The following is a 121,896-nucleotide window of genomic DNA, read 5'->3' as shown; positions in this document are numbered from 1 at the left end:
AGGACGGGGTGGAAGCCCGACCTGGGGGCTGCGGGGGGCAGGGAGGGGGCGGGGAGCCCGTGCACCGCGGGTCCAGGGGCGGGCAGTCAGAGTGCCCCCTGCAGGACGGGGTGGAAGCCCGACCTGGGGGCTGCGGGGGGCAGGGAGGGAGCGGGGAGCCTGTGCACCGCGGGTCCAGGGGTGGCGGTCCCCCCGCGTTCAGGGGAGGCCGGGACCTCGCCTCTGGGCTCCCGAGGGCGGAGCCGAGCGGGCCGTCGGTGCAACGTCTTCCGAAGCGGCCCCTGCGGGCGCGCTGACCAGCACGCCGATTACGGGTGACGCACAACCGGAGAGGGGCCCTGACCACGGGAGAGCGTGCCCGCCGCACCCGGGAGAGGCGCGCCCACTCCGAGGCTGGGGGCGCGCCCAGGGCCCGGCCCGAGACGCCCAGCCCCCGCGGCGCCGCCTGCGCGCGCAGCCGCTCCAGCCCCTGCCGCCGCCCGCCCCGCCCTCCGGGGGCGTGACCAGCGCCGTCGCCCCGCCCCCGAGCCCACGTGATCTGTCAGTTCGGGGAGACGGAGGAAGATGGCCGCCGGGCGTGCGGAGGGCGACGCGCCGGACGTCTGCTAACGGGTCCCGTCTGCACACGGCGCCCGCGGCCCAGCGGCCTTCCCGCCGGCGCTGCGCTCGGCCGGCGGCGAGACGGTCAGTGAGGCGGCGGCTGCGCGGGCCCGGGGGTCGGGGCGGGGCGGGCGCCCGGGGCGGGGGTCCCCGCGAGCGCCCTGAGGAGGCCCGGGACCCGCGGCCTGGGTCCGCGCCTGAGGGGCCGGCGGGCGCCGCGGGGGCAGGGGCGAGACGGTCCCTTCCCGGGCGCGGAGCCGCTGCCGCGCGTTCGCGGGCCGCCGGGGCTTCCAGCCGGGGCTCGGGGCCGCGCCGGGCCCCCCGCCGGGCTCCGCGGCCCGTGGGCTCCGCCCGCCCGCCCGCAGCCCCCCGCGAGCCGTGGGCGGGACGGCGAGTCTGTGCCGCCCGAGGGGCCGCCCTGTCCCCGCCGGTCGCCGGGACGCGGAGGCGCCGAGGCCGCCTCTTCGCGGGGCCGGGCGGTCGTGCAGTCCCCGCGGCGGCCACGGGGGGCGCTCGCGCCCAGGTCGCCCGGACCCGGGGGGTGGGGCCGCCGCCTCGCCCTCGGCCCCGGGGGGCGCGGGGCCCCGGGGACGCTTCGCGCGTGTCCGCGCGTGGGCGACACCGGGCCGGCCGCCCGGGTTCGTGTGCGCAGCCGCGCGGGGCGCTGGGGCGCGGGGGGCGGCGGGGCGGCGCGGGGCGCGGGGGGCGGCGCCCTTTGTTCTCGGCGGCGCTCCCCCGCCCGCTGGCGCGGGTGCAGAACAAAGGACGGCGGCCCTGTGTCCGTGGGACGAGCGCCCGGGAGGGGCCGCCGTCCGAAGGTGAGCACGCGGCGCCCCGCGGACGCCGCTCGCTCGGAGGATTCTCACGGCGGCGCTTAGTGAGACATTTCATTTTCAGGATTGAGCCTCAGCCGATACAGCGCGTGCACGTTTTTGGGGGGGCACCCTGTTTGTAAATGACAAGTTTAGGGAAGTTTCCGCCCCGAAGGAAATGGAAAAGGACCTTACTGAGGAAACCAGAAGGAGGCAGGGACCCCCGAACAGTGCAGGTGGGGAAGCCCCGAGGGGGAGGCGAGGGCGTTAGGGCCCCGCTGCTGGGCGCCCGGAGGCTGCCCCCCGAGTTGGTGTCAGGCGCCGGCTTAATCCCATTTCACGCAACTGTGCAGCCAGTTAAAGACGAGACACTTAGACACTGATGTTGAGAAACGAGCCGAAGGCGATAACACATTAAGTAGCGAGGTCAGGAGTAGAGCCGAGGCAGGCGGCCTGGCCCGGGGCCCACACCTGTCAGCACTGAGCCAGGCCGCCTGGAGAAGCCTGGCCCCCGGGGTCCACGCCTTTCAGCAGGAAGCCAGGCCGCCTGGAGAAAGGCCTTTCTGGAGAGGACCTCGGAGTGAAGGCTGCACGACGCTCATGTTTTGCCAGGTGGTCTTGTTTTTGTCTTCAGGTCCTAGTCTGGGTGACCTCCGATGTTGGTCTCTGGGAGACTGTTTACGGCCACCGAGGACACTGGGCTCTAGCTGTGCGGGCCAGGCCCGGTCGGACCCTGGGCCGGTTCTCCCCTCTCAGCCCCCACTGCGCAGACACCACCCTGGATGTAAGGTGGTCCCGCCTCAGGAAGTTGTAGGTGAGGGGCTGGTGGACGGGGGAGAGTAGGGTGGAAGCCGGGTGTGCTGTGAGCTGTCCAAGGTCAGGTGCACAGGGCGCGGAGGCCTCCCAGAGCAGGGACACGGGCCCAGCCTGGAGCAAGCAGCGGTCAGTGCAGGAGAGGGTGCTGTTAGGGCAGGTCCTCAGGGCCAGGGGTTGCTGTCCAGGTGTGATATGTGGAGGGAGGGCTTTCTGAAGGGAAGGGGCAGTAAGCGCAAAGCCCTGGAAAGAAGTGTGGGGCAGCCATGGAGCCTCAAGGAGGCTAGTCTGGCTAGAGCTGGAAGTGTGCATGGGAGTGGGGAAGCAGGCCTGGGGAGAGGGTGGGAGGGATGGGGCCCGGCAAGGTGAGGCTGGAAGGGTGAGATGGGGCCAGGTAGTGAAGGAGCTGCATGCCTTCCCCACCATAGTCAAGAATTGGGTTCATGCTGCTCCTGCGTGGCTCAGCAGTTGAGCATCAGCCTAGGATCCAGGAGATAGTGGTTCGATTCCTGGTCAGGGCACATGCCTGGGTTGCGGGCTCCATCCCCAGTTGGGGACGTGCAGGAGGCAGCCGATCAATAGCTCTCATTATTGATGTTTCTCTCTCTCTCTCTCCCCCTTCCTCTCTCTGCAATCAAGGAAGATATATTTTTAAATAAATAAATAAAAATAAAAAATATATCTTTCTTGATTGCAGAGAGAGGAAGAGGGAGAGAGAGAGAGAAACATCAATAATGAGAGTCATTGATCGAGCCTGCAACCCGGGCATGTGCCCTGACTGGGAATCAAACCCCGATCGCCTGGATCCTGGGTGGACTTGGCTCAACCGCTGAGCCACACCCGGAAGGGCAAAGATATATTTTTTAAAAATTAAAACAGTTGAGTTCAGGAGTCCTCCCTGCTTTATACAGAGTGAAGCTTTTCACAGGAATCATGGAATTGAATCTTTACAGTGGCTTCGAAAGGCTTTAGGGTTTCAGTGCCTTGAGTAACCTGTCAGTCATGAAGCCCCCATCTTGTTCTCCCAGCATGAATTTGTGGGGCACTCACGGGAGGATTTTGAGGGACGTGCGTTTTGATTACTTGCTTCAGTGTGGCAACTGGATTGGAGGGGGAAAGGCGGGAGGTGGAAGCACAGGCCAGGAGACTGTCCTGTTGGTCCAGGTGGAAGGTGTGGCAGGAAAGATTTTCAGAACAGGTACCCCCACCACAGCAGTTTTCCCTGTTCTGGAAACAGTGCCGGCACCATGTAGTGTTGTGATGCCTCCAGTCCTGTGACTGTGACTGTGGTTGACTGGTTCCAGGTTGGCACCTGACACGGTCTAGGTAGTCAGAGCCCTTTTCTGGGACTTTTGGGTTTGGGAACAAGTCCAAACTTTCTCTAGTTTTAGAAACTTTAATTTGGGGCGAGATAGCTGTCAGCAGCCATATTACTATTTGTGTAGAAGCTGGTCCATAATGAAAGTACGGTAAGCCAATAGAGGAGAGTTCTGCTGGCATTTGAGGTCCAGTGGCACCCACCTTTCCCACAGTGTGGTTGTGGGACAGAAACCAGTATCCTTAAAGTAAATTTCTGTTTTGCTCAAGCTAGTTTAAGTTTGCCTCTTGCACGGTTAGGAGTCTTAAGTGTAGATGGCAAAGGCCCCAAACTAAGGCACTGAGAGGGGTTGGCTGACATCTGACATAGGAGGAAACTTGGACAGAAAGTGATAACTGCTGTATTCTGGAGAGAGGAGTAGGTGCTGTGGGAGAGAGGCTATGAGAGTGGTGTTCAGAGTGGAGGCAGCAAGCTGAGCAAAGGCAGACGTGTGGAGCAGCATGGCAGGCACCGGCAACTCGGCCTGGCTGGGCTCTGGGATGCATGGTGGGGCTGGTAAAAGGCAGTGGGAGGCAGAGCCAGATCCTTAAAGACGAGTTGGACTCGATTTTTTAAGAAGTGGAAATAAATGAAGGTGTTGGATGTTGGTGATGACTGTTAACACAAATCTCTTACTGGTTTCCAATGATAAAAGCACCACATTTCTAGGAAATTAGGAATAAAGGTTCTAAAGAAAGTAAAAATTACATTGATGTCATTTCAGTATTTAAAAATGTATATATTTTATGTGGTTGAGATGCTGTATATGTAGTTTTCTTGGTTATTTTTTTTCTCCCAGTTAATATATCACGAGCATTTTTCTGTTAGTACCTATTTTGGAAACATTTTGATGACTGTACATTTTTCCACTGTGTGAATGTATCATAATTTGTGTAATGCCCCATCTTTAACTTTTTTGTACTTATGACTAAAATTGTGTTGTATTTAAAAATCTTTCTCCATGTTTCTTGTGTTTTTAGAATTGATTCTAAATAGAATAAAGTTACTGGATCAAGTAACATAACTTTTTTTGATGATTATTTAAAAGTAAGGTATTACTTAGGTATAATTTACGTGCATTATAATTCACTCTTTTTAGTGTTCAGTTTTGAATTCTGAAGAAGCCATATAATTGTGTAATTACCGCAGTCAGGATATGCAACAATTTATGAACTCCCCCAGTTCTCTTATACCCATTGTAGGCATCTCCTCCCCGACCTTTAAGCCTTACAACTCCTGACCTGTCTTTGTCTGTCTGGTTCCCTTTTCTAGAATGTCCTATAAATGGAATCATGCAGCGCAGTCGTTTCTGTCTTCTGGCCCCAAAGATAGACTTCCATCCCACATACAAACCACATTCACCCCATCCCAAGGTCTCTCAAAGTGTCAGTGCACTGCAGGACTGCGTCCAAAATCTCACTTGAGTTTTGTCGGCTTAGAAGTTCAGATTCCCATCATCGAAATCAGGTGTGAGTGAGGCTCTGGGTATATCTTCCATCCTATAGGAATATGCACGATTCCTACCCATCTGTGAACCTGTGGGACTCAAAAGTCATGTACTGTAAAGTACAATGCGGGGACAGGCGTGGGATGCCGGGTGCAGACACTCCTGTTCAAGAGGGGGAAGTGGAAGAAAAACATAGCCACCAGTCTCAAGCGTTTTATTCTTTTAACAGAGTAAACATTTTTAATTTAGGTGAACTCTGATTTATCAGTTTTCTTTTTTTAAGAACCATGCTTTTAGTGTCTTCTTGAAAAAAATCTTTGCTTAATCCAAAATAGTCTGTTTTCTTCTGGAAGTTTTGTGATTTTTGGTATGACATTTAGGTCAGTTTTGTGTTAGTACATGTATTTGGTGCAAAGTGTGACTGAGGTTTATTTATTTGCATGGGATGCCCAATTGAATAAAACAAAGTTCCTACTCTCTGGGACCTTATAGTCTAGTTGTGGTGGGTGGACAGGAAACACACACACGTTGTATCTCTGATGGTGGTGAGTGCCACGGAGAACATAAAGTACCGTGGTGGGGGTGGGAGGCCGGGAGTGCGGAGCCGGTGTGGAGTAGGTGTGAGGTGGTTACTATCTTACGTGACACGAGCAGACTCCTGGTAAGGCAACTGAGGCAGTGACGGAGCACCTTGTGCCTGTCTGGTGGAGAGATGAGGCAGGCAGGAGCACTGGTGCAGAGGCCCCAGGGTGGCGCAGTGCTGGGCCTGTTTGGGCAGAGACCTGGCGAGGAGGAGGGGTAGGACGTGAGGTCAGAAGCGTGACACCAGGCCACTGAGACCTAGGTGAACATCTGGTTTCACCTGGAGTGCTCTGAGAGCGCCGGAGGGCTGTGAGAGGGGAAGGATGTCACTGACTCTGCCACTGGGGTGGCTCTTCAGTCAGCAGCTACCCTGCAGCATTGCTGGGAGCCTGTTACAGATGCTGGTTCAGGGGCCGTGCCCAGACCTGCTCCGGAGCCTCTGAGGGTAGGGCCAGGCCTCCGTGTTTCACAAGGTCTCTGGGCGATTCTGGTGCGTGTTATGGCTTAAGGAGCTCTGGGCCAACTTGTGTTCTCACGAGGTCGCTGTGATTGCCTGGAGGATAGCCAGTGGGGCAGGTGCCGTGGGGTGGGAGGAGCAGGCGGGCCCCAGTGGAGGTCGCAGTGGCTTCGACCAGGCGCGGGTGTGGAGTTGGGGAGTCGTAATCAGAGATGGAATGTATTCCATAGGGAGGACCAACAGGATTGCTGAGAGCTGACTGTAGAGTGTACGAGGACCAGGCGCATCCATGGGTTTGGCCTTGGAAGGGAGCTGGAGCTGCCGTTACCCAGGCAGCAGGCGGAGCAGCAGAGCACTTGCTCTGATTTGAGGGCGGTGGGGTGCTCTGGAGCTGGGGGCTGGGGTGAGCGGGAGGGGGATGAGTGTGAGCTTTGGAAAAAGAGGCCGAGCTGGGCGACGTCTCCAGTCCTGCCGGTGCAGGTGTAGCTGCACACGTTAGCGCTAGTTTTCCCCAACCACAAATGATGTGTTTTATCTTATCTGCCTCTAACAGGTGTTGGAGGAGAGAGACCTGCAGCTTTGTGTGAACATGTCGGTGCTGATCTCGCAGAGTGTGATCGGTTATGTAGAAGAAGAGAACATCCCTGCCCTGAAGGCGCTTCTGGAGAAGTGCAGGGATGTGGACGAGAGGAACGAGGTGAGGCCCTCCCGCTCCCACCCAGCTCTCCTGAGAGCACTTGGACTGCGCTGCGCCAAGGCGGCAGAGGCTGGAGGCGGCCGGGGAGATCAGGGCGCCATTTCTTCTAGTTCACGTACTTCAGGTCCCATATCTTGGGGATGCGTTTGAACTTACGTAAATGATTGGGTATTGAATTTAGATTTATGATTGCCTTTTTTGCCGGTGGAATAATTACTATTCAGCAAATTCGATTACAAAAATCTAAGATGATTCTGGGAAGCTTTAGAGAGCTTCTAGACGCAGGTTAGCTATAAGTGGATTAACCAGCCAAAATTAGGACTTTCTGAAATGTTTTCTTTAATGGAGCCCCCGTTCCCTTTCTGCATCATCCATTCCACATGCCGTGGGACCTGCATCTTTAAGAGAGAGTTAAATAGGTCATGTGTCCTGTTTAATAAGACAGGGAAGTATATACTTACTATTCCATTAACTTATATTAGATATTCCTACTCAACAGTACAGTAAATAAAATGTTGATCTTATTTCATCATGAACAGCCAAGCTGCAACATTTTATGAACTAATAGACTTTTTGTATGAATTTCTAATGGCAAACTGTGTATTTTATAAAACGTAATAAGAATAATTTTGTTTCTTAAAACTGTATTACAATGTAGTGTAATTTTTGCCAGTGGATAAGATCATGGGAAGTGATTTTAATTTTCACGTGTGTGTGTGTGTGTGTGTGTATGTACTTGTGGGCTTTTCTCCCCTAGTCCTGATAGGACATTTTATATGTATTATGAGAACCAGGTCTGGATCATAATCTAACTGTGTCGTTAGAATTTAGTTACCATAGTGATTCCAAGATCTTTATATACATTGTGGTAATTACTTTCAGATCCTAGATGATTTTGAATAAAATTGCAGTGCCAAAAACAGACTAGTCATGCTGTGGTTAAAAAAAAAAAGGTTTATTTTCTCTTTGACGTTTACATTATTAGTAAATAAAAACTTAGGATTTCAAAGGTGCTTTTAAATTAAAGAAATTCTGTAAGCAGTGCTTAACATCCCACTTGAAGATGTCCACGTGGTCTGTTTAGCTGGCCTTCTAGTTAGAGTGCGGCGTCCTGACAAGTCCTGTGTATCTCCTTCTCTAGTGCGGCCAGACTCCACTGATGATAGCTGCCGAGCAGGGCAGCCTGGAGATCGTGAAGGAGCTGATTAAGAATGGAGCCAACTGCAACCTGGAGGATTTGGTATTTATGGGAACAATTGACTCATTTGTTGTTTTTTCCTTAACTTTGCTGTTTATTTTATGAAGTGATTAAAAAATAATAGGTTACAGATTATACTATCTGTTGCATAGCAACTTTGCCTAATAATGTACTGTTAATTTTTTAAAAAGGGAAATTTTTACTTTGAATGAAAATGCTCCATGTTTTTGTGTGTTGGCACAGCCAAATAGGGAGCACATGCACATGAAATTAAATGCCTGCCTAGAACTATCCAGGTCTGAGGCATGTTGTCAGTAGCTCTTCGTAATGGTATCTGCCGCGATAAATATCGTTACTTGATAATAGCCAGAAAGATGTGGTCCCTTCCGTTACCACTTCTGAGGGTAAGTCACTCTTCCCAGAGGTTCACGTTTCCTCTTACTGTCTGTTTCCCAGGAGTTATTTTTTAGGGTCACACAGCTACATCTGTTTTATTTTTTTAATCGATCATTTTAAATTGATGATTTTTATTGAGTGGCATTTGAATTAAATTACAGTCATGAATAAAAGGATAGGATACCTGTAGCCTTTATTTAAAAAATAAAGGAGAGTAGTTATTTTGCTATCACATAGTTTCTAAACTCATCATGGGAGCTCTTTGGTTTACCTGTCTGCGAGTGAGTGTGCTCTTACGTCTCATTACAGTCTTTAATTTCAATTTAGAGTGACGGCTGCTAGCCACAGGGATAGCTTTGAGGCTTTGATAGTCATCTTTTCTCCTTTTAAAAAGCATGGTGTGTGATTAGAAGTCTGGTGAAAAGACTGAACCAGCAGTAGTGAGACCGCTTCTGTGCCATTGTGGTAATACAGCAGACAGATGCGTCTCGCCGAGCTGGCGCATCCGTGTTATTTAGAGCAGAGAGGGTCAGGTCATGGCCGTTTGGTATGACAATTTGGTATGTGCGTTCAAATTCCTTTTTCCTCGTTTGAAATGTTGTTTTTGGTTCTGAGATGGTAACACTGTGTCGTGTGTGTTCAAGGATAACTGGACAGCACTCATATCGGCCTCAAAGGAAGGACACGTGCACATTGTGGAAGAGCTTCTCAAGTGCGGGGCGAACTTGGAGCACCGGGACATGGTATGTGCGCTCTTGTTCCGTGTTCATCAGCTGGCGCCCCATCACTCGTAGCAGATGGGTGTGAGCTCTTGTGCTCACATAATTGTGAGGGGTTAGTATAATGATGTTTTTGGGCTGTGCGATTGGGCGCCGAAATGACCCTCAAGAATGTTTAAAACCCGGGTTGTGTAATATTCTTCTTTTAGAATATTCTTAGTCATCATTTTTAGTTTATTTTAGAATTTAAAATTCTGAAATATTATTAAAAGTACTCATTACCGTTTGTCAGTGTTTTAGAACTTATGAGAATTGTTTCCTTTAAGGAGGACTTTAGGGGGGACATAGTATAGTTTTAAAAATATTTTTAGTTGTTTAGTCATAATTTTCAGAATAATATTTATAAATTTATTTTTTAAATATATCTTTATTGATTTCAGAGAGAAGAAGGGAGAGAGAGAGATAGAAGCATCAATGACGAGAGAGTCATTGATAAGCTGCCTTCTGCATGCCCCCGACTGGGGATTGAGCCCTCAACCTAGGCATGTGCCCTGACCGGCAATCGAACCATGATCTCCTGGATCCTAGGTCGATGCTCAACCACTTAGCCACACCGGCTGGACTATAAATTTATTTTTAAAGTATAGTTGTGTCCAGACATGCCATCTGTGCACATTACAAGCTTAACAAGAGATGATTCTTAATTATCATAGCTCTTATTTCAGGTTTCATGATATAGTACTAAGTTTGAAGTAATTATTTCTGTACTTAAGAGATTTGACTTATTTTAGGTACTATTGTGTATTTCTCTGGGGAGCTTGGGAGTTTAAAACTACATAGCAATGCCTTCATAAAGCAGTGGTTTTATAAATAATATTCATGGAAGGCACTTTATTCATGGCATTTTTGTGCTTGGAGACTGCCCCAAATTGTGCCCCTGTCTTTTCAGGGAGGATGGACAGCTCTGATGTGGGCCTGCTACAGAGGCCGCACAGAAGTGGTGGAGTTGCTGCTTTCTCATGGGGCCAACCCCAGTGTCACTGGTCTGGTAAGCGGGGATAGAGCTCATCTGCGGTGTCAGTGGCCAGTCCTCATGAGCAACACTGGAGGCTGACTGTGCGTTAGACTTCTCAGGGACTGGAAATGACAGATCTGCTCAAAGATAAGAATGAAGACTGTGATTTCAAAACACAATGAGAATTTTTCCTCAAGCTCTGCTTATTTCTCAATTTTTGTCAACAAAAAGGGAACTCTTAGAGCTTAAGTGTTAATTATAACCATCTCACATTTCAAAAGGAGTTTTAAAATCCTTAAATCATCTTGCCTGTTTTCTGTGGGCATGTGTTATCAATCTAAACTTTTTTTTAAAGAAAAGAGAGATTTTTCTGTGCAGTTTTACAGATAGCGATACCTGTGTTACTACTTTACATGACTTGATCTCAGGCTGTAGCTTAGGAAACTGTTTTATTGATGGAGTCCTTTCATAGTGTGTGTATAAAATCACGTACAGTTTACATATCTCACAGTTTTGTCAATTATACCTCAGTGAAGCTGAAAAAAGAGACTTTTATTTATGCTAATGGAAGGATTTTGTAAGAAAACTTTCACACGCCTGTTGTCAGTCTCGCCTGTTGGCTAGATAATCACGTTAAACATGTTCATAATATATACTTATTTAAGGTTGAGTGCATCTTACGTGCCAATTATGTATTAGAGTGTTATGTGTTTTCAAAGTGGAGAGTGGTCTGCAACTTGATTTTTAAAATATTACTTTCTATTATTCTGTTCGTTATTTACTTTTCTTAGCAAATGTATGCTGTAAACATCCTAAAGGTTTTTTCCCTCCCTCCCTCCCCCCTTCCTTCCTTCCCTTTCTGTGTACCTACCTGCCCACCTCCCTGTCTCCCAGCAGTACAGTGTTTACCCAATCATTTGGGCAGCAGGGAGAGGCCATGCAGACATAGTGCATCTTCTACTGCAAAATGGTGCTAAAGTCAACTGCTCTGATAAGGTAGGTCAGCAGGACCTTTCAGGTCCAGTCCATGTGATGTCCACTCAGTGTGTCTAAGCTACAAGTATTTTCCTACCATTGCATGAGCTGCTTGGATGTGTCTTCTATTTATGTATATTAATGTATTTTATATAGCTATACACATCTCATCGATGGTTCCCTTATATGGGTTATGTGCTCAGTGTCCTTCCATTCTTTTACATCACAGTCCCCTTTCTCAGGAAAGTAGACAGGGAGGAGCCCCTGTTTTCATTATTTGAATTTTTCTGTTATAACTTTTCTTCCTACCTTCAGTCCTGTCTGCTTTTTGTGTGCTGTTACCAGAATGACCTTCTTAAAACTCAGGTTATCTCTCTCTCGTGCTTAAAATCCTAAAGACCTCAATCCCTGGTGTGATGTACAAAGATGGTCCTCACCTCCCTTTCTACCCCTTCTCCTGCTATCCCCAACCACCTTGTTTATGGTATCTTAAGAGGATACTTGCTGGAAAAGTTCCTTAGGGTAGGAGAGACCCAAACCAGTTTATAGGAAGAGGAAATGAAGACGAGACTAATGATGTGGGAGGAGGTTGTTGAAGATATTTCTGGATGAAAGAAGGAAAGTAGTATCCCTGGTACCCTGCAGAAGGAGCAGGTTTATTGGGATGGAGGCCAGGATTTGAGGAAGAACAGGGGGATTTGCTGAGGCGGTTCTGAGTACCCACTGCAGAGGTTATCTGCTGAACAGGGGTGAGGGGGCCTGGCTGATGTGAAGGGGTGGGCAGAGTAGAATGTAGAGCGTATGAGCTGGTGTGGCCCAGTTCTGTAAGGAGAGCAAGTGTTTGAAGGATGGGTACTCCATTACATTATCTTTGAGGATGTCTGAGGGTTTTGATTTGGAGACTTAGGGCCAGAGGAAAAGCTATAAAGGAAGCGGCTCGGAGTTTGGTTCTGCGGGAATGTGGTTGTGAGAGTGAACTGGCAAGTGCCTCCATATTCCTTCCTCTGTCCTAAGCTGCTCCAAGGTGTGGCCTGGACAACTGCCTACCTTTCATAGGTCCCTCCCTGTTAGGTTCCTGCTCCCACATGGTGCATTGGCGGCCTTGTGATCTGGCTGTCCTGAGGTCCTTTCATCAAGGAAGAGCCCTGGGCTGCAGTGTTTAACAGTGGTCACTGGAATGTTTGATGTAATGAACAGAGTGGGGCTGCCCGGTAGCCATCAGCCACATAGAGCTCTTTAGACTTAAATCAATTAAAATAAGAAAAAATAAAATAGTTCAGTTTCCCAGTCATACTTGTCACATTTCAAGTGCTCAATAGCCATAGTTGACTCGTGGCTGCTGTGGTGGCTGGTGCAGAATTATAGAGCATTTCCGCCAACACAGGACGTTCTCACGGACAGGGCATTTGTTAGGTGTTCATTTCAGTTTGTAGCCTCCCACGCAGTTAAAGGCCACTGTGGGCACTCATGACTCCTGCCTGCCAGGCTCCCCAAAGGTGAGAGCATTGCTGCGTATTCGGGATTTGTAGTCTGATGTCTTCTGAGTCATATTCCAGCAGCTTCTAGGCTGCAGTTTACGTTGTCAAGTGCAAACTGATTTGGGGTGTGGTTAAGTGCACAGACTGAAGCCAGACTTGTTACGTTCATGGGTCTCTCTAGCTCTGCCTCTTGATAGCTTGTGAGTTTGAGCCCATAACTAACTTCTCAGGGCCTCAATTGCTTCTCTGGGAAAATGTGATGTTGCCACTTGCACGTATTCTTGTGATAGGATTACATGAGTTTATAAGTAAAGCAGTCTGAAACTGTGTTTGGTACTTGATTGTTACTATTTTTGCCTGTAGTCAGACTGTTGAACTTTAAATTGTATTTCACGTGATATGGGAAGCAACGAAAGCTCATTGAAAATTAGTGCATGACTTTATGATGGAAAAATTGTCCCTTGCTGATTGTAAAAGATAAAGTTGGTTAAAAGATATTTCATGCAGTGGTTAATCATCTATTCTGGAGAAATAAAATGGGGAAAATATGATTTAGCTATGATAAAATTATGATTGGTGTAAGCAATAATCTAAAAATACTCAAAGGTATGGTTTTTATCAACATGTCCATGTTGAGAGCTAGTTTCCTTTCATACACCTTTGGTAATAATTTCAGATGCTTTGTTGTTTAATAGTATGGAACCACCGCCTTGGTTTGGGCTGCTCGAAAGGGTCACCTGGAATGTGTAAAACACCTACTGGCCTCGGGCGCTGATGTCGACCAAGAAGGAGCTGTATGTATCTTCCGTACTGTAACCTCTGGCTATAGAGACGTGTGTTTAGTTTTTAGAGAGACAATGTTCTTTTCTTAGTATATGCCTGAGAAATTTCCTACAGTTCTTAAATGATACTTAGAAAAACAAGCATTCTTTTTCTATTATCCTGATAAATATGCTATGTTATAGATACTGTGCACTGTAGTTTTTGCTCCTGGGAGCTCTTGCTAGTGCACGTAAACCTGAGGAGCTAAAAGTATAAGGGATATTGCTCAGTAATCTTAGTGTAAGTTGAAATAGTCTCAAATTGCATAGTGTGAAATGCATTAATTGAGGAGAAAGTTTTGCCCTATTAAAATTCCTTTTGTTTAAAAATTTAAAATAATATTGTAATTTTTTGTATACTGTTAGCTGTGACTTATTTTCTTTCTTCAATAGACATATTTTAAAATATCAGACATCAGTGGTCAGAAACCTAGAAAACTTAAAAATTGGTTCAAACCTCCTACCAACTAACAAGTATTAATTCCTTACTGAGCACCTGCTGTGGACCCAGCCCCGTGACAAGTATGCTGGAGACAATGGAGAAGCTCACATGTTGCTTTTTCCTTGAGATTTCTCGATTATAATTAAAGCAGATGACATTTATGCACAAGAAACAATGAATATAGACCATTTGTGCACCTAAGTATTGTGTGGATGGATTGTAAAGGGTTCTCAGGAGACTGGCTGCAGTGAAGAGCAGTGAGCTCTAAGTCATTCTTGACTTAATAGCATAGTACCAGCCAGTGTCTCACATCTCCCCTACCAGCAGAAGCTCCTAGTAAGTGCTGACCTTCAAGTAGTAGATGGCATTCTAGTGCCGTGTGGAGACCGTGTGACTCATAGACAACGTGGAAGTCACACCTTTTACTTCCTGTCTGGACAGTTTACCAAGTGGATGCGTGGCTTGTCTGTATGCTTATTGACTGTTAAACAACTGAAAAAGCTATGTTATTGCCCTGGCTGGTGTGACTCAGTTGGTAGGAGTGTCATTCCGTGCATCGAAGGGTGTCAGGTTTTATTCCGGTCAGGGCACATACCTAGGTTGTAGGTTCCATTCTTGGCCCTGGTCAGCATGTGCAGGAGGCAGCCGATCCGTGTTTCTCTTTCACATTGATGTTTTTCCTCTCTTTTTAAAAATTAATGAATATGTCCTCAGATGAGGATTTTAAAAAGTAAAAATAAAAGGTTATGTTATTTTAGTATGTGAGAGAATTATGGCTTAGTTTTGGGGGCTGATCTAATAACTGAAATATTTCTATAAATTGTATGACATCTCAAAGTAGATCAAAATCCAAAGAAGTAATTTTAATACTTATTTTGGTAATGAGTCAGGTTCTTCTGTTAGGTGATTTATTGTTATAAATTAGATGTGCAGTTTTTTAAAGAACCACTAAAATAAGAATTTTTGAAAATGGGGTTTCTAGATGACTGTAAAAGACAGAATAATATACTTTTCATGAAATATTCTATGGCTATTAAGTCATTGTTTTCAGTTTTTCCCCATAGATTTTATTATAAACAATTCTTTAAAGTCTGAAATACCTTACTTTGGACTGTTTAATTTAGAATGTGTTTAATTTTGAATCATCCTGTCAACTGTGTTATACTTCATTACATTTGTGAGAGGGTTTGTTTATTGTAAATGAGTCCAATTTCAGATTATTGTGTAAAGAATTGACTGTCATAACAGTCTTGTTGACTCAAGAGAATTAATGTATTTTCAAAAACAGAAAATATGCCTCCTGGCCATTTGTAGTGTGTTTCTGGTTATTTATATTGATGTTTTATTTTCAGAAATAACTGTTAATAGGCCACCTTCTTGAAAACTTCAGTTTTATTATTACGGCATCAAGTGTTTTCTAGAATATATTAATTTCTTGGGCTTGTTTCTGTGTTTAGAATTCAATGACTGCACTTATCGTGGCTGTAAAAGGAGGCTACACACAGTCTGTAAAAGAAATTTTGAAGCGGAATCCCAATGTGAATTTAACAGATAAGGATGGGAACACGGCGTTGATGATTGCCTCAAAGGAGGGGCACACGGAGATCGTGCAGGACCTGCTCGACGCTGGGACGTATGTGAACATACCTGACAGGGTAGGTCACCTGTTTGTCTCTGGTGGTGACGCTGGTGGAAGGAAGGACCCTGACTTCTCACTGCCTCTCAGTGTTCTTCATGTGCGACACACGTTTGTCTTAAGAGAAGTTAAAGCCATGCAGTCAATCATCGTGAAGGATGTTATTGAAAATGGCACATGCACTGTTAGTTTTTAACTGACCTTGATGTATGTCACTGTAGGCGTTTATCATGGTCTCTGGGCTTCAAGTTCCACCCTCACACTTAGAATTTTCAACATTGTGTGTCTCGCTCTAACCTCCTCTCAGAACTCTGCACTTGTATATCCAGCTCCACGTGAACCCTGCTTGAGAGGGCTTCCTAAACTTACAGCAGGTAGATGTTTTATTTGTTTCATCCCAGACCTGCTTCTCCTTCTGTCTTTTCCATCCCCGTGAATGGCACCAGCATCCACTCTGTTGTTAGAGCCCCAGGTCCTATGCATTAGCTGTGATTTCTCTTCCTCCTACATCTAATTTTTCAGCAGGTTCCATTGGCTCTACCTCCAAACATATCCTTTATCTGTCCACTTCCCTCACTCCCAGCACCACCTCCCTAGTCCAAGCCGCCACCTCCCACTGTTACAGCAAGAAGCATCTTAACCAGGTTATCTGTTGGCTCTGGGTTATTCTGCCACGTTCTCAGAGTGATCGTTAAGCAGGGACTCTCACGTGCACTCCTTCATTGAAAACCAGCCGGGCTTCCTCCTGCACGTAGGAGCACTGTGGCATCTTTCGTTCCTAAATACCACAGGACAGTGTCCGGGCCCGACTCTTTCCCATGTTCACCACTCTTTCCTACTCCTGTTGCAGCAGCCTGCAGCCACATTCACTTCCTTTCACGTCCCTGAACACACGGCCTTGTCGCTGCTTTGGGGCCTCTGCCCAGCTACGTACTTGCCTGAGTGCTGGTCTTCATGACCATCATGAGGCTGGCTCCTCTCCTCATTCCAGTCTCAGCCTAAATAGTACCTCCTCAGAAAGATCTCCCACTGTGCAATCCAGAGTAGCTACCCAGGCATTTTCTGTCACATCGCTATGTTTTCATTTATTTGTGTGGTATTTGTTGTTTTTTATTTTATTGTATTCTGCCCATCTCCTCTAGGCTGTCAATTCTCCTAGAGATGGGACCTTTCCTGTCTGTTTCCCTGGACCTAGAATAGTGCCTGGCACATAGTGCAATGAAATATTCATAACCTTTTACTAGTGTCCTGGTTTGGACCCATATTAATGCTAACATTCTCAACTAAAGCTTGTCCCTACAACTGATTTGTAATTTAGCAGTTAAAAAAAATTTTGCCCACTGCCAAAATAGCCATTTCCATTATTTGAAGCAGTGGGAAGTTTTAATTGACAACGACTGCTGCTTGGTGAATATAATTTCGGGGCGAAGAGATGTCCTTGTGAAGTGAGGACTCACTTCAGCCTTGCTCTGGGGGTGAGTCAGCCTTGTGCAGTGCGGCCTCTACTCCAGGTTGACTAGAATGTGATGCTGGTCTGAGAACCACCCTCACCCCGATGAGAGTGCTCACAGACCCCTCGGGCTCTCCTCACAGCTCCTGCTTCAGGCCCAGGCTCTGTCCTGTGGCATTATTCCAGGGAACCTGCACTGTATGTTTCCAGTGTTCACCGGGCTTGTTAACTGCATGTGCCACTCTGTGTAAATAGCATTTGTGCTGGAAGATTGTGTTCAGAGAGAATGGCCTGTTTGGGATAATGTTTCTTTCTACAGGTCTGTCCTGGGATTTTAGGCCTCATTTTGAGGCTGATAGTCTGCCTCTCTCTGAGGGCGTTACCATCAGGTATTAATATTAGTTGTCTAAAATGTTTCTCTTTATTTAAAGAGATCTTTGTCCCAATAAATATTCAGGAACAAAGGTCTGTTATATTAATACATAATTAACCTTAACTGCAAAGTAGTGTTTCTTTGTTGTCATCATCAAGTCACTTTGTTTTTTTGTCTTTTTAGAGTGGGGATACTGTTTTGATCGGTGCCGTCAGAGGTGGTCATGTGGAAATTGTCCGAGCGCTTCTCCAAAAATACGCTGACATCGACATTCGCGGGCAGGTATGTGTGGCTAGGTGCCGTGAGCTCGGAGCCTGATGCTGTCATTCTGCCACCTTGTAAAGCCTCTTATACTTAATAAGTGCCTTTGTTATTACATTTCGCTGCTGTTATTGTGGAATTTCTGTATTAATGTCAAGTCAGATTTCAATAGAAGTGGTAAGAATGAAGCTCGTGTTTTTAAATATACCTCCTTCACTAATGTATAAATATAGTCGACCCTGAGATGAGGGGGTTATGACGCTGAGACTGGGTGCCGCTTGAAGTGTATGCAGTTTGTTTATTTTCTTTAGTATCTCCCTCTATCTTGTCTTTTTCATCCATTCCCATTGCTGTGTCTGTCTTCTCTTTCCCCAGTCTGCTTACCTTTCTCGGGCTACTCGGTAGTGCCTGTGAACTTTGCTTAAGGCAGCCTTAGCTCAAGGCTTATTAAATTTAGGTAAAATCGTCCCTAAATTTGTGGATCTCTCCAATATTTCAAGAGCTTTAGGTTTAAAATAATCTGCACTTAATATCCCATTTTGTTGTTGGACAGTCTACATTTCTGCTCAATTTTTTCCTTCTATTTAGCTTGTATCCAAATCCATTTTTTAATCAAGCAAGTCAATGTTATGCCAAATGCTCTGAGGGACTTCACCTGGGACCCTTGCCTGTAAGAAACATATATTTAGTTAGGAAGGTTTTCGTTACTTTGTTTCATTTCTGTTTATTTTGATCTTTTCCATAAAGATAAAAAGTGGTGCCACTGGTATAGGATGGTAATGTGGTTGATGGCCTAGTGCAAATTCAAGCGTGAGTGTTGAGGGGGAAGAGGGCATTCAGAGGGCTTGGGAGGCAGTAGCATCTGAGCTCCGTTTGAAAGATGGGTTGGGTTTAGGTAGGTAGAGAAAAGGAAGGCTGGGTGTTTCAGGCAAGGGTAGTGCAAGAGTAGGATGAGAAATCTGGGGGAAAATGGGAAATTGAAAGTCTGTAGTCCTTAGCTGGTGAATAAGCCAGGCTGGCAGTGGGCTGGTGGGGAGGGTAGGATGGGAGATGGAGATGGAAGTAGAAAGGGAGCCAGAGCCAGGGAGGTGGAGTGCTGGGAGCCTAAGAGAGCTGGGAGGCTAGTGCGCGTTTCTGAGCAGGGGAACTCCATTGGGACTAAAAAATGAGTGCTGGACCGCCCATTCAGACTTCAGCCTAACTCCTTTCTGCCTTTCAACCCTGTTTCCTACATTTTAGTCAGTTTATGTTGTCCTCCAGCTCTACTGTCAGGTCTTTGTTGATCTATATTTGGGTTTTGGACTAGATAAGACTTTAAAGGATCTGATCAAGTTTGGTCTATGGTGTGGGGTGGGTGGAGATGAAGAGAGCTAACAGTGATAAGAAAACACAGTTCACCTTAGGTTTGTGTAGTACATTCTCGTGCATTACCTTTTGAAAAGATTGGACAGATGAAAAGCCAAGTGTCACTTGTCCAAGGGTATGGAGCTTGGGTACTGATGGCTTCTAACCCAGTGCACGGTCCTGAAATCTGATTGTGTTACAAAAATGTACATTATCTTATAGACTGTGTGAGGCTGCTGCTTTCTAAGTCAAGTAATGTTAAGTTTTCTCAGGCTTCTTTCATAAAAGAGGTTCTCAAGTAAATCTAAGATAGAAGGAGGATTACTATTATTTCCTACCATGCTACTTATTGGTAAGATCTCCTGTTGCTTTACAGCAGAAGTGTTAATAATTCTCTTTAATGTTTGCAAACAGCATTTAAAAAATATTGTACCTTACATGAAGCGATTATTGATTTTTTATTACATAGGACAATAAAACTGCTCTGTATTGGGCTGTTGAGAAAGGAAATGCGACCATGGTGAGAGACATCTTACAGTGCAATCCTGACACGGAAATATGCACAAAGGTATATGAGTCTTGCTTGTTTTTTTAATCAAATGTGTTCGTTATTAGAATTACACTGATTTTATTGGTAATATATATATTAAATTGAGGAGTCACTTTGTATCCTTTCAGAAATTGTGTATTCACAGGAAAACATAGTGTGTAATTTATTCCTTTAGATAAACATGTTCAGGAAATATAGTATCATTTCTCTGAAATTCCTCTGTGCTCCCGTTGTCTGGAATGCAGGACACATTTCCTTTACAAAGACCACCGTGAGTGGTTATCGGTTCCCAAAGCAGGCACTGCAGTCAGTTTTACTCAAGTCATATGGAAAATATAAACTTTGAAAGGCTTTGGTAATTGTACTTGGCCTTATGTGTAATAGTTTTCATGGGGAAGATATAGTTGGGGTTTTAGAGTGAAACGGTGAGACTTCTCACTGAATAACACAAGCTTGTGAGTCGCCCATGAGACAAGCCTATTTCATCTGCTGGAGTGGGAACAAGCATCTTTCTAACCAGTGATGGAAACTGCAGCGCCACAGGGCAGAACCGTTCCTTGATAATATTTTTTTTTCTATCTTTGGATCGTGTGTCAGCCACCTCAACCACCTATAGCTTCTGACCAGGCTTCTCTCCTGATTCAGGGCTGAATGATGTCTCTTCTTATTTCCCTTGGTTTTTGGAAGCAACCATGAACTCTCAGGGTTTTCCAGAGGCACACTGCTGTATCACATTGACCTCTTGTTACACATAGGCCCTTATGGACACAGAAAACAGAAGTGACACTGATGTATACTTGGCAAAAATCTAGACATAGGCCTGTCTGGGCATTGCCTGGGCTATGGTTGGCTGGTGGAGAGGTGGTGAGAAGGGCAGTAGTCTCTGGAGGCGCTGCCCCTGATGTCAGCAGTGGAGCTGGGGGATGGCAGCAGCAGTGTGGGGCAGGGAACTGTGGGTAGGAATGGCTGATGAGGTGTGGGCCACATCTGATACTCAGAGCGATACCAGATTATTTTGATACAAAAGATTGGTTGTGAAAGGAAAAGCTCTTGTTAGTTTTTATAGCTACGATTTCTTGAGAACATTTTAAATATAGACTGGTACTAGATCAGATAATTGAATTCTCACATATATGTTTATGTGACTTTAAACATCTAGGAATAAAGCTGTAAGTCTGGCCAACTTTCTTATGTGCCCACAGGATGGTGAGACACCCCTGATAAAGGCGACCAAGATGAGAAACATCGAGGTGGTGGAGCTGCTGCTGGATAAGGGAGCTAGAGTGTCTGCCGTGGACAGGGTGAGCATCTGCGTGGAGGGAGCACTGTTTGGAAGGCTGTTGGTGGACTGACATGTACAGTTGGCGACTTAAAGGGGGTCTGGTTGTATCTGTGTGGGAGAGATTACTTGCTGGGACACCTGTGCAGGATCTCGGTGCCGTGATAGCTTCCTGGCGGTTCCCATGGTCCTCTGAGCAGTGGACGGGCTCTGTGTGCTAGTCAAGAAGCTGCTCAGGTCGGACTTGAACTGCTCAGACCAGTTAGTGGAGCTGCTGGGAGCTCTGTACGAGGAGGGCTTTGGCAATATAGAACTTGTTAAAGATACATAGCAGGGGAGGCTCCAGAGGGGCTGGAGGAGAGACTCAGCAGACGGGCACTAGTTTGCTGGCAGGAGAGGAGGTGTCTGCCTGCATCCTTGCTGTGCTCCTCACTCGTGTTACATGGGAGAGCAGTGTGGGTTATGAAGCTTGTAGACAGATGGGGAGAAAGCTGTGAAATAGGATGTAAACTAGTAGAGGAAGGTGGTTGACATCTGTGAACAGTAAATACTGGGATGATGGATGGTTACTAACCTTTGATGGGAGTGGGTCCTTGCCAGGAGGAGCTGCAGGAGAAAGCTTGCTGCTTTTCCTGTCTCCGGGGAGGGGGGAAGAATGCCCTTCATTTTGGGGGGCTGTGGGAGAAGTAATTCCCAAGGAAAGTGAGGTAAGGAGCGAGAGAAAGAACGTGCAGGGAAAAGGTGAGATAAAAATTCACATTATTTATGTATGCTATAAAAAATATGAAGAGTTCAGACTTTCATTTGCTTTACAGAAACATGAAAGTTGTTACTCTGTATATATTATATGTAAAAAATATGGAAGTTCACGTTTCCTGCCTCTATTTTACAGAAAGGAGACACTCCTTTGCATATTGCTATTCGAGGGAGGAGTCGGAAGCTGGCAGAACTTCTTCTAAGAAATCCCAAGGATGGAAGGTTGCTGTATAGGCCCAACAAAGCAGGCGAGACTCCTTACAACATTGACTGTAGCCACCAGAAGAGTATTCTCACTCAAATATTTGGAGCCAGTAAGTATCAGGCTTTGTTCCTGACCAAGCTTTTAAAAAAGGAATGTCCCATGGAAGAGTCAGGATACCAACAGCAATTTTGCATCTGTCACTTAACTGGAGATGAGAGTTAGAATGTTACTGTGATGAGCATGCTGCCCTGCCTGAGCTTTCCCACGGCACTGTGGCTTTCTAGCTGAAGGACAACCGGGGGGGGGGGGGGGGGGGGGCAGTTACTTGTGAGACCTCAGAGCCTAGCCTACTTCTCTAAAACTCCTTCCGCCATTGTTCGCCCAGGTACACTCGGTGCTGCCAATCAAAACATGCTGTAGCCCGGCTGGGCGTGGCTCAGCGGTTGAGTGTCGACCCAGGATCCAGGCTATTGGGGCTCAATTCTGGTCAGGGCACATGCCCAGGTTGCGGGCTCTATCCCCAGTCGGGGGCGTGCAGGAGGCAGCTGATCAATGAATCTCATCATTGATGTTTCTCTCTCTCTCTCCCCCTCTCCTTTCCTCTCTCTGAAATCAATAAAGATATATTTTAAAAAAAAAACCAACAACAAAAAAGTGCTGTATTCTGAGTGTGGCTCTAACACTGGCAGCTCTCTGCCTTTGCTGTGCTGTGCCCACCACAGGCCTGCCTGCTCTGCCCCCATGGATGTCTTTACTTGTTAAAATGATCTCTCTCCAAGGCTCATGTCAGCTGTCACCTTCTTAGTGATGCTTTTTTTTAAAAAAAAATGTCTTTATTGATTTCAGAGAGAGGAATGGAGGGGGAGGGAGAGAGAGACAGAAACATCGACTAGAGTCATTGATTGGCTGCCTCCTGCAGGTCCCCGACTGGGGATTGAACCTGCAGCCTGGGCATGTGCCTAACCAGGAATCAAACCTTGATCTGGATCCTAGGTCAATGCTCAACCCGCTGAGTCACGCCAGTTGGGCTCAGTGATGCTTTCTTTATCTGCTCTACATGACCAGATATCAGTTTTGCCTCATTTAAATTCTTGAGCATTTGTGTTTATATTTCCTTTTTAAATACTTATTATATATGACATGTTATTCTATTTCTTTTAGAGTTTTCTCCCTTCCAGATTCCAAGTTCTCAGGGCCTGACTATTCTGTATAACATCTAGCATAAGGCCCTGAATGTGTGCTACAGTAGTTTTGGGTTAAAAAGAATGTACATGAAAATGTGAGCATTCATATGCGGTCTCTTAAAATATGGAACTATTCTAGCAGAATAGTTTCTATTAGAATTAAAAAAGAGATGTGACCAACAGGCCAACCGAGAGACCAACGGGAGACCTGCCACATTTGGTTCTCACTGCATCTTGTTTTTAAATCTGACTCATGTATTTTAAAATATTTTTAAAATTATAATAATGCACATTTAGTTGTACATAATCATGATGCATCCTGCATTCAGTAGGTATCATAATGTCTATAAATGTATTAATTTGAGAGTATCTGAACCTGTTTTTACACAGGTCTGACCATTTAAAATAAGTTTTTTTCTAATTAAATAAACATTAGATAAGAATGGATGTTTCTTCCTAATAGCAATGTCCCTTTAAACTAAGAAAATGGTGTGTTTATAATTGCAGGACACCTGTCCCCCACAGAGACAGATGGGGACATGCTGGGCTATGACCTGTACAGCAGCGCCCTGGCCGACATTCTCAGCGAGCCCACCATGCAGCCGCCCATTTGTGTGGGGCTGTATGCGCAGTGGGGCAGCGGCAAGTCTTTCCTCCTCAAGAAGCTGGAAGGTACGGGCTGCTGGCTGGGCCTGTGTGCAGCAGGCTGTCCTCTCCTGGCCTCGTTTCTTGTGAAGTAGAGGAGAACAGAGCTTTACGTATGGGACTGTTACACAGCTTACTGAACTGAAGGTGTCAGGGTTTTACTCCCCTCGAGCTGACCCTGCACACGCTCATGGGAGTTCTGTTTCTCAGACAAAGATCCAGCTGTGCTGTGACACACTTCAGCCCTTGGCTGCAGGGTTTCTGTACCTGCCATTCAGAGTCCTCACCTCCAGCGCCCTCACACACCTGTCAGCTTGCACGGCCCCACCCGCCAGCCCTACTCCCCTCACACACCTACTTGTGTATGCTCCATGCTGAATCTCACTTTTCAGGCACAGGTTTCAGTAGTGCCTGTAAAATTGTTACCAAGTTTTGTAGAAAGAATGACTTATTTAAGGCTCATTTGGTCTCGACACACACCTTTAAGAGCTGAGACTCTTGGATATGGTTAGAAGGAGAGGGGTGAGGAGGAGCGTCAGAGAGGAATGGTGGCGCTGCATAGGGAAGACACAGCGAAGGCGTGATTTTCAGCTCACATATGGAGCAATACCTTGTTGCTTGTATAACACAAAAAACAGTAAACACCCACAAAACCTTGACGGATGGGAGTATCTGAAAAAGGATTTTGTGCATCTTCCATAGGAAGCAGGAGAGGGGGTAATGGGTGGTGCCCCTTGGGAATGGGATTGTTGATCAAAAGAGAACATTGGTTAAAATGGCCAAGTAGCAACATTTTATCTAGGGACTTAGTAAGTGCCCCAAAAATGTTTATATTCAGATGTGAACATTTCAGATTGAGTTAGGACTTGCAGTTCTTAAAACAGGAATAATGTTTGTTATTAATTTCTCTTTCAGATGAAATGAAGACTTTTGCAGGACAGCAGATTGAGCCTCTTTTCCAGTTCTCGTGGCTGGTCGTGTTCCTGACCTTGCTTCTCTGTGGGGGGCTGGGGCTGCTATTGGCGTTTACGGTCGACCCAAATCTCGGAATAGCAGTGTCTCTGAGCTGCTTGGCTCTCTTATACATATTTTTTAGTAAGTCTTTGCTTTTTATGTTTTTTAAAAATGTGGAAAATGTCTAGACTCATTGTTTTACTTAAAAGATTGTATTCTCTGTCTCTTAAAACCTGTGATTATCATAATTAGGTTAGAAAATGGATCTTTTTGCTGTTTTATAAGTTCGCCTAGAAAAACATGGCCCACAACCTTGCTGGAGTAGCTTTAAAATGAATCATCTGCTTGTTAATACTGAAGCAGAACTCCGATTTATTGTATCTACCCTTTTGCATGTTACTTAATGATTTATGTTTAAATCTTGTTTTGAAAATGTCTTCATAGCCATCACTGGAATGCTCTGGAGGATTCTGATCATGATTGTAATTTTTATTTTATATAAAAGCAAAGTAAAAAAAAAAAAAATATATATATATATATATAATCCCTGTCCTTGAGATGTCTTCAGTCGTAAAGAAGGAAATAGATTTACCATTGGAGGAACTGGTAACTTCAACAGTTGCAAATAGGACAACCCCAAAGTTATTTGCATTGGAATCTGAACTGGACAGTGTTTCTGTTTAAGGCATTGTCTTTCTGATGCCATGTTTTAGTCTGTTAACTTTCCATTTTCCATCTACCTTCTGTGTGTTGGTGGAGGCTAATGCACTGAGGAATTCGGTGGGGTGTGGTAGGAATTCGGTGGGGTGTGGTAGGAAGGACCCTGACAAGTTGTGTGAACCTGCCTGTTGTCCTTGGTATTTGACCTTGGAGAAAAAAGAGGCTGCTTAACTAGTGATTTTTGGGGTAATTATTTTTAAAACTGTGCATTGCAGCTGTCATTTACTTTGGTGGACGGAGGGAAGGAGAGAGTTGGAATTGGGCCTGGGTCCTCAGTACGAGGTTGGCAAGACACATTGGCTATTTGGAACTCCTCCTCAAATTAATGTTTGTCAATCCGCCCGAACTGCCGGAGCAAACCACTAAAGCTTTACCTGTGAGGTGAGTCGGTCCCTTTGACAGGGTAACGTTTAATAAGGGGAAGCAAAATAAAGTTTATATTGCACCACTTCTCAATGTACATTTCAAAAAACATTGATCCCTTGAACTTTTTATATGAGAAGTAAAACAAACCTGCCCTGGTCAAGTACATTGGGAAACACTTCATGTTGTATCTCCCTCTTGGGCACGAGAGGATCAGAGACATCTGTCCATAAAGAAATCCACTTAACTTTGATTTACCAAATTTTATTTCCACGTACGCCCCTCTCTCCTCCTGTGACACCTTGTCTCATCCTTTGGACTCACTTGGAAAGAGCCCTGGATCTGGCTAGGATGGGGTCCTGGGACCTCCTTGTGCTGTGTGTAACCTCAGTAACTCAGCTTGTGCTCCAAGCTGCTCTTTCCACATCTCCGGAAATGTACTTATCTGCCTGTCTGAAATTGCTAGTAATATCACATGGGAAATGTGTGAGAAAACAGTGCAGAAAGGAGAAAAACAGGTATCCCTGGGACTGCAGGAAAGGTCCTGGGCCAGAGGGCAGTAATGAGACAGAGAGCTGACGGCAGAAGAAAGTCAGTAGAAATGAGCAAGGTAATTACACGTACACTAAAAGTAAGAATTGTAACATCACTGTAAGATAAAACGTGTAAGTTAAGATGAAAATAAAGAGGCCAAACCATATAAAATATCACAGTTGCAATATAAGAAAAATAAGCCTACAGGTAATAGATTAAGTATTAAGAAAAGAATTTAAAAATAAAAAGTTAAAAAGAAAACATGCAGAGCAGAATAAAGTTATCGAGGAAAATAGTTTTATAGAAAATAAAACATGTTAAGTTAATAAGATGGTATTATTTTTAAAAGCTAGAACAGTGAAACAGCCTGAATGAGCCCACAGCGCTGTGCAGTGCAGTGCCGTCCTAGGCTGTGCTTGATCGTGATCATCTGCTGGGTGCAGCTGAGAGTTCCATGGGGACGGAGGGGACAGAGGAACTGTAGCAGAAATGCTCTTTATTCAGAGAATCAAAGTGTAAATAACCCAGTTACTTCAAAGAATAGCTGTGAAAAGAATATGATAGGACTTATTTTTAAATCCCTGGTAGATGTTTAAGCTATAAACAAGACTTTCTAAAACTTGAGTTTTTAAGTGGCATTAAATTCTTAATGACTATAATATTTTCTCAAGGTTCTGATCTTTTTGGTTGGTGCTTGGAAAACTTTCTCTCAAGCGTAGCTCTTTTGGCTCCATCCTGATGTGGGGGCTGCCTTCTCATCGTATCGCGAGATCTGTTGAGATGTCTGTTCCTTGCTTGGACTCTGTCGTAACCTCCTTCCTCTCCTGCCTTTAGTCAGGACTACCTCATATAACTCTGCTACACTGGACCTTTTTTTTTTAAATATGTCTTTATTGATTTCAGAGAGAGGAAGGGAGAGGGAGAGAGAGAGAAATATTAATGATGAGTCATTGACCAGCTGCCTCCTGCACGCCCCCGACTGGGGATCGAGCCTGCAACCCTGACATGTGCCCCGACCGGGAATTGAACCTCGAGCTCCTGGATCCTAGGTCGATGCTCAACCGCTGAGCCACACCAGCCGGGCGGCATTTAACTTTTTAAATTGTCTTTCCAAAGAAAAATGTCTAAGATGTTAGAAATGGAAGATATCTAATTTCAAGTTCTTTTCCCTCAGAATTTTAAAAACAATATTTTGAAGGAAACAAAGAAATACAGGGTAAATGATACTGAGATGAAGGATGCTGAAGTGGTTTCTTTAGCGACCTGAGGACCGTGTTCTTTCCCCTCCCCAGGTTCTTGTTTACAGACTACAATCGCCTGTCCAGTGTGGGCGGGGAGACATCCATGGCTGAAATGATCGCCACCCTCTCCGACGCCTGCGAGAGAGAGTTTGGCTTTTTGGCAACCAGGCTTTTCCGAGTGTTCAAGACTGAAGACACGCAGGGTAGGCCGTCCTCCTGCCCGCTGCTGGGTCGGGCTTGGGGTGCGAGGGAGCGTGGCGGGCCGTCGCCGTCGCTGTGGTAGGGCTCTGGGCGCTCGGCGGGTCCGTGATGGAGGCTGTTCGCTGTCTTCCAGGCAGAAGGAAGTGGAAGAAGACCTGCTGCCTCCCGTCTTTCGTCATCTTCCTTTTCGTGCTTGGCTGCGCTGTTGCCGGGATCGCCCTCCTGGCCATATTCAGAGTCGACCCGAAACACCTGACGGTGAACGCCGTCCTCATAGCCATTGCGTCTGTCGTGGGTTTGGCCTTCCTGCTGAACTGTCGCACCTGGTGGCAGGTGCTGGACTCTCTCCTGAACTCTCAAAGGAAGCGCCTCCACAGCGCTGCCTCCAGGCTGCACAAGTTGAAAAGCGAAGGATTCATGAAAGTAGGTGCTCAGTGCTGGGTAGGAGGTGACCGTATGTGGACGTGCGCCCACAGCATGGCCACCTGGGCTTTGGGCGCGCACTCTTGAGTGTTACAGTGTTGCAGTGGCTTTTAGTTTCAGTCCAGATTTCTCCTGTGGAAATGCATATTTGAAGTGGGAAGAAGACTTTTATGAGGCACTCAAAGGAGTTAGTGAATTGATTACTTCATAGGTGGTAATTCCTACCCAACAATATAGGTTCCTCTGGAGCCTGGTAGAGTGAATAGGTTGAACCACAGAAACATAGACTCAAGGGACTGAGTACTTACCTGCAGCCCCTTCCCTTGGCCAAGGCCATGTCCTGTCAGGGAGCCCACTCCAGTTTGGTCATTTAGATGTACATTCAGATCTCAGACTTGACATTCAGAGAATCTGGTCTTGGAAAGAAGTCACTCAGCCCAGTTTGATAATAAAAAAACTCCTGGACATGACAGGGTCTCCCTCATTGTGAGGGTGAAATACTCCAGTTTGTGAGAAGTTACTTTGTACATTGTGAAGCCCTCACTGCAGTTGCAAGTGAACCGTAGCTGGCAGCGAGGACTCTGGATTCCTTTTCTTCCTGTTAGGTGACTTCTGTAGGCTCTTTGCGGAGCGTGCCGAGCTTCCTCCTGTCCTCAGTGCCGCCTGTTTGTCTTTTGCACAGGTTCTCAAGTGCGAGGTGGAGCTGATGGCCAGGATGGCCAAAACCATTGATAGCTTCACTCAGAACCAGACGAGGTTGGTGGTCATCATCGACGGGCTGGATGCCTGCGAGCAGGATAGAGTGCTGCAGATGCTGGACACTGTAAGTCTCCCCCGCCTCCAGCTGGTCACTGTTACGTGTGGCAGCGAGAGAGATGCCTTCATGCATAGCTCAGATGGGTTTGAATAGTATTTCTTTTTTTGTAAAAATAACCATTTTTATGCAGAAACAAAGCAAGAATAAATATTCCATCACAGGCAGGTCTAGATCATTTTAACTCACTGGCAGAGTGAAGAATGAAAGAGTGGAGGAGCTCAGATGCCCACGTGTGGCTCAGCTCTCCTTTGCAGGTAGTCTGGTCAGAGTGAGAGAGGCAGGGAGCCCACAGAACTTGCCGTTTTTTGTTTAAGTCAACACATCAGTGACTCTGTGAGGTCAGAGACCTGTGTACCCAGTACCTCCTTGTATGTTCACGAGTGTTTCTCATGCGTCCTGATCTTACCTCATGTAGACCTTAAGTGTCTCAAAATAGGACAGGATTAAATATTTTCTTTGGAGGTTTATCACTGTCAAATGGTGAAAATTGTCAGGTGGTGAAAAACCAGATTGAGACTTCAATAAAATTTGTTTTCATATAGAATAACATTTTGATGAAAAATAGTTTTTAAAAATTATAGTTATCCAAGGATAGCACGATTTTGAAGAGACTTTGTTACATTGGGTAATTTAAAGTTTACGTTGTGAATGTGCGTTTCTTTTGCCACAGGTCCGAGTTCTGTTTTCCAAAGGTCCCTTCATTGCCATTTTTGCGAGCGATCCGCACATCATCATAAAGGCCATTAACCAGAACCTCAACAGTGTGCTTCGAGACTCCAACATCAATGGGCACGACTACATGCGGAACATTGTCCATCTGCCTGTTTTCCTGAACAGCCGTGGGCTGAGCAATGCAAGGAAATACCTTGTAACCTCAACCACGAATGGGGACATTCCATGCTCGGATGCTACAGGTATAGGTCCAGTTCTTCAGTAGTTCTGTGGTTTTCTGTGGTGACTCACCTTTTACCTTGAAGAACCTTGTTGGCAGGTCACTTCTCTAACTGTCCCATGCCACAGAATGCTATACAAACGGTGTCCTTGGTAACTCTTTAAGGGATGCAGGATGATGCTGACCGAAGAGTGTCACAGATCAGCCTTGGAGACATGACCAAACTTGGCAGCAAGACCGCCCTCAACAGACGGGTAAGACCTAGTTCTTGTAGCCATGTGTTTGTATTGCTATTACTCAAGTAAAACTAAGGCGATGCCCCTTAATAACCTTTTATAAACATCATACTAAGCTCTTCAAATACATTCTATCATTGAACTTCCTTTCAGCTTCAGTGTTTTCAGGGGATGTCTGAACCTGCAGCCATAGTAACTGTAAAGAGTATAGGAGACCCTGTCCTCTCCTAACCTGTTCTCAGTCCATGAGCTGCTCCAGCCCCTAGACCGAGAGAATCAGAGACTCCGAGAGGAAGATTTTAAAGCTCCCCAGGTTATGTTACCTGGCGATGAGGATTCCTGCCGGGTGCCCGTTGCCTCCGCAGCTGTAAGGGAGAGGAGGCTTGTGGTGTGAGGAAGACTCCTTTATCTCCCTGTTGGCCTCCTCCCCTAATGTTTGTGAGGTGACTGCTATGCCCACACAGCGATTGTGTGCCCTTCCCAGCCACCTTAGGTTCTCCTGGAACCCTCTAGTTGTCCCTGTCCTACCCATCCCCAGGACTCCCTTGCGTATGGAACAAGGAAGGGAGTGTTACAAGACAGGAGGCTGTCCACGTGCAGGTAGGTCATGGTCACAGTGCCACTTGAGGATGGCTAGGTTGGGCTAGTGTTGATCAGCACTGTTTGTTTTTTTGAGTTTGCTACTGTCGAGTTTGGGTATTTTGCATTTAAAAATGTGTCTTCAGTGACATTTTGACATTCTGACTTTATGCCTCCACCCTATGCAAGTATGGATGCAAAATTAATATTATGAGTGACGGTTGATGACACTAAAGAGTAGAGTCTGATTTACTGTTTGGGCTTTTTGCCCTGGGAGTCTGGACTCAGGCTCCCTGTGGTTGCTTCACCTTCCCTGGTCCATGGCTTTTGATGAAACGGCACCTTTTTTGTGCCTGTGGCTCCTCTCAGATGGGATTCCCGCCCCGCCCTGCCCACCCAGTAGTGTGCCTTCCATTTATTTTGTTATTTTAATTCAGTGTACTTAATGCAGATGTGAGGATAGTTAGAGCAGCCGTGCCTGTTGTCACATGTTAAAAAATAACTTAAAAATAAAAATGCTGAATCCTTAAAACTAAACAAGGAGTTATTTGCTTTATCATGTCAGGATTCCTATAAATCCTGAGTTCCTACAAGAGTTTGAATTGAATTCTCTTTACATAATTCTGCTTGCTTGTAATCCCCAAGGCACTGGGCTTTCTCGGCCTATACAACTATAAACAAACTCCATCTGGAGCTGCCCTCGCCTGTGATGCTGGTGCTGTCCCTGTTGCTTGAAGGGCTCGGGAGGGTCTGCCTGGGAGTGATAGTAGTTCTTTGTTAGTACAGCTTCTTCTCAGCTGCAGACTTAGACTCTCCTTGGTTGATGTCACCAACATGCGTTAGCTCCTCACAAAGCCCAGTGCCCCGACTTGCAGTGAGGGCTTTTCACTGTGGTCTGTCGTTTCAGGACACCTACCGGAGGAGGCAGATGCAGCGGACCATCACCCGGCAGATGTCCTTTGACCTCACAAAGCTGCTGGTGACCGAGGACTGGTTCAGTGACATCAGTCCCCAGACTATGCGACGGTTGTTGAATATTGTCTCTGTGACAGGTACCTTGCTTCTTGCTGTCCTGTAGTAGATAACAAGCTCTAACATGGACAGAGCAGTTCAGTTCAGAAGCGAAGGGCGGTGCTGCGCTGTGTTTACGTTGGTGGGCACCACATCTGTTTGCAGTAAGTGTGCTTAGTAGAACCAGTGTCAGTGTTGACAACAAAAATCAACCGTCAGGTGTGCACTGTTATTTTAAAACTTGATTTAAAAACATCTTCTCGTTCATCTCAAGTTTAATTGGGTGGAAGGTAAAGGGCCTGGCCTGTCTAGCAGACCAGGTCCCCCTTTCCAAGAAAAAGGAGTCGGGCGATGATGGCGTTGTTTGCGTGAATAAGCAGATGGACAGGGGAGGGCGGGTCGGAGGGTGCGGGAAGAACTGGAAGGGGCTCTGTGTCAGGAGGAGGGAAAGGGAAATTCATACCGGAGCCGCCGCAACTAGGCATCAACTGAACTGATGACATTCAAGTAAAACAGTGTTTACAATGAAAAAGCAACAATGCCCGCACTCTGCACTCCCAACAAAATCCCCAAAGCAGGATCAAATGATGAGGCAGCAAAGCAGAGCACCGGTTTTGAAGGTCCGAGGACTGCAGCTGCCCACGTGGGCGCTGGCCCGCACCAGACACTGCATTGGGGTCTCAGAAGGCCCCAGGGTAGACAGGATTTAAGAACAAGTAATGGGGTTTTGTGAACCGCTCACCTGGCAGGTTATTCCTTAGGCCACCTTAGCACGGAACAGCGAGTGTGCGTGTGGGGCGGTGCACTCACCCACAGACACGGGGCAGGCAGCACGTGTGGGTTTGCTGAAGGCCCCCAGCAGGCCCTGAGGCACCACGTTAGAGGACGGGCCTGTCACGGGTGCAGCGACCCCCTGCTGTGTGGCTGTGGGTAGTGTCAAGAGGGTCCGACACCCAGCTCTAAAGGGTTTTTGCCTGCATGGATGGGGTCAGAGCAGTGTGGTCAACGCAGCACCAGTGGGAAGTCCCACGAAAAATTGTTAGAATTAAATAGAATTGGGTTTAAGCCCTAGAAGCTTTCCAGTAGAGCTCTTTGGATTATAGAAGCTATATGTTTGTATGTATGTATATATGTGTATGTATATATATGTGTGTGTGTATATATGTGTGTGTATGCGTGTGTGTGTGTGCATGTATATAATTGTGTGTGTGTGTGTGTGTATGTATATATATAGTTGGTTTGAATTTGTTGTGTACGTTAAATGGCAAATTTTAAAGATTTAGGAAAGTTAAATTATTTGTGAATATGCTAAATGTTTTGCTTAGCATAACATTACACATCTATTAATTAAAAATGTTCTCGTACTCCTCACAGGGCGATTACTGAGAGCCAATCAGATCAGTTTCAACTGGGATAGGCTTGCCAGCTGGATCAACCTCACGGAGCAGTGGCCATACCGAACTTCATGGCTCATATTGTATTTGGAAGAGACTGAAGGCATTCCAGACCAGATGACGTTGAAAACCATCTACGAAAGGTAATTTGACCTCTGTATTTGACTTTATTTTAGATCGAGTTGACTTTTCAGAAAAAAGTGAATGCATGTAAAGCATAATGAATGCAAAATATTATGTATAAAATGGACCCTCCAATTTAATGAATGATTCTAATCCCATTTCCTTTAGGAGTTGTATTAGCACAATTGTATATCCCGCCATATAACACTTCAGCTTCCTTCCAGTGTAACCTATGTGATAAGGTGTCTAATTAGCAGTCCTGTTGGCTTTATGTCTCTGTATATATGAAATGCAATGCTGGACACATTATCACGTGTTTCCGTTTTTTATTCTAAGTGCCTTCATAGAATATTGAGGAGGTTGCACTTTCCAGGTTGTCAGTGCGAATATTTTCTCAGCTTCATATCTGAGGGTTGTAGAGCTGTGAAGACTGACTGGAAAACATTCTCTGCATTAAATAATAAGGGATTTCATTGTCCTTTTATAGTCAGTCATTTGAAGTCCTTTTAAAATTTCTACTGATTAAATTGATTACATTTTTGTTGAAAGACATGCAGTTAAGGTTCTGTGACATGTCAAATACGTAAAGCTTTGAGAGTTACCGATTTATTGTCAAAATCAGAACTAAAATTATAAATCCTTTTTGTTTATCAGAACACTTAATACCTTCAACATTTTCAGTTGCTGCTCTAAATAAACTGTCTTAGAAAAAATATAACACAGCCTGGCCGGCGTGGCTCAGTGGTCGTGCATCGTCCCAGGCACCAGAAAGTCACGGGTTTGATTCAGGTCGGGCACATGCCCGGTTGCGGGCTTGATCCCCAGCGGGGGTGTGCGGGGGGCATGCAGGGAGGGGTCAGCGGTTGATGCCGATGTTTCTCTCTCGTCAGTGTCCCTGTCCTTTTTCTCTCTTCCTCCTAAAAAGTCAATAAAACATATAAAATATGTGTATATAACACAGAGGAACTATGCAAACAGTTTTATAAAACTCAGTAAAATTGGAACTACTACTTTGAACGTGTAAGTGGACTATAACCCTAAAGAAATCACTTAGTGCCGAGCTCACACTGAAGATTTCAGACAGTTCTCCTTTCCTTAGAGGGCTGCCAGCTCGTGGTCCCCGTGTTTCAGTCCCCACTGCTCATGTTCCTGTTCTGTTTCGTGTTTTCATGTGGGTGACTGGCTCTGGAATCACAGGGACAGTGTAGGATTGGTCTGCAAGTTTGAGCTCTGCTCAGTTTTGCTGTGTGATTTTTGCTCAACTAAATGGGTCGTTTGAACCAAGTGTGGCGTCCAGTGCATGGCAGTGACGCGTGATGCCACAGGCCGCTAGCCACGTGGCGCTGAATTGCACCTGCCCTTTGATGTTTCAGAAATCTTATGAGAGGTGTTTGGCGTGTAGTAAAATATTGTTTTATTTCATGAATAAATATTTTCATCATTACACAGTGATGAACGTTTGCCAGATGAGCACAGGTATCATCAAACAGTTAAAGTAACTTTTATTTATTTTATATATCTTTATTGATTTCAGAGAGAGGAAATGAGAGGGAGGGAGAGAGCTAGAAACATCAGTGATGAGAGAGTCATTGATCGGCCGCAGCCCGCAACCCAGGCCTGTGCCCTGACCGGGAATCGAACCCTGATCTCCTGGATCCTAGGTCGACGCTTAACCGCTGAGCCATGCCCGGCCAGGCTAAAGTAACTTTTAAAAGTATTAACTTAATAACAATTCACACTCATATAATGGGATTCATTCTTCACATGGTATTTTATATAAAGCCTTAATTAGACAGTCCTTCACACCTCATTTTATTCCTGAGAAATTATTTTGATGTAAATAAAAATCTGTCAGAGAAAAGGGTAAGCCTTTATTTGGGAACTCTGAACTGGAGTTTTAGATTCATTTTAGAACAATATCCGATGATACTGTTCTTAGAGGAATGTATCTGGTGTCAAGAAATTTGGAAACGTGGGAAGGAGGGTGGGTATGTCCGGGCCCCTGTCTGAGGAGGGCGGGCGGGGTGCTGAGCGGGAGCCTGGCCACTTCCGGCGGATGTGCGGCGCTTCCTCGGCCCGTTCTGCGGGGCGCCTCCACGGTGCCCCCGGATCCCTGTGAAGCCCCAGAGGAGAGGAGAGGAGGTGCCCGGGGCTCGGGTTATTGGCGGGGAGGGCGTGGCTCAGAGTTTCAGGACCTTCGTGGGTCCCGTCTCCTTGGGCACAGAGCTCTTCCCGCCAGCTCCTTTTGCTGTCAGCAGTGAGGTGGTTGCTTAGTAGGGACTGTTGACCCCACTCACACTCAGGACATCGAAGCCCAGGGAACCCAAGTCATGTCTTCTTGGAGGTACATTGAGGTGATGAGACTTTGTTTTGCCATTTCCTTAACCCGTCAGTTTAGACCTCAGCCCTTGGTGGCTTGCTGTTTATGAATGGGTGGGATTCACGGTGATTTTGAGACGCCTTTTTTTTTTTTTTAGAAATAGATATGTCTGATAGGCCTACAAAGACTTCTAAAGATTGTTTGTAGATACTCTAAGGAAGAGAAGATGACAGTGTAGTAAGAATCTTTGAGATTCATGAAAAACTTGACTCAAAATAAAGTTAAGATGATTTGACTGAAAAATGATGGGAAGACAGTTTCTACCCGCATTTTGAAAAATCATATATATTGGAACATGCTGGACAAAGACTGATGCCTGTTTCTAGTTAACCATAGCTGGTTCTTTGATGCTATTGTTTGTCGTTTGAATAATAAAAAGTTTTATTTACAGCAGACAAAAAGCAGCAGCATATAATTGATATTCATTTATTTTATTAAAGAAATCTGATTTGGTAAAAACAATCAGAAAATAGTGTTTTTAACGCTAGTAGTAAACTTTTTTTAATCCATAAAAAACCTCATTTACTTTTATAGCAATTTGATGACACAGCTGCTCGCTTTATTCGGCTGAAAAGGAAGATGTTGGTTCTTGGTGTTTGGTAAAATTGCTTTGTTAAATTATTTTCTAAATTGTTCAACTTTTAGCAAATGACATTTGATACTAACACTGGAAAGCAATTTCAGCTAATTAAGTAGATCCCTCTATAAACCATTGGAACATTAAGATGACATACTGTTCATTCAAGATTATTTTAATTGGTACAATTATTGTAATTTTCTTGCAATTATGTGTTGAGCTAAAAGCTTTTGTCTAGATCATTTGAGGGTGTGTGTTTTTTTTGTTAACATACATTTAGTAAGAAGAAAGGGAGTAAAATAAAAACTAGATAAAGATTTTCTGTCTACTTTTTATTACAGCGTTTTAGACAACCACTGAAATATTGTAGTTATAAAACTTTATTTCTGGTATTTTCCAGTAAGCATTTTAAGCAATGGTAGAGGTTTTGAAAATATCTATTTTAAGAATTTTCATGAAGATAATGTTTAACATTTTTGTTTGGACGCTACTCAGGAGGTCGTTTACTGAGGATGCTGTGGTCAGAGTAGTTTTGTGATGAGGATTGTGCAGCCTCTATTTCGGTGCTACATTTTTATTTTTAAAAACAATTGACTACGTTTTGAGAGAGCCTGAGAATGGTAGCCACCCTTCCTTTCATTAAAATAGCTATTTGCTGAATAGGCACTATAGGTACCTGGCTTATAACATTTATATTAAATTCACTATCTTTAAATTATTCAAGTAGTGCTATTTCTGTACTTTAGGACATTTTTTATAATAAAACATTATATCATGACATTTCTTCTTGATATTCAGCCATAGTTTTCATCAGCTAAATTTGATCGCTTCTCAGCATCTCACGCCCCTCTTAGCTCTCATGAACCACCTTCCCATTTCCTTTGTGTTCTGGGCAGTATTCATGGGCCCCCAGCCCCGTAATGTGGCCCAGGTTATGCATGAGCTTCTTTCTTTGCACGTGGACCTAAGTTATGACTTTGAGTAGCGTGAACAGCCGGACGCTAGTTAGTACAGGTTTGTGAAGGAGTCATCTCCTTTGTAGGTCAGAGTCTATTCTTTGTGCTGATGATTTTTCTTCTTAATTTAGGTTTTGAGATACTATAAATATTTACTCCAAACACTGTTTCAGGCATGCTGTCTTGGTGTTTTTTATATATAGTTTAGAATCTCAATGCAGTCTGTCTTCTTGCGGCGATGTGACTTCTCTGCGGGTGTTCATGGTATTGTCATCCAGCATCCGTTAAATTACTATCTTGTGTGTAATTACTGGTTCCATCTTTATTCCTGAAACACACTGGCCCTTAATGTATTTGTAACGTAAATACTTTATTCAGGGGCTCAATGTTTTATCAGTATCTTTATCTTTTTATAAAGATGGCTTGATCTTTGCAAAATCATGAGCTAATTCTCCATATAGGAGAGGAAACTAAGCAGGGTTTGTTGGAAAAAAAGAAAATATGACCTAAAAGAGAAATCACAAATTCATCTGGATAGACATAAAGGACATTCATAGACTTGTCAGGTTTAATGAGAAGATTGAGCCTTCAAGCCTTGAACAGATACCTGTAATCAGATGCAATGTTGACCATTAAAATATGCATTTTTTGGTTGTGGAAATTAATGGGAAAATCCAGGTTCCTAAAGATAAATAAAGGTGAAGGGCAGAATTTTTATTTTATTTTGAATTATAGATGTCTTATTTTCCCCCCCTGGACCCTCCCCCCCGCCCCAGCCTTCACCAGCCTCTTGTCTGTGTCCATGGGTTACATGGATCCAGCACGCTCTTCCCACCCCTGGTGGGGCTCGAGGGAGAGGTGGTTGCCGTGGCGATAGGACTGATGGGTGTGGAGCGCAGCGGGGAGTTGCTTGTAGAGTAATATTGAACTTGATTTATGAGGAGTGTACATGGAGATGATGGTCAGTGCATATCAACTTGGGCTCTAAGGATAAAGAAACAACTGGGCGGAGTTCTGTGCACAGAATCAGGTTTGTCTGGGGTTCCGAGCTTCCTAGCAAGGCCCCAGCCCCTCCTGCACCTTCTCCCTCCTTTCCCGCCTTTCTGCTCTGCCCTTGTCTCTGGCCCATGCTCCCCTCTCCCGCCCTTCCCTGGTCTCATCGTAAATGCCACTGACTCGGGAAGCCTTTGTGCCCAGGGTACCCTGTTCTCCAAGGTTTTACTGGATGTGTTCATCATATACTGGTGTCTTTCTTCATGGCACTTACCATACTTACCCTTTTATAAATATTTGCATGCTGTTTCTTTAACACTTGTTTCCTGAACCAGGCTATTAACCTTGTGGACTGTAACTTCCATAAACCTTGCTGAATTCTTTGCTTCTAGACATGCTTAACATAGAGCATTCGGTAGTGGATATGTCTGAAAGAATAAAGAAATACAATGATATCCTGGCCCGTGCTCAGTGGGTTGTAGAGTCATCCGTACATCAAAAGGTTGCGGGCTCAGTCCCCGGTCAGGGCATATATGGGAGGCAACCGATCAGTGTTTCTCTCTCTCCCTTCCTCTCTCTCTAAAATCAATACAAACACTTGAGTGAAGATGAAATAAAATTTAAAAACAGAAATATGATGACGTTTGCATTGAGAAAGCCTGGGTTGGGGGAAGGTGGTGAATGAGAAGCTCCATTTTATTTTGAGAAGACTATCCACATAGACACTTGTTCTTTGACTCTAAATGTGGTAAACGGTTTCCTTTGTAATTATACATGTGCACCCTGGGTCAGGCGCATAGCACATTTTCAGTACCCGGAGGTGGAATGGAGACGTTTCCCCCTTGCGTCAGGTGATACTGAAACCAGTATTTTCGTGTGCATTTCCCTGTAGCCTTTGGCTCCATGGCATTCTTAAGGTTTCTTGCATTCACCATCCTTTCTCTAACGCCGTTGTTTGGAGTTGCTTCCTATCCGCACACTTTTAGACAGGCCCTCTCACTCCAGTTTCTGCTTAAAGGCCATTGTCAGTATTGATTAAAAGGCTGAGTGACTTAGTTGGACTCCATTTGTGTTATGTTAAACATTTTGATTGTGTTCATTAAACAAATATTTATATAGTTTATTATGGCTGTGCAGGTGCTAATAAGAGTATCAGCTACTATTGCTTTTGCCCCAGTACGTGCATACATGGATCCCACTCTACCTAGACTGTTTCACGAGCCTGGGAGTAGAGAACGATCACTAAGGTCACAGCTGGAACTGCCAGAGCGTCCCAGCCTGTTTCTGAAGCAGGAGATGGCCTGTGACCACACGGCTGGGCACATGGTCCGCGACGTTAGACATGCAGGCCTACACTACTTTTATTTTCAGTTCCAGATACATCTTACTCATTTTCAGAAAGATAGTTGGAATCATTTATTATGTATCAGTGGAAATGCTATAGCATATAGAATTTTTTTCCAGAGGATTGAATATATATATTTAAAAAATGCAAACCTCTTAGCAACGTATGTAAAACCCCAAGTAAATGCTGTATTCAGTCCTGAGTGTGTCTGGTAACTGACTAGGTTTTGTGTGGAAAGCTTAAAAACCCAGTTGTGATATTTTGCACTGAAACAGCTGGAGCATCTGCTTGTTCCAGCCTTTATGCCATTTTTATGGGCGCCAAGTGCCTGTAATTCTTTCCTAGGTAGCTTTTCAATAGCTTTTCTTTTGCTTTTAATAGGGTAAAACTGATTTTTAAAATATATTCTCATTTAAACTTGTCGTGGTGCCATTTTTATATTTTATGCTAATGTAGAACAAAGAAAGAATTTTAAATGTTCCAAAGCATGAAAAAGTCAAGTGTATTAAACTAAGGCTCTTTGAAAACAGAAATAGCAAAGTCAGTTTCTCTAATATATATATTTTAATATGTAAAAACCCATCACCCTTGAAGATTTATAGCTTATTTTTAGTACAGTAAGAGTATCATGTATGTTTACATTAAAAAATAAGTCTGATTATGGAAGGATTCAGATTTACAAAACATAAACTGTCCTTCAGAGATCAGGTAGACATTGATTTTTCCCTGAACTTATTTTTTTCAACAGAGGTTTGTGATCTCAGAATTTCAAGTCAGAGTATTTTTAGATTCTTCACAATATGAGAATAAACAAAAGTAACGTACAACAAAAATGCAAGCTAATAACAAAAAGCTACCGGTGGAAAGGCTGGGTGAGGCGCTTTCTTGATGTGAAGGCTCGAAATCCACAAGGGGGCAGCGCTTCACTGGAGGTGGCTCCGGCGGCCAAGAGAGACTTAGTGCGTTTGCTCTCCCCTTTTCACAGCAGGAAACACTGAGCTTAATGAATGTTTTAAACTCTTAAGTTCAGCTTCCAGCTCTTTTTTTTGGAAATGGCTTCACAGGACATTTGCAAGCACTGAGAATCATGATTGCAGGCAAATGAGTAGTCAGTCGTCTGACCCTACGGCATGGTTTTTAAGTTTAATAGCACCCTTGTCTCCTAAAATTCTTCTAAACGGACTTTTGGGAAAAGGGATGAATATTGAAAAAAGGAGATTTTTAAAAAATCTTAACAAATCTGTGTTTACATTTAAAAATATTAAATCCTAAACCTTGTAGAATTTGGTTTCTGTACTTATTAAACATCAAATCTTTACGATGGCTCGCGTAATAACGGTTTTGTTTTAGTCTGAGACACATTCACAGTCAGGCCTTGAATTCAGCGCCTTCATTCTCTAGGCCTGTTACTCAGTTTCATTGCAAAACATTTACTTTCTATGTATGATTAATGTAAACTTTAAAAGATTGCTTAAGGCAACAATAATGAACATTTATTTTTGCTCAGTAGCACCTTATGATACTGTCAGTGCTTCCCAAGTAGCTATGGAAATTGGCTCTCGCTACTTTCACTGGGATATTTTTAAATAAGATACCGCAGTATAAACTCTTGATATGAGTTATTTAGCTTCCCTTAGCCTCCTCGCTGAAGTCCTCTGTTTCTGCAGCCTGAAATGATTGTCATCTGAACTGCTCTGAGCACAGTGTGGCAGCAGCTGGGTAGGCCTCACGCTGTAGTTGACTGTGGTTCAGGCTCTTCCCCGCTGGAAACCTTTTCAAATTAAATCTTATGCAGAATCCCAGTAAATAAAGAGAATGAATATAAATGAATTGATTCAAGTTGTAGCATTTCCTAATAAATTCAGTTAGTGAGAAAAATGAGCTGTTCTGAGAATGTTAAAATGGAAGCGTGTGTGTGATTTGCAGTCCTGCATTGGTTTAGCATCTGTTTCTCTCCCTAGGTTTGGTGATAGAGTCTGTTTCTCTCCCTAGGTTTGGTGATAGAGTCTGTTTCTCTCCCTAGGTTTGGTGATAGAGTATCTAGAAAATTCTGAATCCCAACTAGATGCAAATACGCCCAGTTTCTAAACTTGCTCTGCTGGGGTAGGAGGTGTTCAGTTCACCTGATCCAGAAACCTGAAAGGTTAATTGGGGATTTTGCCTCATAGGAGAATCCCCAATATAACCTTAGAGATACTCCCAGTTCTTTTTTTTCTTTTTAATATGTCTTTATTGATTTCAGAGAGAGGAAATGAGAGGGAGAGAGAGAAACATCAATGATGAGAGAGTCATCGATCGGCAGCCTCCTGCAATCCCCCGACTGGGGATCGAGCCCCCAACCCGGGCATGTGCCCTGACTGGGAATCAAACCCCAATCGCCTGGATCCTAGGTCGATGCTCAACCGCTGAGCCACGCCTGGCCGGTCTCCCATTTCTTATAGTTAGTTGAAGTGTTGGGTCTGCTTCTCCACATGGTCCTGTCACCTGGGTCACTAATTATTGTGCAGTTGTTTTTCTAACTGGTTATTACGGTCTGCGCTCTGGCATTTAGGGTGGGGGGTAGACTTGCTCGAGTAATTTTGTGAACAGAAGAGTGTTGGTCTGGATTAAAAGAAAAGCAATAAAGGGATTTACATATGCACATGAAGATGGAGGGGAGACTTTATTTCTAAGTCTGCAAGGAAACTGACACAGAACCAGGCGACCTGGTAACACAGGCTTACGTGTTGGTCTTCAGTGCCTAAAAATTTAGTATGTAACAGGTTCTATTTTATTATATGTATATTTTTTACTTTTCAATTACATTTGACATTCATTGTTATTTTATATTAGTTTCAGGTGCACAGCATGGTGGTTAGACATTTATATAATTTACAAAATGGTCCCCTGCAGTAAGTCTAATACCTACCTGGCACCACACATAGTTCCTATTATATTAGTGACTATAATCCCTATGCTGTACTTTACATTCCCAGGACTGTTTGTAAAAAGTTAGCTCTGCTAGTGATTTCTGTGGCAACTTGGACAAGTACTCTCATGGTTTGCGTTATTTAACCCTAATTAGACCATCATCAAACACAAAGTCAAACACGTTAAATGCTCGAAATCAGAAACAAACCCGGAGGTGTGGTGCGATTAGATACTCAGTGTGCATCTGCTGCTTTTGGTGTCGCTCCTGGACGGGATGCCTGCAAATGTGACATTGCTTTGTAGGCTGTGAGAGTGGGGATTAGTGAGAACACTGACACGTGCACACCGTGGCCTGGAGGGTCAGCTCCGCCCACCACACGCAGAAGCCTCTTTGTCTCCTCTTCTCGGTTCTTGCCCCTCCAGGGCTGTTCTGCGGGCCCCACAGCCTTCCGCATGCGGGCAGCCTTACCTTTTATAACTTTATTACTTAGTAGCTTCAGCTGCAGCAAGTAAAGCGTCTCTCTTTCTGACCCCGGGGCTTATGTTCTTTCCAACTTAGTGTGGAAGGTGACTCATGGAATCGTTATCAAGGTACTTTTATAAGAACTTAGGGGTGATTAAAACTGATGGGATGCAGCAGAGACAGCACTCAGAGGGAAACTTATGACTAAATACCTACAGTAGAGAAGAAGTGTCTTAATAACCAAACCCTACACCTTTGAAGAACTAGGGAAAGAAGAGCAAATTAAAAAATTCCAAAGCTAGCGGAAGGAAGGAATTAACAAAGATTAGAGCAGAGGTAAATAAAATAGAGAACAGAATAACAATAATGAAAATCGGTGAAACCAAAGGGGGTTTCTTTGCAAAGTTAAGCAAAGTTGACAAAACTTACTAAACTGTCAAAAAGAGAAAGCCACAAATCACTAAAGTCAGAAACTGTGGACATTACCATCATCTTACAGAAATAAAAAAGATTGCAAGAGAATACTCGAGGAGTACAGAAAAGGTATCCGACAAGCTCAGCACCCTTCCATGGTCAAGACACTCAGGAACCAGGGCTGGACGGGACCTACAGCTGCTGTCATCCCCAAGGCGAAAGACTTAAGTGTCCCCCCAAAGACAGGGACAAGACGGGGCACCTTGTCTTCCTTGAATGAGTTCCCCAAAATTCAAAAATTGAAACCCCACCCCCATGGTGATGGTGTTGGAGGTGGGGAGGTTTAGACAAGGTCTTGGGTTGGAGTCCTCATGATGAACTTCGCCCTCGTGGGAAGGAGTGAGTGCAGACGGCACACTAGGAAGGGGTCTCGTCAGACCCTGACCAGCTGGCTCCCTCATGTCGAACATCCAGACTCCCCGGAACTGGAGAAGGAGCTGTTGCTTGCGCCACCGGGCCTGGTCTCTTGTTGCAGCAGCCCAGGTTGCCTAGGACACCCGCTTTCACCACTGCTTTTCCGTGTTCCACTGGAAGTCCCAGCCAGCGCAGTTAGGTAGGAAACGAATAAAAGGACCCAGTGTGGAAAAGACAAAGTAAACCATCTTTAGTAGAGAGCGACGCGGCCCTGCACATGGAACCCCAGAGCCCACAGGCAACATTTAACCAGCATGGTCAGACATTTGTACACTGCACACCGCAGGTTGGTAAGGTAAAGATCGGAGTGAGTGGAATGGTTTCCTGTGCTCATGGATGGGAAGACTAAGCAGTAGGATGTCACTGTCACCCATAGTGTCCTGCAGGTTCAGAGCAGTCCCTGTAGAATTCCAATAGCCTTTTTTTGCAGAAGCAGAAACCCGATCTTCAAGTTCATGTAAATTGCAAGGGACCCCAAATAGTCAAAACAACCTCAAAAAAGAATAAATTGGAGAACTCTCACATTGAGTTACTGCAGAGCCACGGCACTCAAAGCATCGTGCAGGGCAAGAGGACATAGGCCAGCGGGGGAGGCGTGGGAGTCGGGGTAACCCGTGCGTCTGCAGCTGGTGGAGCGCTGACGGTGCAAGTCCATTGGGGGGGATAGTCCCTTCAACAGATGTGCTGGGGCAGCTGGGCCTCCACATGCGAGAGGGTGGAGCTGGGCCCGTTTCACATCACGCACAAAGATGACCTGAGCAGGGCCACCCTGCGCTTTCCCAAGCACAAGGTTGGTTCTACGTGAGACAGAATCGAAGTGGAGATTATTTTAGGGGGACAGAGTTATCGGGAACAATACACTTTCTTGTGTAGTTTATTAACTCTACAAATATTTATTAGGCAAAAGTAATAAGACAGTATTCTGCTCTGGGCACTGGAGAGACAGCGGTGAACAAAACCACGCTTGTTCCCAGCTCTAATGGAATGAATGGAATTTGCCGTCTAGAGGGGGAGATAGACATTAATGAAATAATCCTGCTAATGAGTGTAGCACTCCAGTGGTGCTGTGCCGTTGCCGGAAAGCATGGGTGCTGTGAGGGCTTCACTAGGGAGGACCACCCGGTCTCAGGGAGGACTTCCCGCAGGGGGCGGGGTGGAGCTGAGCTGGAGGGTGCGCAGGGGTTAACCGGGTTAACGCAGGGGGGCGGCGCAGTTAGCTCCTGGCTAGAGTCTGGTTGTCTTTCCACAGATAGTAGTGGACTTAACAAGGATGGTGTTTATCTTTTGTTCCTGACCCTCCGGTAACAGTGCTGAGTGGCTGTTTTCTGCCTGTCCCATCTGTCTCCCAGGCCTCAGAAGGGCTCTGTGCAGAGTAGTGACAACCGGGCATTACTGATAGGAAGTGTCTAAAAGTCCACTAGGAGTTAAGTTCACTTCAAGGTACTAAAATGCTGAGGCGGTTAAGTTTTCGTGTAAAATTTTAAAGAAAATTTATCTTAATTCTTAACTTCTCATGATTAAATGATGACATTATTAGGCAGCTACTTATAGATAAAGCCTGATAAATAATGCTATCTCCATAAATTATGCTCTTAGAACCTGTTTATATTTGGACTTAAAATAGATTTTTTTCCATGTAATTTAAAACCTCATTTTGAATGGAAGTAATATGAATGGCTCATCTAATTCCTGCCACGGGGTTAATATGGACGTTCCATAACCACTGTCATTTATAATCAAAATGCTTTTACCTTGCCCCGGTGTTGGCACTAATAGTGCTGCTGGTTGGTAGCATGGGAAGAAGCTGCTTCTAGACTTACCGGGAGCCTGTGGATGCCCGGGCTTTACAAAGCCTTCTGTGGACCCTTTTAACTGCTGGCAGCTTCAGCTCACATGATTCATATGCTGGGAGTTTAAATTCACCCTTAATTGAAGAGTGAAGTTGCTTAAGTTCTTTAAATGCTAATCTTTGGAAATGTATCTGAAAAAAAATAAAGGCACATATGATTTCGGTCGCCCACGGCCAAAAGATTATCATTTACATAAATGCTCTCAGTGGAAGAGTTTCCTGTATGGAGCTCGAGCGAGGGCTGGACGCTCAGTCTGGACAGCAGCAGCCACCCGCTGGCTTGGGAACGGCCGCGTTGTCCCCACCCAGACACTGCTCACACTTAGGCTGACCAGGCCGGCGTTAGAATTCAGTGCACTTGTTCCATGTGACTGACTTGTCAGCTGTACGCTCATCTACGTCTCTCCAGCTGCTCTTCTGAGCACTTGGTGTTAAGCTCCTGAAATAGACACACTAATTTACTGTGTAAGTGCTGAGTTTTGGCCACTTCTGCACATGATCCTGTGCGGCCATTCTCCAAGTTCTCCACTTTGTTTTAAGTGTACTTAAGCAGCTTGAACGCCTTTTTATTTAGAGGCCGCCCCATTTCAGAGGGCTTTCCTACCCTTGGCGTGTGCCTGAGTCCCTAACTGGGACTTCCTGAAATTCACCAAGACAACATCGTATCCTTGGATGCTCAGAGTACCCTGGTCTTGTCTTGTTTGCTAATGTTCTCTGGATTTTCCCTTTTAGCTTTTAATATTTGGCTACTAACCAAATATTGGGTTGTAACAGTAAAGTGCTAATCCCAAAGAAATAACATAACTAATATTAGAGTAGGATCCCATTTTACTTTTTGAAGGGCTTGAAAACTTACTGCTCTGAAACTGTGCTCAGTACAATCTGACAGGTAATATTCTCGACTAATTGGGAGCTGAGTGTTTCGAAGATATGTCCAAATTCACAGTGAGTCTTAAACAGCGGTGTGAGCTGTAACTGGCGTACGATAAGCTGCCCTGTTAAAACTGTGCAGTTCCACGGTTTTCATGTATGTGTGTATTTACCCCGAAGTCGTCACCACCGTCAGGAGCGTGGGCATGGCTGTCACTTACTGAGTTCCTCCTGTTCCTTGGGAATCCCTTCCTGTCTCCTTTCTCCCACCTGCACCCCCGACTTCACAGGGAGCCCCTTTGCTTTCCGTCATTGTGACGGTTTTTTCTAGTTTTGTGTCACGGAGACAGTCAGCTGTCCCTCCTTATTGGCGGTGTCCTTCCCCCCGTGCAGTTTACTGTGGAATTCATACTGATGCGAGTGTAAATAAGTTTACCCCTTTTTTGCCGAGTGCTTTTCCATCCCATGGATGTGCCATGGTTGTTATCTCTTCCCCTGCCGGTGGACGTGGCCACCTCGTTTTCTCTTCTGCCTCCTTGTCCCCTAAGCCGTCTTTCCTGTTTTCTCTCTCGTTTTCTCTCTCTCTCTGATGCATTTTTATTTATCACCTCAGGTTGGCACGTGGCCTCGACGCGGTAGGTCGGACCATATGGAATTGTCAGGATTGACCATTTAGACCTATAAAGATGGCAGTTTTATATAGTTTGTCAAACAAGTGTTTACTAAGTATTTTTTAATGACTATTACTTTTATAATTAAGATCTCTGCCTGATACAAAATTGTTTACATATGTAAACTCAACTATGCAAAAATTCTGCATAATAAACATTTTAATATGTGAACACTAGGTGACACACTGTATTATTAGTAGTTACTGTGTCCGCTTAGTGAAATTATGTTTTCCCCTCTACTTTTCTGTATTCCGCTGCCTCATAAATATGCTTGTGTAGTAAGTACATACTTCCTTTACAATAGAAAATAAACCTTTTTAGAATAGATTAAACCTGTGTTAACTTTCTAGTTTGTGTAATTTATTAAAAATTATTCTTTAGTTCTTCTTTTCTTTGCAAAGGCAAGATCCACGGCACACGGTAATAAGCTTGGATTTTAGAGCCAGCCAGGTTCTCTTTCCAGGTCTGTGGCTCTGGCGGCTGTTCAAGTGTCTGGGAGCCGCTGTCCTCATCGGAAGGGGTCGCTCCCTCCTCGTGCCGACAGGTGGTCGGTCACTCAGTCGTGCGGCACCTGGTGCATGTTTCCTCCTCTGCCCAAGTCCTGCCTCTGGTCAAAGGCAACATAATTCTGACCTCACTTGTTACTTTACTAATTTTGTAACTATACCACCTGTTTTTTTTCTTTAAAAATTTTTAATGACAGCAAAGTATATAACGTATTCTTTATTTTTATAAATAACAAATTTTAAGTTATATGTAGAATTTATCTTTGTAATAGTGACATTAATGACCTTTCCCATTTCTTTCTTGTTGAAGAATATCTAAGAATATTCCAACAACGAAAGACGTGGAGCCACTGCTTGAAATTGATGGAGATATAAGAAACTTTGAAGTGTTTTTATCTTCACGGACCCCAGTTCTCGTGGCCCGAGATGTGAAAACCTTCCTGCCGTGCACTGTAAACCTGGACCCCAAGCTGCGGGAGATTATTGCAGGTGGGGATTAGTGTAAATTTAATTTTTCTTCTCTGGAGCTCTCAAAGATTTTCCTAATTTTAACTTAGCTACATAAGTTTCTCCTGCTCCATGAAGCCAAGAAATATTGACAAGGCTCTATACAGGGGACTAGTGATCGAGGGTCTCGACGTTGGGAATGTGAAGAAAATGCTGTTTGTTAAACTCACTTGTTATATTTCCCACCCGCACACCTGAGTCCTTACTTAGGAATTAGATTCCTTTTCACATTTAGTCACCACTGTAAGATACCAGTCCATTGTGCTTTTTCTGTCCCCAGCCTTCCCTTCCAAATGGGGATCTTGACCCAGAGAGGGAAGGACATCTTCGTATCACTTTTAAATTTTAACCTGAGTTTGTGGACTGGAACTTGAGGGTAGTGATGGGGAGTTTTGCGAATAAGTTGTTTTGAGGCACCACTGGGTCCACATGCACACACAGCCGTCATGGGAACGCACTGTGTTGTGTGACACTGGCCCTGCTGGCCCGCCTTTGAGTTCCCAGGAACTATGAGGAGAGCCTGGGACTCCCACATTCTCTCTCTAAATCCGGCTCTAGGGCTGATGTTCAGAGGTGGACGCGGCACATATTTGCCAGCCCACAGCTTCAGCTGGCATTGTGTTCATTAACACCTGGCAGGTGTGAGTTAATGGTAGCTGCTAACACTTTATGAACCGTACAGATTGTTAGAGCAGCACAAACCAATGCCGTACAGAATCAGGGAGAAATGAATGGTTCTGGTGACTGAAGGGAGGAACCCAGATGCTGGCGACCTTTCAAATGGTGAGAGAAGCACTTATGCAGAGCAGCCGGGCTCCTCTCACTGGACTCAGTCGTCAGGAGTCCCATCCCCTCCTTTCATCCAGTCGGGACGGATCCCTGGCAGGAGTGACGACTCCTCTCTCTACCTGGTAACTAAAGGCAGTGGTAATGGGACTGATTACTAATGTCCTGTTTTCTCTTGCCTTCTGGGGCATCATTTCATCTTTCAGATGTTCGTGCTGCAAGAGACCAGATCAACATAGGAGGACTTGCGTATCCCCCACTTCCTTTACATGAAGCTCCCCCGAGGCCCCCATCCGGCTACAGCCAGGCTCCGTCTGTGTGCTCCTCTTCTACGTCCTTCAATGGGCCCTTCGCGGGCGGGGTTGTGTCCCCCCAGCCTCACAGCAGCTACTACAGTGGCATGACAGGGCCCCAGCACCCCTTCTACAACCGGGTAAGGAGTGTTCCGGGGCAGTGTCAGGCGTTTCCTGCTTAGGAATTCTGTTATTACTTACAAACTGTGCTTTAGCTTGAAAATAGGGAAAAAGTTAAATTTGAATTTAATTCTATGATATTTTAAAAATCAAAAAAATTTTGAATCCTAGTGGGTTCTAGATATCAGTTGAATCTGAGTACTAGTGATGCTTTTTTTAAAATTTATTATCTTGATAAGAAAGTGACACTCCAGTGCTTCAGAGGGATCTGCATGTCTATTTGTTGATAAACAAAAGTTCGATTTGTTACATCTTGTATAATAATTTACATTGGCATTTAAAACGATAAACATAAATTTCTGCAGTTCAGTAAACCTATAATTAGTATGTAGCATAGCTTTTAAATGTGAGATAACAATGGAAAGTACTGCTTGTGGGACTCAGATGTTATTGCCAAATAACAGCCCTGTAGCCCAGTTCTAGAGTCCTATTTCACATCACCTCTGGTCACGTGTAATTGCTGACTTAGTGTGAGTGTGGCAGTTTTCTGCTTGAAAAGATGGAAGCACAGGTAACATCAGGGCATTTGGACTGTGTCAGGTTCAGCAGGCCCAGGCTGCCCAGCCCTCACCGCAGCGGTCAGTAACCCAGGATTTCCTGTCAGGGAGGAGAGCGCAAGCCCTAGTCCCAGTGCGGGGCCTGACTTCGGCCCGTTGCAGTTCCTTATTTTTGTTGTCTCCCTCTTTAGTCTAATTGGAGAAAACAAGGGCTGGTATTCTCGAAGCCAGGTGCATGCCAACCTCGACTCCACGTGAGAGAGGAAGAAAGAGAGTTTAGAACCAGTGTGGCAAAGAAGGAATCCAGAATTTAAATTAAGTTTTCGGTTTTGAAAGAGGTTGGCCTTGTCATTAATTAGTGGCACCACCTCAGAGCCCTCAGAGTGTGGTGCCGTCTTCCACCCAGACGAGGGATGGGCCGGAGCATTGCACTTTACAGTGTGTTCCAGCTGTCCCTTCAACGTGGGTCGGCAACGTGAGATGCAGACCTTATTTACCAGTCCTAAAACCCGCTGTAATTAATTAAAATGACTCCATTGGTCATTAGATGGCAGTTGAACTTTGGAGACTGTGAAGTTTGTTTTTTAAAAATTACCAAACCACCTAGGCTGAGACCTTGTGTTCACTAATTTTACATGAATAACAATCATGTGGTACTTTAATCACATTTTGTTATTTTTAAACATTTAAAATTTTCTTATGTTTTTAGGTCTAGTAATTTTTTGTTCTAGTTATTTGAAAGTAAAAGCAAAGTAATGTTCCTCCAATGGCAGGAGTGGAAAAGGTGTTGCTTCGGTGTAATGAGCCTGGGGAGTTTTAATCTTTGCATTGAGCCCATATAATCTGATAGCTCCTGTTAATAAGAAGCTTGTTACAAGTAAATGCTATAGTTATAAATCTTACCCAGACAATGGGCTCCCCGTTTGAAAATACGCTTGCTTATTTAGAGACAGTGTAATCTAGGAACTTAGCGTAGCAGATACTCCTGGAGTCCATGGGAGGCTGTTTTCACATATCGAGACTTTTTTGGTCGTAAGGCTAATCTTTTTATTGTAAAGAATAGTTTTCTATTAAGATTCCATTCTACCTTTTTAAAAAAGAGATTTGTTAATATTTATAAATCACTTAAAATCTGGCACATGGTAATTAGCCCAAAAATTGTTAAAGAGAAACCCTTGTGTCAAATTATAAGGGGTAAAACTTTGCTTAGAAAAGAAAGCTTTTAGTAAACCAATATATTAAATACTGCATCATGTTTGGGTTCGATATCTTACAGGATATGAGAAAGGTTTTTTTTTTTGTTTTTTTTGTCACTCGCATTACACTCTGGAGCTGTATTTTGTTGGTTAGTTTCGTTTGCTGAATCTCATTACACTTTGATTCTGTAATTGTTTACCCCGTCTTTTGTTGCATGTTTTTTCCATAGCCATTCTTTGCCCCATACCTTTACTCGCCAAGGTATTACCCTGGCGGTTCCCAACATCTCATCTCACGTCCACCAGTAAAATCGAATTTGCCCAGAGATCAAAGCAATGGCCTAGTAAGTATAAAAAAGGGTAACTAAAGTATTAACTGAATAAGAAACATCTAGAACATTAGCGTTTGCTCGTTTCCTTTCTGTAGTAAAAGAATGCAACTTATTTTATAAACAGCTTTAGGAAACATAAGCTATTACTAAAATAAAGTGTATTTTGTTTTCATTTCTGTCTATACCTATGGAAGGAGGTGGCTGGCAGCCTCAGCGCATACGTGTTGAGTTGTTTATAGCCAGCGTTTGTTACCAGACGTTTAACACCAGGCTTTACATCTGCTGATTTCTAATATCTTTTTAAAGGACATGCACATATGGTATCTGTATATATGTTAGCCCTATTATATAAAAATGATCTGTTGAAAGAACATTTTTAAGCTAATGACAGAAATTAAATAGGACAAAGAAATTATTCAGATGTACTATTGAATCTAATCCAGAACAGCACGTCTATGCCTAACATATTGGGTGTCCTGATGATCAAGTTTGCTTAATAATGAACAAAAAGAAAGTCCTCGTTAATATACTTTTATAAATCAGGAGGCAAAAGATATAGGACTTAACCTTCTATGTAAATTTTAATGTGTCGCTAAAGGAGAAACCTCACCCCTCCAGGTTTCGGTGTTTATGTTGTTATTTTCACATCATGTTCATTCATCATCCGGTGTGGCTCACCCCTCGCCTTTCACACACTCTTGTTCTGTGTTGTTAGGAGGTTATCAAGGAGGACGCTGCTGAGGGGCTCCCTTCACCCACAGCCTCCTCGAGGGTAACGCGTGGTCTGTGGTGTGGCTCCAGCACCGCTCGCTTCTGCCGCAGTAACGCCCGGCTGTGGCGGCAGCAGTCACTAACCGCCTCTGTGTGGTGGCAGCCGTGCCAAGTAGCTGGCTACTAATCACTGTGTCCGTGGATTAATTAAGAGGCTACTGTGCACCCTTGATTCCTCCTGCTTTTCCCTTTTCAGACGTGGGATGGGGTTCTTAATTGTCCAGTAAGGAAGGAGGCCTCTGGAGCGGCCAGTGGGTGGTGGTTGCTCCTTGGTGGTGAGCTCTCTTTCACCACTGCCTGGTTTCCTTACGCCTGCGTTTAGTTAGAATATATTTCATAATAGTCCTATACCCTGGAGACTACAAGACGTGTGAGCTAGATGGTGGACACCAGAAATGGGTCTTTGTGACACACTCCTCTCTAGGTGTCCACGGCTTCTGAGCCTGAGTGTAAATGGGGTGCTGTCTTCTCACCTGCATATTTATTACACTGAAGTTTCCAGGAAAACACAGAGCTAGGTCAGCATGTGAAGGGGACTATTTAACTCCCTTTCCCCCAACACCTTGAAGTGGGTTTAAACAAAAACAAGCAAATGTGTGTAGGAAGTCGCTTTGTACATTTATCATTTAAGACTTTATACTTAACAAGAAATACGTTTAATGTGTGAGCCTTAAAATCTTCCTTTCCTTCTGCTGGTTTACTTACAGACTGTTATGCTCGTGCAGACATGCTCACTTTAGTCTGAAGCTCTGCTGAACTGTCCATAGCAGCTGGGCCTAATGTGATAGAGCACGACATCCTGCGTCTGTCCATGATGTTTTCACTTAAACATGCACATTGTCTTAAACAGACAATTTTAAAAAGTTTATTAACTTTAATTTTGAATTAATGTCAGTAAGAGAGAGAAAGAGAACCATCTTGGTGTTTTCATTGAGGGGTGGATGATTCTTTTTAAATCATTAACATTTTAGCTCAAGCGTTGGAGTGACATCAATTATCCTCGAGTGAGAGACGCAGGAAACACTGATCACTCCACGTGGGTGCTGGCGGGGTCTCCCAGTCCCTTACTTTGCGCAGGAGTGACTGTCAGCTCAGTCAGCCTTTCACACAGACCCACGTGCTCAGTGCTGTTCTCGGAGCTACACTCCTCAGCAAACCGAAGGTCAGGTGCTGGGGAGAGTGGCTGCGCAGGACACAGACAAGCAGGGATAGCGGCTGTCCCCGTGCGTGAGGATGTGGGCAGACACGCACAGTTAACACGTGTCTGCAGTTTCTTCCAGGGCCTGTGAGGGAGAACTGAAGGTTTGAAATGAGTTTCTGGGGAAGGAAACTAACGCAGCTCCTGAGTGTGTTCAGAAAGAAGCCCAGTAGCACAGAGATGTTCTGAACACATGAGTGCCTCTGTTGAGAGAAATAACCTTGCAGTTGGCTAAGATGATTTGTGACCTGCTTACTGAATAACAGATACTCACCGAGCTCCCTTTGCTTTTGAGACATTAACAATGGCAGTAGCCTGCGAAGTTTGTTTTGTAGAAGATAGTAAAGTAGACACTTAGCTTACAGCCCAATGAAAAGCAGTGGTGGAAATGTGGGGAGGTGTCTGTCTGTGGGACATCGTCTGGGATCTTTACGGATGAACCGGCAGGACTGTTAATGTGAAAGTTATTAGCCTCATGGCTCACGGGGCTCCCAGTCCTGTAGGAGGAAACTCTGGGTGCTCCCGGCATAGCAGGGCTGCCGATTGAGCCCAGCTCTGCTCATCCAGCTTCCCTTACACGGGACACTTGATGACAAGAACTGCTTGGGGATAAGGCAGGAGCCACACAGTTTCTGACAAATTGTCATTACAGACAAACACCAAAAAAGCCAGACCGTAAAGAGTTAACCAACTAGAATCTGTTTAGCATAGATGGTCCCATCTTTTTTTACCACGAGGCAGTTCTGACAAACCTTATAAGGTGATCCTTATGAAAGCAGTTGGGTTTTCTCATCACACTGAGGGACACTGTGATGATTGTATCTTGTGAAGGCCAGCCAAGGACTTAGCAGATGAATTACAGACATGTCCACGTGTTTCACAGAGGTGGGTTGTAAAATACAGGCCTCCATGCTAGCTTTCCCCCATAATTTCATAGTAGAGAAAATATATGCCAAATCTTATAAAACTGGGAAAAATAACACTGGACCCAAGATATGCTCCCTAGAGTATGAGAGCTGGGAAGGACCCGTGTTTCTCAGACTTGTAGGGCAGAGAAGCCTTTTAGAAGTGAGATCTTAGTTAGGATCCAGCTTATAAAACCAGGAAAAAAAGAACTCTGGCCCCTGCTGTGGACTTGCCTCACCCCTGAGCACCCCCTGAGAACCGAGCACCATGGCCAAGTCCTGCCCCACGGCAGAGAGGGACACTCGGAATGTGGTCTGTGAGTCAGCTGTTGCACCAGAGGGGAGCACCAGAGGTGGGGAGACCCACGTGGCCACTCTCAGCCCATCCCCACTGCCACACCGCCTTTCCCGCTCCTGCCTACACTGGCTGTGACTCAGTCATGTAGTTGGTCTTTCACGTTAAACGGACCCTGCTGATGAGCTTTGCTTGGACAAACCCTTCACCTCTCTGACGCCCAGCTTCCTCGCCTGGAAACAGCAAGCCTGCCACCCAGTCTCATTTAAGGATAACTTGGCCTTATGTACTTTGAATACTTCACAGTTATTATTGTTACCAACCCAAAGGCCAAGTTCTTTGCGCAGAGCAAAAGACTCAGAAACTAAAACTACTTCATGTTTACAAGGCTTTGTCTTGATGCAGATGCTCTGGTCAGGTTAGATGAGCTCAGCCTGTTTTCTGCTGGTGCTTCTCTGGCCACAAAGGTGTCAGTAGGTTTGTTTCCTTAGAACTTAGGAGGACTTCTTGGTTATCCGTGTGCTCCAAATACTTTGAAATGTGAAAGCTTTCCGGGGGACTTTTACTTGGTGCTTTATTTCAGTCCAGCTCTACCTGGGAGGTGGTGGCCTTCAGATGGTTCTCTGACCAGGACAGGGAGGACCCCTCTGGAGGGCCTGTCTCCACCTGGCCCCTCAGTGGTCTTTGTTAGGGTCTTTCAGAGTGGCTCTTATGAGTACTGTGGTCCATCTTTACGTAACATCTCCTGCTGATGGTGGCAGCTGGGTTTCATGGAGAAGCCTTTTCCACCGGAAGGACTGATAGAGCGTTTCCTTACCCTTCTGTCCTTGCGCGGTTTAGCCGTGTGTACTCCAGTGCCGTGCGGTGGTCACGGGTCCGCAGGGCACTGAGTGTTACCAGGCTCTCTTCTGGGGCAGGGGCGGGGGCAGCAGCGAGTGGCACCCATGGAGTCCTGCCCTCCCCGAGTCCGCTGATGGGAGGCTGCCGGGCAGCGGCTGTTGGGACACTGCGACACTTTCTCGAGCTCAGCCAGCTTCGTCTAGATCCCTTCTCTGGCTCATTGGAAACGCAAGGGAGTGGCTAAGGAGCACGGGTGTGATGGTGAAGACTCCAGAATGGCAGAGGCCCTGTTAGAACAGGGTCCCTCACGCTGCCACATGCTGCTGCTTTTACTTCCAGGCCTCGGTGGAAGTTACTGCATCAGTGAAGGGATGGGAAGGAACGGCCCAGTCAGTGGCCAAGTGAAAGGTAAAAAAAGATGGGACTCAACGTAGGTCGTTTTTATTTCCACCACTGTTTTAGAACGTGTACCATGTTTTCAAACGAATGCTTCACCCAATCAAGTTGTCTCTCGTTGTTCAGGAGCCGACTTGGATGAGAAAGTTACCGACGCCGTGGGTAAGGCCGGGCGCGGGTCAGTGTCCTTCAGCAAGGCTCGGGCACCCTGCCCGAAGCGTAACGTAGCGAGAGGTCACATGCGCTGCACGTTGGGGAGCCCTTGTGCCTGACTTCAACTCGGGGAAACCTTTTCCCAAACAATAACTGCAACTAAATTGAGATATGTTCACAGAAATACGATATTGTGATGATATTGAAATTTCAGAGTACAGTTAAAAGTTAACAGAATAGCATCATGTTCCTTGCGGTTGTTGAATACTTTTGGTTTTAAAACGTTGCCCTTAAGAACGTGGTGCTGAGCCTCGCCGGTCTGCTCGGGCCTGGTCGCGTTTCTCACGTATCTGAAGAGTGAGCTGTGTTTTCCAGTGAGGTTAACTACAGCTTGCTTTTGTGTTTTGAGTCTTTTGTGGTCAACTATTTTTTCCTCAGCACTCCTGTTTTGCTATTTTTTCTAGCCTCCACAGATACTGATATTAACTTTCTAAAAAGCCTCCTTATACCAAGGTCGATGCTAAACTAGAGCACAGCGCCCCCAGGCGGCACTGGGGTGAGGGAGATGGAGGGAGAGGGCTCTGCCCTCACGCACTCACGCTGCAGCAGCGTCCCGAGTTACCTTGGAGTCCGTGGGTCACACAGCTCGGGATTATTTTCACACCTTTAGAATCCTTACCATCAACCTAATAGGTACAGAAAAATAATTCATGGCAATGTGCTGCTTTGAATGAGAGTTTTTAAAACTCTCCGTCACTGCCCTGGCTACTGTGGCTCAGTGGTTGAGGATCGCCCGGTGTTCCCAGAGGTCGCCAGCTCTGTTTCCGTCAGAGGCACACGCCCGGGTTGCAGGCTCGATCTCCAGGAGGGGGTGTGCAGGAGGCAGCTGATCGATGTTTCTCTCCCCGTCTCCCTTCCTCTCTCTCTCAAGTCAATAAAAACATAGTTAAAAACAAACCAGAAAGCGTCTCTGTCACCAGAACAGTTCTGTTGATCACCGTGGGCAGGGTCCCACTACTGCAGGAATGATTTCTTGAGCAGAGGCTCCTGAGGCCTTTCTTTTGAAGTGGTATATTTTTGGCTCATGTATATGTGCCTCATGCCTAATGAAACAAAACCCAAACCTGACAAGTATGTGTGTGCACGTTAACCATGGTAGCTAGAGAGTGTTTCATTTTATGAGGTGGATTCCAAGTATTCAGGTCTTGTTAAATTGGTCTACACAAATCATTGCAATTTTTAAATCAGAATATTTAACAATTAACTTTAAACTTATATGTAGTAGAGTTATTGACTTTCCATAACAAATTTGATTTACTGGGTTTTCTTGTTGAATGTATGCCAATCATTTATTCTTTTAATAGAATATAAATGTTGAGAGTGCAATTTTAAAATTACCAGCATGTGTTAATGAAACGAAACTGCCGTGTGCGGGTGTGTTGGGGGGGTTGGCCTTGCTTGGTGCTGCTGTCGAAGTGGTTTGCTCAGAGTTACAGGGCAGTCAGGATGACCGAATGCTGCCTGTGTGTACTGTATACACCTGCATCCGATGCTCGTGTCCTTCATTCTGTTTTATCCTTCCCGAAAGCCCTGTGTCTCTGGGCTTAACACGCAGAGACAGACACAGACTCTCGGTGAATCTTCCTTCATTAGCCCGTAGGAGCCGTCACAGCTCCTCCCGCTGGCTGTGCACTAATCCGAGCTCCCTCCCGCCTGGGTTGACCATGCTTGTGGCCTCTGCACGGTGCTTGCTCCTGGCCCAGCAGGTCTAAGCTTCCTTAATACATTCACCAAAGACGTTCCAGAGTAGAGCCTTAATCTACTTACAATATGAAATCATATTGTTAGGTCAAGGTGATGTCAGTCTGTTTTGTTAGCCTTACTTTTGCCTGGAGAAATTTTGATTTGTGTGCACTTTGACATTTATATTTAACAGTTTAAACAAACTAACATCTTTTGCACTCAATTTTTTGTGTTAGAAAATCTTTTAAAAATAAGTTGTGATGTACGCTGAAATTACCTGTTCTTGACATGTAACAGGTGGTTTTCAAGTAAGAGTGCATGGTACACTTTAAGTGCGATGGTTGTGTCACGGTGATAGGATTCGTTCTCTGCTGAGTCGCCTGTTGAGCTACCGCATATGCTTTTCCCTGTTACTCTCCTACTTTCCTGCCTTCCTTTGTGAGCGTCATTTGGTACCAAACCAACCTTATTATATATGATCATTTTAGAAAAGACCTGGCAGGCAATGGCCATTTCCCCTTTTTTCACAGAAGCGTATTGCAGCATTTTAATGTATCGATAATATACCCTTTATCTTGATAAAGCTCAATTACAAATAATTGAGTCAGACTATAGCTCTGATGGAATCATAGGGCAACTGATTTTCAACAAAGAAGCAAAAAATACACCACAGACAAAGGCAAGTCTCTTCAGTAAGTGGCGTGGCTGCTGTGAAGGATGCTGCAGTGAACCTAGGGGTACATATAACTTTACAATAAGTGTTTTCAGAATCCTCAGGTAGATTCCCAGAAGAGGGGTGCTGGGTTGTGTGGCAGGCCTGTTCTTAACTCTGAGGAACCTCCGTGCTGTTTTCCACCGTGGCTGCGCCAGTTTGCGTTCCCCCCGCGGTGCGCGAGGGTCCCCGTTGCTCCCGCCCTCGCCGCACTCACTCCCTGTCTTACTGGGAGCGGCCGCGCCTACAGGTGTGAGGTGGCGTCTCCCTGGCTTGATCTCGTCTCCTGATAACTAGGGGTGTTGAGCATCTTCTCTCCTCTCTGTGGACCATCTGTAGGTTTTCCTTGGAAAAGTATCTCTTTAGGTCCCCTGCCCACTTCTAAATTGGACTTTGTTGTTGCTAAGCTGGACGAGTTCTTTATATAGTTTGGACATTAGCCCCTATCAGAGCTTATCGTTTGCAAATGTCTCCTCCCATTGGGTTGGTTGCCTTCTTGTTTTGTTGATGTTTTTGCCTGTCTGTTTCTTGTGTCTTTGCTGTGCAGGTGCTTTTTAGCTTGAAGTAACCCCACTCATTTATTTCCTTTTACTTCCCTTGCCATTGGGGTCAAGTTTCCAAAAACCTCTCTCAGACCAAGGCCCATGAGTTTAGTGCCTGTGTTTTTCTATGTTCTGTATTGTTCCAGGTCTTATGTGTAAGTCTGTAGTCCATCTTGTGGGTCTTGAGGGTATCACGCTAAGTGAAACAAGTCAGGTGGAATAGGCAAGCATCCCGTGATTTCACTCATATGGGGTATTTTTAAAACAGCAACAAATGAACAAACAAAACAAGGTAATAAATACAGACCACAGAACGGTGGTTGCCAGAGGGGAAGGGGGGTGCCAAGAGCGTAAAGGGGGTCGAAGACATGGCGATGGAAGGAGACTGGGCTTCAGGGATGAGCACATGATAGAGCATACAGATGTCTTACTGTGAAGTTATACATCTGGAATTTATATAATGTTATTAACCAATGTTACCCCAATAAATTAAAAAATTTATAGAAAACATTTTAAATTTCCACAGTAGATAGTAGACAGTTAGCACTGAATATTGGCCGTATGCATCCAGGCTGAGAGTGAGCCTGTGTAGAGACAAGAAGACTAAATTATCGAAACACTCGTGTTTTGCTGTTAGTATTTTTGAAGCAATTGAACCTTAGACTATATAATATGTGGCATATTTTAAATTTAAACTTAATTAAAAACCAACTATGAATAAATGTGTTTGTTACAATGTAATATCCAGACTTTCATGGGCCTGTCTCGTACTTGTCAACTTGTGTTAAGAAGAAATCCTGTTGAGTATTTACATGGTTGTCGTATGGGTTCTTGAGGGCAAGTTTAGGTCCCGTGGATATAAAATATGATCAGGTTCTGAACCCTCAGCTGTCGGAGACCAAGTTCGCTGTAGAGACATGTAAAGCCATGTGGGTACTTGTTAAGTCACCCCACAGGCTCACCTTCCGTGTTTCATACCCAGGCATCAGTAATTCCCCTTGTTCCTTTTCTTATTTTTACTTCTATAAAAACCGTCCTCTGTCACTAAGGGCTGCAGCCTTCTCTCTGGAGGTTGGGCCTTGAACATTTAATCAGGTAGCCAGGGCGTGGTTTGTGGAATGTTCTAGCTGCTTGGCCAGGCCGGGTCTGGTAGAGCAGCTGCTCGCTGGCGCCCCTCCCGAGCTGCGCGCTGCGTGTGCTGTGGGCGAGACTGTTGGCCGTCGGCTGCCTCACAGCGCAGTTGCGAGGGCGCTCTGGCCACGGGACTGCGCCTGTCTGACATTGTGTGCTGCTCACACGTGTGTTCTCCCTGCGTGTCCCAGGGGCCGGGCCCAGCCTCCGGCACAGTGCCACTGAACTCGATGAACGTGGACGCGGTGTGCGAGCGGCTGAAGCAGGTCGAAGGGCTGGAGCAGAGCTTGCTGCCGCAGTACTGCGCCACCATCAAGAAGGTGAGGCGCCTGCGCCTGCTGGCCGGGCCGCGGGCCGAGAGGCCCTGTGCAGCCAGCCGGGGCTCTCTGGGGACGCGGGGTTCTGAACGGAAGCACCGTCTTACTGTTGGTGTCCTCGCTGCCAGTCACCCCTTAGTTTGTGGATGGAAACGAGGCTGACAGCTGTTTGCAGCGTCACTGTAAAATGACCTGAAGTGAGCAAGAGGCCTGGCGAAGGGTGCAGAGCTCTGAGGGGCTTCACAGCTCCATCAGCAGCAACTGCTGTTTCCAACACGCAGCATAGAGCACTTGCGGGCCTTTGACGCTGCATTTCCTTTCACTGTATCGTTACTTGTGACTTAACAGTTGCCAGAGTCAGCCACAGCCACCTTTGCCTCACTGTCCCCACATTCTCATTCCGCGTCCTGCAGGACTTCGGATCAGGTCCCGTTTGACATGATCAGCTACAGTTCTAAGCGTGGGCTGTCCATCATGTCACCACGGCCACTCACGCCAGGTGGTGCATTTTGAACATCCGCAGGCTACCTGTTATTAAGGAAAATGTCATTGTTTCTTATGTGGGGGAGACTAGAATTACAGAGAACTAATGATGCGATCATTTCTGTGAGCTTAATAGACAGGAGGTAGTGGGTGGGCTTCCTTTATGTCTGAAGTTACCTACTGTAGCTGATGAACAGGTTTGACAGCCCCTCCTTCATCTAGAGCTTCGTCAGGGCCAACACACCCTCAGGCACCGTTGTCCCCTCCCAGCAGCTTGTGCTCATGTTCATATTTTACAAGACTGGAGGAGAAAATGAGCCATTTGCTGCTGTTCCGGGCAGGGAGGAAGTGCTGGAAATGGTTGAGATGCTGGCTCCCGGTGGCCCCTGAACAGGCACTGACTTGAGCGCTCAGGCACTTGGAGATATAGCTGCTTTTGCTGTTCAGGTTCAGCGTGTTTGCTGCATTGTTAAACAGGACGGTGACCTTCTTAGGCCAATCTTTTCTAGTCTCTGATGACTTTCTTATAGCTGCATATGTAAATGCACTTTTAATCCCTAGTAATTCAGAACATGTCCCATGCCTTTCCCATTGTCTGTGTCATCCAGGCAAACATCAATGGCCGTGTGCTGGCTCAGTGCAACATCGAGGAGCTGAAGAAAGAAATGAATATGAATTTTGGAGACTGGCATCTTTTTAGAAGCACAGTAAGATATTTTATATTTATAACATGGTATGAAACAAGTGCTAGTAGGTATTGGTCTAAACTGATATATTCTGTATGTTTATAAAGCACGTAAAAATGCATTTCCCATGTCTGTCCATCCCTCGTGTGTTCCATTAGGCCTTAGCCTTGGTGTCTGTCTCTGTCAGGCCTGCATGGCCCAGGGACAGCAAGAACCCTGTTAGGTCTCGTTAGGAAGGACCCTCCACACATACTCAGTGTCCGATCACCCTTGGGATCGGATCCAGTGCCTCATTCCCCACTGTCCCCCAGGTGATGCCTGATCACCCTGCCTGCCCCCAGTAAGAGTCCCTCCCAGGGCTCAGCCAGGGTCCGGTTTCCTCTTAGCAATTTCCCTTATACTGACCACCCTGCTCCTTGCTGTAGGTCCCCCTTGTCCATGTCGCTGGGAGATGAGCCCAGTTCTCCCTGGGGTCTCCGTCCCGATGATGGCCTCCTTTCACTGCGCTCACTGCTGCCCAGCCCTGGCTTTCTCAACATACGCCAGGTGCATGGTTTTGTTCTTAAGATAATTTTAAACTAAAATAATAGCATAATGGTGAGATGAGAGTATAACGTTCATGTGATGTTGCCATTACTACTTTTATATTAAACGAAAGATGAGCAGATACAGTAACAGTACAAACTCAGGAGGAACTCACAGGAGGTCTGCTCTCTCCTTTCCATTATGATTTCGTCATGATGTTTTGTTCTTAATTTCTAACGCTTCTAAAATGTGACTTGTCAGTGTGGCTATAAATGGTATTTTTTCCTCTGTGAAGGTGCTGGAAATGAGAAACGCAGAAAACCAGGTGGTGCCTGAAGAGCCCCGATTACTCAGTGAGAACAGCAGCGGGCCCGTCCCCCAGGGCGAGCCTGCTCGGCGGTCTTCGCACAACGAGCTGCCCCACACCGAGCTCTCCAGCCAGACTCCCTACACGCTCAACTTCAGCTTCGAGGAGCTCAACACGCTCGGCCTCGACGAGGGTGCCCCACGGCACAGCAACCTGAGCTGGCAGGTAGCTAGTCAGGGTCACTTTTCCTGTTACCGACGGGTCAGGGCAGGGCTTAGTTTATCAGGGTCTGTCGGGGCATTGATATCGTCACTCAGAAACAACGCACTGAGTACCTGAGCACCTGAGACGGAGGGCTCCCTGTTCTCAAGGAGCTGTAAGGAGAAGCAGGTTACTTTAGGAACTGGTAAGAACTATGAAAGCACCAAACAAGGTAATGGCATCGAGTGCACGGACTGGGCTGCTTTAGTTCAGGTGTTAGCAGCGTTCAGTCTTTGACCTATTTTCCTGCTGAATTCATGAGTCACAGTTCAACTACATCTTCCTGGGAAACCTGCCACATCTCACCTCTTCGAGCACCATGACCTGGCTTTTCAGTGCACAGTACACTGCTGATGGTGTTTGCGGTCTTCTTACTATCCGATGGTATAGATGCGGCTCTCAGAAGAGGGAGGACAGGTGGTGATCAGGAGTAAAAACAAAGCTGAGAGACCATGAGAAAGCGTAAGGGAAAACTAAGAAGAAAAATAAACCAGGGAAGCGGCAGGGACAGAAGAGGGAGGACCATGGGGGACATGAAACAGCTACAGAAAAACTAGTGGAAGGGAGCAGTGGTTAGGAAACGCGGTACCTGGTAGGCCCACCCTTCTAAAGGGTGGTTTGTTTAGTTGGTAGTAACAATGTTCTTTCCCTCACTACTGTCTTTTCCTACACACCATCTACTTTATTTCGGCTGGAAGCCGTTCTTCTGTTGGGTATTGACCAAGATAAAAATTCCCTGGTTTCACAGTGTGACAGGCCCACACTTGCCCTCTGTCTCTGTCTCTCTCCTCCGGGCCCTCTCTCTGCCTCTCCACACTGGGCATCTCCTGCTAGGAGCTGGGCACTCATGGGCCTCCCATTCATGCAGCAGTTTCCAGAGTCCTAAAAGGGAAAACCTCAGAATCCGTTCACAGTCTTAAAAATTACTCAAGACCCTAAAGAGCTTTTGTTCATACAAGTTTTATGTCAGTGTTTACTATTAGAAACCTTAAAAATATTTATTTATTTAAAAATAAACCTATCCTATGTTGACATTTGTATGAAAAATGACATTTTCCAAAACAAAACACAACTGAGTGAAAATGATAGTGTGTGTTTGTGAGTCTCTAACGCCCCACTTAACAGAAGCAGCTTCCTCAGTTCTTTCTCTTCCATGTCCCTCCTCTTTTCCTTTCTGTGCTTTCCACTCCTCACTTATTAGCTTTTCTGAGATCAAAAGCAATTCTAATCCTAAAACTTTACACTGGAGCCCTGGCCAGTGTGGCTCAGTTGGTTGGGTGTCATCCTGTGGACCAAGAGGTCATGGCTTCCGGTCCTGGTCCCGGCACATGCCCAGGTTGCAGGTTCGATCCTTGGTCAGGGCTCGTAAGGGAGGCAACCGATCCGTGTTCCTCTCACCTTCACATCCATGTTTCTGTCTCTCTCTCCCCACCCCCTTTGCTCTCTCTCTGAAATCAGTGAAAGCATGTCCTTGGGTGAGGATTTTAAAAATAATATAAATAAATAAACAAAACTTCACATTTGAAATCAGTCTCTTACAAACATCTCCCTTCTCCGTGTACAGGGCCTGACTGCGGCCTCATGGCTTCATTTCTGCTATTAGTGTGGCTCCTGTGTTTGTCTTTTCCGTGGTTCTCCAGTCCATGCTCTATTCCTCTTAAATCCTTCTTTTTGCATTTTAAATACATTTTCTTACTGAATTGAAACTTGACAGAATGTTATGTCTTAAAGTTGAGAAAGGTTCTTTTTAACACACATTGAAGATGTATTTTGTTTTTGAGGTATATCTTAACTCCAATCTTCTTTCTCTTTTCTAAGGGGAATTTTTACATTTTATCAATGAAGTCGACTTTTCCCTTAAATAAAAGTTTAAAAATTGAAGTCATAAAAATAAGTGCTAAGGTTGTTAATGCAACCTTTAATTATGCTTTTAAATATTAAACTGATTTCATTAAAATTTGTATAAAGCTTTCACTTAACAGGAGAATTACCCACAGTGCACAGCTTTTGTTAAATTGTGTGACACAGAATTCTTTTAAAAGAACTTGGTGCTGAGGACTTTAAGGTTTCTCTGTACACATCTGTTTCCTAGGCTGTTTACTGCACCTTTTTTTCTTGTTACTTGAATTCTTAAATTACTTTTTCTCTGCCCTCCCAGTCGCAAACTCGCAGAACCCCCAGTCTTTCGAGCCTCAACTCCCAGGACTCCAGCATCGAAATCTCCAAGCTGACTGATAAGGTGCAGGCCGAGTACAGAGACGCCTATAGAGAGTACATTGCGCAGATGTCGCAGTTAGAAGGGGGCCCGGGCTCCACCACCATCAGTGGCAGGTCCTCCCCTCACAGCACATACTACATGGGGCAGAGCTCCTCGGGGGGCTCCATTCACTCTAACCTGGAGCCAGAGAAGGCGAAGGAGGGCGAGCCAAAGCCAGACGACGGGAGGAAGCCGTTTCTAATGAAGAGGGGGGATGTCATAGACTTCTCCTCGCCCGGGGTCTCCACCAGCGATGCCTCCCCCCTGGATCCGATCACCGAGGAAGACGAGAAATCCGACCAGTCAGCCAGTAAGCTCCTCCTGGGCAGGAAGCCCTCGGAGAGGCCGAGTCTCTTCCAGACGGACCTGAAGCTCAAGGGGGGAGGCCTGCGCTACCAGAAGCTCCCCAGTGATGAGGACGAGTCTGGGACAGAGGAGTCAGACAACACGCCCCTGCTCAGGGACAGGGACCAGAAAGGTGACGGCAAAGCAGAGCGAGCGCGGTCCCCCGAGCACAGCGCCGAGCCCATCCGGACCTTCCTCAAAGCCAAGGAGTACCTGTCAGACGCCCTGCTCGACAAGAAGGACTCCTCCGACTCGGGGGTGCGGTCCAGCGAGAGCTCCCCCAACCACTCGCTCCACAACGAGGCCGCTGACGACGCCCAGCTCGAGAAGGCCAACCTCATAGAGCTCGAGGACGACGGCCACCGCGGGACTCGGGGCCTGCCGCACAGCCTGAGTGGCCTGCAGGACCCGATTGTGGCGCGGATGTCCATTTGTTCCGAAGACAAGAAGAGCCCGTCCGAGTGCAGCCTAATAGCCAGCAGCCCCGAGGAGAGCTGGCCGGCCTGCCAGAAGGCCTACAACCTCAACCGCACGCCCAGCACCGTGACCCTCAACAACAACAGCGCGCCCGCCAACAGGGCCCATCAGAGCTTCGACGAAAGGGAGGGCACCCGGGATACCGCCCAGGTCATCCTGAGGCCAGCGCCCAGTGCCAGCTCCGCCGCCCTTCAGAATGAAAACCTGAAGAGCGTGGCGCACAAGCGAAGCCAGCGTTCGAGCTACACGCGGCTCTCGAAGGACTCCTCGGAGCTCCTCGCAGTGGCCTCTCCCGATAGCACAGGCTTCGGGGAAGAGAGAGAAAGCATCCTGTAGGAAAATGCGCCAAGTGGGGTCGCACCACTGGAGCCCGCGATGGAGCTGACCGAGTTTTATGGGGAACCCACCCATGCACGCCGCCTTCTGCGTGTCCTTCCCACTGAGTAGTGGGTGGGGGGCCTGTGGTAAGGACACGGCACACCGGAGGCGGTGTTGGAGAGGCTGGCGCTCACTCGGCCTCCACCGTCTGTAATTAGGACCTTCGCACTCGGTATTCTGGCCTCCATTGGCACATACTCCATAAACATTTTTGAGACAAGATCTGAATATAAAGACCAGTCAGATGTTTTATTACATACAAAGGGTTTAATTTGCCGGAGAAAATGAACACTTCTAGACCCCTTTTGTAGAATGTGCTCATCAGAGAGGAGGGGAGGCTCAGTCTTAGATGGACCAGAAGCATTTCGCTCTCTAGGGTATGAGAGCTGACAGGTGGTGGAGTAGCCCAGACCCCAGGTAGGCTGAGAGCCAGTGCTCCACTGTGTGAATAGTCAGATTGCTTATCAAAGGGTTTCTGATTTTAAGTAGAAAATATGTGATAAAGAGGCTTTAAAAATTGATAAGAACGTGAGACAGTAGCTCCCAGTGGCTGGGCCAGGTGAGCTGCAGGGAGAGGCCTGCAGGGCAGGTCCTAACCTACCCCCACCTGGACGCTCCTCTCTCCGGTCACACACCGGGCTTCAGGCGCCATCTGCCTGCCTGAGAACTCACCTGGTCTGCTCTGTCACTTTTAAATTGTGTGCCCTGCCTTTCTCAGTGAGTCTGGCCATGAGAGAAAAAACCGAATTTCTTTCTCAGGAGAATCGGAATAGGCTGATTACCTGTTACATTGGTAATAGGCTCTAATGAGTATTTATGGGCGAGAGAGTAAGGAAATAACTACGTCAGCAAGGCCAGTGATGGATCAGGAGGAAGCTAACCTTTGCCTTCCATACAGGGCAGCTGACCAGCTTCACCTTCCTGAGGCAGCCTGTTAATTCCGGGGTCATAGAAGGGAAGCTTTTTTAAAAAGTTTAAAAACACAGCACAGCAAGGGTAGAGAAGGTGTGGCTGGCATGACTGCCCACTGTTGTCGGCGGAGCTAGAACGGCCACGTTGAAGGATTCCATGGGCCGGGACTGAGCCCGTTGTGTGCGTTGGGATTTCTGACTACGTAGAATTAGTCCTGGCAGCATGTCCTCAGTCAGATGGGACGTTAGGTGTAAGACGTAGACGGGCGATTAACTGACTCTAGTGTTTCATTGTGGTGTGTTCACGTAGTGGGTTTTATTAATGTGCTGAGTAAATTATTAACTTGACCAGTCATTGCACTAAGTAGTTGCTCTTTGGAGTGTCATTGCCGTGATGTTTGAGTGTAATCTAACTGTCATAGAGCCTTCATTTTGCGTGACCCTGACAAGTGTTTAACCAATTAAAAAGGCAGGATGTTATCGACATTATGTATTGAAATGTTAATGTTTTAGTATTTATGGTGTTTATTAGCTTGCAATGTTTTATAATTAGTAATTACTTCAGAGGAAACACGTTCTTTTTCAGCTGAGTAGGTGCAGCTTAATGTCACTATAGATATTTATACTGTTTGTGAAGTTAATACTGTGGTGTTACGTGTACAAGAAGATTTAGAAAAAATAAAAAGTTGCATGCCATTCTGACTCATGGATTTTTATTCACGACGGTTATGAGTCACATTTTGTGTGCTTGTTTTTTTATGTGTCTAAAGTCTGTTAGGGATGTTCAGGTTCAGGGAGCAGCCACCCGGCTGGCAGAGCTCTGAGCCGCCCCCACACCCCTGTGTGAGGGCTTGGCGCTCAGCACCCAGGGCCTGATGGAGGTTCTGTGCAGCCCCCATGCCACGGCCCAGCTCCCTGCTGTGCTTTTTGTAGCTGCAAGGAGTAGGTTGTCTGGGTCCTGGGAGATTCCATGTACATTCTGGAAAAGTTTCCTTTCTTACTGTTACAGAAATCAGACCAGGCGGGCCGCTGAGTCACACTGTCGTAATCCCACTGAATCTGCGTGCGTGCGCGTCTGTGTGCACGTGTGTCTAGGTATAATGCATAGCTCCTGGTTCTCACATGTGCAGAACTGCTTTAACCTGGGTGAAAATGGTAGAAAAGAACCCGGCGCTCTGATCCTGCTAGTCCTTCAGGTTCTGCACCATTTAGAGCTTTGCCATGTTGGATAAATCACCTCATCCTCACTGTAAGCCAGGTAGTCTGTGTCAGTAGGATGACACTGCGCCAGGCAGGTCCCCTGGAGCGAGGGGCGGGGCCTTGCAGGTGAGAGACTGGAAACGGAGGGAGCCGCTGCGCCCCTTGGCTGATCCTTTCACGGTGCTAATGTTCCAGGATCAGCTCTCCAGCCTGGGGAGATTTAAGCATCAGAACTAAGCCAACACCCTCGTTGTTGATGGGGACATTTGCTTTTGTGTTGTGTTTTACTGACACGAGGTTTTGTGTAGCGGCCGGGGTACTTTTGATTGCCCAGCCAAATAATCTCAGGACCTTATTTGCTAAAATTCTCAGCTTAAATTGAGGGCTCTAGATTATCAGCATGTTATGGTGCTGCGGTAAAATATATTTGTAATAATTTTTTTCTTGCAAATACCATTAGAAAACATGTTTTGAATGAAGTTGAGACCTTTCTTCTTCTGGCTAAAGCATTAAACTTAAGTAGTTTTGAGAGTACATAATATTGGTAATACCAGGAATTCTCAGCTTGTTAGAAGTACCCGGAGCTGAAAAATCCCTGAGCTCCTGGCTAACTGAGCAGATCCACATACCTCCCAGGGAAAGACCAGTAGGGGGCGCTGTTCCCCTCCTTGGTGGGTAAGGGTGTGGAGGGAATGCGCCCATAACAGGGAAAGTGCAATCAAGTTAATTGGGCAAAGGGCTCCGGGTTCCCACCTGCCCTTCCAGATGCAGGCTGGCGCTTGGCAGGAGGGAAGAGACGTCTCCGGCGGGGAGACATTTCGCTTGGGGGGCTGACGGGTGGGCTAAATGAAATGATTGCATTTTTAATCTCCAGGTTGTGGTGCCCCCTCCTCCTCCCTACCTCCGAATTGTAAGCATAGACCAGCATCGTGCAAACGAAAACCAGAAAGAAATTCCTCTGGAACAGCGAGCCCGCCCTGGATGGACTGACTCCTAGTGGCTCGTCACTTCCAAAAGGTTGAGAATCCTTGGTCGAGGCAGGTTAACTAGAGGGAGAATTTAAAATCTGTTGTAATTTTAAACCCTCTTGTGCCTAGGGGGAACATGCCGCCCCCGCGATAGAGCGAGCTTCAGAGAACCCCGTTTAAACGAAGGTACGTGGGAAATCAGTTTTTGGAGTCACATTTTAAGCCAGTTGTTGAAAACACTTCTCACCATTTTAAGAAAGAGTTTAGTAGGAGTCGTCTAGAATAACTGCTAGAAACCCACACTTGTCACCCACCTGGCCAAAGCTGTTTGGGTGGCAGTACTAGGGAAGCCCAGCCTTGGTGATCACAGGCCTGTGTGCCCCGGGCCTGCGGCCTCGAGGGGCTTCGGAGCAAGGGTGTCCCGCGCTCCGCACTTGGAGCAGAGCACTTTCTGATGCGGACTTGGGGATGGCAGGATGAGCTCCATCCCCAATTCCCAGTCCCCGTGAGGCAGGAAGAGAGTAAAGAATTGATAGGAACAAAGGGTTAGCCGAGAATAAGAACAGTTATTTGCAGACAATTAGAACGACTCTTTAAAAGTCAAAAAAAATGTCAGTGACTTGACCTAAATGGAGTGAAGACCAACCAAAATGGGCAGAAACGTGAATTACATAATATTGTAAAGCGAAGGCCGCGGGACTTTTAAAGCACATGGAATATTCTGAACCTGCCCGCGGAGTGTGACCAGCAGTCACTTGTTTATCCATCATGAGCTGAAGTCCTCAGTTTCCTGAGGCCAGGTGTGCTTTATAGCCCTGTGTGCACTAGCGCTCTATTAGCAGCCCCCCTTTTTAAATCCTCACCTGAGGATATGTTTTTATTGATTGGAGAGAGACGACGAGAAAGAGAAACATCAATCAGCTGCCCCCCTGCACGCCCGCTACTGGGGACCGAACCTGCCACCTAGATGTGGGCTCTGACCCGGGATCGAACCGCCCCCTCTCGGGGTGAAGGACGGGGCTCCCACCAGCGGAGCCACCCGGCCAGGGCCATTAGGAGCCCTTTCTTAGTTTTTCCAGGATTTTAACAAAACACAAAATAATATACCAAGCTGATTAGAACTTGAATAAATGAAATTTTACTTTTAAAAAGAATATAGAACTAGAAGCTGTTTGAAGTAGTTAAGACCACCTTGCTTACCCAGCGTCAGGTTCTAATTGTAACATGTTCTATGCTTTTCCACCTCGTTTTCTTTCAAGGCAGCAAGGGCCGTAGATCTTAGTTCCGCCCCGGGCAGCGCTCCTGGCGGCCGGGCGCCTCCTGAGCCGCTTCCTCGCGGGCGCGGGGCTGAAGAGGAGACTCCGCCGGCCACCCTGCTGCCCAGCCCAGAGGAGGCCGCTCACCGCCAGTTTCCCTGCCCTTAGGACCTGTCGAATTTGAATTCGTTTTAATGAAATGTTCCTTTCATCAAATTTTAGGTAAAAGCCCAAATGTAGAGCAAAGAGCGTGTAAGTAAACTTGTAACCTGACATTTCCTATCTTGTGGCATCTTCTCAGTCGCACGTGTAATAAAAAGTTATTTTTGGAATTCTAGTTTCTGACACTTGCATTTTTAAGCTGTGCTTCTGCGAGCTCATAGGCTGCGTGTTGTTACACTTAATGCAGATTAAACTATTTTTATTTCTAAAGAAACTGTTTTGAGTTTTCTTTGTCTTTGACCTGGGTTCCTTTCACCCTTTTTGTGTCTTTGAACATCAAACGTATTTGTTCCTACCTTCCCCCTAGAGTGACGATTTCCCTTAGTCGGAAAATGTCAGTTAGAATATACACCCGGCTGCAGTGACGCTGACTTAAAACCCAGAGATGGCCCCTCCTCAGGCGCTGCCACCGCCTCCCGGGCAGGGGGCCCCGGGCGGGCTTGTGGGGCCAGCCCACTGACCGCTCGCTGGGGAGCCTCCCAGCCGGGGCTCTGGCCTCCAGCAGGGACAGCAGGGCCTCGGCGGAGTCGCTGAAGCACGAAAACCTCCCGGGACTGTTTCCCTAGCACGTGTGCACCCGAGATTCGGGATTCAAGTCCCCCTGTGGACGCGTGGACATGGCCCTTTCGTCCACGCCAACCAGCCTCTGGGCCGGGGAGGGCGCCTCTTACAGTTGACCGCCATCAGCTGTGCACAAGTTTCCAGGAATGAAACACTTCCCCCGGGAGGAGGCGAGCGGCCCGGCCCGTATCACAGCTGAGCCCGGGTGGGGGCGGAGCGAGTCCTGAGTTTTACCCTGGGCTGCTATACTTTGTTACTCTTTCGTCCTTAGAATACTCATTCCCAATCGAAACATTTAATAGCATGGTTTGCTATCTGCATCTATGTTTATCTAATCTTTCAGATACACGTTGTAGAAGTGGAAACATTACCTCAGTTCAGCTCCCATTTATAGCCAGATTCGTAATCAGCTGGGAGTAATATATCTGAGAAAAGTAAAATAAACTAATGACTGATGATGTTCTATGATGTGTGGTTACTTAATATGCTATTTTTCTTGGGTTAAAAAACCAAGTGAGCCCGGCTGGCGTGGTTCAGCGGTTGAGCATTGACCTAGGATCCAGGAGATCACTGTTCGATTCCCGGTCAGGGCACATGCCCGGGTTTCGGGCTCGATCCCCAGTTGGGGGCCTGCAGGAGGCAGCTGATAGGTGACTCTCTCATCATTGATGTTTCTATCTCTCTCTCCCCCTTTCCCTTCCTCTCTCCAAAATCAATTAAAACATTTTTTTAAACATATAAAAAAATTTTGAAAAAGAAAAATATGCCTGTTTAAAAAAACGTTAAATAAAAGTGGATTGTGGTCTCGTTGACAGGTGTGAACCATACTGGCTATAACTAAGGAAGACACGGGTAAACTGTTGACATCTAGACATCGGCAGCTGGAGGAAATGCCAGCGCAATTCCTCAACTGGGAGTTTTAGTGACAACGCAAGCTGGGCCTGGAGGAGTGACACAGCCAGAATTATCCCTGCCCTTTCCACCATGTTTCCGGAGAGCTGAAACGGGCCTGCGGCCGGAGTTAGCATTTCCTACCAGAGGGGCCCATGGGTTTCAGCTCCCGCTCAGAGTATGGGGTCTCCTGACTTTCACCAGCAGGGGAGGAGTCAGGACACCCGGGCTGGCTCTGAGCCCACCCCATCCTACAGCCCAGTTCTTGATGAAAGACCTGCGTAGCCACCCTCTAAGATGCCTCCTGGTGTTCACGCCCCACAGCCCTGGGTCCCTCTCATTGTCCCAGCGTTGCTCTTTGTGACCCATGGTGGTGGTGTGTCACTTTCGAGGTTAGTCTACAAAGTGACTTCAGCTTTCATCTTGGATGTTCTCTCTGCCTCACTCGGGGGGAAGCAGCTGCATGTGGGGAGCAGCCGAGTGTCAGGGAAAGTAAGACCTTTGGGCAACTGCCGGTGGACAGTGGAGGCCTCCCAGCAACCACAGGAGGGAGCTGGAAGCAGATTCTCCGGCGGGGACGAGCCGTGAGTGACAGACCCTGAGCCTGAACCTCCCAACTAAGCCACTCCTGATTCCTGACCCTCGGCCACTGCAAGGTAATACCTATTTGTCGCCTGCAGCTACTTAGTTTTGGGGTGCTTTGTTACACGGTGATATAGAACGAATACATAATACGGATCCATTTTAAACTCGAGGCTCGGTGAGCCACGAGCTCTTCCTCTGAGCAGCGTGGGCTCCGCATCCTGCAGGAGAGGTTAAGGCGGCGGAGGGGTGTAGGTACCGTCAGGGGTCTTGACAGCGAGAGTAAGATTGTCAGGTAGGTACAAAGTGTTCACCGGGTCGTTGAAAAAGCGCTTGTTTCGGGATGATTCTCGCGCGTCTCGGGCAGGTGCACAACCAGGGTTCGACAACCTGGGCCAGGACTCTCTCCTGGTTGAGACATTTTTAAATCAGATCGACTCAACCAGTTTGGGTTAGATTTACACTTGAGATTTCTCGTTGCTTTAAATATTTTAGTTTAGGGGATTCAAGTTCCAGTTGACATTTTTTATGAGTATTTTTTTTTTCCTCTGCTAGGCTTTGGTGAAATCTGGTAAAATTAGAACATTGGTGGCCTTTCCTGTTCCCAGCTGGGAATTTTGTGGTTTCTTTTTGAGATGTAAGAACTTTGAAGGAATGTGTTTTTAAGAACTTTTCCCAGAACTGATGAAATGTACTTAGAAGATTATATTTGTAAAATAAAATTCACGGCATTGGCTGTAGGTAGAGAAGTATTTATAACCGAGCCCCTATTCTGAAGGACGGCCCAGCCGTAATCCCTGTGGAAACACACACACTGTTCCCTCCTGCAGCGACCGCGGGGCGTCAAGGCCTCTTGGTGTCAAGATGGGCGGGAGGTGCTTTCAGCACAGGGGCGGCACCCGTGGCGTGGAGGAGCCTAAGGACTGGGGGTGAGCCGGGAGCCCGAAGCCACCACTCGCTGTCATGACCCAACTCAGCATTTTCGTTGCTGCTGTTCCTGAATTTGACACTCGCAAGAGGCAATATTCTGTTTGCTGCCATCAAGGGATCATTTTCTTATAAGCAGCCCGATTGCTTCCTTATAAAATTCCCCATCCACATGTCACCTGCCGGTTTTGCTGAACACTGACGACCGGTGCCTGAATCGGTACCCGCCTCAGTGACCACATGGCTTTACAGCGCATTTTGAGATCAAGAAGTGTGAGGCCTCCAACCTTGTTTTCTTGGTTTTTGTTTTTAAGAGTGTTTTAGTTATTTGGGGTCCTTTGAGATTCCAAATAAATTTTTGAATGGATTTTTCTGTTTCTGCAAAAAGAAAAGTCATTGGGATCTTGACAGGCTTGATTGCATCGGGCCCGTAGATCGCTTTGGGTGATACTGACCTGCTAACATATTACGTTCTCCAGGTCACAGCGTGGAATGTCTTCCCGGTTATTTATGTCTTTTTTAATTTCAGCAACATTTCGTTTTCATTGTCTTTCACCTCCTGGGTTAATTCCTAAGTATTTTACTGTCTTTGATGCTCTTGTGAATGGAATTGTTTTCTTAATTTCCTTTTCAGATTGTTTATTGTTAGTGTATAAAAATGCTCCAGTAGTTTTTAATCTGGGTTTTAACCATTGCATTTAGTTTTCAATTTCAGTAACTGTATCATGTGATGTTCTTTTGTTTCCAATTAGTTCTTTGATTTCTTTAATCATTTTAGGCGCCTTGTCCGCAGCTTTTACAGCTCTTTGGTTTCTAATCTTTCTCTTCATTGTCTCTACTGATTCTCTCAGGCCAATTGCTTTTCAGTGGTTTAAAAAAAATTAAGTTTTAAACTTAACTTTCAACAGCCAGTAAATGTGAGAATTTTGTGTGGTCTGTGGGCTTCTCTCTCCAGAGAAGTTTTGGGTTTGCTACGGCCAAATACCCTAGGGGGCCGCCAGCCGGGAACCCACTTTTGTTAATGTATCAGCCTCAGAATTTCTCAAACTAATTGGATAATACACCCCTGAACCCCCCTTCCTCGTGAAGGCAGATCTATGGCTCTGAGTGTTCAGGGGACACACTTTCCCACCCTGAGCTCGGGCAGGCGGCCGGGCCCCTGGGCCCTTCCTGGGCTAGTGAGTGAGTATCTCCTAGTCTGGAGTGGAGACCGCCGGCCTCAGGAGTCCGCATGGCGTCTCCGTTCCAGTGTCCTGCTCCACACGGTTGCAAAACCTTCATCCAGTTCCCGTTGGGCCAATGCCCCCCGACACGCTCGGGTCACAGCCTCATCCAGAACTTTCAGAGGGGGCCCTCCTGCCCCTCTGACCCCAGTTCCCTCCCAGCCGTCCTGAGGTTCCTGCAGTCTCAGGCGGGCACTCCCCGGACCCTCACGAATTCTACATCATTGTGCCCACCCGGGGCTCCTTCTCCGTGGCCTGAGCTCGTCCGCCCACTGACCGCTCTGTGCCCTCGGTCACGCCTCCTCTCTGAGCCCAGTTTCTGTAGAATGGACGAGCCACAGGTCTTCCTGACTCTGAGGATCTGTCTGCGTGTTGAGAACTAAAATGAAATGTGAACTGACCTGCACGTTACCGTCTGAGGTTCGTGCGACCCTGATTCCAAGGCCAGATGTGGACGGCACAGGGAAGGAAGGACAGCCCGTTTCAAGTAAAATGTGGGCTGACAGAGCCCAGCGGAGTCGGGCTGTTCAAGGAGTTACTACTCACAGACAAATATCAGCACAGTGAGACTGTCTCACCAAACTCACCCCCACGTTATGCTTTACAATTCTCAAAACCCCCCCAAGACCCCAACGGTGAAGGGTTCTTTCTAAAATTGATAGACTACATATTCCAACAAAGTCCTGGAGCCGCGTCCTGCCTAAGGGAGGAGGTCTGACCGCGTCCACTAAGGTCTGGAATAGGACGAGGACCCCCCTCTTCCTTTAACATCCTGGTCAGCGCTGTCAAGCGGTTCAGAAAAAACAAAATTAAGCAAAAAGTGGAGGGTAAAGACGGGAAGCGCCCGGCCCCCACCCGAGGTCACAGCGCCCCTTCCCCCGGTCCAGGGGCAGCCTCCCGGAGGCCCGGCCGGGCGGTGCCGTCAAAACCCCGGAGGCTGCGGACACCCGGCGCCAGCGGGGCCTGGAGCTGCGGCGGGGAAATAGATTCGCTGCGGCCCTGCGGGGCTGGGCGATGACGTCATTCCCCTCGGGGCGGGGCGTCCGGCGCTGCCCCAGGTGTCCAAGCCCCGCCCCCGGGAGCCCCGCCCCGCCCCGAGGAGCCCCCCCGCCAGCCGCCTTCCTCGCGCCGGCCACCAGGTGGCGCTCGGCCTCCACCGGCCGGGCCCCGAGGACGCCCGGCTGGGCCGTGACGCGTCCCGTCCGGAAGGTGCCGCTTTCCCCCCGCGCCGCTGCGCCCCCGGGCCCCCGGCTCCCGGCGGCCGGGCAGGTAGGTGCGCGACAGGGCCCCGCCCGGGGAAGCCCAGGGGCCCCCGCAGAAGACCCTCGGCCCGGTCAGTCCCCTCGCGCAGCCGAGCCGACGGCGCGCGGTCCCCGCGTCTGCAGGTGACGAGGGCTGGTGTCCGCGCCCGGGTCCGTGGTACCCCGAGGAGAGGACGGGGCTGGGGCAGCGACTGCCTCGGGCTTCCCGCCCGCGCCCCGCCCCGCCCGCCGCGGCCCCGCGGCCCCGGGTGGCCTGTCCTGCAGGGAGCGGGGCGTGCTGACCACAGGTGCCGGACGTCAGGTGACAGGTCTGCAGGGCCGCGGGCGTCGGGATGCCACGCCCCGTCCAGGAGCCCGGGCAGAGCCGCTGCCCCGGGAGTGAGATCGTCAACACCAGCGGCGGCCCTGCGCCCTGCGCCCATTCGGTTCGCGGGCTCACCTGCGCGCACCTGCCTCACCTGCGCGCACCTGCCTCACCTGCGCGCACCTGCCTCACCTGCCGACGCGCTGGGGTTCCAGCTGCCCCAGGCCGCCCCCACCCGCCCCGGGCTCCGGGTCAGGGCCCGAGCCGCCGCCGGGGCCTGCTCGGTGGGGCCCCGGACACCAGCCCGCGGGCCTGCGGGGGCCCCAGGTGAGACGCCGCCCCCGCCCCCAGGCCCCGCCCCCTCGGACGCGCCGTCCAGAGCCCGCTCCCCGCAGGGCGGCGCCCTCCGACTTGAGAGCAGTAACTGTGCGAATGATGCGAGTTTTAGAGGCACCTCGGTGAACGGGGCCCGTGAGGGGGACAGCGGGCGGGTGTTTCTCCCAGCCCCCCTTCCTTCCCGGGAGCCCGGGTGCAGCGGAGGGTGAAGGGCGACCCACAGCCACCTGCGCTGGGCCGTGGGCCTGGCCCAGCCCGCCGCCCGCGGGTGGAGGCGGCGCCGGGGAGCCGGAGGGGGAGCCCCGTCCCAGGCGGCCGCCGGGAGCAGAGTGACCCCGAGGGGTCCTTCTGCGCCCCCCGAGTCTTACCTCACGCTCTGAGTCCCAAGGAGCCTTTTCTCCTGAACAAGCCGTGCCCTCCCCCGACAGGGCGTCCCCAGGCCCCAGCGACCCCACAGCGCGGGCGCAGCTTTCCCGAGGGGCTACCCCCCCCCACCAGCGTCGACCAGACCCCCGCACGCCCGCTCCGAGGCTCGGCCGTGGGGGTGGAGGGTCAGGTAGGGCGGAGACAGGGAGAGGGGCCTGAGAGACATTCGGAACCCAGACGTTGACTCCAGGCGAGTTTTATTGTAACCGCTCAGTGAACTCCCGCGTGTGCCCACCTGGGCCCAGTCACAACCCAGCGTCACAGAAAAGCAGAGCACGGCCCGGAGAGAAAGCAGGCAATCACCCTTCAATAAACACACTTGATTTATTTTGTATAAAAGGGTTAAGTTTACAACCAAACTTTTATAAAAAGTTTAGCCCGAATAAGTACATCGTTACGCTTCGAACGCAGAAATACACATCTCTGCCGCTGTACAAGGAAACTCTAGGGAAAGAGTTCACGAGGCTTCACTCAATATACATATATATTTATATATAAATATACACACAGCATTCAGTAGGCTCGAGTCAGAAAAGGTCATTTCTGACCAAAAGACTTCATTTAAGGGACTGAACGCTGGATCCTTCTGATAGTCACGCTCCACCTTTGAAAAAAAAAGGCAAAGTCTGCTGAATTCGGGCAGTTCCTTGTGATTTTCACGTTTTTGCTCCCCACGGTGGGAACAGCATATAAAGAACACCTTCCGACGGCAGGAAGGGCATTAAAAAGTCTTTTTCATAAATAACTAACATCACCGTCCGGGTCAGGAGGCGCCCTGGGGAAGACGATCTGATCCTTCTTAGTTTTGCTTCCATTTTTTAAAAGGGTCCATTCGGCCTGCTGTCCGTCTTCCCGGTGAAATGGTTGAAAAATAAGTTCCTGCGGATCGGCTGTTGTGCAAAGAAGAAAAGAAAAGCCACGACCACCTGCAAAAGATTGCGAGAGAGAGAGAGAGAGAGAGAGAGAGAGAGAGAGAGAGAGAGAGAGAGAGAGAGAGAGAGGGAGAGGCGCGTTCAGGAGAAGGCGACCTCCGGCAGGGCGGCCGGCTGGCGCCAGGAGGCAGCCGCAGTTTGAACATCTAACCAAACACTCAGAGGCTGGGCAACCCTGGCGTCCAGATGCAGCCCACACTCGGCCTCCACGGCGCGCATTCCACAGGAACACGGCGGAGCCGGGAGGACGCCGATGCAATCTTCCCCTTGCATCTCCAGCGGCCGGGCTCGCAGGCGCCAGCCGGCTGCTTGGAACAATTATTTGATTGAAAACAGCCCCTTGAGTTCACAGATAGGGAAGTCGGATCCCACATCACAGGGATCCCAGGCTGGCCCGGGCTCAGGGCGGCCGGCCCAGGCCCACGGGCCGGCTGGGGAAGGAGGGTCCCCGTGGAATTCCTGGCGATAAGATTAACTGCCCGGCGGCTAGCACCTCATGGCACCAGGGCCCCAGCCAGGGCAGCCAGGGCCCCGCGTTCCCCACCGGAGCCAGTACACGCTTTCCCCGGCCACCTTCGTAGGAAGTTACGGGCATTTTTTAATTTTTTAAAGGAAAATGCTCGGGGATCTTGAGTTACCAGAGCTAGGAGCCCCACACGCAGACCCTGCACTACCTTTAGCACATGGAAGTGCACTTTCATTTGCTAAACCCATTTTTTCTTTTTTTTACAGATACACAAGACACCCCCCCACACACACACAGACAGACAGACAGACAGGAGAAAACACCCCAAGGGGCAGTTTGGCCGCCGGGAGCCTCGAGCTGACACTCACCATGTTCTCAGCCACAGAGCGCTTTGCTGTCATTTGTCATGAACTCGGAGGGGAACTCGGAAGCCTGGGGGGGGGCAAAGGCAGGCGTTAGACGGTCGAAGGAGAAAGGGGGCCCCTCGCCCAACGCGGTCCTCGCAGCGGCAAGTTCCCTGCAAGGCGCTGCTGCTGCTGGAACTCGGGCCAGAGACGGGCGCAGCCGCCGGTTCGCGGCCGCCCCCCTGCAGCACCTCCGCAGGACGGTAGGGTCCGGTCGCTGACCACGGCCGCCTGGACAATGGGTCCGGCCCGGGCGAGCGCCCGCGTGCGCGGCGGGGCAGCGGCGGGGCCGCGGGGTCACTCACCTGCAGCGACAGGATGCTGATGTCCGTGTTCAGGGTGGTCAGCGGCGTCCTGGCCGCCGGGCTCTGCCCGGGCCGCTGGTGGTGCAGGCTGACGATGGCGGGGTGCGAGTCCAGGGCGATCTGCAGGTCCAGGATGTAGTCGATGACGTGCTGCAGGATCTCCATCCTGCTCACCTTCCGGTCCTGCGGGATGCTGGGCACCAGCTCCTTGAGCTTGGAGTAGCAGTCGTTCATGTTGTACAGCAGGCTCAGCGGGTCGTCCGCGGGCGCCTTGCGCGCGATGCCCAGGCTGTGGTCCGCCGCGCTGCTCTTCCTCGCGGACCTCACCGGGCTGAAGGCTTTCATGCTGACCGCGGGGCGGGAGGACAGGCCGGGAGGGAGCGCGCCGCCCGCGGAGCCGCCAGCGCTCGGACCCGGACGGGCTCGGAATGGAGCGGCGAGCGCCGCGGGCCGCCTTTTATCCGCGGTCGCCGGGGCCGCGCCGCTCGGCTCCCCTGCGCCCCCATTGGCGGAGAGCGACGCGTCCGTCAGGCCGGGCGGGCGCGCCCATTGGCGGGTCCGGGCGCGGGGCGAGCGCTCGGCTCTTCCGCGTTTGCAGCCAATCCCCGCGGGCTGGGCGGGGCGGCGGGCGGGCCCGGCTGGGGCGGTAAATAGAGTACAGAGCGCGCGGGCGGCGGGGCGGGGGGGACGCGGGGGGCGCGGGGTCCGCCAGGGTGGGGGAGGGGCCCCGGGATCCAGGGGAGCGTCTTCATTCTAATTCCCGCCGCGGGGCCGGGCCCTCGCCCGGGGGTGCCCCACCCCGCGGAGCTCGCAGCGGCCCCGGAATCGCGGCGCCCGGGCAGGTCGTGCGCGGCGGGGGGAAGGCGCGGTTCCCGGCCACTCGGGGCGCGTCGTCCACGCGGGAAGCGCTTCTGCACAAAGGGGGAGACGCGCATAAGTTTGCCGCTGGCCAGTGACGCTGGTAGAGCGAGTTAAAGCTACGTGGAAAAACATAAAGAGCCCACGCACGCATCCCAGGACCCATTCGGTGCGGGGACCCGCAGCCCCGAGCCGCGGGGGGCGGTGCTGTAACCTGAGCGGAGCGCGCGTGGGGCTGGAAACCCAGCGGGCGGCTCAGGGGCTCCAGAGGCGGGGGCGCGCGGGAGCCTCCTGGAGGACTGGGCGGAGCTGCTGCGGTGACCCCACTAATGGGGCGTCGGGCTGAGCTGCTGCGGTGACCCCACTAACCGGGCGCCGTTCGGACCACTTGCGCGTGGGAGCCGTGCTTACGGACACGCGCGGTGAGGCTGCGGGTCTGTGCCCTGCGCAGTAGGTGGCCAAGTGACGTGACCGATTCCGCACAAATAGCGATTCCCGGTGTCCCGGTCCAGCACCTGCAGTATTTTTAAAGCTTTGCGACGGGTGGGTGGCCCATCGGCCAACATCTTCACATTATATTTTTTAAAAATTCTGTCTTGTATGAGGTTTGGAATCTGTTCAGCACTAGGACTGAATGCAGCAGCTTCAGGCCCTCCGCCCCCTTTTCTCCCCCCGTAAATCTTTAAAAACGCATTCCTGCAGTCTCAGTTTTTTATAAGTTTGCAGCTCTTTATCCTAATACTTTTCAGTTAATTCACACGGAATTCCAGCTTCACTGAAGACCACAGTAAATTAGTTGTGTGTTTTGAAAATCAGGCTTCTCCAGAATACAACCCGCTGGAAAACCCGAGCGCACAGAGTGCTTACAGGAATCTTGTTTATTTTTTGTCTCCATCTCTCGCTCCTTAGCATTTAAAAAGAGGAAGGGGGCAGAGCCGGAGGAAAGGCAAAGCTTAATAACCAGGGGACAGTATTTTTTTCTTCCCTTCAATTAATAATTAATTCCTCAGCTGGTGGGCCTGCCCCAGGGCTTCTCCTTGGGGAGGCAGAGCGGGTGGTGCTGGGATGGGCGTCACTTTCGGACAACCCAGCCACTTCATTTTGGGAGACGGAGGTGTGGGCTCCGGGCCCTGCGGAGGCCGCCGCGTCCCTGCGCCCGCAGAGCTCCGAGAACCGCCTCGCCTGCGACGCTGCGCGTCTGGAAGTGATTTACCCCCGAGGCCCCCCCAGCTCCAGCCCTGTGATGGACTTTGTGTGCATGTGTTTCTGTCACATACGTGCCACAGAGGAACAGATTTTGTTTTGACACTATTTTGGTTCATGATGTTATACTCTGACTATTTTACAATAATAGCCAATGTAAACAAACATCTTTGGGATTCTCGAGTTTTTCCCCGGGATCCTTGGACACCGCGGCTCTGCGATACCGAGGCCTTCCTGGCTGCCCCCAAGGACACCTTAGGCCGACCCCGCGCCAGCCCCATTATCTGCCCCGCGGCCGGCTCCGGGCGGGGCGGGGGGACCTGACACCCCGGGAGGCGCGTTCAGGCAGCGTGGTCACTCCCGCTCCCTGATGTAGCAAAACTGCTAAATATGGAGAAAGTTCTCCAGTGTTTCTCTTCGCGGCCCGTCGGAGTGCGGCTCCCGGGCCCGCTCCCCGGCTCTGCGAGATCATCCTGGGGGACCGCGGGGCTGCCCAAGTTAAAGACCCTAAAAGGGCCCGAGATGCCGGCGCGTGGGCCTCAGCCAGCCCACTGGAGCTACTGCTGCAGCCGCGCGGGCGCGTCTCGGGTGGGCTCCTAGGCGCTGCGAGACCCGTCGACGGGCCTCTGCGGGTTTGCACCTGAGGCCTGTAAAGTTCAAATGGTCGGCGCTGCAGAAAGCGCCCTGGATTTGCGAGATGCGTGGGTGGTGGGCAGGTGCGAAGGGCTTCCGGTGGGGGGCCACCCCGCCCCTCCTTTTAAAGCGGCTCGCGCGCCCTGGGAGTCCCCCCGAGCGGCTCGGGGCCATCGCGGGCGCTCAGCCCCCAGCGCGTCCAGCCCGCGCGTTAATCAGAAGCAGCCCGGGCCGGGCGCGCGTGATGCAGCGGGGGGGGGGGCGCCTGCGGGGGTGGGGGCGCCTCAAGGTCCCGCCGCACATCTGGCCCGACGGGGAGCGCGCGCCCCCCCCGCGCCCCCGGCTCGCTCTCGCAGCTGCGCCCGCGCCGCCCGCGACCCCCCGAGTGATCCCTGACAGGTGATGGATGGGCGGCGGCGGCGGCGCGCGGGCCAGGCCGCGGCGGGGCCCGAGCCGAGCGCGGAGCAGACTCCGCGGCGCCAGGCGCGTGACGCCGCCCCTCCGCGCGGCCCGGCGGCCTTGTCCTCGCGGCGCCGCTCAGGCGGCTGCCATGGCGACCGCGCCGTCACCCCGCGCGCCCCGCCCCGCGCGCCCCGCCGCCCGCGCGCACCTGCGGCCGCCGCGCGTCTTGAGTTTCCAGCGATTGGGGGGAAGGAAGGAGGGCGCGGGGGACGAGAAAAGGGGGCCGGGGGGCGAGAGGGAAGAAGGGACCCCTCCCCTCGCCGAGGGAGGCGCGCGCGGCGCCGAGGTGGCCGGAGCTCGAGGCTGGGCGTCGTGTTCCCCGCTGTTGCGACGGGGGGTCTTCGGGGCGGGGCCGGCCCGGGAGGGGCGCTGGCGAGGTGCGCTGATCGCTTCGGGTCCTACCGGGGATGACTGGCACTGGGCTCCCCAAATACCTTCGGAAGATCCCCTCCCGCTCCCCCGCCCCCTCCTGGGAACCCGCGGAGGTTGCCCTGAAAACGTCCAGGCTCCAGAGCAGCGCCCTGCGCCGGCGGGGGGGGGGGGGGGGCGGGAGGCTGCGCAGCCCCGGCGCCCCCGTCACCACGGCCGAGCGGGCAGAGGCGCCCGAGCCCCTCAAGGCTGCGTCTTCCGCGGAGAACGTCAGGAGGCCGGGCACTCCCGAGGCGCCTGGGCCGCAGACGCCGCCCCCGCCCCGTCCGTCCCGTCCGTCCCGTCCCGTCCCGTCCCGTCCCCGCTCTGTCTCAGGGGAAAGTCCCCACTTCTCCTCTCGGATGCCCACGTCCCCGGCAGTTCGCGGCCTCCGCACCCCTCGAGGGGGCCCCTCTGCAGCCGGGGTGTTAGCGCAGCGGTGGGTCGCGCGCGCTGGAGAGGTGCCCGGGCCCGGGGTGCGCCCCGCCGCCCCGAGGCGCGGGCAGTGACCCCTCCCGGCCCTGTTATCTGGGGTGGCAGAGTGTGTTGTGGTTTTCGAGGAAACGGCATCTGGATTACATGAGGATTTCAGTTTTTGCTTTCTTTGTTTATTTAATACCTTGGCAAGAGGGAGCCCTCGCCCTGGAACCAGAGAACCGAATTTGGGCTGAAAACAGCCTCGGATGGGGCGCGAGGAGAGGGGGAGAAGGGAGCAGAGCCACGAAGAGCACACGAGGGGATGTTGATCCCCCGCTTGGGGTGATTTCGGAAGACCGGCCCGACCCCTCCTTGGGGCGCACAGCTGATCGCGTTCACCAAGCGCTTCAGCCGCCGTCGAGGCCGAGCAGCCCTCGGCCCAAGCCCGGCCCGGTTCCTTCGAGGATTCCCGCGTCCCGCCGGCCCCGAACCTCACGAACACCCGGGAAAACGCGAGCTGAATCCCACTGCCTTCAGCCGCCCGAGCTCCTGGAGGGATCACCTTTCAGCTCCCTGCCTTCAAAGAAAGCAGAGTTTGGGGAGTTCGGCGGCGGGGCCGGTTAACTCCCCGCACTGCAAATATTTAGTTACAAGCGCTGAGAAGTGCCCCGGTTTGTGGCTGTGTTTGGCTTCCACAAAGGGTTTTCCTGGGACTTTTGTTCCGGTCACCAAATGAAAAAAAAGAAAAAAAAAGAAAATTAACTTGAGCGAGAGATAACGTCTTGGAAAACAATCCCGGGCCGCCCGCGAGCCGGCGGGCGCGGGGCTGGCGTCGCCGAGTCTGCACCACCCGGGTGGGCGCGGCGCGGGTCACCGCGGGGACCCCGGCCGCCGGCCCCCCGCGCGCACCCCGGCCCCCGGGGCTAACCCTGGGCCTGTGGGAATCGGCGGCGCCCTCTCCCGCCAGCCGCAAGGGCCGGCTCGTCCTAATGTTGTAACTCAGCCCCAAAAGCAAAACCCCAGGCCCTGGCTTGCGAGGCCCTAACAAGAAACACATTGTGCTTTTTGGCCCAAACCACGTTCGCTCCCCGGCCTCGCGGCTCGCGCGCCAAGTCCATGACTTCAGTGGGGAGGAACCCGCCCGCCCCGACCGCGCCTCCGCCTCCCCGGCAGCCCCAGCCCGCCGCCCTGCCGCAGCCTGATGGGGGCTCAGGGCACGGAGGGGGTCCGTGGACACGCGGGGCTTCCAGCGGTGCCAGCGTGGGAATGCTAATCACTGTGCTCTCAGGCGGGCTGGTGGAGAGGCTTGTTCTTAAAATAGTTTGACACCCTGCTCCGTCCCCTACCCAAGTCTTTGAGGGTTTCACTCCCAGATGCTGTCCCCCCCCCCCCCATCCCAGTTAGAGGGGAATCTGCAAGTCCCCAGGCTCACTCCTGTCCCGTGTCCTTGCCGCCCTGTCCGCTGGGGAGGGGAGAGGACCCAGGGCTGCATCCTCCGGGAGGAGAGGGCAGTCCCTGGGCACCTGTGGTCAGCGGGGGGACCAGGGGCGTCCTGCCATCTTCCCAGTGCTGCTGACCCTCCGAAGCCTCGGCCTTCTCTGTTTCAATGCCTGGGCTGACCGTGGGCCGGACCCTGGAGGAAAGGCGGTGCGGATTGTCATGCATTCTGTTTAACCAAGTCTGCGTTTCCCAGGGTCTGAGCGAGGAACACAGAGACATTCCATTTCGAAGAAAAAAGAGCAGCACCGTGGCCTGAGGTTAAACATTCACACCGGGCAGGATACAGGATAACTAACCGTTTACAGGCCTGCTCCGGGCTCAGACAGTCTGCTCTTCACTGTGACCCGCCCCCGCTCCTCCCAAGTTAGGAAAGGCGGGAGCTGTCCCCATCTTACAGAGGAGGAAACTGAGGCACAGGTGAGCGACAGGTCCCTGCGTGGCCCACACTCCCTAGGACAGCACCCTGTGATATACAGAGCGGTGCGAGCTTCGCCCCGGGTGGGGTATTGATCACTTTGCCATTTTGAAATTTGTTCTCACCTTCCTCAAAGTTCACATTGAGTGGCCGCGCTTGAACCTTTCATTAACAAAAGTTCAGCTGAGATCTGAGGACTTTTCAGACCTTAGTGTGTGTGAGATTCATGTTCCCACGCAGAGTCCCGGGGCCCCCTCTAGAAACTTCGATTCGGGAGACCGCGCCCTGAACAAGCCCGCCGAGGAGATGCCGATGTGGTGTGGGGACCACACTCTGAGAAGCCTCAGGCGCACAGCTGGCCCTTCCGTCCACCCTGCAGTTGCTGTGGTTGCTCACAGGGTGAGATTGAGCCACCTTGGCCCCCTTGAGGACTTGGACATTTGTTTCTAGAAAACGCAAGAGTACCGGAACAGTTTATTACATTTACCCCCACTTTCCGTTTTTCTTGCGTCCTGTTGCTCCAATACCGTTTCTTTGATCAATTTCTTTTCTGTCTCAGGAGCATCCTTTAGACACTCTTTCACGGTAGGTGGGCTGTTGACAAGTTCTCTTAGTTTTCCTGCGTCTGAGGAAGCCTTGCTGTCCCTTTGATCCCTAAAGGCTATTTTTGCTGGGTATAGAATTCTGGGTTGGCATTTCTTTCCCTTCAGCATTTGAGGTGTGGTTCCATCTCCTCCGGCCACCCTGGCTCCTGATGGGAAGTCAGCAGCCACTCGAGTCGCGTTTCCCTCTTTGGACAAGGTGCTCCTTCCTTCTCCGCTTCCTTTATCTTCGGTTTTCAGAACGTCTCCCCTGATGTGTCGTGGCATGGATTTCTTTGTGCTTTTCCGGGTCAGGGTTCTCTCAGTTTCTTGACTCTGTAGGTTTCAGCCTTTTGCCAAATTTGGAAAATCTTCAGCCATTATTTCTTCAAATGTTGTTTGTCAGCCCCACCCTCTGTCCCCTCCTTCCGAGCCCCCGATGACAGAGAGCGTCACATCTTCTGTGACAGTCTCATAGGCTATGCTTGTTATTTTTTTTAAGTTTACTTTCTGTGGCCCCGAGTAGGTATTTTCTGTTTTCAGGTTCACGGATTCTCCCCCTGTCCTATCCATTTTGCTTTTGAGCCCATCCAGGGAGGTTGTTTCTGTTTTTGTTTTGACCATCGAGCTTTTTGGTTCCAAGTCTCCACTTGCATTTTCTTTTGTCGTTTTATTCTTTGCTGAGATTTTCTTTTGCTGTTTGATCATGCTGATAGTTGCTCATGAAAGACTTTTTTTGATAGTTGCTGTAAAATCCTTATCGGTTCATTCCAGCTTTATGCCAGCTCGGCGTTGGCCGCCGTGGGCTGTCTTTCCGCTTTCAGGTTGAGCTCTCCCTGGTTCCTGGTGTGACGTCACAAGGGAGTTTCGATGGTGACCTGGACATTTGCAGTGCTGTGAGAATCTGGATCTGATTTAAATCTTCTATGAGGCTGGGGCCTCTGTGGACACCACCCTGGCGGAGATGGGGAGAGGTACCTCCTCGCTGCTCCCCGTGTGGCCTCCACAGATACTGCGGAGGTGGAGGCCTCTTACCTCGGGAAGGTGGTGCGCGTGCCAGCTGCTCACTCAGCCTTCCCTGAGACCACCAGTGAGGAAGGAAGGGACCCTGACAACCACCGAGGGAAGCAGCCAAAGCTTCAGGGGCTCTGTTTTAGGGGAGTGAGAAGCTGAGGCTCAGAGAGGTTAAGTAACAAGCTGGAGGTCACAGAGCGTCTGAGTGTCAGGATCGGGGAGCAAAGCCGGGGAAGGAGAATCTGCTCTCTCTGCTCCTTTCAGTCCAGTAGGGGGACAGTAGCAAGGAAAGTTATCCTCTGGGGGAACAGAGTGACAGAAACCCACAGACAACATTTCCATGTCTGCTGGGGGAACCACAGGAATGAGCCACTCAAGCTCTGCCTGTGGTCCATTTAGAAACGTAATTATTTATCATCAAAGTAAATGAGTTCCTTCACTTTCGAATGGAAGCCACACAATGGAGAGATCAAGGACAAGATTCTAAAACTACCCGATTTCAGCGATCTTTGCATTTAGATGGCAGCGAAGTTCTGCTTTTTGTTTTTACTTGGTACCAGTGTCCTTGGCCCTGTCCGTCGCCCTGGCTTCATCTCAGCCACCTCCCCTGTAGGGAGAGGTCTAGTAAGTACAAATCCACATGACCTGTGTTTGGTAAGCGCTGCGGTGGTTCTGCCGTCCGTGGAGGCTCGGCTGACCTTCAGCTCTGCGTCCACCCTCCGCCTCTCTGTCCCTCCAAGAGGATGACTGTGGCCCTGCATCTGCCCGGGCTGGTTTGATGACCACCCCCTAGGATTTCTCTGGATGACTGACTCAACATGACTCAGCAGCCTGACTTTTAGGGGGGCCGGGATAGTTTACCGCACAACCAGCATATGGTGAACATTCACACTGTTTAGCAAAATCATTGTAAATTCAACACACCAGGGGGAAAAAAAGGGCCCAGATTTGCTCACAGCCAAACTGGAGCCATCAGCTCAAGGATGCAGAGGACACGTGGAAAAGCCATTTTCTCCCTGGGCCAGTGGGGGACGGCTCCCAGGGGTGGCCCCGGGAATGAAGGAGCCATAACTCGGCTTCTGTGTGGAGAGGGGCTAGTGGCTGTGTCTCCTCCTGGGCTGTAAAATAATCAGCTGCCAAGAAACAGCAGCTCAGATGGCTTGATGTGATTGCCAATGTGGCCGAATCGGCTTATTTATTTGGGGAGAAAGGTACAGTTTATTCCAAGTTGTTAAGCTTAGTGAACCTTTAGCTTCTTGCCTTTTAAGTGGCATGAAAGCGTGGCTATTTACAGAGGACATCGCAGCTCTGATCCTTGGCTGTGTCCACAGATGGGATTTGAGTGCCGAGCCCTGCGGAGAGGGCCTCTGGCCTCCTTCCCTGGAGAGTGGAGAGTGGTCTCCAGGGTCACTGTGCCTACTGACTGTTCCCCGGGTCTCCAGGGTCTCTGCGCCCACTGACTCTTCCCGGGTCTCCAGGGTCACTGTGTTGAGCCTTCGCTTACAGAACAGCCTCTCTAAGCGCTGGTCTGGGCGGCCCCCTGGCCCCCGGATGGTTTCTCGGTATTTGGCGATCATGTGACGAAGAACCACACTGTTCTCTGCAGCTGAAGTAGCCTGTTATGAGTGAGAGAGATTTTGCTTTTTGGGGCATGGAGTGGAGCTGGTCTTGGTTGTGTTTGCTTAGTGTCTTGCCTTTGTGCTGAATGTTTGAAGGGTCTGGGAGTGAGGACGGGGAGCCGGGTTTGCCTGTAGAGGGGGCCGACCCTGAGGGGCGGTTGGAGGCACTGCAGGTTCAGCCCGGCTCCGGGTTTCTCACTGAGCCCAGGGGTGAGGCGGCTTCATTCTCATTCTCTCTGCTGCCGACCTGCTCTGGTTCTCAGCGTAGCTCCCGAGACCCTCGGAACGCTCTCCTATGATAAGCTCCTGAGGGCAGGGCCTCGTCCCCCTTTCACTCCTGTACCCCAATACCTGCAACAGTGCCTGGCCCAGGGCGTGTGAAGGGATGAATGACGGTGCCCTTGAATGCAAAATGCTCTGTGTCAAAGTCTATTCACTGATTCTCAATTAAAAAGAAAAGATGGGTGCGCCCAGTTCCCCCGAGTCAGCGGGAGCGGGTGCTGAGTGGCTTGTGTGTGGTGGAGAATGTTTGGCTGAGAAGGGATCCCAAGCGGAAGACAAAGAGCCTGGCACTGACCCGGGGGGGGGCACACAAGCCACCCCAGGCTAAGCCCAGATCTGTAACCATTTACGAGTGGATTTTGACCGTCAGGGACTGGTACCAAATGTTATGTGATCCTGCAGGGCTCAAGAGAAAACCAGTCATTGATTGTTTTTCAAAAAACTGTGATACTCACGTGGTCTGAGTTTCGTTCAGTTGTTTAATTTTTAACCGACAGTAGCTCCCTTGAGTTTGTTTCTTTGGTTTTTGCCCAGTTCTTTAGCAAAGGGGAAATTTGCTCTCCATGGCCACTCACCACAGCAGAGAAATGGAAAAACAGAGCGGGGCCCAGTCTCTGCTCTGGTCCAGAGAGCTCGCGCACAAGGCCACGCGGCGGACACACACACGTGGGACACTCGCACGGGGCTCCACAGCCCCAACATAAGATGACAACGGATGAAAGACACGCGACCGGTTCACAGGTATCCTTGACGTCATACGAAACAAAAGAACTGGATGCATGTGCTTCCTTCTCTGGAATGAAGACCGACGTCAAGCGTTGATTGATTTATTTGACACAAATCTTCTGCCTCTAGAAGGCTCTACGTTTGGCCTGAGAGAGCCAGTGTCCCAGCACCAGGTTGCCGGCTATGGGGTGTCTTTGGGCAATAGGAGGTCCTGGGTGGGGAGAAACGTGTGGCACCCAAAACCCAGGGAGAGGACAGTGCAGTGTCAGCTAGTATTTGGCTGCTTTAATGGACCGAGTGCGTGTGGGACGGGAGATGCAGGGGCCAGCCTGCCCCCAGGCCCCTGACTCACACCTTTCCCAGGGCCAGGCCATACCCAGCGGGCAGGGAGGCAGGCGCAGTGGGGACTGCTGGGGACTGAGCCTCCTGCTGCCTTGCCCAAAGGTGCTACACTTCCAGAAATCTTAACGGGGAATGTTACCGCTGCCATTTCAAAAGGCAGGGGGACACTCATTTCCTTTTTCATAAGTTTTAATGTCGCTCCTTTAAAACTTTATTCCCCAGGAGGAGCACGCCTACGATGCCCTGAAATTTCCGATTTATCACCTAACAGGAATCAGCATTTTCGGAGCTAGCCCACGGCTGACCAGGGAGCTGGGAATTTGCCCCAGAGGGATGTGCCACTGAAAGTTGCACTAAAATGAAAATCTTAATGTTTAGCTCCCGCTTTCGCCTATAAAACCAGTCCCCCCACCGTTCCCACAGGCTCTTTGTCCAGCCGGGACAGCGTCGGGTCCTCCTGGCCTTCTCGGTGCCCAGAACCTTTCTCTCCTCCTGCTGAGTTAATGGTCTTTTAAAGAAAGGTTAAGGAATTGGCGTTATTTAATTGGGGGAAAGGTTGGGAGTGATGGAGGGACGTCCGCAAGTGTTTCTCCGGATGACGAGAGGCCTTAGCCTGCTTGCTCATGTCCCTTTCGGCACCAAGCCACCCAGCTTCACCCCAAAAAAGGAGTGTGGCAGGCAGCTGTGAATTATGGGACATTTCTGCCCCTGTGCGTGCTCCCACTAGACTGAAAGGAAACGCAGGCCCAGCCTCCTGCCTGAAGGGGATGCACACCTGAGACGGGATGTGCAGGGGAAACCGAGCCCCCGCTGTCCGAGCAGGCCGGTGGGGTGCTCAGGCCCGGGGTGTGCAGCGAAGCCGGTGTTGCTGGGCGGACAGGGAGAGCCTAAGGCTGGTGTGCACACTCGACCCTCCACTCCGGGTTGGGGCAGGAGAGAGAGAGCTGAGGCGGAGCCGGCGGGTGGACAAACAGTGTGACAATCGGAGCCTCCGAGCCTCGAGGGGCAGGCTGCGAGTTACGCTATTGTCACATATCTTTCAGAAGAGACTCACCAATATACTAACATCTGTGTGCCCGCTGTGGGACAGACCCGTTCATTCGTTCATTCATTCATTCGTCATTCAACTTGCCCATCTGCGAGGTGGCAACTACTGACCAGGAAATTAGGAAGCAAAGATGAAAGACCAATTTGTAGGTGAGTCGGAGGAACAAAGGTGTCCATTGTAATGCGAAATGGCAAATTCCGGGGGAGGGCGAGCCCGGGAGCTGGGAAGCCTGGAGCAGGGGCCTTACCCCAGCCAGGGGAGCGGGGAGCCTGGGCTTGGGAGACAGGACTTCCCGGGAGGTGGGCCTTGGAAGAGGTCGGGGCGGCGGGGATTTCTAATAACAACAGTGAGGTTGGGCAGCAGGTCATAGCGCATCGGGGGCTGCTGTAAACGCTCAGGCGGTTACCTTACGTGCTCCTTCCTCCCGAGGTGGGCAGTGCTGGTTTCCCTTTGGCTGTGTGAGTGTGGGGAAGGGAATTCAAGGAGAGAAATGGGGAGGGGGTGCCGGTTGGGGGCATTGAAGAGCCCGATGCTGCTCCCACAGGTGGGACCTCAGGCCAGGCCCGGTCCTGGAAGACTCGGGAGTGTGGAGCTGCTCCTGTGGCGGGAAGCTCCTTGCAGGTAAGCACCTCCCCTGGGTGGTGAGTGATTCTGAAGCAGGCGGGTAACGAGGTAAGACTCGGTCTTCAGGGGGATCCCAGGAGTCTGGGTGGAGGGTTCCCTGCAGCGGGCGGAGGAAGAAAAACTGGCCGGGGAAGGAGGGCCGCAGTGGACAGGAGGGGGGGACGTCAGGACACGCCATCAGCTCCAGCCCTTGCTCGGAAGAAGACACCGAGGCGCAGGGTGGGCCTCAGAAGTGCAGCAGGCACCGCATGTTGTACGAATCCAACGCAGCTTTCTCGACTGCGAGGTGAGCAGGCTTCCAGCAGGCCACAGAAACCGAGTGTGACCTTTTGCCTTCCCGGCTCTGTGGTTCTTGTCTAAACCTTTCCATCCACCCTGCAGGCGACAGTTGGGTCTCTTTCAGGGTCAGGGGAGGGAGGAACCCTTTGCTCTGAGCCTGTCCCTTTATGTTCTGCGTCAGTAGGTGTGTGTGGGCTGAGTGGAGAGCCAGGCTCCTGGCTCACGAGGCTCACTAGTGGTTCTGGAAGCAAAGCCGGCCGCAGAGGCTGCTGCTGGGGTCCCGGGAGAACACCAGGGAAAAGCCGACAGGCGGTCCCCCTCCTCGCTCGGGCGGAGGGGGGTCCCGGGCAGGGCAGTTTCCTGCGAAGCCTAGTCTCCCCCGTGTTGTGTGGTCAGGCCTGCAGGACTAAGTGGATTTGCTTTTACCTAAACACATTTTAAATGCTTATGGTGAGTTTTAGTTGCTTATGGTGAGTTTTGTTTAAAATGAGTTGAAATCAGAACCTATGAGAGAAGTTTAAAATCTTCCTTAAGCTTTGAAAAGAAGTTCGCTTCCTGGCCAGGATCCAAGAGTAAGAAACGGCACCTAAAAGGTCATTCATTGTCTTGACAAGTTAGGAAGGGGTCAGTAATGACAGAAGAGAAGGGTCTTGACCGTAACTCGTGACGAGATGCAAAGGTGGACGGAGGGCTCAGGAGGAAGCCTGTGCTGAGAGCTGGGGGGCTCCAGGCATAGCCTCAGAGTGACCCCGAGGGGCTGCTTGGCCCTGCCCAAGGGCTGCTTGTCCTGTCTCTGACTGTGCCTTTGGGGAAAGTGCTGGCCGCCACCACAGCTGGCCTCGCCCCTCCCTTTTCCTTTGAAACCTGCCATCTAATTAATTCCCAGTCACCCCCATGCACCTTCTTTTGATGAGCCGGGAGCCGGGGGCCAGCGGCGGCCTCTGCGGAGCCCAGCCCTCCTGTGATTGCACTTCCTGCCCGCTCCCGCTTCCCGCAGGATGCACACACATCCGCTGGCCCGGCGGCTCTGGCCGTGGGCCCCGTGCGTTTGAGGAGCTCCTCGGGGACAGAGGAAAAGGGTGTTGAACGGTATTCAATGCGAAGGAAAGTCTCCGGCTCCTAAACCAAAGTGTTGAGTTCAAAGTGTTTTGATTTTCCAGAAGGTGGAGGGACTTTGTAGGCTGCTGGAGACCAAGACGGGAACGAATGAGCAGTAGGTTCAACTCTTTCTCCTGTGTTGCCTTCTTTTTTCATTTTCCCCAGAAATAGAGTGATTTCTTGAACACACACACACACACACACACACACCCCTGCACAAATACCCCCAGCAGCGATCACATAAAAAGTTGCCTCTGAACAGTGACAATCAGCCAGAAACAAAGGCAAAATCAGTAACACTGGTCCTGTCTTAAGAAGTTCAGTATTTTGTTCACCAAGGATGTTTGCATTCATTTTGATTTCTTAAATATCGCATTTAAGTATGATTTCTCTTGATCACTGAGTTTTTTGGCACCCCCTTCAGTTTTGCACTCAAGGCCTCGCCAGTCCTCCCTGTAGTCCTAGCCCCAGGGCCGCCCCCCTGAGCCAGTAACTATCAGGGTCACCTTAGCACAGATTCACGGCTGGAGGTGAGGAAATAGACGCGCTCAGGCCTCCCCTGACCCCTCTGCCTGACCCCCCTCCATTCTTTATCTGACCAAATCTCCTCACCCTTCCATGGCCTGCTCGAATGTGCCCTTTACTGGTAAGGCCTCTCCGGCCTTGGAGAAGCCCCTCTCCCACGCTCTCACAGCACCCGCTCTCACCAGCTCTCACCCGCTCTCACCCGCGCTCACCCACGCCCACCCTGCGCTCACCCGCGCTCTAGCCCCCAGCCCCCCGCGGGCAAGTTTTGCCCACGCCCGCATCTGTCTTTCTCGCAGGTGGGAGCTCTTCAAGGCCAGGCACTGCGCTTTGCTTATGTCCTGCATGGTTTTCCTAGTATGTGGTTGATGGGCAGCCACTGAGTGGTTAACATGGAATTAGTGGGCACTAAGATGGTTTTCTGAGTATTAATAACTGAGTTAGAAAAAAGTAACTGGCCGAGTGTGAGTTCTTCCCTTGTTCCTGGGACCCTGGGACCCTCCCACCAGCAGGTCCCCTGATTGGCAGTCTCTGGGGTGAGGCCAGGGCGGGAAAGGTGGTTCACCTGGGAGTGCGAGCCTTTGGAAGCCGGGGAATGTCTCGCAACAGGAAGCCTGTGGCTGGGTGGGGAGGGTGGTGGCGGGGCCACCGTGCGGAGCTCATTCAGCAAATACTTGCTGCCCAGCTAGAGATGTGATTGAGATAAGAGCCCAGCAGTCAGGCCACAGGTGGAAAGGACCGGAGGGGGCGGGAGAGCTGGGAGCCTGCGGCGCTGCGAGGGGAATGAGGAGGATCTTGGGCGCCGAAAGAAGGAAAGGGATGGATGTGTGACATTGTCCCAAAAAGTAGATCTTCGGAGTGACCTGCATGATACTTTCCCTTTAAACTCAGGTCCAAGAAAGAGGAAGTTAGATGCTGCGAGGTTATTGGTAACTCCGGCCAGAATAACTTGATAATATTTTTAGTTTTACCGCTCTGGGATATTTAGGGAAGATAAATAGGTTTTGTAATGAGTCTACAGGGCACAGGCTGTTTGGCTATTAAAAGCTGGACTTCTGCAGAAGCGGTGATTTAGGGAGGTCATAAAGAGGGGAGCAAAAACAAACAAAAGCAAAAGCAGAGCTAAATCGGAGTCCCAGGGATGAGCCAGGCCCAAACGCAGTGGCCTGAAACAGCACGGCCACCACTGCTTCACTGGGCACGACTCTGAGCGTCTGGAACTGGGGAGAGGCCCTCAGGGGCTGGAGATCCCCAGGCCCTCGCTGAGGCCGTGGTGTGGCCGCCGCTGGGTGCTGGGTGCTGGGTGCTGGGTGCTGGGTGCTGGGCGCTGGGCTCTCTCCTCCCAGTGGGCAGGTAACCCTGCGCCTGGCTGTTCTGTGGCTCCTGCTGGGTGGTGAGGCAGGTAGGCTGCAGGAATGCGGGGAGGAGGGGCCTCTGGAGTGATGGAAGGCAGGGCCCCGGGGGGTTAAGGGTTCCAGCCCAAGTGAGTCAGGGGTTGGCTGAAACCCAGTGCTCCTGGTGACCTCAGAGGAGGCCTAGGGTGCCTGAGCGGCCTGCGGGCTGGCCTGCCCTGTACCAGTCCTGCCTGGTGGAATCGGGGCTGCGGGGGAGCTCAGTGAGAAGACAGCTCTCAGCTCCCAGAACCTGCTGCCTGCAGAGCCCGTGCCGGTGCCAGAGGCACCCTGACGGGGGCACAGCTCCGGGGACCACCGTGTGCTTTAGACTCTGTGGGGGTAGCTCCCCAGGCTCACGCTTGCCTGTGTGCCACACCGAGGGGCAGCTAGGGCCAGGCCTGCTGACTGGAGCGGTGCTCAGCGGCCCCGACATGCCTGTGACCAGCCCCGGGAGCGGGAAGGGCTGCTTGCCTGGGGGCAGGCTGAGGTGTGCGGGAAAGAAGGCTGGATTAGGTGATAAACCTGTGGAGAGGGGTTTGGGAAAGTTAGGGAATGAGGGTATTGTCCTAGATCAGAGTTTCCTGTCACCTGGGGAGGAACCCCTGAGGCTGGGACAAGGGTGGACTTCCCTGCCTTGCCCCCGCCGCCCAGCCCAACGCTCTTGCCATGACCAGGAGGGTGAGGGCTGTGACGGGAGCCCAGGGTGGGAGGGACCAGGCCACTTCTGATGTTCATAGGACCTGGGCAAGGGGACAGTCTCCCCTTAGTCTTCCCACCTCCAGGTCTATCCGGCACCGTGAAGGGTCTCTGAGTGGCTCGTGGACACCGATTCCTCTAACCCAAGCTCCTTCCCACGCCCCACATGAAGCTGGCCTCAAACTTGGGGTGTTGTTATCAGTGACGTGGCTCCCCCTGGGCAACACACCCCGGGAAGAGGCCTGCTGGGCCCTGAACGGGGTCCGGCCTCGGGGCAGGGGTCTCTGGAGTCCCGTCAGCAGGGCGAGGTTCAGAAGTTGGGCAGCGCTCCCCGTGGGCATGGGTGGACCGGTGCTGGTGTGTTGAGAGGCTTCATTGAAAGGTGTCCTCTCGCAGTCCTGGAGGCCAGCGTCCCAGCGAGGGTGTGGGCAGGCCCGGGTCCTTCTGAGGCTGCCAGGGAGAATCAGCTCCCGCCTGTCTCCTTCCTGTTCACAGGGCGGACCCCTCTGCCCGTCTGTGTCCAAATCCCCCTTTTTACGAGGACACCGGGCATATTGGATCAAGGCCTACCCTAATACCTCACTGCAACTTTGTATCTCTGTAAAGACCCTGTCCCCAAATAAGGTCCCACTCTGAGTTCCTGAGGGTTAGGACTCCCATAAAAATTTGGGGGGAAACAGTTCAACTCATAACATACCTGCAGCCCTGTGGGGAAGAGCCCAGCCAGGTGAGGGTGGGAGGGGGCCCTTGAAAGTTCAGGATCCAGGGCCTTCTAAAGCCTTGGGGTGGGGAGGGAGGGGAGATGAGCTCAGAGAGGTGGTGGGTCCTACTTAGGAAGGGCTGAGGGGCAGTGGGACATCTCTGAAGAGCCACCGAGTGTGGGGTACACAGCGATCAGATCTGTGCTTTGGAACCCCGGCTCTCAGCCCAGGCTGTGCCCCCACCCATGACGTCAGACCCCGGTGGGACCCCTCAGCATTCCACGTGCAGCAAGTCTGCCGGCGCCGCTCTGGAAGCCTGGCTGGGCTGCCACGTGGGGCCTGGTTGGGGTGCTCAGGGACCTAGCGAGGAGGTTGCTGCAGGTGCCCAGCTGGGCCACATGGACGGCCTGAGCCCAGGTAGTGACTGGGTGGGGTGAGAGGAGGAGACCCACTCAGGAGACATTTCTGAGCTATGTCCCATCCTATGGGTCTCATCCCCAGGGTCTGGGCAGAGGCCCCAGAGGCACTATCTAGTCACCCAGGCTCCGAGGTGTTAGGTCCCCTGAGCCCACAGCCCCTGGAGGGTTGGGGCAGAGAGCTGCAGGGATGCGCTTTTGAAAGGTGCTGAAAGGGAGAGTGGGGCGCTCTCAGGAAGCTGGGGTCACGCTGGCCTAGCACGCGGCGGCCTGGATGCCCGAGTGAGTGAGCGGCTCTGTGCGTCCTGGCCGGTAGCCAGGAATCCATCTCACACCCGGTCCAGGACATTCTATCCAAACCCTCGTTTGAACTTGGACGCAGGAAACAAAATGAAACCAGCCTGAGCACTCAGAGTCCAAAAGGGCCTGGGCTATGCCCTGGGAGCGCTCATGGTCATGGCCGCCTCCCGGATGGCCCACACCTGTTTGCAATGAGTGTGACATTTATTCTTCTTGGCTGTGCCCGAGTCAGGTGAGGTTACTGCAAACAGAATAGAGAAATATTCATTTCTCCTTCCAAAAGGGGCTCCTAAATGTCAACTCAAATTAAATGAAACCCTTGTATCGGGCGGAACGCATATAAGTTGCAGATGGTGCAGACGTACAAATCCCCCCTCCACGCTCCACGCCCCCTCGGTCTGATTGACCTGAGCCAGTTTAAACAAAGTTCCAACACACTTATTATTAGCAAATGTCATTGGCTAGAGTCTGAGCAAAATTCATTTGCGAATCTTCCTCACAGTTTTTTCTGGCTTTTCCTTGCTGGACTAATTATAAGGTTCTGGGACAGCAGGTTCACACTTAATTTAGCCGTGGTTCGCCTTTAACACCTGCCCCCGATTCAACAGAAACTGCTAGAGCCCAGCATCCAGGCCTCAGCATCTGGGGTGAAGCCCGGGGGCAGCCCCAAGGCTGCGGGAGGAGAGCCGCTGGGGTGGGGGGTGGCGGATGGTAAACGTGCCCGGCTCCCAAAGGCGGGCGCCCTGCGCGGAGATGTTGCTGCGACCTGAGAGAGGCTTCAGGCCTGGAGGGTGAAAGGGTGGGCTTGTCGAGAGGGGCACGCCTAGGGCATCATTTTCCCCCATCAGCTCCAGGACTTGTTTCCACGTGAGGCCCGGACTGAACCCAGCGGCGGCTGGATGCACGAGGAGCGGACGGGCCTGATGAATAGTGAACTGAATGGGAAACCTGCTGGGTGGGCCTCTAGCTTTGTTCCCAATGACCAGCGTCAGGGACCCCGGAGCGCTTGGAGCTCGTGGCGCAGATGGCAGGAGGAGGCAGCGCTAGGCAGTGGCTTTCTGCCTGTCACTGGGCCCCCCCCCCCCCCGGACCTGTGTACCTATTTCAGTTCTCGCCGAATCTGCTCCGTTTCCTCACTCCCAGGAAACCGGCCTGGCTTTGGGGGAACTGGAGATGAAAACGCATGGGCAGACATAAACATTTACAGTCCCCCCCAAAACGGAATTTGAAGTACTCAGTTTTGTGAGATTTAGAAGTCACTGAAAGTGTGATTAAGAAATCATGGAAAAGACAAGTTAGAAGGATGTGCTCGGCGTTGCTTCTGGGTTCTCCTGGACGGAGAGACCGTTGGATTCTTAGAGTCTCGGCCGGGATGGGAGCTCGGCAGCCTCTGAAGGGCCGGAGCTGTAAATCAAAGCAGCTGGGCTTTATCTAGTTTCCTTTCTGGCTTTAAAAGTTAGAACAGATGCCACCAGAGAAGACAAAGTGGACTTCACCCGCCGAGAGGGGCTTTCTTGCCCTTGGTATAGGAAGTGCCTTGAAATGCTAATGTCCACAGTGTGTGTTGCCCGGGTTTGCCCAGAGCCGGTGGGAAACAGCTCTGATCCCAACAAAACCTTTTGTTATTAATCAGGAAAATCTGGTCCCCTGAGCAGAAAAGAGCTGGAAATTAGTGAGGCCACTAGCAAGGAGGCTGCAGGGAGCAGAAAACTGCAGGAGCGGATTCCAACACTTTCCGGGCAGACGTGGTCTCGGGGCCTTGCTGTATTTCCCCGAGCCCCCACCTTCTCTGCACCCCCACCCCAGCCTCCGTGTGTAAAGGGAGGAGGCATTTCTCTGTCTGTTCTTTAGCCCTGTTTTCTTTTCCAGCAATCTCAAGAAGCCGGCTGGAAGCACGGGCGTTAAAAGCCTGCTAATGAAGTGTGCTAAGAAAAGCAAGCCAAGCAAGCAGCACAGAATCAACGTGGAGCATTTTGCTTGGCTAATGGGCTTGATTACGAGATTTTACAGGCTCTTTTATAAACTTGAATTTTATTTTGTGCTGGGGAACAGGAAATTTCTGTTTGGTTTGAAACATACATGATCACACCACCAAATAGTCCTAATTTAAAACCGTGAGAGCACAAGGAGGTTGGGTGTCTCGGAGAAGGAGGGGCCCTCCGCCCAGGAGGGAGTTAATACGCGCCGGCTCTTGGCCTCTCACTCCAGGGAAGTGGAAACAGGCGGTGGCAGCCCCTGTGGCTTGTCTCCCTTCTTCCTCTGTGACGTCAGGTGTGTTCACTTGACCTCAGCTGGAGCAGGTGATTCTTTGGCATAGGGGCTGGCCTCTGCCCTGTAGGATATTCAGCAGCATCCTGGCCTCTACCCACCTGATGCCAATAGTAGCCTGTTCCTGTCGCGACCACCCAGACTGTCTCCGGCTGTTAAATCTCCCTGGTTGAGAACCCCTGAGCCAGGTAAATCACCTGCCCTGGGATGTGGGAACCACAGCTGGCGTCTGGCAAAGAGCCCGGGGAGAGCACACGCTGCTGGGGGATGTGACCGAGGGCTGGAGAGCTCGGCAAAGGAAGGACAGGTCCGTTCCCACAGCAGGCTGGGACCCATCACCCCGTGGAGGCGCCTTGCTTTGGGGAGTGACCAGTGATTGAAAAGTTGTCCGTGTGTAGGAAGATCAGAGCTCACACGTGAAATAATACGCCTCTGTACGCGGTTCAGCTAAAAGGAACTGAGAGAAAACCCGTTGTAAAGAATTTAATTGTGTCGTGGCCCATCCTCCAACTCTGTCCTGGGTTTGCTTAAAATAGGGCAGGTGCAGCCTGGAGAAGACACTGGGTGTCCCGAGGGCCTCCCGCCGGTAGTGTGGCCCAGTTGCGGTCACTTCCCAAGGTTCACTCCCTTTGGCAGGAGCTCGAGGGGGTTTGAGATAACATACTGACCGGGGAATTCAAGGGCGTTCAGACAGCGGCCAGGCCGTGCTGCAGGGAGGATCCTGAACTGGCTCACGGGCTGGTCCCCCAAGGAGCAGAGCCCAGAGGCTGCAGAGATGGAGGGGCCAGCACAGGGCGCTTCCCGTAGACGGGGTCGGAGTTCAGGACTGGGTCCGAGGGACCAGGGGTGAGGTTCACTGACACCAGGCTCCCCTTATCCTGAGGGGACAGAGACTCCCTGTCTGACCCCCTTTCCTCTGGACTGGCCCCATTCTGGGACTCAACATGCACATTGTCATCACGTGAGAGGCCAGCAAGTCCAGGGACAAAGTCAGATTTGTGGGCAAGCTGGAAGGCATGGGACAGCTCTGACGAGGCTCTTGGGGGGCCAGAGCCGTTTGCATTTGAGACCCTTAACTTCCCAGTGAGATTTGGCGGCACAGTTGTAGGTGGGTCAGGGCCAGAGGGAGAGTGAGGGGCCAGCGAGCCCCATTCCTGGCCTGGATCTTGTGGCCACAGCCAAGAGGCCTCTCAGCAGGTGGGGGGGGGTGCCCAGGGCTTAGCATGTCTCCCGTTTACCTACCTCTCCCCTCAACCCCCCTTCAAAGTGCTAAAAACCCATCCTGCTCAAAAGCGACCTAGTTTTCACTTCCAGGCATTAAAACAGAGCTGTTGGGGTTTGAAGCAGCAGAATATCCTCTAGACGAGATTTCACCTCATAGGGGGCGGGTGAGAAGCAGAAAAAGGCTCCATTCTAAACACCTTAAAAATAGGCAACAAAGGCAATGCTGAGGGGCTGGGCTCTGGAGGGAAGGGTTTTGTGCGGAGTTCAAAGCCCCGAGTGAAAGCTAATGAGGACCATTGTGTTTGGGCCGAAGACAGCGTGGAGCCTTATCAGACAGGGTGTTGGGTTACCGAAGCCTCTGGTTTCCCCGATTTTGAAAAGGCTCCTTGGGAGCCTCTGGAGCCTGCAGGGGTGTCCATTTCGTGGGACGTTTTCTAGGGGATCCCTCTGGGATGTCTCCTGGGGATGGCTCAGGTGTGTGGTCTGAGCCCACAGCAAAGGGGCTCAGAGGCGGGGAGGGGGACAGGGTGGTTTGGGGCAGCCACCCCGTGATTGCTGGAGTCCTGTCAGCATTGCTGAGGGGCCTTCAGGGTTTGGGGAGGTCCGGGCGGTCTCAGGGCGTGGGGATGGGCTTCCAGAGAGCTAACCCAGGGGTGAGACCAAGAGCGGCCAGTGCCTTTTCCGACGGATCTTGAGACTGTATCCTGTGGGCCCTTTGATCCTAAATTCAGGACGTCGGGACTAAAAGCTGCTGTAATTGAACGCGGGCAGTGAGTGAGTCGTGGGGGACGGTTGGTTTTCAGAACCTGCCGTGGCCTCTGAGGATGTCCATCCCTGCCCGGGATCCAGGGCCCCAGGGCCCCGGGGCCCCACGCACTGAGGGAGCACTAGCGGGTCTGAGCGGGAGCCTCTGTGCTTTGGGGACTCCGGGGTCACCTCCCGTCACTGAGGGCTCCCGGCTGGCAGGACCCCTCCGGGAATGTGGCTCTTCCCTTGGGGCCCCACTCCCTCGGGGAAACCTTGCTCTAGAACTGCTCTAGGGTCGCTCCCGGGAGGGAACTGCCTTTTACTTCGTTCTGTCCATTCCCATCCACAGAACGAGAAAGGGAGAGAGAGAGAGAGAGAGAGAGAGACAGAGAGCGAGCAGGAAGGAACGGACTCCACCGGGACAAAGCCACACAGCCCCGCCCGCCACGGGGACAGTACCCACGTGGATGGGCGGGAAGCAGGAGTGAGCACCGCAGATGGAAACAGGGCCCTGGCTGCTGTGCTCAGTGGTCAGAGCGTCGGCCTGATGACTGAAGGGTCCTGGGTTCGATTCCAGCCAAGGGCACGTACCTTGGTTGCAGGCCCTATCCCCGGCCCTGGTCAGGGCGCCTGCGGGAGGCAACCAATTGATGTGTTTCTCTCACACAGATGTTTCTCTCCCCCCCCCGAAAATCGATGGAAAAAATATCCCCAGGTGAATGAATGGTCATGGAATAAAGATGCTGGGTGCTCTCGTGGCAGCATTTCTGGGAAATGCGTCTGGTGCTGTTTCCACTGGTAAATTAAGATGCTCACTCCTGGTTCCTCCCCAAGTTTCCTTCTTATCAATGCTCCTAAAAGTCTCCAGTTGCGTAGATGTAACCAGGTCCCGGAGGCTGGCCACGCGGGGACCACGGCAGCAGGTGTTTTAGGAAGCGAGGGAGGAAAACGCAGGCAGTGAGGGAGGAGAGATCTGCACAGTCTTGTTCTGGTCATGCTTTCAAAACCGGAGAATCTGGGCAGAGGCCGGGGCAGGGGCAGTTTGGCAGGCTTTCGGGCACAGAGAGACCCTGGCGGCGTAGCGGGCGCGTGGGGAGGTGGCAGGGAGTGTGGAAGGCGGGGGACGGTCCGATTTCTGGGCGCAGAACTCACCCACCCAGGAACATTCGAAGGCTCAGAGCCTCCTCTGGCATTTTCAGAACAAAATCCGTTTTAATTGACTTGAGTCGGAAGTTTGTTTGCCATCAAGGTCCTGACTAGAAATCCCAGGCTGGGGTCCTTGCTGAGTCCCTGAAGGTGGGGGCCTGGTGGGGACGTCAGCACCTCCGGGTGAGATGGGAGAAGCCTGGGAGAGGAGGGGCTGTGGGGAAACATTTTCTCTGTTTAGCCAGAGGTCAGCCCTGCGCACTCCCAGGGCCTTCTGGGTAATTCATCCTGCAGGAGTCCTGCTCTCCAGCCTCTACGGGCAGAGAGGTGAGCCAGTGGCTTTGTGGACCTCAGAGGTCTCTTCTTGTTGAGTTGAGCAAGGCTTTCAGGTACCCAGGAGCACACAAGGGACACCTCTGGCCTTGACGGCAGGATTTGAGAGGAGTCTCCACTGCCCCAGGGACAGTGTACAGGTCACCGAGCACTTGGGGTCTGCCATGCATCCTGTTTCCATCCATTCTCCCAACAGCCCCATCAGATGGGTGCTGGTATTTCCTAGATGAGAAGCTGAGGCTCAGATTTCTGGTCCAAGGTTGTGCAGCTAGTTGGTGGTGAGTTGGGATTTGGGCCGGACCCCTGACCCAGCTCTCAGGGAACCCACTCCGTGCCCAGGGCTGTGTGGACAGGGTGGGGAGAGAGGCTCGTTAGGGAACCGCGCTTTATCTAAACTCATGGTTCTTAATTGTTCAACAGCAAGTGATGTTTCAACAAGTGATGCCATTTGTTGTAAAGTGCAATGCTTGCCAGCGATTCCTTAATTTAAAAAAATATGTAAATTAGCACAGACTCCAGGCTGGGTCTGTACAATTGTCACTTTCGCTCTGGGACGCTCTCGGGAGAGACAGGATGAAGGTGGCCCGAATTTGTCTCTGCAAGTGTCTGGTGGGTTGTGACAGGGGGAGGCTGAGACGCCTGTGCCAGGAGAAGTTGGATTCCACCTGTTCTATTCTGTGACGCCCGTCCGCACAGCCTCCCTGGGGTGGGGCACGGGGTGGAGTTGTTACCTTAAACAGAAGGAGACCTAGGCTCCGGCAGGTACGCGGCTCCTGCTGTGTGTACAGTTGTGGCTTTGTGGGCCTCGGAGCGTCCCAGCCCCTGCTCTGCACGTGTGACTGTGTTTGGACAAGTAGGGTTTTTGCAGATGCAGTCAAATTAAGGTGGGGGTCATACGGGTGGGCCCGATCCAACGACAGGCGTCCCTGTAAGACGAGGAACACTTGGATGAGTGTTCAGAGACGACGCAGGGAGAGGGCATGTGATGGTGGAGGCGGAGATTGGGGCGAGGCTCCCCGCAAGGCAAGGGACTCCGAGGACTGCCCGGCAATCCTGCCTCAGAGGGAGCCTGGCCCCCGGCACCTTGGCCGTGGACTTCCGGACGCCGGAACTGGGAGGGTGCGCGTGCCCGCGGCGCTGGGCCACCCCTTCGTGGTGGTTTGTCGCGGCAGCCCCGGGCGCCCTTGCTCCCGTCTGCGTTAGGCTCTGTGGGTGCCTGCACCCAGCTCGCAGGCCAGTTGCTCCCCCACACTAGGAAGGAGGTGAGGGAGGGCCCAAGAGGGCCCAGGGAAGGAGGGGGGTCTTGGAGGTGGAGACAAGAGGACTGCGGATGGGGCAGCAGAGGCCAGAGGGCAGGACCTGGGGAGTGGGGGTCGCCCGGGATGAAGCCAGATGCACAGCAAGTGTCAGAAGGCCTCAGGAACCACAGGCGTTCCAATCCGGTGTCACACATAATGGGGACTTTGAAAGTCTAAGGGCAGAAGCAGAGGCTCGAGAGGAGAGTTTAAGATGTTTGTGCTTCATCAAGGGATGGGCCAGAGTGAGGAAGCCACTGTCCCCGTCATTCCAGCTGCGTTCCCAGGAGAAGGGGGACACCCAGGATCCCCTCAGGACCCAGGGGTGCTTCAGAGGGAAGGAGGGAGTGAGGACAGTGATGTGTGGATGGTCTGGGCTGTGACCATTGTCCGGGAAGGGGTGAGGGCGCCTGAGGGGAACCGACTGGGCCCGAGGGAGGTGAGGGTGGAGAGAGGGACCCCGAGCCCAGTGTGAGAGGGAAGGCAGCCCGGCGGCCGCGGGCAGGGAGCGGGACCCGCGTGGTTGGCATAGAGAGCCCGAGCGGTTCACAGCGACAAGCGGCTGCCAGTGACAACGGGCAGGCGGGTGACTCAGAACCGAGGCCTGCCGGGCCCCTTGTCGCGTGGGCGGCCTAGCTATGCGGAGCGAGACGCAGGGGGCGGGGGTGGCGCTGGGAAAGAGTTAATCATTAAACCGTTTGTGCCACTACAATGGGCTGGGGCCAGGGGCCAGGGGCCAGGGCTGACCCCGCGCCACGGGAAGACCACAGGAAGCCTGAACAAGGCCTGAGCAACAGGCATTTTAGTTTTGGAAGCGGCCAGGACGGGAAATGAGCGAGCTGATTAGGAAAATCGATTTGGCTTGACTCGAATTGGGTGGAAGGGGAAGAAAGGTGAGGGGAAGGGAGCTGGCGTTTGATGAGGGCCGAGGGAGGTCCTGGACTCCCCGAGAGGAGTGTGAGGGGGGTTAGCCCCTCTCTTCCAGTGGGGAAGCTGAGGCTCCGCGAGGGTGAGTGGTTGGCAGAAGGCTCTGAAGCTGGACAGGGTGGCTGAGCCAGGAATGAGGGTGCAGGGGCGTTGGCTCCCAACCCCCAGCCTGAGTGCCCAGGCCTGCACTGCCTCCCCAGGGCTCCTGGAGCTTGGGGAGCAGGCTCACAGGCCCTGGCAGGAGATGGGGGTCAAGATCTGCCTCTGGTTCTGACCCCTCAGGGGGTTACGGGGGGAACAGGAGCAGGGGTGCGGGTCCCACAGCACCATCACCTGCGCAGTGGCCCTGGATGGCCCGTGGCTTCTGTACAGAGGTCAACAGTGCCTTTCTCTGTTGGGGGGGAGACCAGAGGACGATTTACGATGCTGTCCCAGCCTAAGATGGCATGACTCATGAGTTGGGGGGATTTGAAGTGATAAAGAGTGTCATTGTGTTCAGAGGAGCTGGGCTCCGGGGAAGGAAGTCGCTCCCACAAGATGCTGATCCCCAGCACCCTGCGCGCCTGCTTTGCTCTGTGCTGCGGGCTCCACGCTCCAGCCCATTCCCTGCCCACGTGTCCTGCACGGGGCACAGCTGTGGTCCAGGCAGTTCTGCTTCTCTCCCCACAGGGCCCTACCCGGCCACCTTCTCCAGGGTCTGAGCCTCTGTGATGACCCCAGTGGGGTGGCCCAGGTTCCCGGTTCTCTCTTTTTCCTGGGCACTTAGGGAGCCCCCAGCCCCAGGTGGGACATGGGCCGGTGTGGCCAGTGGGCCACGGGCGGCGCTGCTTTTTGTGGTCACTCTGTTCTCCCTGTCCCAGCGGACCCGAAGCCACATGCTTTAGGCTGGGTCCCAAGACGTGGAGCCTCCGTGGCCTGGTCCCCCAGCCCTGCAGATGCCTGGTGTGAGCAAGGAGCGGCCTTAGTTTGGGAAGCCCGGGAGACGCCCGGGTTAACCTATCCACCCCCTCACCACACACGCAGTCGGCTGTCTCAGAGGATTAACTGGGTTTAGAAGAGCCCCTGGTCGGCGCAGGGCGTGCTGTGTGGGGCTGGAAAACATGAGTAGGACGAGTTAATATTTAAGGGAGGCAGGGCGGCCGAGGAAACAATTGCTGGGTGTTAGCGGGGTCCTGGGAGATACTCAAGGCCGAGCAGTGGCCACCGGGGTGGGGGTGGTGGGCAAAGGCCGCCCTGGGAGAAAATCTTTAACTTCTCGATTCTGAGCTGACGGATCCGGATTTAAACACTCCTCCCTGGTCTTCTCCGTTCCAGCTTTCAGTGTTTCTCGGGACCTTGGGGCCTCTCATGTCTGTAGGTTCTAGAACTGGTAAGTCACTGTGCACACTTCGGTAGGGTTGGAAGAGGAGCTTTTAAAGGTAGATACTTCTGGGAAATAAACATCTGGGACCTTTCACCCGGGAGTGGGGGACACCCCTTCCAGTCTCCCCCGTGAAGCAAATTCATTGGCACTGATTCAGTTATTCTGTGAGGACCCATCTGCTCCCTGAACCCCGAAAGGTGAGCCAAGCCTCCTGCAAGGCTATTAGTGCCCGATAAAGGTGGTCCAGTGCCCTTCACAACAGATCTTAGATCAAAGCATGAAGTGCAGCCCTAGCTGGTTGCTCAGTGGTTAGAGCGTCAGCCAGTGGATGGCGAAGGGTCCCGGGTTCTAATCTGGCCAAGGGCACGTGCCTCAGTCGCAGGATCGATCCTCGGCCCCATCAGTGTTTGTGGGAGGCAACCAATCGACGTGTCTCTCTCACATCAATGTTTCTGTCTCTCTCTCCCTCCCTTCCACTCTCTCTGAAAAGCAATGGAAAAAAAAAAATCCTGGGGTGAAGGTTTAAAAAAAGAGAATAAACTGCACACAGACAACTGTTATTTGGGGGCTTCTATAATGACCCCTGATTTAGAGATGAGAAAACTGAGGCATTGGAGGGTCAGGTTGTCTGGGGAGTCACAGCAGGTGGGCAATGGGAGGAAATCCATCCCCAGGCTGTCCCAGGCCCGAGTTCTCTCCACAGGGAGGCCACTGGCTCAGAGGCCACAGGAGGTGAGTGGCTCGCCCTGGGCCACAGCAGTCACTACTATAAACATTTACCAGGTGGCTTCCGGCCTGGGCACTGGCCTTGACACTAGCGACCAGGAGGGAGGAAGGGAAGTTTGAAGTTGACACCTTTTTTACTTTAAAATTTGCTTCACTGACTTGTCAAGTAGAAACGAGAAATATGCTGATTTCTGGATGTTCACACACCTAAAAAAACCTGGGAGGTGACAGGCAACACTTCCTCACTCCCGAAGGTGTGTGTGTTCGTGGGGCCTGTCTCGAAGGCGCGGAGCACCGCTGAGGCAGACGGGGGGTATCGGGCTTTATTTCAGGAGCTCTTCGGGGATAGTTTCTTTCTCTCAAATCAAATGAAAAGCATTAGCCCAGGACTGAAAAAAACGGTCTGACTGTTTACCCCAAACATCGGCCCCCTGGGAGACAACCGTTTGTGGAGGGTTAATTCCTCTCACCCGAGTGGCCAACTCATTGTCCACGGGACGTGTCCCCCGCGGCCCCCCTCTGTCTCCCTGGGTCCTCAGATGGCCCCTCAGAGCCAGCGTGAGCGGGTCAGCTTGGCCCCGTTCTGCTCCCTGAAACAAATGCTTTTGTGAGTATCAGGTGCCTGGTTCACTCTGTCCCCATAACTCCCGGGGGACAGATGACCGTAACTTTCAGTGACACGGGAAACGTGGACACCGAGCTGAGGCCTGAAGAGGGAGGGTCCTGGGCAGCAGAGGGTGGAGGGGCTGGTTAATGCGTCTGTGGGGAAAGGTAAGTCCCTGATCAGGTCACTGGCAGGCAGGCAGCAGAGTGTGTGTGTGTATGTGCGTGTGTGAGTGTATGCCAGTGTGAGTGTGTGTGAGTGTGTTTGAGTGTGTGTATGTAAAAGTGTGTGTGTTAGTGTGAGTGTGAGTGTGTGAGTGTTAGTGTGTGTGAGTGTGTGTGTGTGTGAGTGTGTGTTTATGAGTGTGTGTGTATGTAAAAGTGTGTGTGTTAGTGTGAGTGTGAGTGTGTGAGTGTTAGTGTATGTGAGTGTGAGTGTGTGTGTGTGAGTGTGTGTTTATGAGTGTGTGTGTATGTAAAAGTGTGTGTGTTAGTATGTGTGAGTGTGAGTGTATGTGAGTGTGTATGTGTTTGAGTGTGAGTGTGAGTGTTAGTATATGTTAGTGTGTGTTTGTGTGTGTATGTGTGAGTGTGTGTGAGTGTTTGTGAATGTGTATTTGTGAGTGTGAGTGTGAGAGTGTGCGTGTGTGAGTGTGTGTGTGTGAGAGTGTGTGCGTGTGTGAGTGTGTGAGTGTGTTCTCATCCTGCTCAGTTGCCCCCGTCCCAGCCGCCCTCTCTCGCGGTGGCCCAGGTGCCGGGGGCCGTGTGAAGAGCGGCATTGCCTGGACCCGCCTCCCTTCCGTGAGCGGAGGTGCTGGTGGACCGTGGACGACACTGCTTTCCCACCGCCCATGTCTCCTTCCAGGCTCCACGGTGAGGGAGCACCTCTCCCGGACAGTCACCTGGCATGAGATTCTAAGATAGGCCTGGGTCACCCCTGTGTGACCACTTTCCGGGGGGTGGCGTTTAGGGCGCTGCTTGGACTCCCCATTTTTTTCTTGGGCTTTGAGGTCAGGGTGGCCATGAGGAAGCGCCCAGGAAGGTCTGGGCTCCATCTGGCAGCACCTTGGGGTGGCCCTGGGGGCCTTGGTGTCTGGGGCCAGTGCCCTGCTGGGCCCTGAGCGACTGAGGGGAGGGATCCTCCTTGTGAGGCGCTGGCCTGAGGCTCACAGAGGGTCCCGTTGACGATCGCTGCCACCGAGGGGCCCAGTTCCCTGGGGCTCTGTGTCCTTTGTCACGGAGACCTGTCCTCGACCCGGGATTTGGAGCCGGCTCTCAGCCTTGGGGAGTTTTATGGGGCAGCCGATGGGGAGAAACAGGTCTTTTCTCTGTTTGCCCACTCCTCTGGGGTCGCTGCGAGCTTGACCCAGTTCAGATAACACTTTATCACACCACTCCCTGCTCAGAAAAATCCCCATAATCGAGGGGTTTCCTATTTATCTTCTGGTTTTATGGCCATTTGGTGAAATGGCCGTGACTTATGGCCTGTGTGTTTAGCTGTAGAGTTAAATTATATATTGATCAAGGTCTCTCCCGCCTTCTCCCTCTCTCTCTCTCTCTCATACACACACACACACTTGCACACGGGCACATACACTCACACCTTCATCTATTCCAGCCCCAGCGTCTCCAGCTGCCTCCTCACAGCTGGGCCTGTGACGCGGCTCCAGGCCGTGAGCCACACGCCAGAAAGCTCTGGACCGCCCGCTCTCCGGGCCCTGGCTCTGCTGGGTGGTGTGCGAGTCCAGGGCACCCAGCCGAGGGCAGGGGCCTGGGCGGCACTGGGGCAAGTGTTGGCCCTCCAGCCGGGTCCCCTTTTCCCCTGTCAGACCAGCTTCACTTTTCTGTTTTGTCTACTAAAGCTCTTCATGAATTTTCTTTTGAAAAAATAGTTCTATTGCTAAAGAACATTTGAAAACAATGGGCCCACAGGATCAGAGCCAGGGGTCAAGGGGTAGACCAGATGTCTGGACGGAGGAGGCCTCTGCAGGTATGCTGGGCACCTCCCACCTCTTGTGGAGGCAGGAGCAGGGTCAGGTTCTGGTCCCAGCAGCACCTCTGACCTTGTGTGACCTTGGGCAGATTGCAGTCTATCTACCTGGGCCTCAGTTTTCTTATCTGTGTAATGAGGAAGCCAGACTAGAAAAGCAATAAGGGCCCCTGGAGACTTGGGATTAAATTGAAGGCCACGGCCTGAAGATTGAGTATTTATTTCCCTCCCTATTAGCATTGGAGCGGCGGAAATGAGACGTTAATATCCAGGCCGGCCTGAAACGCGACCTAAGCGGTGGGAATTTTATGACTGCTCTGGGATTTTGCACGGGGATCTTTTCCACAGAATTTAGGTTTGTAGGTTAATTATAAAAATGTTATGAGAGAAAAAAACCACCACTCTCCTGATTTTTCATGGTTGGCTGATCTGGTGGTTGAGTCCCCTCGTCTCGCTCCCTCCTGGCATCTGACGCCTGCGTCTGGACTGTTTCTCTGCTCTTCACGTCAACCGTGGCCGTGGGCAAGTGGGGAGAGGCAGGGAGGCTTCAGGTCGGTTGTGTGTTGGTAGCGCTGATGAAATAATTTCTATTTCTTCTCTCCTTTGTTCTTTCGTTCGTAAACAAACCTTTCCTTAGAAGATAAATGAGTAAATGTTGGGATCAAGAAAGGGTGCGGAGAGACCAATTAATAGTGTCATTTATCCCTGCTGTCTTGACCCCTGCCAGTTGAATAAAAATTATAGAAATGGAAAGTGAGCCATTTACAGGATCCACGAGGGAAGAAAGTGAGAGAGCCAGTGGCCCGTGGGTATGTTTAGCTCTGCACTGAAACCAGCTTTGGGGTTAACGCCAGTCTCAAGGAGTTGGAGAAATTGGAATAGGGGCATTGTTTCCTCTCATAAAAAATGCACCATGAAGTCCCATGACAATGTGTAATGCATCTCATGAAAGGAAGCATGCTGAAGAAAAAGTCCTATTTCTATTCCTTCAGACCCAGTTTTTAGGTCAATAGGACAGGGAGGGGCTTCCTTACTTCTGCCTGATCTCATGAGTCTTGGTCCTCAGTCACCCCCATGGGCACCCCGCTCCCCCCGCCGCTGTTTCCTTGGTGAGAGGAGAAAGTTCTCTGGAGCATCGGTACTTCTGTGGATTCCGTGGACACAAGGCTCCATCTCCCCCTCTCCCTCCCGGAGGCCAGAGGTTTTTGGTGCCGGTCAAGCTCCTCTTCCTGAAGCAACTTACCCTGGTGTCTCCTGAGCTGCTCCGGGCTGGACTGACAGCCCTCTCGGCATCTGCTGACCGTCTTCCAGGCAGCCCATCATCCTGCTCTGTCTTTAAAAAATTTACCTTCATTGCAGCATCAAAGCACACGAAGCATGAGAGCGCGTCTTGGTAAATTCTCACAAAGTCCAGCGCAGTTGTCAAGACAGACCTTCACAGTCCTCCGGGAGGTCCCCTACGTCTCTCCCAGCCACCACCCTACCTGCTCCCCCCGGTAACCACCTTCCTGGCTCCTAATAATACAGGTTAGTTTTACTGTTTTTGAGGGATTGAGGCCGGTAATAAAAGTGAAGGAATGGGTCACACCTGTCATCTTAACCTGTATCTCCCACAAGTATTAAATTTTCTTTCAAAGAGATCTTAGGACTAAACCAGCACTAATGAGTTAAATGAAGAAGGGGAGGTTTGGGCGCTGTGCAGATGAGCCCTGTCATAGGTTTTGTGTGTAAGGAGGTGTCTTCGGCAGTGGTCCCTCCTGTCACAGGTGACAGCCTGGTTAGGTAGGAAGGAAGGTGCTGCTGTGGTCATAGAATGAACTCAGGACCCCTGTCTCCGGGCCTGCTGTTCTTGCTGATCCCACCTTTCCTGGCTAATTCAGGGTCCTGGGCCCATCTGCTCCATCCGCAGGGGTCCAGCGTCCTGCCAGGCCAGGTGTGCTCGGAGCTCCCGAGACTGTGCCAGGCCCACCCTCGTGACTTCCGAACATCCCAGTTGGCCTCCCAGGCCCTGCGGCCACTTGGCTGCCGGAAAACAGATGGGTTGGTAAAAATGTGTGTGTGTTCTCACAGAACCCGAGAAAATCACACCTCCACTTTGATAAAAAAAAAAAAAAAATCCAAAAAAAAAAAAATCTGTGCCACTCCAATAATCACTTCCTAGCCGGTGGGACAGCAGGCCATATGCCCGCCAAGTGGTTAGCGGGGGAGAGAGCCTACCTCCATCGGGCCTTGCAAATACCTTTTCCTAGCTGACTGGCTCTAAATAAAAAGAAACCGAGCTGCAGGCTGCGGCTTCCGAATGGCAATCCCTATGCAGACTCTCCAGTAGACAGAGGGAGTGGGGACTGGAGAGCTGGTCCCCCAAGTTCATGACAGGAGCACACTTGGGGTGAAGGAGCCAACAGGATTTTGTAGGTTAGAAGTTCAGTGTTGGGATGAGGGGAGATGCCAGTACCAAGTGTGCACCAGGCCCGGATGCAATGAGGAGGAGTGGGTCTGCAGAAAGTGCGACTTACTTTGGGGTTTGTTTTACTGGGGAGACCCCCAGCCCCTCTTGGAGACTGTAGCTTTCTAACTGTGGCAAGCTCCCGGGTCCAAGCTGCAGCTCTCCTCCCAGCACCTGTGACATTCCCTCCGGCTGGAACTGTGAAAAGCTGAAAAGCCGTCCTTCAGCCCTGACCTTGGAAGGTAAGCCATCCGTGAGTGAGCTCCGCCTCCCTCCACTCCCAGCCTGCAGGCCTTTTGTGAGTCTGTGGCTCAAGATTTGGACCCTGAGGGGATCACTGTCCTATGGAAGGTGACACACGGGACTGAAAAGTGACAAGCCCTGGGAGGTTTTTCTTTCCCAGAGTCAACCACAGCTTTCTAGAATGACAGCTATTCTAGAATGTTCCCCACAGCCCTGTTTCTGGAACAAGCCTGTCTCTAGACAATGGCTTTGTGACCTGAGGGTGATCTCGAATGTTAGCGGCAGCAGCTGATTAAACTGAGATGGGGCCCAGGCAAGATGCAGGAGAGACCATTACCCCGGAGTGACCATGGCAGGCACACGGCAGGCCTGGCGCCCAGGCCCTGCCTCCAGTGCCTCGCTCCTAATCTCACTCAGGTGGAAGGAATCTCGCTCCGCACCTCCACCGCTCTCTGCTCCTCTCCGGCGCTCACCGCTGTCTGCCTCCAGTGGGCTATTTCTGAACCCGCCTTATCTCCGTCTAGACCACCGGGTCGCAAGGGCTGAAACTGTCATAAACACCTGCTATCTTCCTCCTGCCCAGCCACGGCCCGGCCCGGGGTTATCATTCAGCCAAGTGCAGCCCCACCTGGTATCAGTGGCCCTCCCTGGATCACGGGCTGAGCGCTTTCTCTGCACCAGCGGCTGGCTCACGGGACACAGGGCAGTGTCCCCAGGCGGCTGCCACCTTGGGAATCTGAAGGCCCTGTAGGAAGTTGCCCGGGAAGGTTGTGGGGCTTGGCCTCCATCGCTGGCTGTGCTCTGCTACTTTGCACCCAGTGTCTTTTCACTGCGTGTCGCCTCTCTGCTGTTACTGCCTGGTCCGAGGCCTCACCATCTTCTACCTGGACTCGTGCCCTGGTGTGGCTCCCTGCTTTCGGGCTGGTCAGCTCTCCCACAGCAGCGGAGCCACCTTTCTAACCCGCGGGTTCAGTCCACGCTCTACTTTAGCAAAGGCCGGGAGCCTCCCACGCCTGCCCTCTCCCCTCGCTCCTTTCCCACCACCCTCCCCAGCAGCCTTCTCTCCAGCCACAACCTCTCCCTGCAGCTCCCCAGACACGTGATATTTTCGCAAGCCTTCTGGCTTTGCCTACGGGCGTCCTCTCTTCCAGAACAGAACAGCCTCCATCTGCGAGCCAGAACCAGCTCACGAGTCACCTTGGATGACCCGTCTTTGCACACCCCCCACCGTGGCCCAGGCACGGGCTCTCTCCTTGGGCTCCCGGAGCCCTTCCCATGCCCTTCGTTGGAGCTCCTCACACTCTGTGATTGCTCTTCGGGGAGCCTAACCTCACCGGCTAGACGGGGGTGATCAGGGCTCCTGGGTGCCAGTCTCCACGTGACTGTTTTATATGTTTTAACTCACTGGATCCTCACAGCCGTCCCGCGGGAGGGGAGTCACACTCAGTGGGCACACGGAGGCACGTCTCTACCCATAGAATGCTGGTCACCAGCGGCCTGTCGGCGGCACCCGTGAGCATCCATCCAGGTTTCCCCTGGAAATCCCCCCGCTCTTTACCCCTTGGTCCATTTCTATAACTTCGGAAGTGAGAAAACGGAGCCATGAGACGCTTGCTCTGCTTTGTTCAAACAAACGAACTTGGTCTTCTCCGTAAATGCGAGCACTGCTCCCCTTACAGCCTCCAGGAGTGCTGTCGACATCCGGGGAACAGATTGCACAGGAGAGCCATCGGCAGGACTTTATAGGCCGTTTGACGACAAAAACAACATCTCAGGGATGCCCCAAACACCTGCTTACCATCTAAAAGCGCTGTGCCCAGCAGAGTGTCCATTTCAGTAACGGTGCCAAAACGAGGCGTTTAAAATTTCTGCCATGTCTCATGGGGGGAAGCAGAGGGAGGCCCTGTTTTAGTAGCAAAGCCCCGCAGCCGGGGTGGTTTAAACAGCAGACACTATTGTCTCAGTTCTGGAGGCCAGGGGTCCGAGTCCACGGTGTCGATCGGTAGGGTCGGCTCCCCGAGGCCTCTCTCCTTGGCGCGCGGATGGCCGGTTTCTCCGTGTCCTCGCGGGGTCGTCCCTCTGCGCTAGTCTGTGTCCCCACCTCTCCTTCTTATGTGGACACAAGTCATCCTGGAATAGGACACACTCTGACGACCTCATTTTACCTTAACTGCCTTTTCCAGGGTCCCGTTCCCAAATACAGTCACATTTGGAAATCCTGAGGGTTAAGACTTCAACATACAAATCTGGGGGGTGCACAGCTCAGCCCTCAGTCACAGGCGCTGACTGAAGCTCGGGCCTCCTTCAGCTCCATACCCAGGGCCCCTGTGACCTTGGATGTGTCCCCTCCTCCTGGGTTTCAGTTTTCTTATCGCCAACATGGGGTCAGATTAGAACCCTCTGAGTCTGCCCGGCTTTCAGGCTCCGTGATGACCCGTAAGAGCAGCGCTGCTCCCGGGACGTGGCCTGCCGTGTTCAAGGCCGCCGGTCCCCAGTGCGGTCTGAGGTTTCTCAATATTTGACGACAAACTCCACTATCTCTGGGTTGTCGGGCCAAACACTTCCCCTGGGACCTGACGGTAACGGCGGCTCATCTCGGCTGGAAACACCCTCGGGGGACACGTGGAGCGCTCAGGTGGAGGCCCCTGGCCACGCACTGAAGGGAGGAAGGCATCTGGAACCTTCTCAGTGGAACAGGCACTTTCACCTCAGGGTAATTCTTTACATGTGCACCGTTCAAGATGAAAGCCACCCCCCCCAAAACTAGGGGCTGCGATTCAGGCAGCAAGGGCAGCAAACCCCTCTCGCTGGTCGCAGTCCCGCTGTGGCTGCCCCACCTTCCCGACGCCGGACTCACCCCAGACAGGCAGTGAGTCCGGGACAAGCCCAGGGCGGTAGCTGGCAGCCCCTTCCCGCTGCAGCGATGCAGGGACGCGGCCGACTCCCGCGTGGCCCCTGCCTCCTGGGCGGGGGTTGGAGGCACCGGGCTGGTTTCCTACAGCCAGGTGGGGGTTGCTTGAGGGGGTTGCTCCCCTCTCTCTTCACTTCTTTTTTTATTTATTTTTAAATTCTCACTCGATATTTTTTCCGTTGCTTTTCAGAGAGAGTGGAAGGGAGAGAGGGAGGCGGAGAGAGAGAGACAGACAGACAGAGATTGGTTGCCTCCTGCACACGCCCGGACCAGGGCAGGATGGAGCCTGCCACCCAGGTGCATGCCCTTGGCCGGAATCAAACCCGGGACCCTTCAGTCCGCACGCCGACGCTCCTACCACTGAGCCAAACTGGCCAGGGCTTCTCTTCACTTCTTTTTTTTTCTTTTGAACTTTTAATATGTTTTTATTGATTTCAGAGAGAGGAAGGGAGAGGGAGAGAGAGAGACAGAAACATCAATGATGAGAGTCATTGATCAGCTGCCTCCTGCATGCCCCCTAACTGGGGATGGAGCCCACAACCTGGGCATGTGCCCTGACCGGGAATCAAACCCGGACCTCCTGGATTCTAGGTCAGTCGACCCTCAACCGCTGAGCCACGCCAGCCGGGCTCTCTTCACTTCTTAAAGCTGGTCTTCAGACGCCCCTTGTATTCACGCAGGTACCCGGCCTTCCAGATTCTTCGTCCCTCCTCCATTTATCGCCAGGCCCATGCCCAGGAGGGTGTGGTGACGACTAAAGGGGTCTCGTGGGTGCACAGCTGGGTGCCCAGTACGCGCAGCTCCGGATTCTCTGTTTTGCGTGGGCCTATGTGATTTGGGTGAGAGTGGGTGCGTCTGGACACTGGGCTGAACTTTCCTGCTGGGAATGTTCGTCTGCTCCGGCGCCGGGCACGGTCGTCTGTGAACCACACGGATACGGCCCCTTAGGGGCACCGGCAGGTCACGCAGGTTCCCTTCTCCAGTCCTCTTCATCCCACGCGATGGTGGTGCCATTACTTTCCTTCCACACGAGGGTTCCCTGGAGAAACGCAAGGCCACGGGGGCGACTTGCCTGAGGCCGTACAGGCTGTGAGGGGTAGAGAAAGGCCTGGCAGGGTCCCCAGCTGCTGACCTGCGTTCTGCCACCCAGGGACCAGACTCCTCTCACTGACTTAGTGTCCACTCCTCCCTGCAGAAACCCGGCCGGCCCTGTGCAAGCTCCTGTCCTCCTGTCCTCCTGTGCGCAGAGGGGCCTCTCCCGCCCGTCTCGCAGCGCAGTGCGGTCGGTGCAGTTGGGCAGGTCGGAGGTCGGAGGGGGAGCGGGTGAGGCCCGTGTGGGGCTGGAGGGGCCAGGTGAGGCTGGTGCAGGGCTGGAGGGGCCGGGTGGGGCCGTTGCAGGGCTGGAGGAGCCAGGTGGGGCTGGTGCAGGGCTGGAGGGGCTGGGTGGGGCTGTTGTGGGGCTGGAGGAGCCAGGTGAGGCTGGTGCAGGGCTGGAGGGGCCGGGTGAGGCCTGTGTGGGGCTGGAGGGGCCAGGTGGGGCCGGTGTGGGGCCGGTGCGGGGCTGGAGCTCTCGCGAAGGCTTGGCTGTACTGAGGGGCTCTCTCTCTCGCTCTCTTTACATTGCTGAGACCACGGTTTGTTGGTGGTTTTTTTCATAATCTGCCTAAATGAGACTGAATGTTGCCCAATCGAACCAAATTATTTGGTGCTCTTTTGGGCATATTTTCAAAATTTGGACATTTTGAGAACTAATATCCTCCCATCACGGGAAACGGCAAACTGAACGAGGTGTGACATTCTGGTTTCTGGGGAGCTGGCCGAGGCACAGGCCGGGGGTGGCCGGGAGCCTTCTCGTGAGAGCAGGTGGGTCTTCTGGGTCCAGGATGGGCCTTCGTGGGGGAGGAGAGGCGCCTCCTTTCTTGGCTGATTTTCTCTCCTGATTGTACCCAAAGTTGTCTGGTCAGAAGGGAATTCTGTGCACGGTCTGGCCACGGGGAGAGGAAACCAGGGATGTTTGTACATTGATCTTCCTCACGGAGGTGGGTCCCGTCCCGGGACAAAGGGCAGGTGAACAGAAGCTCCAAATGCACGTGTCCTTACAACGTCCAGTTTACGGCTCCTGCTGGAGTGGTGACAACTAGGGGAGGACATGGCGTTTAGCGGGACATCAGCTTCATCCACCTGGGAGAAAGGGGAGCCCTCGATCCTGAAATTCCAGGACACCCCAAGAGCTGGGGGTGTGCAGCCCGAGGCTGGGGCCAGGAATGTCCCCTGGGATTGATGGAGGGTTTCTAACTTGCAGGAGGAAGGGAGGGGAGGGCGGTGGCGGTGACACCGTTAGGTGGAGAGGACTCATCGAGCTTGATTCTCGCTCTGGGACTGGCCGGGGGACTTTAGACACATCTTCAACCTCTCCGTGTTCTTTGATCTAAAACGAAGATCATAACACTGCCCTCACAGGGCTGTGGGGGGAACGTGATGAAATGCTCTCTGCAAAACAGCCGGCGCATTGTAGAGGCCGCGTGGCGTTTTCTGTGTGCCCCCGAGCCGACGCCAAGGCCACACCTCAGTCACGGCGCATGAATGAGTGAGTAGCCGAGTGACTGGGTGGCGGGTAGATAGTGGGCGATAACCCAGGGCAGCCCGGTGCCCTTGGGCGATTCCAGCGCAGGCTGTGAGTCAGAAATGGTTATGAAAGAGAGACCTTGCGGAGAGGGATCCGGGGGTGACCTCGCCCAAATTAGACCCAGCCCAGGCTCCAAAAATGTTAGCTCCCCCTAAGGGAAATCAAGAACAAATTTAAAACAAAAAAGGGCTCCTTGCATTTTAGTAGGTGTTTCCCTCGTTGGGGGGTCACTGAGCCAGTTTCTCCTGGCCCATAGCTGGGGAGGGGGCAGGACAGGTAGGAGGAGAACAGCATGGGAGGCCCAGGGGCCGCCGGACACCTGTCACTGTCGCTCACTAGCTGGTGATCTCATGCAGGCTCATCCACCTGCTTCAGCCTCAGTTTCTTTTTCTGGGAAATGGGGACAGTAATACTAAGCTCACAGGATGTTTGCGAGGCTGACGCCCACAATATATGTGTAGAAAGACCAGCATGAGGTGTGAGTGCCCCCCAAGCCCCCGCCGTGTCTGAAGGCTGTTTCCAGGAGCTTGGCCTGTGGGAGGCAGAGTGAGGCCCAGGGAGGCCTGCGGAGACCAGGAGACCAGGAGGAGGGGTGGGTGGCCTTTGGTTAACTGTGGCCCAGCTCGGGCTCTGCCCTCAGACCCTGAGGTGCCCTCATTCCGGCAAACATCACTGCCGCCTTCTCCGTGCCGGGCACCCTGCTTGGTGTCCTCGAGCTGTGACCTTGTCTGGGGCTGACGCAGAAGCTTACCCAATCCAGGAGCCGGTGGGGTGGGTGCCGTCTGTGTTCCTGACCACCTGTCCTGCTCTGTGCGAGGCAGCCTCTCCCTCTCCCCTGGGGGGGACTCACCAAGCCTCCGATTCCAGCACCGGCCCCCACCTCTGCCCTGCCACCCACCAGACCCCTGGTGACTGCCCTGGGTCCCCATGCCCTGCCTGCTGCCCTGGCCCAGTCCAGTGTCCCCTCTGCCCTGGTCCCTGGGGGTCACTCTTCAGCAGTTTTTCCTGCAGCTTCTCACCCCAACGGCCTCTGCGGGTCCCCTCCACGACACCCACTCTCAGACCAGGATGCTGGGGCCAGTGCTGCAGAAAGATGCCCTCAGAGGGATGCAATTAGTCTCAGTTGCTCACGATACTGGCTGAGGTTTCTTCTGAACAGGGCACCGGGAGTGGCAGAACCTCCGGGCTGGTGTCCCCAGGGCTCCAGGAAGCGATCCCACTTGGGAGCACTGAGAGCTCGGGGTCACTCAGCCAGCAGTTGGAGAACCGGGCCTGGAAGCCGGGCCCTCTGGCTTTGTGGCTGGGTGGGCCCCACACACTGCGGCCTCCCTCGTGCCTCCTCCCGCGTCCCTCCTCGCCTCAGCTCCCGCGGCTCCCCAGGCCCCCAGTCGCGGTGAGACCCTCAGACGTGAGCATGGCCCTGTGACCCCACCCACAGGGCGTGGGCCTTCTCCACAGTCCGCTGTGCCTCAGTTTCCCTCCACAATCACAGGGCACCGTAGCAGAACCCGCGTGGAGCGAGTGCTTCCCGGCTAGCAGTCAGACAGGTTTGAGAAAGATGAGTTTTTCTTTACGAGAAATAAAGGAAGGGCCTGTCTTGTTAAGTCAGCAGAGCTGCTTCCATTGCCGTTCGTCTGGCCGGCGCGGTGACCTGCGCGGGCTCTGGCTCTGCTGCGGTCGGACGGTTCATTGTCTCTCATGCTCAGCAGGCTGCGGGCCACACGGGCAGAGCCGGCAGGAGAGGTGAGGACAGATGGGCTTGGGGACCCTGGGTCCCCGCCTGTCCTGTATGGCTGAGGGCACCGAGGTCCCTGTGGATGGTGCCAGGCAGGGCTGTGCCTCGGCCGATGGAGCCCGGAGCCGTGGCTGGCAGCGTCCGGCTTCTCCTCTCCAACGCCCCTTTCGAATGGTTCTCGGGAAGGTGCCGCTGAGGGCGGAGCTCAAGCCGGTGTCGCCTTGGGCCGCCTGGGGAGAGGATCCCAGCCTTGGTGTCGCAAGGATGGAGGGGGCATGTGGAGAAAGCATGTGCTACTTGTCCTTGTCACTGTCAGGCTTGCCAACCCAGAGGCATATGATGGGGAATTTCTCAAAACAAACATGGAAACAAAACCAAAAGATGCGTGTGGAGCTTTGCAGGGTGTCTCATCGCAGTGCTGGTGGGGACCTGTTCCTCTGTGTTTTGTCTGTGGGCAGCCGAGACTTGGTGTCTGGCCCCCGCGTCACCCAGGCTCGGAGGTGGGGACGTGGGTTAGAGTGTGGCCTCCCTCAGCCTCTACTTGCTGGTTTCATCTGATCTTGGGGCCAGAAGCAGGGGCCCAGCCCTGCTTGACGGACGTGGTCACGTATCTGATGGATTTTCTGTGTGAACTGGGGGTGGACTCGGTCCACACGCTGCATCCGAGCAAAAGGCTTGGGCCTCTGTGGGAGCTCACAGCCCAGCACGAGAGAGGCCGGCCAGTTAGAGCCGCCCTGGAGCCGGGAGAGCTGCCTCGTGGGTGCTGAGTGGGCTTCCCGTCCCATGGGGTGTCCCCGAGGGTCTACAGGACCCTCTGCCTGGGCCGAGCTCCTGACGGGTTGGATGGCTGGACCCTGAGAGCTCCTGCTCCCCACCCCGCCGTCTCTGTGGTCAGGTGACTAACACGAGCCTTCCTCCTGGTCAGTTCTGGGTTTAACTGAAGAGAAGGGTGAGTTAGGACCCAGCACATTAGAGAGAAGTACACCCTGCTCGCTGCGAGGCCTGTCGCCTCTGGTCTGAGAAGCCGTCCTGGGTCTTGCTGTGCTGCGGGATGGAAGCTCAACCAGGTGGATCCGCAGATCTGATGGGCTGTGTTGAGCAAGTCACCCGTCGGGCAGCACCCCTCTAGCAAGCGAAGGAGCCCCAGCAGCTGTGTAACATGGAAGGCGTTCGTGGGCAGACGCACGGCGGGACGGGAAAGCCTTTAGCGCAAGAGAAGGACCGTTTCGGGCAAGGTTACCTTCCCTCAGGGGCGGGGGGGTCTTATCGGGCACCTGCCCCAGCCTCCTTCCTTCCGGGGAAGGAGAGGACCCAGGGGACGGACTGCCCATTGCCCCTGACAGATAGTGACATTCCTGGAGGGGGTGGAAACTGCAGCAGGTCAGGCGCTAAGTCAGGGTGGCTGTCGTTGGCCAGGGGAGGCTCTTGGGTGGCGGCTCAGACACAGACCGAATCGGGGGCCGAGGTGGAGCTCAGGGTGCGAGGGAGCAGGTTAGCCTCCGGGAGCTGCGGTGCCTTTTCTCCGACAGCAGGAAGGGGTCTTCGGTTCACAGCGGGAGACGGAGGACTGAACGTGGACAAAGAACCCTGGCTGGGGTGGCAGAGTAAACAGCGGGGCCTTCGGGAGCTGAACCTGCTCCCAAGAATGACTCAGGCCAACAGTGTCGGGCTATAGGAAAAACCTGTAGGCTTGGCAATTCCTATCTGAACGGACATCCCGGTTTCTGATGAGTTCATTGAGTTTTTAACCGTCCGTTCGTAGATCTGACTACCACCATCCTTACGCCAATGGACATTTCGCCCCCGAATCACCAGCAGATCTGAAACCCCTGTGTGCACACTGCCCCGTGTTACTAACCGGGGAGAGCGCCCGGCTGGCTGTGCGCGAGGTCGGCTTCGTGTTCCGTGTGGCTGTCAGCGGGGAAGTCCAACGCTCTAGGCTGGGGGGTCCTTAATCCACTGTCTGCGTTTAAAGCAACTTGGACGTCCCTGAAAATAATGAGTCATCGATTTCCTCTGAGCTAAATATTTTTTTTACCTTAATTTTTTATTGATACAGAATTCACATACCATCAACTCACCCCTTTAACGTGTATAACACAATGGTGTTTAGTTTACTCACAAAGTTGTGCCACCATCATTAATGTCTAATTCTGGAACATTGACGACATCCCCCCCCCGCCCCGAAACCCTGTGCCCGTCGCCAGTCACTTCCCCGTCTCTCCTTCCCTGGGCCCTGTCAACCACTAACCCACATTCTGTCCGGAAGGATTTGCTACATTTTCTATAAATGAAATCATGTAACATGTGGCCCTTTGTGTTTCCTTCACTGAGCACACTGTTTCCATGGTTCATCTGTGTTGTAGCATCTGTCAGTTACCTTTACTGTCAGATAACATGTCACCGCGTGGACAGGCCGCGTTCTGTCTCTTCAGTCATCGACGGATGGACATTGACGTTGCTTCGGCGATGACAAGTCTGCTGCTGTGAACATGCTTTTACGAATCTGTGTGGACGTATATTTTCAGTTCTCGTGGGGACAGGCTTAGAAGAGGAGTCCCTGAGTTACATGGAAATCATTTCTGTCTGAGCAACCACTAAGCTGGTGTCCACAGTGGCTGCACCAGCAGTGTGTGAGGCTCCAACGCCCCCATGGCCGCACAGATGCTTTTTTTTTGCTCTTTTTTTTTTTATT

General features: G+C 50.9%; 2 protein-coding genes across 11 annotated transcripts; one reads left to right on the top strand and one right to left on the bottom strand.

The window, feature by feature from the left end:
- Window positions 1-543: 543 nt before the first annotated feature.
- KIDINS220 (kinase D interacting substrate 220) lies at window positions 544-67,508 on the top strand. 9 transcript variants are annotated; one of them, XM_081156088.1, is made up of 29 exons: window positions 544-684; window positions 6,622-6,765; window positions 7,907-8,005; window positions 9,004-9,102; window positions 10,028-10,126; window positions 10,991-11,089; window positions 13,242-13,340; window positions 15,267-15,464; window positions 17,452-17,550; window positions 19,343-19,441; window positions 20,626-20,724; window positions 21,595-21,772; window positions 23,355-23,519; window positions 24,408-24,587; window positions 25,382-25,547; window positions 27,356-27,507; window positions 27,639-27,928; window positions 28,611-28,751; window positions 29,416-29,659; window positions 29,803-29,891; window positions 31,360-31,504; window positions 32,838-33,000; window positions 47,699-47,877; window positions 48,888-49,114; window positions 51,078-51,191; window positions 60,057-60,185; window positions 61,274-61,372; window positions 62,172-62,408; window positions 64,603-67,508. In XM_081156088.1, exons 2-29 carry the CDS (start codon window positions 6,658-6,660, stop codon window positions 65,857-65,859), a joined length of 5,253 nt encoding a protein of 1,750 aa, XP_081012214.1. In that variant the 5' UTR covers window positions 544-684; window positions 6,622-6,657; the 3' UTR covers window positions 65,860-67,508. The 9 variants fall into 9 exon arrangements, with proteins under 9 accessions (XP_081012214.1, XP_081012212.1, XP_081012216.1 ...); XM_081156086.1 differs by having other exon boundaries at window positions 10,988-11,089; XM_081156087.1 differs by lacking the exon at window positions 544-684 and adding an exon at window positions 1,218-1,238 and having other exon boundaries at window positions 10,988-11,089.
- A 9,767-nt stretch (window positions 67,509-77,275) lies between these two features.
- ID2 (inhibitor of DNA binding 2) lies at window positions 77,276-79,501 on the bottom strand. 2 transcript variants are annotated; one of them, XM_081156739.1, is made up of 3 exons: window positions 79,078-79,501; window positions 78,737-78,800; window positions 77,276-77,896 (listed from the first exon to the last, which is right to left on the bottom strand). In XM_081156739.1, the coding sequence occupies exons 1-2, from the start codon at window positions 79,420-79,422 to the stop codon at window positions 78,744-78,746; spliced, it is 402 nt and encodes a 133-aa protein (XP_081012865.1). In that variant the 5' UTR covers window positions 79,423-79,501; the 3' UTR covers window positions 77,276-77,896; window positions 78,737-78,743. The 2 variants fall into 2 exon arrangements, with proteins under 2 accessions (XP_081012865.1, XP_081012866.1); XM_081156740.1 differs by having other exon boundaries at window positions 77,276-77,860; window positions 79,078-79,497.
- Between the last annotated feature and the right edge of the window lie 42,395 nt (window positions 79,502-121,896).

The sequence above is a fragment of the Miniopterus schreibersii genome (genome assembly GCF_964146895.1).
Source record: "Miniopterus schreibersii genome assembly, chromosome: 13".
Taxonomy (NCBI): Eukaryota; Metazoa; Chordata; class Mammalia; order Chiroptera; family Miniopteridae; genus Miniopterus; species Miniopterus schreibersii.
The sequence above is the reverse complement of the archived record's forward strand: the minus strand, read 5'-3'. Positions and strand labels throughout refer to the sequence as shown.

Coding starts and splice junctions, on each gene's coding strand:
- ID2 (XM_081156739.1), bottom strand. CDS start 79,422: ATGAAAGCCTTCAGCCCGGTGAGGTCCGCGAGGAAGAGCAGCGCGGCG. Junction 78,801..79,077: donor TCAGCATCCTGTCGCTGCAG/GTGAGTGACCCC, acceptor GCCCCCCCCCAG/GCTTCCGAGTTCCCCTCCGA.
- KIDINS220 (XM_081156093.1), top strand. CDS start 6,658: ATGTCGGTGCTGATCTCGCAGAGTGTGATCGGTTATGTAGAAGAAGAG. Junction 10,127..10,987: donor ACCCCAGTGTCACTGGTCTG/GTAAGCGGGGAT, acceptor CCTGTCTCCCAG/CAGTACAGTGTTTACCCAAT. Junction 15,465..17,451: donor ATGTGAACATACCTGACAGG/GTAGGTCACCTG, acceptor TTGTCTTTTTAG/AGTGGGGATACTGTTTTGAT.